General features: G+C 42.0%; 1 protein-coding gene across 6 annotated transcripts; it reads right to left on the bottom strand.

The window, feature by feature from the left end:
* Positions 1-20,820: 20,820 nt before the first annotated feature.
* Positions 20,821-110,064, bottom strand: RNF19A (ring finger protein 19A, RBR E3 ubiquitin protein ligase). 6 transcript variants are annotated; one of them, XM_075125023.1, is made up of 12 exons: positions 108,858-109,046; positions 105,760-105,910; positions 104,333-104,449; positions 54,709-55,474; positions 43,594-43,802; positions 40,822-40,966; positions 39,876-40,038; positions 31,624-31,738; positions 28,836-28,997; positions 27,131-27,344; positions 24,503-24,646; positions 20,821-23,088 (listed from the first exon to the last, which is right to left on the bottom strand). In XM_075125023.1, the coding sequence occupies exons 4-12, from the start codon at positions 55,302-55,304 to the stop codon at positions 22,398-22,400; spliced, it is 2,439 nt and encodes an 812-aa protein (XP_074981124.1). In that variant the 5' UTR covers positions 55,305-55,474; positions 104,333-104,449; positions 105,760-105,910; positions 108,858-109,046; the 3' UTR covers positions 20,821-22,397. The 6 variants fall into 6 exon arrangements, with proteins under 6 accessions (XP_074981124.1, XP_048697315.1, XP_048697313.1 ...); XM_048841358.2 differs by lacking the exons at positions 104,333-104,449; positions 108,858-109,046 and adding an exon at positions 109,984-110,064; XM_048841356.2 differs by lacking the exons at positions 104,333-104,449; positions 108,858-109,046 and adding an exon at positions 109,437-109,560.
* Positions 110,065-121,617: the final 11,553 nt, after the last annotated feature.

Here is a 121,617-nt window from a genome sequence, read left to right as displayed (position 1 = left end):
TTAAGAAAGGTGGGGGGCGGGGGCGGGGGAAGTGATCCAGGAAACTACAGGCCTGTTAGTTTGTCCTCAGTTGTATGCCAGGTCCTCAGTATGTACACTCGGCTGCAGACACAGTGCTGGGCACTGCTCAGGAGCCACCTACCATGGAGCACCCACAGAGACGCTACTCGAAGAAGAAGACGATGAAATTACCTTGTGCAGTAACAATGGTTCTTTGAGATGTGTCCCCCTGTGGGTGCTCCATGACACACCCTCCCCACCCTCCCGAGTTCTTGTTATTGACTGCAGTAGAAAAGGAACTGAGGAGGGTGTTATACCAATAAAATAAAAACCAGCAGGATCTTATTAAAGGGGAAAAGGCAAAATACCACATTTATTGTGAATACAGAAAGAATCATAGTAAGCAGTTAGTTATAGCTATAACGTTCCATTCAATCTCATATTTATTCACACATTCATTCATACACACACACATAGGTTCTGCAAGGTTTTTATCATAGTTACCAGCCTTAGAGTTGCTCATGCCAAGCCACTGGCCAGGTGGCCTGGACATGAGGAGGGAGCAGGGCCTTCTCAGATGTTCATCTGATACTCCTGGAAGTTGGTTTGCAGAATCAGACCCCAAAGTTCTCACTTTCTAGAGTCCATTTTATTAGGAATTTCTTCCTATGCCAGTTTATGGGAATTGCTTCATCATGCTGTTGCTGAATCAATCAGCAGATGCCACATTCCTGATGGCTCCGTGCTGCCAGGTGTTATCTTGTTCTTTGATTCTCCCATTCTTGAGGCTGTTGGGTGGATTCCAGTCTGCCCTCCAGGGGTCCTCTCGTTATTTCCACTTGACACCTTCTTCAGCCAATGGACACTGGATTCTTAGGCTGGCACCTCCCTGATCATTCAGTTATTATCCACACCAAGCATCCATCCACATACATCCTCTATCTCTATTTTAATCACAATTGTTAACAAAGCGAGATGAATACAACAAAAGGGCGGGGAATCTCTGGGTGCTGTTTCTGTTGTTACAGCATATTGCTTTGAGTCTCTCTCTCTGTTTGAGTGGTGGTTGTTACAAAGAATTGCTTTGAGAACAGACTCTGTCTTAGAATGTACTATCACAATTAGCAGTTTGCAAGTTTCACACATAGAGGGAGAGAAACAGTACCAAAAACCAAGAGACCTCTTAATTAGTAATACCCTGGAATTTAAACTATGGGGAATCAAACTCATTTGTGATTTTAATACAGAACCTCTTTAATATGATCCAACAAGGGTTCACCTACACACGCTGGCTAGCTTCATGGCAGGTGAGGAGCAGTGCATATGCAGGCTGAATGGACGTTGCTACCAAAGTTCTCTGATCAGCAGTGCAGGGATGCAGACACACTATAGTGGAGCAGCCATAGGGACACACATCTCAAAGAACCAATGTTACTGCACAAGATGAGTAACTTCATCGTCTTTCCACAAATCCTGGAAAACAGCTCCCCCATTATTTTATTCTAACTCTTGGAAGTGTGTGGCATAAATGGGTATTCCTAGATCTCTAAAGATATGCACTCTATATGCTTGAGATATGTTTATTGTACTCTGTTCTTTTCATTCTATCCAAAATGCTAATGCCTTAGGGCCTCAAAGATGCTGCAGACAAGATATAAAAATCCTGCACCAGCTGACATGCTAGGCACCTTGGAAACTATTCATAGAAGTCCCTAGAGCAAGGGTCGGCAACCTTTCAGAAGTGGTTTGCTGAATCTTCATTTATTCACTCTAATTTAAGGTTTCGCATGTTGGTACTACATTTTAATGTTTTTAGAAGGTCTCTCTCTCTAAGTCTGTATGATATAACTAAACTATTGTGTGTAAAGTAAGGTTTTAAAAATGTTTAAGCTTCATTTAAAATTAAATTAAAATGCAGATCTTATCAGTTCAGTGCGGTGGTTCTTAACCTGGGGTGCACGCACACCGTGGGGGTGCGAGACATGCAAGATTTTTTTAGAAGGTAAATCATTGAAAACACAAATTAAGCACAGGCAAATAAGTACAGCTACTTTGTTTCATCAAACCTATGTATTTATTAACATTATACATTTTTAACGATTACTGTAATATTTTAAGTTTTCAAGTTTTTAAGCTAATTGCAGTGTAATTTTTGATAAGGGTCGCAGAACCCTGGGCCCAGGCCAGGAGCAGAGCCCTGGGCTGTCTGCCGGTACCCCAAGCCAGCAGGAGGGCTGAGCAGGGCTGGAGGCCTGGACCCCAGCTGGCAGGGGGCCTGGCAACTGGAACCCCAGACCGGTAGCGAGGTGAGCGGGGCCGGTGGCTGGTATCCCAGGCTGGCAGCAGGCTGAGCAGAGCCGGTGGCTGGTATCCCAGGCTGGCAGCAGGCTGAGCAGAGCCGGTGGCTGGTATTCCAGGCTGGCAGCAGCGTGCCAGTAAAAATTGGCTCGCGTGCCGCCTTTGCCACGTGCAGGGCCGTCCTTAGCCATTGGCAGAGTAGGCAGCCACCTAGGGCACCACTCTGCTGAGGGCCCCACTCTGTCCGGAGCCTGGACAGATGGGAAGCAGTGGAGCATGTAAGAGCAGGGCTGCTGGGTCCTAGAGAGAGCCGGATGCAACACAGTTTGAGTGAGGGAGGGGATTGGCTGCCGGGGTCTCTGGGAAGGGGTGGGGGTAGGGGAGGAGGAAGGAACTCACCTGTGATTGTGACTCTCTACCCCTGCTTGAGGTGAGGCAGGCTGGCGGCTCTGGCAGTATCCTTTGTTGCCCCCATAACATACATTCTTCTCTCCTCCCACGGAGCACCCCCCTTTCCTCCTCTTCCTCTCCGCCCCCCACGGAGCATGTATTCGGACCTGAGGGTTTGCTGCTGCTGTTGCCACTCTGCACCCTAAGAGGTGGATTTTGGAGTCCTGCAGTTTTCCGCCTATCTCCTCCTCTACTGCAGCTGTTGGACCAGCAGGCTGGGGGTGAGCCAAGCATGAAAGCTGTACTGTGTTGCCATTTAGCTTGTAATTTAACAACTTTGTTTGCTAAAAATGCTTGCTAACAATCCTGAATCCAATTTCAATATTTTTTTTAAAAAATCAATATCTTAGCCAAAACCAGAAAATTAAGTTGACAATTATTTGTGACAAGTGTGGTTTGGGGCAGGGAGTGGGCCAGTTTTCATCAGAGAAACAAAAAATGTTGACTGGCTTTCTTATAGCCCTGTTACTGCTAAATAGAGCCCTCTAACAACTGCAATATGCTCAGCTCCTTACTAGTGTATAGAGTGACCATATGGTGTACGCAGAGTCTCTTGCTTTTTTTCCTAGTGAGTCAGTGTAGCTTCTGCCAGCCCAGAGGTTGGGCAGCCAATGTCTTACGTTTTCACAATATTTTGTCCAACTTTCATAAAGTAAATACATGGTTAATATGAGTTAAAAAGGCCAGGGACGCTTCCTTGTGAACAATTTGTGCAGCAGATCATGCTGGAGCTGTGAGAATGTCAGGTTTTGATGGAACTTTAGAGGCAGTGATTTGTCATGTATTTCTGGCCGTGCCCAAAATGTGCTGCTATTGCTAATGTCTTTCCAAACAATAATAAGGCACAATAGGACTCCTGTCGCATTTCTGTGCTGCCTTAATCGAGAGGAGATGATTCTGGGCTGACTTCATTTTGGTCACTTTGTACTTTACCTAGGAGTAAAACTAGGGTTATATTTTCCCACTGCTTGGAAACCCAGCTTATTAAACTGGATAATGCCATTGATCTAGTTACAGTATAAGGTTGATAGAGAGTTGTAACTAACATTAAGACTGATGCCCACTATACATTTAAAACTAAAAAGTGGCTTTGTAAAAATGACATGGGTGTCCAACTCTACTGGGTCTCAGTCAGGGCGGAGCGCCTTGTGAGGTGTGTTCACACTAGCTCAAGGTCACAGACTCACGGGTATCCTATATTAGTTATTTTAAATAATATTTCTGATGATCTGATAATTTAAACAGTTATTTCTTTAAAAAACATCCTTATGAGTTATGTCGTATTGAAAACAACTTTCCGGGTCACAGAAAAGAAAATGGAAAGATGAAAAAGGATTAGCTGTACAAGCACAGAAGCGTTCTCTACTTAAGTTTGTACGTCATGAAAACAATGAAGTTGATCAAGATCATCAAGTAACTGCCCAAGAAAATTTTTATGCAGAGGAAGCTCAAGAAATGCAACAACACACAGAACAATCATTTGAAACAGATGCAGACACAAAACAACAAATTACAACAGTTGAAACTGTACTAGCATGGGATATAGATGACATTGGCGCATGGCTGCGGTCTTTAAACAACGAATTCCGTGCCATTATACTTGAGAAAGGCCCTGGGAGAATAAAAGGTCTTGAATATCCTAAAGACATTAGAGGTAGGAAATTCACAGAAAACAATTACTACAAAAGACTTTCTAATGGTGAAATTGTCAACAGATGGTGGCTTGTGTACTCTAAATGCAAAGATGCTGTATTTTGTTTCCCATGCAAGCTTTTCAATAGTTGCAATTTTAAGATAGCAACCATGGGTATTAATAATTGGAAAAATCTTAGTCACATATTACCGCAACATGAAAAGGCACAACACCACAATGAAAGTATGCACCAATGGTGTGATCTGAGTGTAAGGTTAAAAAAATCAGACAACTCTTGATGCCCAAAACCAAAGATTGCTGGAGTTAGAGAAGCAGCATTGGCGTCGTGTTCTTGAACGTCTGTTATCTATTGTTGAATATCTATCAACAAACAATCTTACTGTTAGAGGAAGTGTTGAGAAATTATTCCAGCCCAAAAATGGCAATTTTTTTGGGCCTTATACAACTGCTGGGAAAATTTGACACGGTGATGAGTGAACATCTCCGAAGAGTAACTGAAAATGAAATACATGACCACTGTTTGGAACCAAGAATTCAAAATGAACTGATCATGCTAATGAGTGATAAAGTGAGAGACAAAAGTGTTTCATTGGTTACTTTGGCAAAATATTTTGCCGTAATTCTAGATTGCACTCCGGACGTAAGTCATCGAGAACACACGTCATTAGTAGTGAGATTTGTCGACATTAGTGATTCAGCACAGATTACAGTTAAGGAATCATTTATCACATTTTTAGAAGTAGAGGACACTACAGGTTTTGGACTTCTTCAAGCTCTCCTTGATGATCTAAAACGAATGGGATTGTCCGTAATGAACATTAGAGGACAAGGCTATGATAATGGTGCCAATATGAGAGGATGCATTTCTGGTGTGCAAGCTAGATTGCTGGCAGAAAATCCACGAGCCTTTTTTGTTCCATGTGCATGCCACAGCCTAATTTGATTTTGTGTGATATGGCCAAGTTTTCCCGTAGAAGCTGTTTCTTTTTTTGGTTTGCTGCAACGCATTTACATGCTCTTTTCAGCTTCCACTCAACGATGGCAGATAATCAAAGCACATGTCAATGGTATTACCGTTGGGCCTCTATCTGAGACACGCTGGGAAAGCAGAGTAGAAAGTGCAAAAACGTTGAGACATCAATCTGAGGAAGTTTACGAAGCACTGGTTGCTATTTCGGAAGAAGCCAGAGATTCAAAAGTTAAAAGTGAAACACAGTCATTGGCCTCTGAAATATCCAGCTTCAAGTTTCTAACATCTGTCGTAATCTGGTATGACATTCTTGCTAAAATCTCAAGTGTAAGCAAAATAATGCAGAGTCCAATGATGCAGCTTGATTCAACACTTACCTTACTAAACAACACACAAGACTTTTGAGTGAAATACAGAGAAAATTGATTCAAAGAAGCACAGGTTACAGCAAGGGAGCTTGGACAGGCACTTGGTATAGAACCAAAATTTCCATGTCCAAACGTGACACGAGTTTCAAGGAAAAAACAGCAAGCGGAATATGAAGGCACAGATGAGCCCATAGACGATCCAGAAAATAAATTTGAGGTTGAATTTTTTAATGTTGTGATGGATAAAGCAATATCTACCATTGATGAAAGGTCACACCATGAACAGTTTGTATTTTTGTATAACATAACTAAATTCAACGAAATAGGAAAACACGAGCAGCAAATGACAAAGTGCAAGAACCTAGAGAGCTTCCTGAAGCAGGGTGATAGTTTTGATTTAAATGGACTTGAACTGTACGAAGAATTGAGTACATTGTCATCAGTGTTGCCACATGCAAAATCGATGATGGACGTTGTTAGGAGGCTTATTCCTTCACCCACTTACTTCCCTGGTCCTTCTCGCATGAACAGAGAGCAACAATACCCAAAGTCCAAAGGTGCAAACAATTCGATGTTTATTGGGGTGAACTTCCAGCAAGCATGATTCCAGTTTCCTTCCTTAGTATCCTCCTTCCCAGCTCTGACACCACAGAGCCTTACACCTGTGTCCCTGTTCCCATTCCTACCCTTAGCCAAACATGATTCCAACTTCCTTACTCCCATTCCCTGTTCCCATTTCCCCCTTTAGCAAAACATGATTCCAATTTTCTTACCCCTGTTCCCATTTCCCACACCCTCACCCTCCCACCCCCTCCCACTCACACCCACCCACTTCCTCATTGACTACAGATTATATAAAAAGAAAAGGAGTACTTGTGGCACCTTAGAGACTAACCAATTTATTTGAGCATGAGCTTTCGTGAGCTACAGCTCACTTCATCAGTCTGTAGCTCACGAAAGCTCATGCTCAAATAAATTGGTTAGTCTCTAAGGTGCCACAAGTACTCCTTTTCTTTTTGCGAATACAGACTAACACGGCTGTTCCTCTGAAACCTACAGATTATATAGTAAAACTTGAGTTCTGCTTAGCTATACCTTAACCAATCATTTTCCTGAAATGTAACTAACCAATCCTAACATATTGTAACATGATTATGTAACCAATTATATCCCACCACCTTAATTAGTTTACACCCAGCAAAATTAATTATACAGCAGACAGGAACAATCACAGAACCAGACAGAGATTATACAGACAAACAATAGCAAAGTGGGAACTATAATGACAAAACAATACAGAAGTGAGGATTTCACATCCCAGCTATTGATAAGTGAGTTCTTGCCAGACAGGATGCTATCAAACTAAGTTTCCTTTTACATTTTCTAGGCACTTCCCTTTCTCTGGAGGTGATAAGAATACAATCCTGTCCTAATAGTGCCTAACAGCCCAATAGCACCTTATTTCAATGTGACTAGTTTGGAATGTGAGGATGTGACTGTTCGCTTCCTAGCTTATGGCTGCCTCTGCTGCTTAGCCAAAGGCCTTAGCCTAAGAACAGGGCCTCAGACTGTGACAGTAAGAGAAGCCCCTTACACCAGCAGACAGTGATTTTGATTCTTTCTTTTATACCTCTAGAACTAGCCAAGTGATAAGAATACACCTAAATTCTTAAAGTACAGGCCTTTGCAGACAGGCCTGAATATCTTTTATCCTAACAGACATTGCACAGTTTATTCATATCAGCAAACTTGTTGACATATATCCTAATGTGTACATTGCCACTCGTATTCTGCTGACAATTCCTGTAACAGTAGCATCAGAGAACGGAGTTTCTCAAAACTAAAGCTCATTAAAAACTATCTCCATTCTACAATGAGTCAGGAATGCTTGACTGGTCTTGCTATTCTTGCAGTCGAACAAGACCTCACTTTGTCTTTGTCATACGATGTCGTTATTACTGATTTTGCAGCCAAAAAAGCCAGAAAGATTGCTTTTAATTAAAAACAAATCCTTGTTTCAATACCGCTTCATAGAAATTTCCAATAAAATGTTGACAAATTTAAAAAATTATATTATTTGCATCATTCTGTCAATAAATAAATTTTTTTTCTATAGCGCTAATTCTTTAGTGCTAGTCCATCAGCCATTACAGGGTGCTCAATGAAGTTAAACTGTTTTTAATAAAGTGCAGAGGGCAAGTTTTCCAGTACTGTAAGTTTGTATGTGTTGCTAAGAGCAAGTCAGGCATAGGGGCACCAGTTTAATAATCCCGCCTAGGGCACCATAAATCCGAAGGACGGCCCTGCGCGTGCCGCAGGTTGCCGACCCCTGCCCTAGAGGCAGTGGAGGGAGAATGTATGAGCCTCATCAGAGGAAGATTTGCCAAGTAAGATTCCATTCCTTTACAGAGGTATCCTTTGGTAGCAAGGTGGTACTAGGTTGATTCCCACATAACGTCTTTGTTTATAAAGCTCTTGCTTTAAATGGGATGAACTTCCATTCCTGCCTGTTATTCTACAATAAGTATTAAACTCGGCTCATTCTGCCCACGGCCCCCCGAGCCCAGTGCTGTGACTTGCTGCTCGCTATTTCCTGTGAGTAATGAATGAAGAGAGAAGCTGTGCAACAGAATGAGAAATTACTTACCTGATCATTTTCTTTCTGTTAGCAGCTTCTCTCCTCGTTCAGCCCACTCTGGTAGTCGGGTAAATGACAAAGGCTGTAAGAAAATCAAGGACCATGATTTTGTTGCTTGAACCGCAGTTTTTAGTAGACACTGCAACTTTTTATAGCTGCCACAATTTGAACACAGCCAGCCCCTGGATGCTGCTGCTAGTAGCATGGACCAACTTCTCCATGGCTGGCTCTGTGCACTTCGGCTCCCCCACAACGGGGAGAACATGTGCCAAAAAACTAAAAAATTCTGTGCACAATATTTTAAAATTCTGCATATTTTGTCAATAAATAAATGTGGAGCCTCCAGCATGGCAATGAGGAGCACAGGCCACTGGCTGCATGGAGGTGGGAGATCATCCGGGAACTTCTCCCCTCCGGGACACCTACTTGGCAAAGAAGATGCACCTACCCCTGACCCAGTGCAAGGGCTGGGCCTGCCCCAGAAACACCACAGGGCCCTGCCCCTCCATGCCAAGTGCACCAAGATAGGAAGTGAGAGGGACATTCTTGCACACAGTCCCAGCACTGGCCCCTAATCTAGGTTTGGGGCAGGCAGGCTCAGCCCAGCAGGATCCAAGTGTGGAGGGGCTTAATGTGGGGGGATTCAGGTGTGGGGTGAGTGGGTTCTGTGTGTGGTAATCTGGGTTTGGGTGCCTCGATTTGGATGCACAGGGGCTCATGGGGGGGTGGTTCTGGGTGCAGGGGGAATGTGACTCCAGGGGTCCAGGTTAAGGTGGTTGGGACTTAGCAGTGGGGGGCTGGGTGAGGGGGCTGGGACTGGCTGTGGGGGAGGTCTGTGTGGATCCTAATGGCAGCAGCAAAGAATCCATTTCATGGTGAGCAAAACTCTTTTTAAGCAAAAAAAAATTATATGTTGGTGTTTTGGCCCCTATTCTGTTCAAGTCAGAGTTGACATTGGCATTGAAAGTGTTGATGTTACCTGGTGTAAATGAAAGTAACACTATTTGCAATAGCATATTAAGCTTCTTCAGACATTAAAGAAATCTGCCAAAGGCAGTGAGCAAGGTTTTTATGCTTTAAGCTGTTTTTAAATGACAACCTGTACAAGGAATAGTAATTTCTTCTTTATTAGGCTGTTACTGAAAGCCAAGCATTTTATGTTACTGTAGATTGAGGTGATTATTTCCAAGGATAAATTTGAAAACCCTTCAGTAGAGGAGAAAATCTTAATAGAGCAGGAATTGTAGCCTTTATTACACCTGATTTTTAGAGGGAACTATCCTTTTTTTTTCCTTTCTCTCTTTTCTTTTCCTTTTCCTTGTTTTGTATGACAGGAGTTGTTTTAATCATCTCGCAATACCCATGTGATTTGTTTAAAAGAAAAAGTTAAGACATCACTGTAACTTTTGATGTAGCATAATGTGATAACCAGATGATGTTACCCAAGTCAAGATTTCCTTTTGCTCCAGCCCCATCCTGACTCAGCATTCTTGTCTGTTACTGACTGTAATCTATCCATCAGAAATAGTTTCCCTTGGCTGTGTATTCATCAACAGTCAGCTCCATTGGCTGTAGTAACAATGGAAGTTGTTGTGTAGATAAGGTTAAGTTTTTAACACCATGACAAAGTTAAAAACGCCTGAGCCCTATCTTCACTGCAGCTTCCATCATTGTATCACCCGTGGAGAACTGAGTCCCAACTTTCCTAATGTCCCTGTTGGCTTTATTCTTATTCTGAATTCTTGTTGTGTTTCTCTTAAGCCTTTGTGGTCTCTTTCCTCCCAGGGCCACATTATCAATTTTTCTACCCTCACCCAAAATGATCTCTTTCCATTCTCCTCCCCTGCTATTATCATACATGGTTGTCGTTTGCAGAGGGTGCTAAAGTGGCTCTGTGGGGAACAGTTCCATGTCCAGGGAGGGAAAAAAAGAGGTACTAGGTGTTCATTGTAGCTCCCCCTCCACTCCACATAATGCTGAGTACCACAAGCCCAGTACAATGATGGGCAAATGAGAATGGTGGTATGCATGGTAACCCACCTCAGTTTTTAGGGCAGTACCATTATTCTTAGGTTTGTCAGGATTCAATTTAAATTGATGGCGGTAAACATGGCTTTCACCTGACAAACTGAAATTGATGAGAAAAATCCATTGCTAAATGTGGTTGTGAATATAACCTCTCTCTTCTCGGCCCCCAGTTTGTGACTGCAGTGATTGGGTGTTAGGTAGAGGGCAAGTGGGGCCATGATAGGGGAGCTGCAGAGGGCTCCCTGCATAGCTGCTGGGCCAGGGACACTAGATTCTTGCAGGCACAAGGTGGAGGGAAGGCGGTGGTCATGTAGGGACAGAACAGAGACCCCCTGCCAGTCTGCCTGGAGGAAAAGCAGGGTCGTGCACAAGGTGGGACAAGTAGGGGCACAGGCCCCCCTCCCCAATTGTCGAGGGCACAGAACTCCTCCAGCCCCATGGTGGAGGACAGGGGGCATGAACACCTCCTGGCCCCAGGCCTCTGTGGGGGTGCAGTACGTGCCCCTTCAACTTAGGTCAAATATAAATTCTTGCACATGCTCCAGAGGACACATTAAAATAAAGGACAGTGGACAAAAAGACCGGCATGTATAAAATGATTCCAGCAGTACTATATGTGACATAGTTAAAGATGCTGCAGCCATTCCCCACTAATGAGGGCAAGGGAATCTTGCCTGAACTTCTAGCCTCAGCCTCGTTTACTAAGAGCTTGTTTTAAAATGATCGCTTGACTAGATTCCCAAACAAAAGCCTTCATTGAGGAGTTGAGGTTTTAAGGGTCCAGGGTTTAAGATGGGATTTCCAGTTGTGGTGGCTACACATCTAGCTTTAGTACACTAGATCGCTCAGCTAGTACGCTAATGTCTGAGTTGGGTATTATTGCTCCAGTGTAGACATACCCAAAGCGTGTGAGTTTCTTTAAGTTATAGAAATAAGAAATTATGTCATTATTTGTTAAAAAAAATTCTACTCCATTCCTTTATCCCAAACCCAAACGGCAGGATGCATGAGTCTATGGTGAATAACTTACAAAGTTTGAAATCTGAGTCACTGTACCAGACTTGATGCTTGTATGCTAAGTGATCATTCAGATAAAGTTTGTTGTCAGGAACATTGTAGCAGCACTTCACTGCATTAATACAAAATTTACTGACATCAGTGTTCATCAGTGGCATCTGACCTGCTGTGTGCCAAGCAGTTACTCCTCCCTTTAAATCACTTAATACTCTTGGAGGAATTCTGTGCCAAAAAATTAAAACTTCTGCACATATTATTTGGCAAAACAACACAACCACACCAGTTTCAATTACTTTTGGTAATTTATTTCAGAATACCTGTCAACAAGTATGCCTGTAACAATACAGACAACAAAAAAGATTCAGGAAATCTTTTTTGACAAATAGATTCCTTACTAGGCATATTAGTACAGCACTCTGCGTAATTAAACTACAACACAGAACCATATTTCCCACACTCCTTAGAAGCTGAAGTAATGGTGAAACTGAGGGAGAGGGAAGTAAATTGCTGGGAAGGAATCTGGGTGTGAACTTAAGGGTTGTTGGATATGGATGGGAAAAGTATGGAACAGATGGGGTTTTTTTTGGTGTGGGGGCAGGGAGGGATTGTTAGGGAGCTTCCCCCATGCAGACCCTGGCTGACCCCTGGCCACTCCCATTCAGTCAGGCACATTGGCCCCTGTCCCCATGTGTCCCTGCACCCCCTGGCCATTTGTTCCTCCACCCCCCCCCCCACTCAGACACCCACCACCATGTGGCTCTGTACACCCTCCCCATGTCCCCACCCTGCCACCCCATCCCCATGTAGCTCTGTACCCCTGCCCTTATCACCACGTGGCCCTGCGCCTCCACTCCCATTCAGCCCCTGCCCCCGTCTGTCCTCACCCACTAACCCTAATGAGCCCTTGTCTGACCACCTTCCCTAGCACCCCATGTTGTCTGTCTCCTGACCTCGCCTGCCAGGTGCTGCGAAGAAGGCAGGCTCTTTCTCTTCCCTCACTGAGCGGGAGCTGCTGCTTTGTTATATCACCGCTTGTGGACAAAAGGTGGAACTGCAGAAGTTATTCTCTGGTGGGCTAAAAGCAGAACTGCAGCAACATTTCAGCAGCAGCTTTTTTCTGCGCAAAAAATTAAAAATGCAGGGCTCATTCATTATGCAGGTGCGCCGTAGTGCAGAATTCCCCCAGAAGTAACTTAAGCATGCTTATGAGGAGTTTTGCTAATGAGGAGTGATTCTGGACAATCAAATGGCGCATGTAGAAACATATTTAAAACCCCTTTAAATAAACATCTGGCTGCTAAGACTTGGGGCTTGTCTATATATCACTTTTGTAGGTAACTTAGGGGTATAAAAAAACCACACCCCTGAGTGACATAGTTACATCACCAGACGTGCCAGTGTGGACGGCACTATGTTGGTGGCAGCACTTCTCCCACTACCATAGCTACCACCGCTTGTGGAGGGGTTTTATTTATGCCAACAAGAGAACTCTTGCCTGTCTGCATGGAGTGGCTACACCAGTGATCTTACAGCTGTGTCACTGTAAGCTTGCTAGTCTAGACAAGGTCACAGTGTTTCATGACTACAGCCACAACCTTAGTATGTAAATAGTGCCAAAAGTTAACCTGGTTCTAATCTAGACAAATGGCTATGTGGCCTTTCCTTTTTTCTTAAAATAAGCAGTAACACACTTTAAAAAAAAATCTTTTCCTCAGGTTGGAGGGGAAGTGTTCTCCAGTGTGTGTGTGTGGAAGCCTAATGTATTAGTGAGTGTAGACTGCAAGACATGTTTTCATAATCAAAGTTTGCAAACCTTTAGAGACAACTTTCCAGGTGTACATGCTGCTATGCTTTCCTGCTGGGTCTGCACATCCCTAGTATCACTATTGCTCTGGTGTATAAAGCAGCAGCGTGAGTTTAACAAGACTGGACAGTGTCATTACTGTGATGTGGAACACCGAAGCCATCATTTCACTTTCAGGCTTTGGACAACAGCAGCCTCAGACTCAGGACTTTAATTTAGGACAGAAGTGAACTCCTCCCCTGCCCCCAAAATAAAAATCTAGTTGCAGGAGGGGGTAACTGGAGACTTCCTCCAGTCCAGTAGTCATAAAGGAGGGGAGATTAAAGGTCTATGGGGCCCTTGCTTTATGTGTGTGGCGTGGCTTCTCTTGCTGTGTTCATATAGGGCACTGGCTCCCGGCTAAATGGGTGATCTCTCTGCTCCCCTTAAACTCATAGCACTTCAAAGAAGGAAAACTTCAGCATTAATAGCAATTTTATGTTGCAAGCACAGGCTTGTGGCAGGATTAAATAAGGCTAGGGGCTGGCCTATCATACAATAGGACTGAAAGAGAACATGAGCCAGGAATGGTGCCATTCAGTACTTGTGCAGCTCCCAAGGCAATTCCACATTCACTGACGTTTCACGGGGTCTGATTCGACAGGCAAGGATAAGAAGTCGCAAGTGGCATTACTGCTGGTTCTGCATTTAGGCTTCTGCTTTAGCTGATGCTTCTTCCCCTTCCCTAGCTTGATTTTATTCCCTACAGTCACAGAGAAATACAAATTATTAATCATTGATACAGCATTTTACAAGCTAGTGAGAGACATTTTTCAGTAATACTAGTGTATGGTCAGCTGGGAGCACTGCTACAGCTTTTGCACAGGGGGTTCATTACAGTTTGGCACAGGAACCATACCAGGACTCAAGTCAGTCATTAATGCCCAAGAGCCTGACTCATCAGCTGGATGTGATACTGCTCTATTTGGAAGGTTGTTTAGTTTGCAAACCTCCCCTTCTCTCCTCAATGCACCCAATCCATTTGCTCCAGAAATACTTGATGAATACACTCAGTTCATTCTACATTAGTGGATTCTACTATCTGAGTGACATTCCCTGTATTTAAAATAGGGGTAGACATTAGGTCTAGGCAGTGTCTCATAGAAAGTGCAAGCATGGTAGATGGACATGGCTGAAGTGCTACCTCCTGGCAATGATGCATGTTAAAATACCCTTACTTACACCCCAGATGTGGCCTAAGTGATCACCTAACATCACACATGAATCGGTCCAAGTACCCCAGATCAGAAGCAGATCCAAGAAAGGCATGATCACTCTCCACTTCTTTATGACTGCTTGAGGGGGGAGGAACCAAAACTAGCTTCTGCTTTAGCATGTTGTTATACTATGGCATGGAAAACCACTGCCCTAGACCATGGCATAGCAGAAGTGCATCACAACATACTGAGCAGAAAGAAAACTACTACACTGACACTGAAAATCAGAACCACATCTACAGTGCTGGTACCTGAATACCACAGTGAGTAGCACCCTGGAAATGCCAAAATAGCTACCCTAAATAGACGCAAACGATTAACAAGGTAAGAGTGCTTTGTTGATTCAACTGTTTAATGACCTGAAAAATCAAAAAGGGATCCTACTAAAAGTAGGATCCTGGATAAATTGCTAAGGAGGAGTACAAAAGAATAGCACAAGCATGTGGGGACAAAATCAGAAAGGGAAAGGCATAAAATGAGTTACACTTGGGAAGGGACATAAAACAGCAATAAAAAGAGGTTCCAGAAATACATTAGAAGTGAGAGAAAGACTGAGGAATGTGTAGGTTCACCACTTAGCAGGAAAGCAGAGCTAACAACAGATGCGAGCAAGGAGGTTGAGATATTTAATACCTATTAGGATATAGATATTCAGGCCTGTCTGCAAAGGCCTGTACTTTAAGAATTTAGGGGTATTCTTATCACTTGGCTAGTTCTAGAGGTATAAAAGAAAGAATCAAAATCACTGTCTGCTGGTGTAAGGTCCTTCTCTTACTGTGACAGTCTGAGGCCCTGTTCTTAGGCTAAGGCCTTTGGCTAAGCAGCAGAGGCAGCCATAAGCTAGGAAGCGAACAGTCACATCCTCACATTCCAAACTAGTCACATTGAAATAAGGTGCTATTGGGCTGTCAGGCACTATCAGGACAGGATTGTATTCCTATCACCTCCAGAGAAAGGGAAGTGCCTAGAAAATGTAAAAGGAAACTTAGTTTGATAGCATCCTGTCTGGCAAGAACTCACTTATCAATAGCTGGGATGTGAAATCCTCACTTCTGTATTGTTTTGTCATTATAGTTCCCACTTTGCTATTGTTTGTCTGTATAATCTCTGTCTGGTTCTGTGATTGTTTCTGTCTGCTGTATAATTAATTTTGCTGGGTGTAATCTAATTATTGTGGTGGGATATAATTGGTTAGATAATCATGTTACAATATGTTAGGATTGGTTAGTTAAATTTCAGTAGAATGATTGGTTAAGGTATAGCTAAGAATATTACTATATAAATTAGGGGCAAACAGGAAGTAAGTTGGGATTCGAAAATAAGGAAAAAGGAACTTTTATTTAAGCTTGCTGGAAGTTCACCCCAATAAACATCGAATTGTTTGCACTTTTGGACTTCGGGTATTGTTGCTCTCTGTTCATGCGAGAAGGACCAGGGAAGTGGGAGAGTGAAGGAATAAGCTCTCTAACACCTATTTTGCTGGTCTTCACTAAAAAAGTTAATTGTGACCAGATGCTTAACCCAATTAATATTAACGAAGGGGAAGGAACACAAGCCAGAATAGAGGAAGACCAGGTTAAAGCATATTTAGATACATCAGTTGTGTTCAAGTTGGTAAGATGTGAAAAATTTCAATCTAGGGTACTTAAGGAACTAGCTGAAGCAATGTTGAAACTTTAGAACTCATGGATAAGGGCCTGACTGGAGACGGGCAAACATAGTACCTATCTTTAAAGAGGGCTGGGGAAATACAGACCAGTCAGCCTAACTTCGATATGTGGAAAGTTACTGAAACAACTTATTAATCAATGTGTAAGCATCTAACAGCTAGTAGGGTAGTAAGTAATAGCCAGCAAGGATTTGTCAAGAGCAAATCATGCAAAACCAAATTAATTTCTTTATTTCATTGGGTTACTAGCCTATTGGCTGCAGGGAAGCAGTGGACATGATCGATCTTGATTTTAGCAAAACTTTTGACACAGTTCACATGACATTCTGATAACCATGGAAGGTAGGACAAGAAGTCATGGGCTTTATCTGCAGCAAGGGAGATTTAAGTTAGATATTAGGATAGTTAAGTACTGGAACAGGCTTCCAAGAGAAGTTAAGGACTTCCCATAATTGGAAGTTTTTAAGAATAACTTTAGAGAAAACTGTCAGGGATGGTCTAGGTTTACTTGGTCCTGCCTCACTGCAGGGGCCTGGACTAGATAATCTCAAAGTCCCTTCCAGCTCTACATTTCTATGATTCCTTCACTGGCCACAAGCCACTACTGGAATTGAGTGCTTCATGAAGACTGAAATAAATCTTGTGTATTATACATGAAACTGAACAAGGTCACAGGATGGTTGGCACAGCCAGAATTGAGACATTTTGAATGTTGCATTTCATCACTTCCTCAGTTATGTCATAGATCTCAAGCTTCATAGATTCTGCTGTTCTTTGCGTTTCCGTAGAAAGTCTCCATTGTATAATAAAAATACTTCGCAAACTGACCTCTCGTGGCAGCAGAAGCTAATTACAACTTTGGTAATTAAACATGGTACAATTTTAAGAAGTTTATTTATAATTTGTTACACTGACAGTTACAAAACAAAACTAGCACCCAGAGGCAGAATAGGCTTTAGGAGGAAATCTAGAAGAGGAGGTTACTTTCCTGTAACTGGAGGTTCTTAGAGATGTGGGGTCCCTATATGTATTCCACTGTGGGTTAGGCATGTGCTCCATGCGCCCGGAATCAGAGAATTTGAAACTAGCATGTTACTCCCCACATGTGCTCTGGTTTGCCTTGTGCTCCCGACCGAGGTGATAAAGGGCAGTGTGGACTGAACACCTCTTCAGTTCCTTCTCCATTGTGAATCAGATAAGATCCAAAGTAGAGGGGAAGAAGGGTAGTTAGTGGAATACTGATAGGGACCACACATCTGAAAGAACCTCCAGTTACAGGTAAGTAACCTCCTCTTCTTTGAAAGATGGTCCCTATTGTATTCCTTGGTGGGTGATTGACAAGCAGTATCTAAGTAGGAGCATGGTGCGAGGATGGGAATGGTAGGGTTGAGTAGAGAACTACCATCTCAAATGAGGCAGCAGCAGCCACCAAGTCTTGTACCAGAGTATAGTTGTCTTGCAAATGTGTGGCTAGAGCTCCATGTGGCTGCTTTACAGTTGTCTAGGAGGGGTATGTCCTGAAGGGATGCTACAGTCATGGCTTAGACTCTTGTGCAGTGTACTTGTACCACCGAGGGGGAGGAGGTTCAAGATCTGATAGAGTAGAATACAGCCCAATATCCATTCGGAACTTCTCTGGGTGGAGATGGTGTGCCATCTGACCAACTCTGCTGTAGCAACAAACAGCCTCGGAGCCTTTCTGAATGGTTTTCTGCAGGTAAAAGACCAAAGCTTGAACATCTAGGGAGTGGAGCCTATGCACTTCTGTAGTCATGTGCAGTTTCAGGAAGAATACAAGCAAATGAATGGATTAGTGAAGGTGAAATTCCAAAATCCCTTTAGGGATAAATTTGGGGTGTAGATGTAAAGAAACTTTAGCTTTGTGAAACACAGTGTATGGAGGGTCTGCCATCACTGTGCCAGCACGATGGCTGTCAGAAAGGCAATCTTCATGGAGACGAGGGACATGGAGCAAGTTGCTAAGTGTTCAAAGTGGGGGCATGTCAAAACCAAAAGAATGAGATTCAAGCCTGCATCAAAAATACCATCAGGCTGGAGGCTGGGATTGAGCTGTCATTGTTGATGTGGAGGGCACAGGGAAGTGGGATTTTTGAATCCTTTGCTTTTTATGCAGTTCATAGGGTCTCTGATGGTAGATGTACTGGGGCCTTCTACCACGAAGAGGTTGATTGTCTGTGGACCTTCCTCTTAGGGGCAGGTGTGTATATACTCAAGGATCGAAGGGTAACCCTAGAGTCTTTCAGGGTGTGTAGGACTCATCTGTCTTCTGATTGAAGAGATGAGATTCATCGAAGGGGATGTTCTTGATAGTATTCTGAACTTCCTTGGAAAACCTTGAGGCATGGAGCCAGGAGGCCTTTTGCATAACACTGGGAGTAGCCATGGCTCAAGAGGAAGTATCAACCACATCGAATGCAGAGTGGAGTGGTCCTGGTTATTAGTTTTCCTTCCTCTATCAGAGTTTGGAAACGAGAATGATCCTGCTGTGGGAGACTGTTGGTAAATTCCTCAAACTTAGCATAGTTCAGGAAATCATTTTTAGCCAGTACCACTTGATAATTAGCTCTCCTAAAGACTGGAGGATGAGAAAACCATTTCCCCCAGCAAGTCTAAGCGTTTACCCTCCTTGTCCACAGGGGTTGACCCGTGATGATGTTGCCTGGACCTTTCCGAAGCAGCCTGAACCACCAAGAAGTTGGGCATTGGGTGAGAGAATAAGAACTCTGAACCCTTAGCTGGTACATAGTAGCGTCTTTCTGCCTCCAAATATTTCCCCCTCTCATTGAGTGAATCCATACTCTAGTTTAATTTATTTAGTACTCACAAGAAAGGTTATATGCTTGAAACAGCTAACTACTTCAGCTTTGCATAAATGTAGGAAAAATTTGCTACTGCAGGGTGGAACAAAATCAATGATTATAATGAAAAAATGTTTACCCGTCACAAAAAACTAGTCTTCTCAGGTGAGCATAAATTTTGCAGCTGATCTAATTAGAGGTAGTGTTAATGTTTGTGCAACATTTCAAATGTTCCAATTCAGAAACATATTCAAACGTGCATAGAACAGGTATTTTAATGGCTTAACCTTTATCTACTTGTAGGAGACACTGAAACAATTTCCAAAAATGGAAAAATTTCAGTGAGAGTCACTGGAACAAGAGTTCAAGTCATGTCTAAAGTTTCCTAAAGGTGCCATACTGAATTATTTTTTACTTTAAGCATCAAATAATAAGAGGCTGATCGATCTGATATGTCCTTGCGATACAATTATCAACAATTCTCTGATATAGTGGACGCAACTAGGAATTCAGTTTACTTCCCATACACAGCTAAACTCCAATTGTAAAATAGCTCAGAGAACATACCTGAATTTAAAAATATGGAATTTAACAGCAGTGGTTGAGTTTCAGCAGCAATCTTAGATTGCAGTTACTTTGTTGCTACTATAGGAAATGATGGATGCAAAGTTAATCTTAGAATAAATGAAAGCCAATAACAGATTTACATTCTTTGTTAAATGCAACAAGGAACTCCTGCCTCAAAAAGATTGACTAAAAAGACAGCCATGTGGTTCTTGCACTTGAATTCATGACCTTGATGGAGAGATTTCATAATAGTTCTGAAAATAACATCCAAGATATGCATATTAACTTCACATTTAGATGAACATCGACAGCTTCACTTCAGTCAATTAGTAAATCCTGATGTTCACCAAAATAAGAAGTTAATATTATTCAGTACCAATGTACTTAGTTTTAAAACTCAAACTCAAAATGAGGCAAATAGAAGCAGTAATGAAAGAAACAGAAGAGGGACAATGACAATAACATAGAACAGATATAGAAAAATAAAGTTAAGCATTTTATTTAGTATAATCTACAAATATAAAAGACAATTTACTTCCAATTACTCTGGTGAGAACATCATCACTATAACGCTAACTCTTGTGATTTGTTATTATTACCAGAATCCCTTGAAGAAAATTACTGCTCACATACAGTTTGGGAATGGGATGGACACATTTATTCCTTTTGTTGGATGACAGTTTCTCACTATATCATTGACCACCATTGAACATACTGTGACAGACTAAGGGAAAAGACCTAATGAATGTGCTCTTCAGCCAATCAGAAACCTGGTTATCCATAAACATTGTTCAAGTTTGCTGTACTTATGATAAACTGCTTTCTGAGTGGCTCATAGGATTTTGTTTCAGGTGAAGGAAGAAAGGGCATGTGTTTTTGTTTAATTTTCTAAGGGAAAAATGGTAAGTGATCAGCAAACTGAGTGGCTAGCTGTCAGCCCACTTGCTATATGTTGGAAAAATAGCATATGTTTCTGTCAAACAATTATGACATTTCTGTCCTCTGAGTCAACAATTTACTTTCCTGCCTACTGAAGTGGCAATGCGGGTCACTACTTTGGCAGGAGAGAAGAAGAAAAAAGCAAGGTCACCTTGCAGTAGTATGAAAAAATACTTTGGGTGCCAGAAACTTTCACCTCCCATTGAAGCTATACCTAGCAAAATGAATATGAACAAAGGCAATGGGAAAGGAGAGTGCACCACTCCTTGTAGAAAAGTCTCATCAGTGAACTGTCACATTCTTATAAGGCCACTTGTGCACTAAACAAAGGACAACTAAAAAGTTATTATGTAGACATTTATTTCAGGTATGCAGTTTACACGCATATTATTGAGCAAAACTGAATTGCAAATATACAAATACCATAACAAGCATTATCCAATAACATAACTGGCACTAGTGTTATAAGCATATTAATGAACTTGGTGGGGATAAGTCATGGAAGAGGACTGCAGCCCATGGCATTTTTCTTTTTACCATACCAAACTTTGGGTAGCACCATAATGGCAATACTTACGAGGAACACAAGACAGAACATTGTTAACTGTTATTCTGATGGCCACCTTTTTTTTTTTTTTCAGTTTAATGAATTATGCAGCAAAAATTGTAATAGTGCAGACGCTTTTGCCAACTTCAGCTTGTGTTTAGTTGTATATCTTCCATAAGCAAAAGAAAAAAGAAAAGCCAGTCAGATTTGGAACCCATCTTTTGTACTTGTGCAAGCTCTGCACTGTGCTTTAATTCTGTGACTGAAGATGTTCATGTGTTTTGCAGACAGATGTCATGTAAAAGTTATCCACTAAGCCTGAGTGAGTCTTTGGTAGGCTAATACTTCTTTATTATTATACACATTATCTACCACAGTCATTTTATTTTCTATAAAGTTTTCCTTTATAGTCCAAGGTGGTCAAAGAGGACATTCTGGAAAACGTTACAGTAAAATCCTCAAACGACCAGGCACTTAAAACCCAGTCTATTCCAAAGGCACCAAGAATCAAAGGGGCACTGTTCTTCCACTAATGAAAGGTGACTGTATACGCTTCTCTGCAATGTTTACAAGTCAATGGATTCTTATTTTACAGTTTTTATACAGTATATGTAGCTGTATCTGTTGCCATCTGATGCATATATAATTGAATTACCTGGACTGTTGTTCTTCATAAGGAAATGTCACCTTTGTACCACATATTAAGTTCCAATTTTCTTTATTTCAGAATTATGCAAAATGCCATAAACTTGCTCAAGGTGTACAAGTATACAAGCACTTCTGAAACAGGCTGCATCCAGCTCTGAATATGTGATTCATTCTAAATGCAAACATTTGAAATTTGTGTCCAGTTAGGAGGCAAAATGGTCAGTACAAATATTTAGTACTGACAAAGATTTATTACTGTTAAGGTCTCTGCGACCTTCTCATTTCCCCTAACTAGTGTTCACCCTAGAACAGTTTCATTAAGTTACTACTGCTGACCTAACACCCACTTATCCTAAGCCCCACATTTTGCAAGTGAACAGTATAGTACAGATTGTTCAATTTAGCATTTAACATATTATGAATGAGCCAATTGTTTATCTGACTACACAAGTATATACTTTCAAGCAAAGTTGTGGCAACAATACAAAACATGAACATATTGTCCTGTTGTAATGCACTTGTTAAAGCCTTCATATACTTCATACGGGTCTGTAACAAGATCCACATGAAGCATTCTGCCTTCCTAGACAGGCATATATAAAATGTAATTGCATCAAAACCTTGCTTCTGCTGGCCACTTGAAACTTACAGTAGTCACATGTAGTTCAACCAGCTTTCAGACATGGTTCTTTAGTGGTAAATCTATTTTTGCAGCACTTGCAGGTCTAAATTTCAGTCTGAATTGCAGTGTTTAATTCCACAGCATGCTGTGAATGGTTGTTATTTGTTTCTTTCAGTGTTTCACCAAGACCTACACCTATGTCAGTTGAAGCTCCATGATTAACACATTCTTCAGCAATATAACTCAGCTGTGGACCTTCAGCGCTTGGGGCCGGTGGAGCAAGCACAGGAATTGCACTCTGATGTGGAGAGTTTTCCAAACGGTCATTTTCTACCTCAGGGAGAACACTAACTGCAGTAAAGCGAGAATGATAATCATTGGAACCATGGCTACATGAGGTTTTCATACTTTCCATATCAGAGCAACTAAACTCAGAAAAATGACTTGAGTGGGAATCTGCTACAGATGGGATACTGTCACTTAGAGAGGGAGAGTCAAATTCACTGGAGTTTGTGCTTTGTTGCTCCAACAACTGAGCATCCATATCCTCTCTGGTCTCATTTATCTTCATGCTACTCTTTTTTCTCAGTTTACCTTTACATTTTTTTCCTGCTGTTGTTTCTTTGGACCACTTGGTGGCACTAGATTTACTTTCTGGCAAGCAGGCCGATGAACCACCAGCATTACTGCGACCTGGAGCACTGCCATCATCAACACTACTGCTTCCACTATTGTGTCTGAATTTAGCTGGCTTCGATTCAATATCAACTTGCACCTCCATACTGTTGCCTTCCCTAGAACATGAAATAAATGGTCAAAGCATCCATCTTTAAGAGACAACTTACAAAAATTTTCATCATCAAAGCAAAACATGCCCTTGTCTCTTTTCTATGTGCATGACATGACAAGAATGTTAAATTGCAATATTCAAGGTTTTTTCTAAACGAATCGTTTTATACATTTTAAAAGGGTTTTCTAAATCAAAATTAATTAAAAGGAAACAAAATCTGGGATCCACCTATTTACTGTGCTACCATGACAGTATTCCAATTGGGAACATATAGTCACCCAAATGTTTATCATTAGCCTGGCAGCAACTAGCACTTGGATATTGTACATCAGGGGTCGGCAACCTTTCAGAAGTGGTGTGCGAAGTCTTCATTTAGTCACTCTAATTTAAGGTTTCGTGTGCCGGTAATGCATTTTAATGTTTTTAGAAGGTCTCTCTCTCTAAGTCTATATTATGTAACTAAACTATTGTTGGGTTTCAGAGGAACAGCCGTGTTAGTCTGTATTCGCAAAAAGAAAAGGAGTACTTGTGGCACCTTAGAGACTAACCAATTTATTTGAGCATGAGCTTTCGTGAGCTACAGCTCACTTCATCAGATGTTGTATGTAAAGTAAACAAGGTTTTTAAAATGTTTAAGAAGCTTCATTTAAAATTAAATTAAAATGCAGATCTTATCAATTTAGTGTGGTGGTTCTTAATCTGGGGTGCAAGCACACCATGGGGGTGCGAGATGCCCTTTCTGGGGGTGCGAGACATGCGAGATTTTTTTTAGAAGGTAAATCATCGAAAACACAAATTAAGCACAGGCACAGAAGTACAACTACTTTGTTTCATCAAACCCATGTATTTATTAACATTATACATTTTTTAACGATTATTGTAATATTTTAAGTTTTCAAGTTTTTAAGCTAATTGCAGTGCAATTTTTGATAAGGGCTGCAGAGCACTGGGCCCAGGCTAGGAGCAGAGCCCTGGGCTGGCTGCCGGTACCCCAAGCTGGCAGGAGGGCTGAGCAGGGCCGGAGGCCCAGACCCCGGCTGGTAGGGAGCCAAGCGGCTGGAACCCCAGACCAGCAGCGAGGTGAGCGGGGCCAATGGCTGGGGACCCCGGCTGGCAAGGGGCTGGCGGCCGGAACCCCAGACCATCAGCAGGCTGAGCGGGGCCGGTGGCCGGGACCCTGGCTGGCAGCAGCGTGCCAGTAAAAAACAGCTTGTGTGCCGTCTTTGGCACGGGTGCTGCAGGTTGCCGACTCCTGTTGTAAATTGTGGTGTGTAAGATACATATATATGCATAATCCTGAAGGTAAATCTTGTAGATGGAATCCCTTATCAAGATAAGTCATTTGGCCTAGTACCCTGGAAATATCCTTTATCAACTAGACTCATGAGTCTTCTCTGTTTTCCTCATATTGTTCTTACCTGTCTAATGGGATGTAGGAATTCAGAATGGATCCTGCCATTGCTTTGGTACTGGCATTGTCACTAACTGTTCCCAAGCTAACTGTGCCAGATTCTCCACTCAGACTGTACCGTTCTTTCTGCACATCTGCTTGAACTTCCAGCCTTGGAGAGATTTAAACAAATAAAATGTCAAAAAAGTTACCTTCATAATATTACCATAATTGAAATACCTGGGTTAAGAGTCAGTATCTCATCTTGTAAAGTTATCCACCATGTGATATCAGGAACAGTTGACAAGTGTCTCCCCAACACTGAAAGATACCTATTTACTGAAATGGTCACTTCTCTTTTGCGCCATCAGTCACAAATGCGGTCTCTTCAATTCAGGAAAATGAGACTCATCGTAAACTAAAAATGAACCGCCTACCAAAAGAAAATGTTGCAGGTCAACCAGGAAAATTGAGCATTATGAGAGACTTCCAGATTAAGGTTTCCAGATTTTGTAGACACTTCATCTAGTAACCAAGAGATGACTACCATAATTTAAAAAGTGCAAAGACCGTTTCTGCCAGCCAAAAGTCTAAGTTCAGGCCATTTAATTTCCCATGTTCCTCCTGCAATAATAGAAGACATTGCTAATCAAGGAATGCAGGACAGGGAGCTGCATTCCTTATTCTGCTTTCTGTGATAGTGATGTTACGTATGAACCATCGGAGGAGAATTATAGAAACCAGACCACCCAAATTCAGGTGTGAGCAAGTATGTAAAGAAAAAAATCAGTTTAAAATACCATTGAGATTTTACCTATTGTCTAGCCATACATTCTGACAATGAACTGGAAGCATAGATTTGTTATTTTTTCTTTTTAAAAAGTACTTCTCTTCCCGGTAAAGGAGAAGACAGTTGTACAAGGCAAAGTATCTCTGCTTGAAAAGTTTTCTCTCTAGAATGTATACAAAACAGTGTCAAAACAGAGGTTTCTATCCTGTCCTTACCAATTCAACATACCCTGGATATCTGAATTGTTTAAACCAAAAAAATGGTACTAAAGAAACAAGGTGAGCTCCACCCTCACTGCTAGATTTTGACACTTCTCCCAAGAGATGTTCTGCCTTCTCTGGGGTGGAGAATGGAGCATGGCCAACAAAGCAGCTAAGTGCTTCAGATTACTCAGAAGTGATTCCTCGGGAGTTAATTAGTGGCATTTTGGGTCCGCAATGAGGTCTCCAGAGTCCTTCTTGGCAAAAGAAAGGTAACTGTAATGTGAGGCCATAATGATAGGGGCATCTGGGATCTGGTATGAAGGTGAAGCAGCCAATGATTATATAATAGCATCATGTTATCAGTAAAAGAAAAGTTTTTGATTTCTTATACAGACATATAGAGATTATGTGAAGATAGAGTGGGTGCTATAATATCGTTACTGCTACATATTTGGGATGATTATATTACTTATAAATGGCAAAGTCCTGACCTTACACATTTGGAGTCTGGGAATCTTTCTATTGACTTTGGTGTGCGTAAGTATGGCCCATAATGAAAAATAATTAGATTAAAATGTTAAGAATTTGTTTTACAACCTGGGTTACAAACAACTAGATTGCCGGAGGATAATACTGAATCTTGGATTGCTTCAGCATATGGAATTTATCCTCCTCTGTGAGGCAAACGTTTCACAATCCACTTGTGATTTCAGAACCCAAGAGGATAAGCTATATAACACAGCAGTATACCGTAGTTGCTATTTCCACATTCAGGCCTGTCAGAAAAATCCTCTCAGCCTCACCCTTTTATTCACACACTAAAACTAGGCTGACTTAAAACAAGGTGTTGGTGTCATTTACTCCTTACTGAAGGCCACTTCACTTTTTCTGCCTTTTTAAAAAAAAAAAAAGAGTTTTAATTCTGAAGAGTAGCTGGCATGCACATTCAGTATCTGTGTTTATTAATGGTCTGTTAAGCGATGGCTCTGACTATAGATTGTCTGCAGCATGGATATTATGCAAATCCCTCTGATTTCAGTGTGACTTTGCATACTAACATTTAACTGATTAAGTGAACAAAGTGTTTATGCAAAATATTCTTAGTATATAAAATACTGGCAAAATAAACTGCATTACAGCACTCGTTATTTATTAGTGTATAGTACCCCATGGTGTGCTCGGTACTTCACAGGAAACAGAAGCAGTCCCTGGGCCCCAGAGCACTTACAATCTACATTTTAGGTGAGACATAATGAGGTGAGGACAAATACAACTCTGCAGTTACTCAGTTTAGGCATGTGCACATTATTCTTATTTTTAAAATTACAATTTGAAAGCTTTGAATGGATACTTAAAATACTCATCATAAAATGAGACAGATGCTGGTAAGTTTTTCATTGGGTATTTTAAATGTGGATTAGAGTAAACAATTATAGCTAGTGGACTCACCTGTCAAGGAACAGACATATTTAGGATATTTAAAATTGTGACATCATGGATACAGGTGAATTATGCAAAAGTACAATTAACTTTACTCCATCTTATTTTAAACATGAAATGATCTGAATATCAAGAATAGTGACACCCCCCCCCCCACACACACACTTACACTCGCCTCACATTTAAAGCTAGATACCAGAACAGCAGAAAGTGTGTGTCTTACCTGTTAAAACAGCTGACCATTGCACTTCCTGACAGACTCCCTGTTATACTAGCTCCAGCCAGTGCCATGGTGCTAGCAGTTTCACTCAGGTTGTCCCGAATGGCTCCTATTCTATCCATGTGGCTGCCACTTGCACTCAGGCTTCCAGTTAATCCTCCAACACTTCCTTCTCCTATACTAGGGTTATGACGGGCCTCTGCTACTGAAGTGGTATCTAGACAAAAATGTAACAGGCTTGAAATACAAAAGGAAATAGAAAGTTTAACTCTGTCTTAAATGTGGATAAGAAAACTGCTTCTGGAATAACACCAGAAGGAGCCAAAGAATCTAGACAATATGTGAAAACACACTCTATTCACCATGTGAAGATTACAATACGAAGTAAAACAGGCTCTCAGTTGGGACTGCCGGAGTGGCTGTGACTGAAACCATACATTTGTTTGATAAGTTGTTGAAAGGCTTAAAAATACCTAATGCTATATAGGAATGGTAACCCGAAGCCACCTTACATGTAGGAACTCTCCAGCAGGGAGTCTTAGTTTGATTAAAAAACAGATTTATAAAATTCAAGAAAGCAGCAGCAGAACGATATCTGACAGGATGTTTTTCCCTATTAGGCTATGTCTACACTACAGAACTTACAGCGGCATAGCTATACCACCACAACTGTAAGGGTATCCGTGTAGCTGCTCTTTGCTGGCATAATTAAACTACCCCCAGCAAGCAGCACTAGGTCTGTCAGCAGGAGAGCCTCTCCTGCTGACAGTGCTGTGCACACCAGCACTTTTGTCAGCGAAACTTATGTTGGTTGGGGTGTGTTTTTTCACACCCCTGAACAACAGAAGTTTTACCAATAAAAGGGGTAGTGTAGACAAAGCCTTAGAGACGAAGAGATGAAAACCAACAGCTTCATCTTATCTCGCTCCTTTCAGCTTGGGGGAGGACATACCCAGAAGTCAGCACTTGATTAGAACAAGTGAGAGGAGATGTTTGCATCACTTCTTTGAATTTGCACTATGGGAACTAACTATTCGAGAAGGGACACAAGCCTTTGTTCTCTCTCATCTGGGATCACTGCATCCAGTGATTACCAAGTGCCCCAGTGATTACCAAGAAGCTCCATTCAAGTGTCCACTCACACAGATCAATGATCAGGGCCTAAAAAATTAAAATGTGCTTGTTTTGACTAAAACGCTCATTCTTAAATTGTTATTTCTGAGGGAGTGGATGGTACAAAGGGAATGGTAATGGTAATGCAATAGAATGCTTTTCACCTCTAAGTCACCTATTTGCATTCAGCTTAGATCAAGAGTGAGAAAGCGGTTACCCTCTGATGGCTCTTTGGTGATCTTTTTCACTTAATGCACTATTGGAAGGCACTCAGGTATTACAGTGATGAGGGTTGATTAACAACCTACACAGAACAGAACATAAGACAGAAGGGTAGTGGGCTCAGTCCACATCCCAGGCACCTGTAGTTCAAAAAACATCATGGCACAGAAACAACTACCCTTATTGCTGGAGATGGGTCCTTTAACATGCAGTTTAGGCACATAGGTAAGGCAGCATGAGGCGACTTGCACTGTTGTTACCTGCACTGTAGCTCTTCTGCAAAGAAAGATCTTCAGTGTCCTAGGCTTTCAAATGTAGCAACTATTACAAAACACTAAATTTACAGGAAAAAAAAAAAATTGAATTCTCTTACCTACTGCTGCATTTGTTCCACCAACATTTATATCATTTTCATCATCAAATTCTATCCTGACACCCTTTCCATTGCCTGCAGACACCCCACAGCCTCCACTGCGACAGAGGGAGATTGGAACAACTCCATACACATAAGCCAACATAATAGGAACACCAATGCCTACAAAGGAAAATATAGAGCTTTTCATTCAATATCATTATTTGCTTCAGCACCTTTTATTAAACTATCCCAGGTTTTGTAACTATATTATTTAATAATGCACAGTTAAAATAAATCTACAGAAGAAGAGAAAGGAATTAAGAAAATATATGGTTTTCAAGTGAGATTTAAGAACAGATGGCAAATCACTAAGGTGGAGTGAAACATGAAAGCTGTTCCAGATAGCAAAAGAGGAGGGAACTGGAGTGGCATTGACCCATATACCCTATTAAGCCTCAACTGAAAGCACAAGGGGGACGCATTGCATGCATGTGGATCAATGGGCACTGCTATGAAAACTTTCTGACTCCAGCACATAGCGTGCATGTGCACTGCCCTTTTGGCATCATCATGCAAAGAAGGTTCTCCTACCAACAATGGGAGACAAAGAGGAGTATAGTATAGTATAGGATGAGTAGACATGTACACTATGTCCATTACCAATATATATATTACACTTATCGGATTTAATAAGCTTTGTTAAAGGGTATTAAAAACTTTTCTGACGTGAGAGAATGGAACTATTTCAAGTATCTTTAAAACCAGAAATGCCTACTACTGCCAGTGTAATTAAGGGCTTGATCCTGCTCCTACTGAAGTCAGAGAAAGCTTTGCTACTGACTTCAACGGAGGTAAGATCGGCCCTTAAGAAAGTGTCATTATGGGGTTTATGTATCTCAGTTTACAAATGAAAAAAGAGAAAACTGATGAGCAAAGCCAGTGAAACGTGTAGTAAAAAGGCAGTCTGGGCTAGGCTACACTCATACAAACAGAGCATCTTTTCCCACACACTGTAGGGGCTAATCATTTGGCCCAAGATCTCTAACACTATGCACTAGACTATTCTGCTGTTTTGCTGGTGGAAGCCTGTGAAAGGTGCAGTAAAATGGCAGGCTGTGCCAGGCCAAACTGACCCATATGGAGCAAAGCAGCTGCAATACAGATGAATACAGAGGCTCTTCAGTCTGCCCTAAAAGGAAGGTCAATAGGTTCCAATTACTGAAAATCCAATTCACTGGAAACTCACACTCAGGATCTCTACTGTGGAGAGCAGTGTGCCTCAAGCTACTCTCTCGAAGGCAAAGTAAACTAAGGTAAGAGTGTGGTGGTGCAGCAGGCCCAAAGAGGCAACCGAAAGTAAAAGGAGTAAGTAAAAAAAAAAGTAAAAGGAGTGGGGAAAAAAACCCTGCTGTTACCTCTGTGAAGGAGTAATGAAGAGCTGTAACCCATGAGTGAAGTCCAGGCCAATGGATGCCTAAGTAGAAGAAAGATTTTTTTTCCCTCCCAACTGCTAGCCCTGCAAACCTGTATTGGGATCTGAGACACAAACTGGGTTCCTTTTTCCCCTATACAGCCAAAGGTACCATTGATTGTATTATTAATTATTATTATTAATAATAATGTTTATTACAGTAGTGCCTAAGGGCCAATCAAGACTGGGGCCCCATTATGCTAGGCACTGCACAAACACAGAGTAGACAGTCCTTGCCCTGAAGAGTTTACAACCTAAACAAATAAGACAGGCACAGGTTGGGTGGAAGGGGTAGTACACGCAAGCAGAGTGAACAATGTGATGGCAGCAAACAGCATTCCACGATATTTGTTTTGTTTGTTGGGTGGATTTACTTGGGGGGATGGGGGGAAAGAGGAAGCTAGATGGAAAGAAAAGGGAAGGGAAGTGAGATGGACAGAGTGGGGCAGAAGACAGTAAGAGGGCAGGTATGGAGTGAGGCTGGGATGAAGAGACTGTGGCAAAGGTAGGGGGAGGGTTGGAGCAGAAAGCCAATAAGCAAAAGGCAGAGGAAGTCCATACAGAACTGTAGAGAGAGACAGTTCTGTCCAGAAGTCCCTGCTTTGGCTGCTTCTGCTCCTACTGGCTGGAGTTTCCGGCTGGCTCCTCTCTGCAGTTTCCCCTCCTCTCATGGAGGAATAGCTGTTGGGTGGGAGGGCAATAAGGCTGTAGCCATGCCCAGTACCCACAGAATTAGGGGCGTCTCTCCTACACAGCTCTGGTTCAGGAATATGCTGAGGGTGACACCAGCTGCAACCCTACTTTTCTTCAATGCAAACCTCAGTGAGAGAAGGAAAGAACCCAATTTGTCTCCCGAAGACCAAACTTGAGCTTGCAGTGTCAGATATTAAAGAATTATTAAAAAATTTCAAAATTCCAAATTGAGCAAATTTGCTCTGGAATCACTGGCACACACATAAGGACCCCATGGTGCCATTTTTAGAGTACCTTTTAAAAGCAGTTTTAAATTATATTTTCTTTTTAAAGAAAAAATGTTAGATTATGAAAATCTGAAAACAAGTTCAACATGAAAATTACAAGATTAAAGAAGTTTTTTATAATTTTTCATTTAGATGCAGCCTCTCTAACGTCTTGACACTGGTCTCTGCTCCAGTGCAATTTACAGTGTAATCTGGGGCAAACCTCAACTTTTTTATCCCTCCATTTCCATATCTATAAAATGAAGCTAATACCTCCTAATTCACTGAGGGTCATTTATTAATGAGAGTCTGTACAAGTCTTCTCAAATGCTTGGTTGCAAGGTACTACTCTCATGCAGTGGTGGTATTTGCTTACCTACAGTTACTGCAGCTACAACTGGAGAAACTATTACAGACAAGGTTACACCACCTGCAATAGCCAAGTTCCGTTTGTGTTTCGAAATGTCTTTGCCTTCATATCGATTGTGGATCTTGAGGGAAGAAGAAAGAGGAGGGTTTCAGGATACATTGCACATAACATAATGTAAATAGTTTTGGCTCTGTTCTGCTATAGAGCAGTCTGTTGTGTGCTCTCAGCTAGAGACTATACACTATTAATTAAAATCCTTATATACTCCTTAAAAGTTAGCCTCTCAAAGAAGGACATTAAATAATACATCTTTCTTAGTGATTTTACATTAATTTATACAATTTAAAAAAAGAAAGCGTAAGTACTAGAAGTCCCTATAATCCCCATGCGTGACATTCCACAGGGTACTATCCAGATGGATGAACAGCTGCATCCCCTTAATTCTCCAACCTGGGGTGCCTTTTACACTACTTCGCTATGAAAGCGACCACTCGTGGTCTGCCCACACACAGCTTCTAGCCTGTAAATCACTCCCAGCTATACTGTATGAGTGCTATAGCCAGCCACCAATGAATTACACTGCAGGGCAATACCAGCAAACTCCCAGTCCCACACTTTCCCCCAAAAATGTGTGTTTTGTACTGCGCAACACCCTCCTGGACAATACAAGCTCATATAAAACCCATAATTTCATTAATCGAAAATTATATGCACAAATCTTGTCATCCAAACTGAAGTTTCCCAAAGTCTTCAGTTCAAACAAACACTGGTTTAGATAAAACAATGAAAAAAGTTTATTAATTACAGGAAGATTTTAAGTGATTACAAGTAATGAGGCATAAAAGTCAGAATCTTACTTAACAAGCTAAGTGAATTCAAAGCAAAAGGTCTCTCTCACCATGTTCTAGCAGTCTTACTGGCTGAATCTTTCAGCCAGGATTCCACACCCCCCGCCCCCAATGATGCTTCCTTTGTCCTTCAAGTGTTGTTGATGCCATGAGTAGAGATGAAGGGAGAAATGATCTGGGGCTTCTGTTCCCCATTCTTTATACTTTTCTTAGAAAATCATCTCCAGCTTAGGCTCAGGAGACAGAAAGTCTGTGGGATGGAAACTTCCAGCTGTTTGGGGTTTTTTGGGTTTTTTTTTGCCAAGATGTAAATTCCTTGCCACACTCTTTTTCCTGCCAAAGAATGGCTGTTTATCCAGGTGATAGTCTATTTGATTTTGTTGATACGTGGCTGAGGCATCAGTTTGCCTTTTGTTTTTGAGGAACAGGTTTGTGCTGGCTTCTCTAAACTTAGAATATGTCTGAATAACATCATACAGTAGAATCTTCTAAGTTTGCATATAATGTTGCCACACATTTTACCAGGACATTAATGATCAGCAAATTATAAGTTTTCAAATGATATCTCACAAGGCGTACTTTTACAAAACTATGATAAATTTTGTACAAAGGGGTGAACACACAGACGGGTCATATCTCCCCTCTTGCAATGTCATCCACATATGCTCTTGCAAAGTTCTGTAAATCATTTAACACTTCATTCACCACACTCCGGAACATGGCCCCAGCATTAATTAAACCAAACAGTAACATTGAGAATTCAGAGTCTGTATCAGGGATGAAAGCAAATTTTTTCTGTGCATCATCATTCAAAGGGATATTCACTATGACTCATGCCAATACTGCTGTTAAGATTTCTAAATTTCACCCTATACACTTCAGGGGTGATTTGAAATCTTTGTAAAACAGATTCTTTAAATTAAGAATACATCACAGCTTCCTGAACTGGCAGTTCATTAAATACATTCAAAAATTTACCAGACAGTTATGCAACCATTGTGGGGATTTTCTTGTCCTCAGGAATCTTATGAATTTCACATAGATTTTCAAAAGTGGTTAAGTATTCCTTAGTGCAGTCTGTCTTTCTGTATGTAGGACACAGCTGGTCCCAGCCATGGATTCCTCAAGTGATGGGAGATGTTGGTGACTCTGGGATCTTCCCATGCTTTTCTATCAGCTCCAGATTATATTTCCTCTCCTTCTCCTCAAATTCTTGTCTCAGCTCCATAGCTCGCTTAAGGGGTTCAGCTTCCTGTTCATTAAGCTCCGTCGCTCTTCTATGGGTGGCTTCTTCAGCTTCCCATGCAGCAGCTGCTTCTTTCAGTCTCATCTCTGCTTTCCACATTCGGTACGGCCGTTCTCTCTTCTTCTGCTGCCTCCACTCTAGCCAGCTTCAACTTTGTAATTGTTTCACTTTTGCTCATTTTTATACTTCACCGTTTCCATTTCCCTTACCTGAAATAAGCAAACAGAAAACAACGAACTATGCCTCCTTGGACTGTTTCTAGCCACCACACATGAGACTAACTTAAAATTGCTGTACCAGTGCTTAAAATGTAAACTTCACTCAAAACAACAAGCTGTGCAGGTACCCTGCTCCTTGCTGCGCCACTCAGGCATCCCTAGGGTACAATCTGGACTGAGACAGCTGTGTCCCCTCAATTCTCCAACCTGAGGTGCCTTTTACACTGCTTTGCTGTGAGAGCAACTACTCCTGGTTTGCCCACACATAGCCACTAGCATGTAAATCACTTCCAGCTACACAGTATGAGTGCTATAACCAGCCACTCATCAATTATACTGCAGGGCAACACCAGCAAACTCTTGTCCCAGACTTCCCCCTAGAAATGTGCGTCTTCTACAGCCCAGCACCCTTCTGGACAATACAAGCTCATATAAAGTCCATCATTTCATTAATAGAAAATTATTAAGGCTGTCAAGTGATTAAAAAAATTAATTGCGATTAATCACGCTATTAAACAATAAGAGAATACCATTTATTTAAACATTTTTGGGTGTCTTCTACATTTTCAAATATATTGATTTTAATTACAACACAGAATACAAAGTGTACAGTGCTCACTTTATATTTATTTTTATACAAATATTTGCACTGTAAAAAACAAAAGAAATAGTGTTTTTCAATTCACCTAATACAAGTACTGTCGTGCAATCTCTTTATTGCGAAAGTTGAACTTATAAATGTAAAATTATGTACAAAAATATCCTGCATTCAAAAACAAAACAATGTAAAACTTTAGCGCCTACAAGTCCACTCAGTCCTACTTCTTATTCTGCCAGTTACTCAGACAAACAAGTCTGTTTACATTTGCAGGAGATAATGTTGCCTGCTTCTTGTTTACGTCACCTGAAAGTGAGAACAGGTGTTTGCATGGCACTGTTGTAGCTGGTATTGCAAGATATTTACATGCCAGATGCGGTAAAGATTCATATGTCCCTTCATGCTTCGACCACCATTCCAGATGACGGGTTCTGCTTGATAACGATCCAAAGCAGTGAAGACCAACAGATGTTCATTTTCATCATCTGAGTCAGATGCCATAAACAGAAGATTGATTTTCTTTTTTGGTGATTCAGGTTCTGTAGTTTCTGCATCAGAGTGTTGCTCTTTTAAGACTTCTGAAAGCATGCTCCACACCTCATCCCTTTCAGATTTTGGAAGGCACTTCAGATTTTTAAACCTTGGGTCAAGTGCTGTAGCTATCTTTAGAAATATCACATTGGTACTTTCTTTGGGTTTTGTCAAATCTGCAGTGAAAGTATTCTTAAAACAAACAACATGCACTGGGTCATCATCTGAGACTGCTAAAACATTAAGTAAATGGCAGAATGAGGGTAAAACAGAACAGAAGACACAATTCTCCCCTTGAGGAGTTTAGTCACAAATTTAATTAATGCATTTTTTTTCTTAAACGAGCATCATCAGCATAGAAGCATGTCCTTTGGAATGGTGGCCGAAGCATGAAGGGGCATATGAATGTTCAGCATATCCGGTATGTAAATACTTTGCAATGCCTACTACAAAAGTGCAATGCAAACATCTGTTCTCACTGTCAGGTGACACTGTAAATAAGAAAGAGGCAGGATTACCTCCTGTAAATGTAAACAAACTCTTAGTGATTGGCTGAACAAAAAGTAGGACTGAGTGTACTTGTAGAATCTAAAGTTTTACATTGCTTTGTTTTTGAGTGCAGTTATGTAACAACAACAACAAAATCTACATTTGTAAGTTGTATTTTCATGATAGAGATTGCACTATAGTATTTGTTTGAGCTGAACTGAAAAATATTTTTTATTTATCATTTTTACATGCAAATATTTGTAACAAAAATAATATAAAGTGAGTAACATACACTTTGTATTCTCTGTTGTGATTAAAATCAATATATTTGAAAAAGTAGAAAAATATCCACAAATGTTTAATAAATTTCAACTGGTATTCTATTGTTTAACAGTGCAATTAAAATTACAATTAATTTTTTTAATCGTGATTAATTTTTTGAGATAACCATGTGAGTTAACTGCGATTAATTAAACAGTCCTCAAATTTATGCAGACGAATCTTGTTATCCCTAATGAAGTTTCCCAAACACTTCAATCCAAACACACACTAGTTTAGATAAAACAATAAAACAAATTTAACAGAATACAGAAAGGTAGATTTTAAGTGATTACAACTAGTGAGGCATAAAGTCAGAATTGGTTACAATGAAATAAAAAGTAAAAACACAACTAATACCTAACTTAACAAGCTAAGTGAATTCAAAGCAAAAGGTCTCTTCTTACTACTGGAGTCTTACTGGCTGAATCTTTCAGCCAGGATCCCTCCCCAGTCCAATGATGCTTTCTTTGTCCTTCAAGTGTTGTTGATACCATGAGTAGAGATGAAAGGAGAGACAATTTGGGGCTTCTGTTCCCCATTCTTTGTACTTTTCGTAGAAAATCATCTCCAGCTGAGGTTCATGAGACAGAAAGTCCATGGGATGGAAACTTCCAGCTTTCTTTTTTTGGCCAACATGTAAAATCCTTGCTTACACCCTTTTTCCTGCCAAAGAACGGCCGCTTGATCAGGGGATATTCCATTTGATTTTGTTGATACCTGGCTGGGGCATCAGTTTGCATTTGAGGAACAAGTTACCAGAAATAGGCACAAACTGGGAATATGCCTCAGTAATGTCATACAGTAGAATCTTATAACTTTACATACAATGCTGCCACACATATTTTACCAGGACAGTAGTGGTCAGCAAATTATGAGTTTTCAAATGATATCTCACGAGGAATACTTTGTATAAAATTATCATAGTCCTGTAAGAGGGGTGAACAGACTGCCACACCATGTATTCTTTGCCTTTTATATATATTATTTTTGTAGCTGCAATCAACTTAAAAAAGGAGGGATAAATCACTGTTTCTTCCTTTCAATCACCTTTATTAAATATTAAGCAATGGCAAAATCTTGTTAAGTTAATAACTTATTTTTCCATATAGTTTTAATAAAGTAGGACATGAGAAGGGGTTTCAGCAGCGTAGCCTTTACCAAGGTTCAACTGAGAAGGAGGAGGGCAGGAATTGTTCCAGTGCCCTTGTCCCCACTTGAGAAGAGTTTGAAGGCAGAGGTAGTTAAGCCCTATGGGTCTTACTGCTCTCTTACCTATGTGGGGTTTGCAGGGCCAAACCCCTTATTTATGGTCTGCTCCCCTTAGGACTTCAGAAATTTGCCAGGCCAAATTGCTTGTCTGCAGCAAATCTTACATGAATTTGCAAAGTCTTGGTGACCACTGTTGCACAAAACTTGGCTAGCAAGCCCTCTCCATAGCTCTTAGGGTCAGGAATTAGACGTGGACTCAAAGGCTACGTCTACACTACAGCACCTTGGTGCAGCTGCTCCGCTGCAGCGCTTGTGGCGGAGATGCTCTAAGACGATAGGAGAGAGCTCTCCCTTTGGCTCAGTAACTCCTGCCTCCACTAGAGACAGTAGCTGTGTCAGTGGGAGAAGCTCTTTCACCGACATAGCACTGTCCACACCAGTGCTTAGATCGGTATAACTTCCGTTGCTCAGGAGTGTGGATTAGTCACATCCCAGAGCAACGTAAGTTATTCTGAAGTAACTTACAGTGTGGACAAGGTCATAGACTAAGGTCAGAAGGGACCAGACCATCACGATCATCCAGTCTGACCTCCTGCACGTTGCAGGCCACAGAACCCACCCACCCACTCCTGTGATAGACCCATAACCTTTGGCCAAGTTACTTAAGCCCTCAAATCATGATCTGAAGACTTCAAGTTACAGAGAATCCACTATTTACATGAGTTTAAACCTGCAAGTGACCCTACCCCCTCCCAGAGTCTATGCCAATCTGAGTCAGGAGAAGATTTCTTCACAATCTCAAACAGGGCGATCAGTTAAGACCCTGTGCATGTGGGTAAGACCCAGCAGCCAGACACCTGGGAAAGAATTCTCTGTAGTAACTCAGAGCTTTCCCCATCTAGTGTCCCATCACTGGCTGTTGGAAATATTTGCTGCTAGAAGTCACAGATCAGCTACGTGCTATTGTAGGGAGTCCCATCATACCATCCCACTCAGTAAACTTATCAAGCTCAGTCTTAAAGTCAGTTAGGTATTTTGCCTCTACTGCTCCCCATAGAAGGCTGTTCCAGAACTTCACTCCTCTGATAGTTAGAAACCTTCTTCTAATTTGAAGCCTAAACGTGTTGATCACCAGTTTATAGCCATTTGTTCTTGTGCCCACACTGATGCTTAACTTAAGTAACTCCTCTTCCCTCCCCGGTATTTATCCCTCTGACATATTTTTAGAGAGCAATCATATCTCCCCAAAGCCTGCTTTTGGTTAGGCTAAACAAGCCAAGCTCTTGGAGTTTCTTCTCATAAGGTAGGCTTTCCATTCCTCAGATCATCCTCGTAGCCTCTATCTGCACCTGTTCCAATTTGAATTCATCTTTCTTAAACATGGGAGAGACAGTATTCCAGATGAGGGCTCACCAGTGCCTTGTATAATGGTACTAACACTTCCCTATTGCTCTTGGAAATAAGCCGTCCCTTTTTTGATGTTACTCTTCAGGTTAGGCTGTGATGTAAAGGGACAATACTTCTCTACCTCAAAGGGCTGTTGTAAAGGTCAATTCATTTATATATGTGTGGTGCTTAGGTGATCTGGGTGTTATAAGAACAAAGAGAGAGAGGGAGAAGCTATTAGTAATTTGTATGTAAATTCAACTATCGCTATTGTTCTTCTCTTTTGCTAGGACCCAGCAAGCGTGCTAAAACATGAGGGAATAGTGTGGATTATTTTTTTAAGCAACAGTAGCAGAAAGTGAGAAAATTTACTGGAGAGAACGGACTGAAAAAGGAGGGGCCTGGCAGAGATGAATCTCCACAACTCCAGACCAGCATCAGAACGGGGGCAGAGGCAAAGGAAAGGAATGCTAATTTCTTGGAGCACCAAGAGGCAGACTGGCAGATGCAAGCGTGGACTAGTCAATGGCACCACGAGTTCAAGTTGATAAAACAACATAAAATAACCTGAGGATTTAAGAAGTTCAGGATAGCGTAACTCAAGTGAAAGATCTGGCATCTTAACACTTCAAAAAACAGCATTTCAAAGGTCTTTGGATAACTTACTTTTTGACCCTGAATTACAAAACTTGGAAAAGATAGAACAAACACACAAGAATAATTTTATCTGCTATTTGTTATTTGCTTTGCACTAGTACTCCTAGTAGTAGTCCTTATTGCTGGAGGAAAGATACCAACTACTTACTGGTTAATGTGTTAATTCCTTGTCTATTCCCACATCAACAAAAAACACTGCGTTTAGCTGTGGATAGTTGCACTTGGTGATCAGTAAATGTATATACCCTAGTAACTTAATGAATTTGGAAGCCACTAAGTACAAACACAGAAATGTGTGGGCATATGCATATGTATATAGCAGGATTTTCAACTAATATGTCAACGGATTCTTTCTTGCTCGAGATCCAAAGGGAAAAGCTAAGAATTTTTTTTTTTTTTTTTAACCACCTTTTCCTCTTCTATTGTCCAGATCTGAGTAGGGTTAGGGAGGTTGGAAACTCAGGACTTTTAAAAATCAGGCCACTTATTTAGGTGCCTAAGTAAGGATTTATAGGCCAAATTATAGGAATCAATTTTTAAATATTTTGGCCTTTGTGTGTGCAAACGGAAGAGCCACATTTTGAAAAACATGGCCCCTCACAAATAAAATGAGGATGCTAACCATTTTTAAAGTTATGGCTGAACCTATTTGGGAAGGAATAGTGAACAGAGCCAACTGAAAGTACACCAGTGTACATGATCAAGAGTGTTGCATTTCAAAACAGAAGCAAGGTAAGCAGCACAGTGCACTTTACCTTACGCCCCACATACACAGGGATTCCAATAATCATAGCAGGAATAGCAATGCCGGCTATTAAAGCAATTCCTACTGGAGCTCCAACAAGTGTTCCCAGTTGCCACAGTATCTTCTTCTTACGGCTCCACGGTTTCTTTCCCCAAAATGTACAACCTGATGGACTAATAGAAATGAATTGTAAACAAACACAAACAACTGCTTAGAAATGAGCCAATGATAAGTTACTTTAAGACATGACAATATCTAATAAAATTCATGTTACACCGATGGTGACTGAGTGTTTAAAAACTATTTCTTCAGACCTTTCAGATGCTCCAATGTCCTTTGAAATGCACTATGAATCATACCACATAATGTCTTGTGCTGCTCAGTGCTAACACAAGTTATCACTTTCACATGGAAACTATAACTTCCAGTTATATCAAGTTAACACTCGAAATAAATAATCAGCACTAGAACTGCAGTAAAAGTAGCTATTGTGAACATCTACACCATTTCATTCATTTGGTCACACTAAGTATGTGCTGCATCCACCTTTCTGAGCTTGAAACAAAGTGAGAGAACATTTGATTTTTATTTTCTGAAATAAGATGAAGTGACTATTTTAAGGACCTAAATGAAAAAAATATATTGAATTTCTCATACGTAAACACTAGAGGATAATTCTCTACTCTGCTGAGACACAAGACAGCCTTTGGTTGACTGGACAACCTGGCCCTAGATATTTTAACACAGAACATTTATTCATCCAAGCAGAACTTTAAATCAGTCTGCACTAGTATAAACACTCCAGTCACTCCTGAAGTTAAACAAGAAGTCAAAACAGGGAAAAGCAAAGTAACGAAAAATCAGGAAACAGGATGTAGGTAAAATTCTGAATGTATAAAATGAGAAAATATTTGTCTCAGATAATCTATAGCTATAAAGATTTTTCCTAAACATACCTTAAATAATGCAAATCCGAGATCTCTTTCATGCATAGCCAACAGAATTCACAACCACATACAGCACAAGTCATGTGGTTGCAGCTTCCATCATTCATTTTTATTATGTAAGCAGCACAACGCGGGCATGGCTTTATATCATCAGCTGTTTAAAATGAAACATGAAGATCATACTATTTCTATGAAAAAGTGAAATTTATCTAAATGCAGACAAGAAATACTTATGAGATTTGACTGATCACAGTAGTTCTGACACAGACATATCTAAATCTTATTTATAAACATGCTTTACTAAATCCTTAATTGCAGGTGGTTTTTAAGTCATGACCCTTTCAAACTATCAATAAACTAGAACTAATCACAACAAATTAAAATATATCACATTTAGATACATCAATAGCTTCACACACACACACACACACACAGATTTTCAAAGTCAATAAAACGTAAGTTAGATATTAAACAGACAAAATAATAAACATGAATGATGACAGGCAGTCTTTGCATATAATCCTCTCCACATTTCATACTTCTGTAATCTTCACTCCTGAGTCCTAACCCTTATTTCTTCCTCACACTTAATATGCATTTCACCTTCAATATTCCATATTTTTTGTTCTCTTTTTCACTCCTCTGCTCTTAACTCCGCTCCATGGCCTCCCCTTAATGGCTCTTTCTCCCCAAACCAGATAAATTTATATTTGTTACAGAAAACAGACAAATCAAAATCTTTGTAATACTATTAACTGAGCTTAATACTGAAAATATCGCTAAGGGTTTATTTCTGTCACTGACAAGTTTAAAAATGAAAGTTTCCCAAAGAGTAACCTTAATGATAGGAAAGACAAGAAATGGCATACTGACAAGACTCTTTCTGTTGCAATTTCTGGACTATTTCCCAGACTGCTACTCTGATTCTGAATTACAGGACAAGCAATTCACCATAGCAACATAAATCACCCCCTGTGTAGCAACATTAGTTATGTAAAGCACGCCCCACTGATTAGCTGGTCAGAAATAACTTGGTGGTGCAGAAGAAAGGTGCAGTCCAGTAGGCTTTCGATGGAGAAAATGGGGCAGTGGAAAACTCCTGCCGATTCCCTCTGCTGGAGACCATGCCTAGCATGGGAGAGTCTGCCACAAGTGTAGAGTCAGCAGAACCAGCTCCTACACCAGAGGTGGGCAAACTACGGCCCGCGGGACGGACCGTCCTGTTGGCCGGGGAGACTAGCCCCTGGCCCCTTCCCTGCTGTCCCCCCTCCCCCGCAGCCTCAGCTCACTGGGCCGCCAGCGACGGTGTGGCTGGCTCCCGCTGGGCGGTGCACCTGCCAGTCCTGATGCTCTGAGCAGCATGGTAAGCAGGGGAGTTGGATAAGGGGCAGGGGGTCCTGGGGGGAAGTCAGGGGACAGGGAGCAGGGGGCGGTTGGATAGGCGTGGGAGTCCTGGGGGGCCTGCGAGGAGGTGGGGAGGTGGATAGGAGTCAGGGCAGTCAGGAGACAGGGAGCGTTGGATAGGGGGTGGGGTCTCAGGGGGGGCAGTTGTAGGGACAGAGGGTCCTGGGAGGGGGCAGTCAGGGGACAAGGAGCAGGGGGGGTTGAATGGGTGGGAGGTCCTGAGGGGGGCAGTCAGGGGGCAGAGGCCAGGCTGTTTGGGGATGCACAGCCTTCCCACCTTGCCCTCCACACTGTTTCGGAAACCCAATATGGCCCTCAGGCCAAAAAGTTTGCCCACCCCTGTCCTACACCATCCTCCCCACAGACCGTGATGCACAGGAAGAGGCAGTGACAAAAGTATGGTGCATGCTATCGATTCCCAACTGGCATGTAATCTCTAGGGGACCAGATGCATACTGTACAAGTTAGAGCTGCCCCTAGGCTAGGGTTAGGTCAGAGAATCAGGGAGACATAACTGGACACAAAACGCAGGAGAGAATCTTTCCCCCCATATGTCTAATTAGTCCAGTCAGAGAGAAGAGTCGGTTGGGGAAGAGATAAACGAGCAAGAGAGTTTAATTTGACAAAGTGTGCGTCAGACAAAACAGGCAACTCTTGGCGATACCAAATCATTGCTCCACTGATTAGTCAAACCTTCCTTTTACTCAGTTACAGTCGCAATAGACTAAATTTTCACATGTCTGAGTTATTTGATTTCTGGCTGGCCAATGCAGAAGCACTTTATTGACAAGCAGAAATTACCTTGATATATCCCTCATGTAGAGTAACAGTTTGTGCATTCTTATACGGGGTGTGGGTATTGGGTAAATCAATCATCATTTTGCTTTTTCAGGTCTATTTACACCAGTATTCTAAACCTTGTCAAAATTCCACCCACTGGGAAAAATATTGCGTTTCAGCTGTGGAAGCTGTGCAGTTGGGAGGAGAGTGGTTCCAGCCAGCCAGCAGTGTTTCAAGAATACGTGGCTGCAAGTTCACTGAAGATTATACTTCTAAACTATAAAACAACTCAAGATTTAAAAACCCTAAAAAGGCTTGTAACAATTGAAGCCACCAGCACTACACCCTCATGATTTTACCATTACTGAAAACCAAAAGTTTCCCATATTAGGAAAAAAAAAAACAAACAGCACTTTTTTTTTTAAAGTTAATCTAAAGTTGTATTAATGTTTTATGGTTCTGAAACTGGTACCAAAAAAAAGAAAGAAAGAATGAGTGTTGGAGCTAATGAAGTCACCACATATTTCTTTCTTTGGTAATACTAATCATGTAACTGTACTCGTAAGACATTCTACAGAGACACACGATCATACATACCTGCTGCTCCGGACTCCTGGCTGTAACTAATAGATGAAGAACGAATTGTTCTCAGGCGTAGACTATGGGCTCTTTCCTGGCGAGCAGCATCACAGGTCTGGTTTGGATGCCAAATCTGTTTACAGTGGTAGCAGAACTCAGTGCCACAGCCTTCACGCCCACAGGTAAGTTTGGGGCAGCTGGCGCAGCCAAAAGCAATCACAGCATATCTTAAATGATCAAAGGGGCAGGAGAAAGATTTTTGTTAATACAAAAACAATATCTATAGACCAACTAGTAGGGCAACAGCACAAGCAGCTTACACATGTTCTGTTGTACTGGGGAAGAATGGGGCCCCTAGCCACGGCCACCCCACCCACCGACTCAGATCCAAAATTGTGCCGAGCACACACCTCCAGGGGCACGAAGACAGATGCAGAGTGACTTCTCCCCCTGCCATGTAGGTTTGGGGGAAAACTGCAGGGAGGAGCTAGCCAGAAACTAAAGCTGTCAGAACGCTCCTTCCTCTATCCTTTGTGTTATCTATTGACAGTCTAAGCTCTTTGGGGCAGGGACTGTGTACTCCTCTATTTGTACGGTGCCTATCAGAACTGGTCCCCAATCTCAGTTGGTCCCTAAGCACTAAAATAAACAAACATGATTTATAATTCAGTGATTCAGTATGGCATAGTCCCCTGTAGCAATCACTTCTTGGGGAAAAAGTAAAGTCAATACTCCAGCATGTCTGACACACTGATGCAACACCTACAAACATGAAATGATAAATTGTCTTTTTGGATATCTATTAAGTGTCTTAAGAACACAAGCTAAATGTCTAAAAACAGGTTTTCTTTTAGGGGCAAATATGTGCTGGGGTTAGGAATTAGAGGACAAAGCACAGATTTTTAAAGGTATCTAGGTATTGCTGCACTCAGCATTATAACCCCTAACTGATGTAGGAGCCAAAATGGGACTTAAGACTAAGTGCCTAAACCCCCTCTGAAAATGAGACTGGCTCCTAAATCAGTCTAAATACCTTTAAAAATCCAGGCCTGAGAGCATACCCAAGTGTTACAACAGAATTTTAAAACGGCAAATCCCATGTGACCTCATTCCCACCTCTCTGTGCACACCAAATCACATATTCAGGGCCTTTTGCATCCAGGAGACATGGGATCTGGGTTTGCCTCTAAGAATTTCCATAAGTTGCAGTTACAACACGTAAAGATTAAGTTACTGGGAAACTTTACTGATTGTCCATTTGCCTATAGTTTCTTATGGAAAACAAAACATTCACATGAGTGTAATTACCAGAAATAGTTATTTGACCATTTTAAAAACTAAAGATTAGCACAGCATTTGAGTGGATTAGTCTTTTCAGCATGCATATTATACAGCATTTGTTTACAGCAAAATTACCTTCATACTACCACAAAACCAAATAAAGAACAGCCTAGAGAGGTCTAATGGAAGCACAACATGTGCTGCCACAAAGAACATCCAAGTTCAGATGTCTTGCCCAGTCCCTTACTCCTAGGTTGATGAAGATAAAGAGTATGGGAGAAACAGCACGTTCAGAAAAAGATGCACAGCAAATTGCTGTTTTGCTAATCCACTCAAAAAAGTTTATAGTGTTGTGTTTCAGGTTTCACAGAGAGTATGTTTCCTCTGATACTACTGTGTTGCAAAGGGGATCACTGTGACACAGCATGCATAAGATTAGAAGGATGGGGGAAAGGAAAGTGAAGCCCTTGGGCTCCTCAAGTGGCTCTGAGGAAGGAAAAAGAAGTATACATTAAACCGTTAAGGGGGGAAAAAATCTTCATGCTGGCATGGAAATGTTAACATTCAACATTTTCAAATGTAATTAGTGATTTTGGTTCTCTCCATTTTTAAGGGCTATCCTGAGACACCTTAAAGGAGCCTGGCTTTTCAGAGGACTGGTACCAACACCAACCTCAAATTGGGCACCCATAGTCAATAGTCTTTACTGAAAATCTTAGTCAATGATTTTACATTTATAGAGCACTGTCAACACTTAGACACTGTGGCAATGGGCACCACAGAAAAAACAAGGAGAGACAGATGTTTAATTCAGAAATTAGTTCACATAGTACTGAAAAAGTAACATTTGAGGCTGAATATGATGGCAGGTGATTAACATTACAAAAACAACAATAGTATAAGACAGGAGGGGTAAAATTTTTAATAGCGCTTAAGTGACTTAGGAAGCTATGTCCCATTTTCAAAAGTGCCTGAGTCACTTAGGCACCTATATGATCAAGGGGCTTTTGAAAATGTTACCCAAAGTGAATAATATTGTACCTAACTGAAATTTGTGAAGTTTACAGAGAAGATGCTATGATGAGATTGCCTACAACTGCATGTGGCCACCTGCAACTGCTTGTAGCAAATATTCCCAATGACCAGAGACAAGACAGTAGATGGGGAGGGCTCTGAAGGGATGTCTACCCAGAAAAGAAAAATCATGGTTGACCTGTGCCAGCCAAATTGGAACTGCAGGGCTCTGGCTGCAGGGCTGTTTCATGGATGTGTAGAATTCTGGAGCTCTGCGACCCTCCCACTACACAGAGTCCTAGAGCTTGGACTCTACCCCAAGCCAAGAATTCTATACGGCAATGAAACGACTCTGCAGCCCGAGCCCCGTGAGCCCAAGCCGGCTGGCACACATTAACCGTGGGTTTTAATTTGCTGTGCAGACATGCTCTGAGTTACTCAGAGCATTCCTTCCCAAGTGTCTGGGTGGTGGGTCTTGCTGACATGCTCAGGGTCTAACTGACCATGGAGGAGGAACACACGTACAGTGGCCCTGAATTGTGGCACATCTCACAGCAATAACTAATTTGAGAAAAATAAACCTTCAATTTTATCTATGTACTTTGCATGTTAATACTTTTCAGTTTGTCAAAGCACAGATCTAGAAGAGAATGCCTAGTGCTGCACCATGCAACAGTTAAAGCATATGTTTGTTCATCTGGAGATTGTGTATTTCTTTAAGAATTTATTCTTGAAATTATTTTATCCAATACCAAAATAGCTGTGGAGCACCTAGCAGTCATCCCCCTTAATTTTTAATTTACAAGCATTCAATAAAGATGTTCTTACTGTACATGAAAATGGCACACAAGTATCTGTAAAGTATTTGTATATTACACAGACACACAAAACTATGAAATGAACATTAAGGTTGCAAAGTGTACTCAAAAGTTAGGAAGTGAAAGAATTAAGATTGCCCAGAAAACCTTAATTTGACTCCTTTGTGCATAGGTAGGTATTATGATACAGTCTTTAATTACACGATCACATACTATTTTTCCAAAGACCCATCTTACTCAGTGCACAGAATGGATGGTGCTCACTTAATGAGCAGCTATTCAATATTTTGTGTTACCCTCATATTTCAATGTGTGGACCCTGGCCTTAATTTATTGCACACTGTTCAAACCCTGCTATGAAAGACAGAATTAAGTTCCTCATGGGCTTTTCTGTGGTGCCTATTACTATAGTATGAGTGCTTCACAAACACCAATCAATTTATCTTCACAATACACAAGAGGTGAAGGGGTGATATTATCCACATTTTACGGATGGGGAATGGAGGCAAAGAGATTAAGGTCAAGACATCCACTAAATTTGGATGCCCAATTTGAGATTCCCAGGGCCTGAATTTTCAGAGTATTTAGCATTAAATAGTATTTAATTTGCTCAAAGCACAGCTCCCACTGATTTTAGCTTTAGCTTTGAGTGGTCACCACTTCTGCAAATCAGACCCTGGGGTATCAACTTGGGCACCAAAAAATGAGGAACATACCACTAGTGACCACCTGTAAAAAAGGATGGTTTAAGTGATTTGCCCAGCATCTCATAGAAAGTCTAGCAGTGGCAGGGATTCAGCTAAAACCCCTCACTTCATTCACTACACATCTTCCAACTTTTTCAACAAATGAGGCAGGAGTCCAACAGACAACACACTTTATTACACAACCCTGATCCATCCCCAGAGCAGGTCCATCCTGCACTGAATGCAGCACACTGAATGTGGAAAAAAAATAGTCTTTAATTATACGATCACTTACTATCACAATCCATTAATTCTGGCATTTCCGAACTTTTGAGTGCTTTACAATGCAACCTTAATAATGTCCTTTTAACAGTTTATTGTGCAAAATTTCCCAATTTAAAAAAAAAAGCAAACTGAAAAAACAAATTCCATCATCTAGCACTATACTGCCACCCACTCGAGCCATCAGCAAGACTGCCTACAACTCGGTCACCTGAGCTGAGTAACTGATAGCAATAATAGGCTGCCATTCTGCAAGTGGACCAGCACTAGAGGGCAACGGTGCACCGTTGGCTTCGCAGGTATGTGCGGACATCAGAAAAAGGCTGAAATCTCTGGTCCCATTTCAGGCTCTGAATGGGAGTGTACTCTTCTAGTGGGCGGACCTCTTCTGCTTCTTCCCCCCAAGCTTGAACCCTTTGCCCTGCCCCAACCCTCTCTTACAGCTCCCACCCACCATGGCTCCTTATCTCAGTCCTGTTTTCCTTCTCTAGTCAATCTCAATCTCCACTCCTCCTGCTTCTCATCCCAATCCCTTTGTCCAATCAGTCCCACTCTTCCATTCTGGATTTGCTGTATAAGTCCCAGTGTCCCCCTCACGCCCAGTTTCTCCCCTTCCCTACATCTGGCCCCAGCTTCCCCCCACCCCTTCTCAAGTCTTTGTGGATCTGTATCTCTTGTCCTCGCTCCCCTGCAATTGGCCCCCAGGCCTAGTCTCCCTTTTAGTTCCCTCATCCAATCTCGGTCTTCTGCCCACACCCTCTCCTTGGTTCACAGATTCCAAGGCCAGAAGGGACCTCTCTGGATCATCTAGTCCGACCTCCTGGATAACACAGGCCATAGGACTTTCTTGATCAGTTCCTTGTCCCAATCCCCCCACTTCCTGCCTTCTTGTCCCAGTCCCTGCTCAGACAATCCCATTCTCTCCCTGCACCCCAACTCATTGTCAGAACTGCCTTCTGTTCCCTCTCACACACTCATTCCTACTATCAGTCTCCTTCTCCAGCCAGTCCCAGTCTTGCCCTTTCTCCCAGCTCTTCATCCAATCTGTGCTGCTCCCCAAGCTCCCACCCAATTTTCCTCCCTGGCTCCCCAATCCCAGTTTTCCTGATCCCCAGTCTCCTTGCCCAATCAGTTCTCCTCTCACCTGCCGGCTCACAGTCCCAGCCTCCCCACCCAGTCAGTCCCAATTTCTCTCCCTACCTCCAGCCCCAGTCTCACTAGACTCCTTTTCCAAATCTAGTCTTTACCGCTATACTGGTCCACCTTGTTTCTCCTCTGCATTTCACTGGGACTGCTTACTCCTCCTGCTGCCTGGGGGCCACCAAAGTGGAGGAGGTCCAGCACTGAGACAACAGGAAAGTCAGGTCCAGTGCCTGGACCTTATCCCTGCCCAGAGCAGCTGGGATCAACCATTTCAAGGAAGTCTGTTGCCCTGGGCTGTAGCATGTTCAGTTGCTGTGTGGGGATGGCACAAGTGCCATCTGGTTAGCACAAGATGAGCTATGCTGGACCATGTAAGGATGCAATCTTTGGAAATTTTAGCAGTTAAACTCGAGAACGTATCTACAGAGTATGTGTAAAATGCAATTTTTAAAAGGATGACTTGGCCAAAATTTGGGAGATTTTTACTTGGATAGCAAAAGGCACATCTCTAACACAAAAGGTCACCCTGCCTCCCTTCTGTCAAATTTCAAGTTCCTGCTCCAAAGCATGGGCGATATTAAAAGATTCTGAAAGAAAAGGTCACCAGATTTTTTTCTCAGAAATGGCTGAACTGTTTTGGCTGATATTTTCTACAAATATTCTACCAGAGGCAGACACCCAGCATGGAAAGTTCTTTCCCAAATGGTAGAAATTTGATAAAAGTTATAAGCCACTGAAAACAGGATCTTATAATGAAAATTGTCAGGCAAACCTACCAGGTAGGGCTATAGCACAACCTATAAAACACACAAACTTAGGTAGGCTCAAAAGATACTGTATTCTTATTAAAAAACTATTAGAAAAACATATGAAAACATTCAGCACTACAAAAAGTGTATGTGCCAAAGTACTGTAAATTTGTCTGACTAGTTATGTTTCATGCTAATTTTGTTTATACTGATGTGTTCCTAAGAGACAGTGTGAACACCCTTAATGTTTGTGTTTTCAAATGGCACTTCTCAGTTAAAATTTATGCTTTTTTTTTTTTTAATAAAACTCACTGTTGATACAAATTTAAAGTGACAGAATTAATTAGAAACTCCAAATGGAAAATACCCCGATTAAATTTGCAAACCAAGTATGTTTTTCTAAAATATACTTAAATTCCAAAATTAGGTTGTTTATTAAAAGAGAGTTTATACAGAATGTAACAAAAGTTTTTGTAACACTAAAAAATGAAAATAGTTTGTTTGGATGTACGCATTCCCCTACAACCATAACACCATGGTAGTGCAGGATAACAAAAATGTGAAGCTACTCTATTCTTTCTTCATACTGAGTGAAGTACAGAATATAAAGTAATAGGTATCAGATTTAACAATTTTTTGTTTTAATTTGCTAAGTTTTTATCATGCAAGCAAATTTTAAATCAATGATTGTACTTAATTGAAAAAAATAAAAGATACAAGCACAGAAGAAACTCCCTAACTTGCAGTAGTGACTGAGAAACTATCACAAAACTGGACAATCAAAAGGGGAAGGAATGAAGGGGACGAAACAAAAAAGCAAGATCTTTTAAAAGAAACTTGCCTACCCTAAAAATTTTTTGTAAAACTTCCAACTACTGGGAGCTCTGGTATAAATAAGGCTCCTATAGCTAGATCCATTTACCACTGTGTCTATAAAACCTACTTTTCAACAGACTTAAACCAACAATGGATTATAAGAGTTGATGAAGACCTACCTACCCTAGGATTCTGATTTTACAAACATTTATACATGTGCTTAGCTTTAAGCACATACTGACAGGTTTCAGAGCAGCAGCTGTGTTAGTCTGTATTCGCAGAAAGAAAAGGAGTACTTGTGGCACCTTAGAGACTAAACAATTTATTTGAGCATAAGTGAAGTGATCTGTAGCTCATGAAAGCTTATGCTCAAATAAATTGGTTAGTCTCTAAGGTGCCACAAGTACTCCTTTTCTTTTTAAGCACATAAGAATTCCTATTCAAGTCAATGGCACTACCCACACATTTAAATTTAAGCATACACATAAATATTTGCAGGATCAGGGCCTAGAATTCCTACCAGAGGAATTTTATGGCAACATTTTATATTCACTTATGGTATGTCCTATTTTACTTATTTTGTCATATTACTATTTGTTATCCTTATCCTTCCTTGCTCCTTCCTGCACCCTTCTTCCCCTCCTGTTTATAAGCCCAGAATGTTGTGCCATTTAGACTTTAAATTATAGCTCTTTGGGTCAATGAAAATGTCTTCGCCCTGTGAGGTACCTACAGCATTTTACAAGAAGTGCTCAATAAATAAATTTTGTGAATTAGCAAATCAATCAAGGATACATCACAAAATGAGATCATCCACCCCCCTGCTCTCTATCCCCTGACCGCCTCCAGACTCCCTCCCCTAACTGACCCCCACCGCCCCATCCACCCCACCCTCCTTCCTGACTGCCCCCCCCGGGACCCCTGCCCCATCCATCCACCCCTTCTCCCAGACCGCCCCGGGACCCCCACCCCAACTGCCCCCCACTGCCCCATCCAACCCCCCCCCCCCGTTGACTGCCCCCCCGGGACCCCTGCCCCCATTCATACCCCCTGTTCCCTGCCCTCTGACCGCCCTGACCCCTATCCACAACCCAGCCCCTGACCGCCCCCCAAAATCCCCTGCCCTCTATCCAACCCCCCCCGCTCCCTGCCCCCTTAACGCAGGGTCAGGCTACGGCTCTGCAGCTGCGCTGCCCCAGGAGCTCACCGCCCCACCACCCAGAGCACTGCACTGGTGGCGCAGTGAGCTGAGGCTGTGGGGGAGGGGCTGGGGGCTAGCCTCCTGGGCCAGGAGCTCAGGGGCCAGGCAGGACGGTCCCGTGGGCCGGATGTGGCATGTGGGCTGTAGTTCGCCCACCTCTGATTTAAACAATAGATTCAAAGTTTAGGCAAACTTCTTCTGGTACTAAACAGGATCAAACTAGAGGGAGTGAGGGCCCGAGCTGTGGTGCGAGCTCTGGGGTGGGGCCAGAGATGAGGGGCTTAGGGTGCAGGAAGGGGCTCAGGGCTCCAGTGGTGGTGCAAACTCTGGAGTGGGGCCAGGGATGAAGGGTTTGGCTCAGGTCTGGGGCTGGGGGTGAGGGCTCCGACTGGGGATGCCAGGGATGAGGGGTTTGGGATGCGGGGGGGGGGGGGCCTCAGGGCTGGGGCCAAGGGCTTTGGATTGCGGGAGGGGGCGTGGGTTCTGCAAGGGAGTTCCCAGCTGGAGCAGGGGGTTGGGGCACAGGAGGGGGTGAGGGATGCCAATCTTTAAAAAAGGGAAGAAGGAGGATCCTGGGAACTACAGGCCAGTCAGCCTCACCTCAGTCCCTGGAAAAATCATGGAGCAGGTCCTCAAAGAATCAATCCTGAAGCACTTGCATGAGAGGAAAGTGATCAGGAACAGCCAGCATGGATTCACCAAGGGAAGGTCATGCCTGACTAATCTAATCGCCTTTTATGATGAGATTACTGGTTCTGTGGATGAAGGGAAAGCAGTGGATGTATTGTTTCTTGACTTTAGCAAAGCTTTTGACACGGTCTCCCACAGTATTCTTGTCAGCAAGTTAAGGAAGTATGGGCTGGATGAATGGACTATGAGGTGGGTAGAAAGCTGGCTAGATTGTCGGGCTCAACGGGTAGTGATCAATGGCTCCATGTCTAGTTGGCAGCCGGTATCAAGTGGAGTGCCCCAAGGGTCGGTCCTGGGGCCGGTTTTGTTCAATATCTTCATAAATGATCTGGAGGATGGTGTGGATTGCACTCTCAGCAAATTTGCGGATGATACTAAACTGGGAGGAGTGGTAGATACGCTGGAGGGGAGGGATAGGATACAGAAGGACCTAGACAAATTGGAGGATTGGGCCAAAAGAAATCTGATGAGGTTCAATAAGGATAAGTGCAGGGTCCTGCACTTAGGACGGAAGAACCCAATGCACAGCTACAGACTAGGGACCGAATGGCTAGGCAGCAGTTCTGCGGAAAAGGACCTAGGGGTGACAGTGGACGAGAAGCTGGATATGAGTCAGCAGTGTGCCCTTGTTGCCAAGAAGGCCAATGGCATTTTGGGATGTATAAGTAGGGGCATAGCGAGCAGATCGAGGGACGTGATCGTTCCCCTCTATTCGACATTGGTGAGGCCTCATCTGGAGTACTGTGTCCAGTTTTGGGCCCCACACTTCAAGAAGGATGTGGATAAATTGGAGAGAGTCCAGCGAAGGGCAACAAAAATGATTAGGGGTCTGGAACACATGAGTTATGAGGAGAGGCTGAGGGAGCTGGGATTGTTTAGCCTGCAGAAGAGAAGAATGAGGGGGGATTTGATAGCTGCTTTCAACTACCTGAAAGGGGGTTCCAAAGAGGATGGCTCTAGACTGTTCTCAATGGTAGCAGATGACAGAACGAGGAGTAATGGTCTCAAGTTGCAGTGGGGGAGGTTTAGATTGGATATTAGGAAAAACTTTTTCACTAAGAGGGTGGTGAAACACTGGAATGCGTTACCTAGGGAGGTGGTAGAATCTCCTTCCTTAGAGGTTTTTAAGGTCAGGCTTGACAAAGCCCTGGCTGGGATGATTTAACTGGGAATTGGTCCTGCTTCGAGCAGGGGGTTGGACTAGATGACCTTCTGGGGTCCCTTCCAACCCTGATATTCTATGATTCTATGATACAGGCTCTGGGTGGTGCTTATCTAAGGCGACTCCCGGAAGCGGCTGGTATATCCCTGCGACCACTAGTCACAGGGGTGTCTAGGAGGCTCCACACACTACCCTTGCCCACAGATTCCCAGCCATTGGGAGCTGCGGAGCTGGCGCTTGGTGTGGGGACAGTGCACAGAGCCTCCCTGGCCAGCGCTGTGCCTACTGGCTGCAGGGACATCTGAGCCGCTTCAGGGAGCCGCAGAGGCAAGGAGCTTCCCTTAGCCCTGATGAACCGCTGACCAGACTTTTAAGAGCAGTGAGGGTCCCTTTTTGAGCAGTTGTTCCGGTTGAAAACTGGATGCCTGGCAACCCGAACAACAGCGGGTATATCTCACAACCAACAGCAAGTTGACTGTTGTCTGCAGGTGAAGAGAACTAGAATTAAAAAGACTTTACAAGCAGATTTCTCAGGGTGTTTTTCTTTTATATTAGATATCAATAATGCTTTTTAGCCTATATTTAACTCAGTAAATTAATTTGCTGGAAGTACTTACCGTAACTTGTAAAAAAAAAAAAAAATACTATAACCATTTGATCTCACTACCACAACAAATGAATTATCACAGTTTTACAGTCACCCTTCACCACAATATCTGAGTGTCTTACACATAAAATCAGAAGCAATAGCAATGTCCCTAGTGTACCTGATAGAGTCTCTAGCACGTCTCCCTTTCTGGGGTCAGAACTCTGGTTGGAGTAGGGTTTTTTTGGAAGGTTTGTTTGTTTGTTTGTTTGTTTGGCTTTATTTTATTTTTTTAAAGGAATTCTGCTTCCCCCCCAGCTGCTGGCACTTGAAGTGCCAGTGCTTTAAGGCACAACATTTCATCCTTCCTTTTAAATAGCCTTACACTTAGTACTTGGGGCTCCATGCACCTGTCTTACCTATTTTGTCACCTGATTTGCTTTATATACCTTATTCACAAACTAGAACAATCTGTTTCCACAATTTTCTTGGTTAGAGGATAAAACATTTTGTCAACAATAATGTGGAAATGATTACAACATTAGAATTATTCTAATTTACTTGTTACAAATTCAAACAATAATGTAGAGAGATGATAGGGGAGATTTGGTGACAGTGATTTTACGAGTTAGAGAAGTTCAATATGCCCCACTGGATCAGATGGGAAAAGAAAGGATGGGGGGGTGGGGAGGGAAGCACTCTTACCCACAGTCTGGAGCTGGGCACCATCTACAATCCGGGTCTGCAACTAGCCACCGTCTAAGCATGAATTCTTCATATTTTTCCATCAAGATGTCATCATTTAATATCAAACGAATATCATGGGGATTAAATCGTTCAGAGCATTCTGGGCAGCTGATATTAACTCTGCTCTCAGAGATTTCTATCCGGAGATACTGACGTAAGCAATCCACACAAGACCTATGGTGACAAGTCATTATTTCTGGGAATCTGTCTTTAGAGTACCGCAAAAGGCACAAGGGACACTCCATGAAGTCGCCACTTGGTTTGCTGCTAGAGGTGGCTCCACTGTCTGAAGAGGTATACATGGAGAAAATGGAGTTCTTGTCTGTACACATTTCCGAATGTATACTTTCAATACTTGCAATTCCATCCACCCCTCCATTTAAATCCCTGGATTTGCGTTTTGTGTCCTTTTTCCTCCGAAAGATAGAGGCCAATGAAATTCTTCTTTTCTTTGGTGCCTTTTTAACTGAAGGCAAACTCACCGAGGAGGCAGAAGACTGCAGGTCCCGATCAGAACCCATTTGCCGATGCAAACTCATTTCTAGAACATTCATCAGAAGTGTATTGAAGTTAACATGTAACCCTAATCATTTTTAAGGCTCAATTCAATATGAGAGGACATATGCTAAGTCATGTTGTCGGGTAATCGCTACTGGACAGACAGTCTTCATGCAGAAACTTCTTCACACGCATTTATTTCCTGCCAACTCTTCATAGAAATTATCTGAATGGGGGGGGGGGGGGAGAGGAGCAAGGGAAGGAGCGGGGGGGAAAAAGGACAGGTTAGAATCATATTCATTCAGTCCCTTTGCTAATTCTAAAAAAAAAAAAAAAAAAAAAAAAAAAAAAAAAAAAGAGCGTAGTACCTGAGCACCGTATTTCTCATATTATACATATTACTGCTAACTCTTCCTCCTTCTCACCAACAGCCTTACCTATCTGTTTGATTCATTAATCTGCTGCACCTTTGTCATTTACCAATGTTGTAAGTTGTCTTTTTACTACACTGTGCTGAGAATAAAACAATAGGGCAACAGCTCCTGTAGGAACTACTGTAATACAAGTAATGATAAAACAACAATGGAAAATAAAATATAAGCAGCTCTTCCAATCAGAAGTATAGGGTAATCAGTGGATTTATAGTGTTTAACCTATTAAGGCTACAATACTTTGTAGTTGGGGCGGGGGAGAGGGGAAGAGGAGGAAGAAAAGAGACACATATAGAACCACTATAGCTAAACAAAACAAAAATTTTAAAAAAACATGCTCTATATGAATATCCTTCCACTCAGGGTCTGTACTTCTAGAAACAGGGCAAGAGGGGAAAAAACAAACATGGGATTTCCATGCTGAAATCCAGGCAGGAGGTAATAGAGATTGGAGCTGTACTTCCTTCAGGTTTCCTTCTGTGGCTGCTACTAAGCAGCTGCCAGGAGACTCAGACAATGGCAGCATGGTTCTTTTACTGGATCTTGCTTCCAGGGAAAAGGGGAACCAGCAGAATAGTAGCTGCCCCTGCAACACAGCATGGGTCTCCCTTCTTCATGGATCCATGAGACTGGGAGGGAGCATGGCCTCCAAAATCCACAACCTCCATTTTCCACTGTCTTCTAGCAAAGGAGCCAGTTACAGAAAAATGCAGTAAGGGCACCTCCATTACCCATCCTTCCCACAGGTTTTTCCTTACAGGGGGTTATCTGGCTCTCAGAAAACATGAGACCTGATAATACGACTTTTGATAATAAGGGGAAAATGAGAGGCGTTTCCTGGAAGATGTCAATGTCATATAATTGGATGTACTGGCTTGCTCCGGTGTACTGTGGACTACCACATTGCTGGCCTTTATATTTTGTTTCTCAGTGTTTCAAACTTTACCTCAATATAGAAAAGGAGGACTGCAACTGGTTTTCAATGTGTCATACTGAAGTTAACTGCTAGAAACAAATAGGAAGGAGGAGGAGGGATTTATAGGGTTTACATAATGTGATATATTACAAATTCTATTTTTTTATAGATGTTGGTAGATGGGAGACTTAGGAATCTGTTAAGTGTCGGCATATTGAGCAGGAGACCTTGAGCCAATGGCATATAACAAAATTTGTATCCTAGATATAGGACCAGCTACTGATTGAACAGTAACTAAGTGCATGTCTAGAGACCCTTCCCACAACAGCCAAATCAGCAACACCTAGAACACAAAGTCAAGCAGGGGAGGTTTCAAAAGAAGATTGACTAGCAGTGGAGACGTCAACCCACTGATCTCTCCAAGAGGAAGATCTGATACCATGTATGTGCAACAAGAAACAGTAAATCAAGATATAAATATGGTCATATCATGGATAGGCTAGTGCACATATTTGGGGAGGTCATTCTCATCTTTGTTTAAAACCAATACAAAACAAAAACAAAGAAAATCAAAAATCCACACCCTAAAAACAACCTCTCAAACAGCTGTAAACCTGCAGCCAAGAGGATAATTAAAACACAGCCACTAACACAGCACATAGCGATTACCGTGAGGAGAATCTAATGTCTCACTTCCCACCACATTTTACACTTTTAGTATTTATAAGCATTTTCTATTTCCATTTTATTGACATTTCAATTTTGTAAGCCAATACCTGATGACTTCATCATATGACTGCTATGCTGTGAAAATACTGAAGAGTCATGAAATGACAGCTGGTTTCACTAACACCGAGAACCATGGTTAGGCGCTTTTAAGAGTATTTCTTTCAAAGTTGGTATATTTCAAGTCCTGCATTTATGGGACTGTGAAATAAAATGTTCATATTCATCATGCATAATTCATGTAAACAAATTCTGCAGTCACAATATACATAAACAATATATACTAAATGGAACAAAGTATTTAAACTACTGTATTATGCTCTGACAAACTGATTCACCAAGAACAGATTACTGAGATCTTACAGTAACTTCATCATCCCTCTGCTGCAACAGCATTAGCATTTACATGTAGGATGCAAGTATAGAAAATCTAGGAGTCATCTCCATAGCAACTTTGCTGCCAGAATGTGTAAAGGAAGGCCTACTTTTAAAAACCTGCAGCTTCATACTATTATTTGCATTCCCAGTTAACAGTCCAGTCACACTCAAACTGATGTCCTCTCTTGCAAATTCGAAAAGGCTGCAAGGCCTTGGGAATGAGGAATTTCGCAAGCAAAATCCATTCAGTATTGTTAAAACACGTTTTTTCTCTTTTTCACTGATGGGATGTTTGGGTTGCTAGGTGCCTGGTTTTCAACCAGAAAGTCTGGTCGAAAAGGGGACCTGGCAGTGTCCGGTCAGATGTACTGATTGGACACCAAAAGGCTGGTTACCATGGGGTGGGTGGAGGCGACGGGTCATTAACCTGTGCCAGTTCCTGCTCAGGCAGGGCACCCTCCTACCTGCTGGAAGGCTCCTTGTCAGAGAGCAGCAGCTCCCATCCCAGCCCCCGGAGGAGGGGGAGAAGAGGGAGAGTGGAGATGACCCAGTGAGCGACAAGGGATGGGAGAGAGGAGCAAGGGACAGGGGCGGGGCCTCAGGGGTCCGGTTACCAGCAATTAGAAAGGTGGTAACCCTAGGGATGCATTATGCTGTAGACTGTATCTGAAGTAAAATATTTAAAATGCTATAATAAGTAAATTAAAAACAAGCTTCTATTTCAGAGCATCATGCACAATAGTACTAAATTCATAGCTGAATTCTAAAAAAGCTATATTGTTCCTGGTTGAATGATGACTGTTCTCTTGTATCGTGCCTCACTTCACAGTCGTTAAAATTACTATTACATCTGTAATAAGTTGTCACTTCACAAACCAAATTTCTCTAATATCCTGGGAACAACACGGCTACAACACTGCATATTACATATATTGACATGTATGATTTAACTTGACTGAGGGTAAAAAAAAAAATCTGTTAGGATCCAAAATACTGTATCTCCTGAAGCAAATGAAGGTTCATTTGTCAGAGGCACTGCTGTTAAGTAATTGTGTACTAAATCCATAAACTAAATGAAAACAAAATGCTTGTAGAATTCTCCTACTTATAAAATAAGTTTACAGAGCTTCAATAACTAATATTTTTCCACTTTATAAAGGAAAATGAGACTTCGTGTCAACATGCAGTATCATTCCATTTTTATGGTACATGGAATATAATTATTGTATTATACACCAACCAATTCTTTGCTACTCATTTTTATCAAATTCTGTATGCCAAAAAATAAACTGAAAAGTAGAGTTCCTAATTTCAGTGAACTGAAATTAGTACTCAGAAATGGAATTCCATCTCCAGCGCCAAAAAGTCAGTGCAAAGCAATTCGATGGAATGTCTGTAAAACTGGGGATAAATTAAAAAATGATGGTATTGCTGTTAATTTGTCAAACAGTATCAAAACTGAATGACAATAGTTCTAGGTGGAGGTCTAATCCGGACTACAAACTCACAAGTCTGTAGGAAGTAATCCAACGTTAAATAATATACGTATATTTGTAAATTGGACAAATTCTAGCAAAGCCGCATGAAATAAAATATACATTGTGTTAAAATGTAACTAGAGAGCCAAATTTTAAAAGGCAGCTCTTTGACCTAAAGAGCAAAATTCTGGGGTTACTCATCTGGATTTGGCAAATCAATAAATATGAAGCCAAAACAACACCTTCAGAAAATTATTTTATTTACTTTTACAACCATTAAAGTGAGGAAATGGATTTGCTAAAATACAAGCATGCAAGGATGTATAATGGTTCCATACCAATGATTAATGTTGCGCTGGCAGAGCTGATGCAGGACGGTGTGCAGTTTGGGAACCCGGACCGGTGGATCCAGTGAATGAGGAGCCTTCTTCTCACTCTTTGAGCCTTGGAATGCACGCCTCCTCCATGGCCAGAATTCATGGACAATGCAGCCTCTTTCTTGGATCTGGAGGAACACTTACTACCATGTTTATGCACATTCTTCTGGGTTTCATGGCTAGGCCCCAGCACGGTATCCATAGCTAAGGCAAAGTTTTTGTCATGGATATTTTTAGTAAAAGTCAAGGACAAGTCACGGACAATAATGAAAAATTAACAGAAGCCCGTGACTTGTCCTTGACTTTTACTAAAAATATCCATGACAAAATGGGTAGCCTGGGCAGCTGGAAGGGGAGAGCGGGGCTGGGAGCTCCAGGGTCACCCTCCACTGGCGGCTCCAAGCTGTGGGGGTCCCCCGGCCTCCTGCTGCAGCTGGGAGCAGCAAGGGCCCCTCTTGCCGCCTGTGGCGGCTGGGAGTGGCAGGTATTTCCCCTGCTGCCCAGGGTGGCTGGGATCCCCCCCGCCACCCCTTTCTGCCAGGAGCAGTGGGGATTCCCCTCTGCCGCCTGTGGTGGCCCAGAGCGGCAGCGGGGAGCTGCAGGGCTCCCCCTGCCACCCACAGTGGCTGGGAGCTGCAGGGGTATTCCGCAGCTCCCTGCCTCCACAGGTGGCATGGGACCCCACAGCTCCCAGCCAGTGCTGGCTGAGGTCTTTGGATTCCATGATTTCCATGACCTCCGTGATTAAATTGTAGCCTTATCCATAGTGCTGGTACCGACAGATCTGGACTGGGACTCTGCGATAGGAGGCTCCTGGACCGTTCAGGTCAGCGTACATGATGTACTGCTCAGGATCGGACTACGGCCCCATATGAGGTGCGTTTTAAGCCATAGGGCCTGGCCTTCCTGGGCGCAGGCAGGGAAGGAGAGGCAGATACCGCACCTGGACGTGATGTGGGCTTCCTCCAAGCAGTACAGGATTGTCGTTGAATGAAAACAAAGCAAAGGAAAGAAGTGCCGACCTTGAATCCTGGTATCTTTGGTATAATCCAGTGCCCAGACACAGGTGCGGGGGTGGGGGTGAGGGAGCAGGGTTGGTGGAGAATCACCAAAGCAGTGTCCCAAAATCCTTGATCCTAGAAAAATTACTATGAGCACTAAAACTACTACTAAAATCAGTCAAATCTGAACTATATACACAAGAATAAAAACGCAGTTTTTTTGGAAAGTGCGTCACGAAAGATGAGAGAAAAAGGAAGAAGCTCTGACGCGGATCTTGGGTGGTGTGAAGGAACTGAAGACATGGTCGATTGTTCCAACCTTTATGGTCTCGGGTGAAACCACAAGGCAATGCCAGGGTGCATGTGCAGACACCATTACTTGGAAAAGCTCTGGCTCTGGGAACCTGGCACATGCGCACATCTCTCAGTGGAATACTATAGGGACCATCTCTCAAAGAAGCAACATTTATTCTTGTTTCTGTTACAGGAACACTGTCAACGTGACATCTGGTGAAAAAAATTTTCACATACTACACTTGCTTGAGTTCCCCTGCCGATTTTTATGCTTTTACAATCATACTTTCTCTCTCTCCTGTTAACGAATTTAGTTTCCCCTGTCTTCTGTGTGGGTCTTAATGATAGTGCAACTGATCAAATACTATCGAATGCACAAAACAAACAACCTGACAAAACCGAACTCTTTTTGGCTAATGTTTCCCTTATAGTAATCTTTGGTGTTGAAAACAACAGTAATATATACCAAAGTGTTCTCTTCAGGCACAAGTATGAAACAAATCAGTTATAGTCAAAAAACGACATTAATTTATGGTGATAAACTTGTTGGAAATAAACTCTCTGAAAAGTATAGTAACCAAGAAGAAGAATATAAGCCTCCCTCCCTTCCTTTCTCTAGAGAGGAAAGAACACGCATTCCAAGATTTTTTTGCCAATTTCAACAGATGTGCGAATCAAGAAATAGCAGCTATGGTGATTCATCAACTGCACTTTTTATAAGCAAAGTTTTTCCCATGTTCTAATAAATGTTCTCTTTCAGTTTGGTGTTCTCTTTGCATGGGATATATCAAACATTCACTCTCCAGCAAGACCGATTCCTAAGAGACTTTGCCTCGTTTTTGGAATACAGAAGTTGCCACTTATTTAAGGGCAACTTACAATTATCCTATACCAGATTCAAAATCTGAAAGACAGAGTTAGCCATTCTCTCTTTTGTAGTAGATGTGGCTTTTATTATTAGTTACAAAGTTTTAAAAAGAATAGACAACACATGAGTAGCCATTACAGAAGAGAGGGTATAAAGACTAGCTTCACTGTGATAACTTAACTAATCATGGTCAGATCCGCACAAAATAGCACAAGACTTAGCAGAGCAAATGTGAAATACAATGAAATACAATGAAAAACAAAAAACTAAAAGCTCAGCTCGCAGTGGCAGGTCCTGTCCCATGGGGATGGGGATTTTTTCCCACTCCTGAGCATTATAGTTATTCTGATCTAATTTCCTAGTGTGGACCGGATCTAAGTTAATAACATTCCTGCTAACATTTTCCAAGTTACTGTGAGCTTTAAACACTGTTGCCAGCCCTGCAGGCAAAGGGGGGTAAGGAGAGGGAGAAAGGAAGGAAGATCACCCCAAGACAGATATTTCACCCTCACTGCCAGAGGTGCAAGTTGATGTTGTTGCACAGATTAACTGGCCAAGAAACTCTCCTAATTTACTGGGGAGAGGAAGAGGAATCAATATTATTAGTCCAGTGAGCTCCTTAGCCAGCTCTTTTAAAACTCTTGGATGCAAGTTACCTGGACTTGCGGATTTAAAAATGTCTAACATCAGTAGCTGTTTAACATTCTCATGAGTTTCTACTGGAATGGAAAGAGTGTTATTATCGGACTACCCCTACTGGCTTTCTCCCAGATTAATGAGAAAAATGGTACGATCTATGGAAAGATACAGCAAAATGGATATATTCTTCTAGCTAGAAGAATGCCTCAAAGATTATCTAAAAAAAGATTTACTTGCCAAGACTAGAGCTTAGTCCTCAGGTTTCTACTGCAACATTTGGGATCATTATGGGGGGGTGGGATAGCTCAGTGGTTTGAGCATTGGCCTGCTAAACCCAGGGTTGTGAGTTCAATCCTTGAGGGGGCCATTTAGGGATCTGGGGTAAAAATTGGGGATTGCTCCTGCTCTGAGCAGGGGGTTGGACTAGATGATCTCCTGAGGTCCTTTCCAACCTTGATATTCTATGATTGATTAAATAAATGCATAAGAAGCATTCCTCATAAGTTGTGATGTTTAATTTTTTTCCTCAGGGAAACAAACTATAGAGGCAGAGCAATTTTGGTTAAATATGATTAAATCTATTTAAACCGAGGAAAAGATTGAATATAATTCTTACTTTTCCTTTTTTAAAAGGACACAATATTGTTTTATTTTATTTTTTTTCTTTGTAACGGTCTCTTCAAGCAATTTACATGCTTTTCTACCCTACTCACTTTGACCTTTTCCACTCTACATCATTTCCAGTCTTTTGAATAGAACAGAAATTAATCTAACATTTGTTTTGTTAACACTTCAACTTACCTAACAGTATGTCATGCTGAAAAGTGTGTGCATGCACCAGTACCAATGGTATCAGCAATACTCTGGGACTAGTATGTATTTTCATTGCTGATGCTGCAGCAAAGGTGAGCAAATACATGTCTATTAAACACATATTTGAGTTTAAGGTAGTTTTTGGTTTCCATTCAAATCAATTTTTTAAAGAAGATCTAGAATTAGGTGTAACTCATCATCAGGATGCATTTTTCCATTTAATGTTCCTAAGGTTAATACAAATGTGGTAAAAATAATTATTTGACTCCCCTAGCTTGAATTTGAAAATAGAGAATTTAGATAGCAATATTGGATTTTATTGAGACTATTAAAACTCAAATTTATTAAGATTCTTTAGCGGGAAAACAGACTTGAAATTAAAACACAAATACATTTATTAATTATTGAAAAGAGATTGAAAAATGCTTTTTTTTAAATGTAACTAGTCCATTCACCCTGCAAATACAGGAATTTTTCATGTAATATATTAGGAGCTCTGTCCACTCTTGATTTACAATGTCCCAGGTGTTGAGGTCGTTACGTTTAAAATAAGACCTCAGTGTTACACAAATTTGTATCTGATATTCACCCTAAATTTTCCTTTATTTAGTTTCACAGTCTCTCTCTTATTAATCTAAAGAATTTATGGATAAACCCTAACCAACCAGTATCACCAGCAGGACATGAAATTCTTATTGTAGTATTTGGTACCATTCTAACGTCTGCATAAGAGGGACAATATTGTTTGGTTTAATTTTTGTCTTTATTTATAGAAGTCTCTTGGTTATTTACATACACAGGCACCAAAACTTTTACAAAGAGGAGTATAGAGTTAAGCTCTTATTTGTATTTAGGCTCCTAAATAAATGACCCAGTTTTCAGAAGTGGCTCCTGTTAAAGGTACTATGTACAACATGTTAGAATACCATCAAGGAATTTAAAGTTTATTTTGTCACTGACAGTCTCCATTTCTCCTCCGAATCCTCCCATCATCTCAGTTACTATCCTTACTGTGTAGGAGGACTGGAAAAGCCTTGTAGAATCTGCCATTTTAAAAGATTAAAAACAAAAAACAAACCAAAAACAAAAAACCCCACCCAAAACCAAAAACTGAAATCTTCTGTATGGAAATAAGAATAATATAATTAAGACAGACCACTTTTAATAAGTTCATACACACTAAGCCTTTTTTTATTTTTTAACTACTAACTTATTTGAAGTTTGAAGAAAGTAATTTTCTTAGCCTTGCACACATACCTATCTGTAACGGTTAAGCACCTAACTCCCACTAACCTAACCCCACCAAATATTACTAGGAGTCATGAAGAGGATTTATTGTTATGCAAAAGGTTAACTTTACTTAAACAAAAACCTCTAAGATTTGCGGCTATCTTAAAGCTTTTTTAAATAGTGACCTGCTAAAATTAAACAAATATTAACCAAAACACAAAACAAAAACATACATCACAAATCAACAGAAACGTAAGACCTTATAACGCTGTAATACTCTCTTGACCTGTCCATCAACATTTATCACTCATAAACTATGTTATTCTGAATTTAAATTATAAGTTCTTTGGAGCAGGAGCCATGTTTTATATCGGTCTGTAAAGAACCTCTTAACATACAAACGTTATGTTTTCTAACCAAACTTTATTCCTTGCTTAGCTCTCTATTTTCTGTACTATGCCAAGAAAATGTATTTAGATTTAGCCTGACTGCTGTTGGATACCAAGATTTAGCTAGGGATAATTGCTGATGGACACTTTACAAATAAAGGACTTAGTCTGACTTCACATGAGGGCAGACCAGAAGTTGGGGAAGTGCCCAGTGTGGGTAAAGGCAGCTGCAATTTTCCTTCTCTTGACCCACATACACAGGCCATATACAAAACCTACCACTGTTTCTTCCATAACATTTATAAGATTCAGCCTTAGGAATGGACAGAAAAGGGTGTAACTCTTTTTCAGGCCTTCATCTCTTGTTTATTTACCGTCATCTCCTCCTCTATGAGCTTCCCAACTCCCACATTGCTCACTCCCATCCACACAAAATGTGCTGCCAAGATCACCTTCATAGCCAGTTGATAACCATACCCTGGCACTGCTCCCTTTTTCTAAGGCACCAAATTCAAGCTTCTTGCCCTTGTCTTCAAGTTTTCTACATAAATGTGCCCTTCATATATAGCCATCCTTATCACTTTGTATCACCTCCTGTCCTCCCATCACCGTCATTAACCCATTCTTCAAGACCTTTCTCAGCCATCTTTGCAACTTCTTCTATCCTACCCCCTATTTGCAGAATGCCTGCACACAGATGATCTGTGAAGGGACTATGCGCTCTCCTTTCAAATCCCCCATGAAGAGCCACGTATGACATGACGACTTAAAAAAAAATCTAGATAATTACAGATAGGCTAGAGAGACTTGCAGATTCACACATTTTACCAAAAAAGGCATGCTGTACTCCCTTTCTCTGCGAGTCTGCTTTTCTGTTGGATTCAACCAGTAAGGGCTTCAGGTCAGAGATTATATATTCTCTGGTCACAAATGTCAGATGCACCAAACTCACCTTCAATGCAGCTGAGGGAGGCAAAGGTTAGCTACATTATGCCTCTCGCAGGGTGACTGGTGCAACAAACTAATAAGGAGCTCTCCACCAAATGGGAATTGGCAAAGGGAACTACAGTATGAGCTCTTACACCTTCCACTTCCCCCATCCAGCTTCAACTCATTCCTTGTGACAGAGGAGCTGGCATAAAGCAAGGATCCCTCCTGTTGAAGGAATCCTCAGATGCACCCTCAGGGTAGCTCTAAGGTCACTTTGCATCAGTCCCACTGAATAAAGTGATCTTAACAAGACCAGGGATCTGGACCACTGTTTAGAAAGTGCATGTAGCCAATTTTGAGCACTACTGTAAACAGGTAAACACCATCACATAGCAAGGTCAAAAAGTGATCAGCCAGATATCATTTAGTGTAGGCACATGGAAACCCAAACAACGCAAAATGTATAGATCTGTGCAGTGCTGCACAGCTACAAATTAAGCTCTTATGCACAATTTGAATTTTTCCTCCATTAAACTCCAAAACATCACAAGCATAGATTACATAAATATATTTAATCCTTCTGTGACTATGGACAAGTGTTCTCACCTCTGGCTTCTGTGGAGGTATACTACTTATGGAGTGTCCTAACTCATTTAATTTGTTGGCTGTCTGTCTGGAAAATGCTATCAACCTAAGGGTTTAAGAGTGATAAAAGAGAACTATTCCATGAAACTGCACAACTAGAATACAAATCCAACTGTAGCAATACTTTCATTAAAATGAAACACAAACTGTTCCTTCCCCTCATTTGAAAAGGGAGCCAGCTTGCATCAAAGAATCACTCCAATGAAGAATCTCTTTCTTGTTTGACCTGCTTGTAGGCCAAGTTAGAACACCAAAGCAGGATTTATAGAAAATTCAGCATTTAAAACCCTAATTAACTCTAAGTGCAGACCACATTAGGATGATCCAAGGAATGGAAAACTTGTCTTATGAAAGGAGACTCAAGGAGCTTGGCTTGTTTAGCCTAACTAAAAGAAGGTTGAGGGGAGATATGATTGCTCTCTATAAATATATCAGAGGGATAAATACCGGAGAGGGAGAGGAATTATTTAAGCTCAGTACCAATGTGGACACAAGAACAAATGGATGTAAACTGGTCATCGGGAAGCTTAGACTTGAAATTAGATGAAGGTTTCTAACCATCATAGGAGTGAAGTTTTGGAATAGCCTTCCAAGGGAAGCAGTGGGGGCAAAAGATCTATCTGGCTTTAAGATTAAACTCGATAAGTTTATGGAGGAGATGGTATGATGGGATAACATGATTTTGGTAATTAATTGATCTTTAACTATTCATGGTAAATAGGCCTAATGGCCTGTGATGGGATGTTAGATGGGGTGGGATCTGAGTTACCCAGGAAAGGATTTTCTGTAGTATCTGGCTGGTGAATCTTGGCCATATGCTCATGGTTTAGCTGATCGCCATATTTGGGGTCGGGAAGGAATTTTCCTCCAGGACAGATTGGAACAGGCCCTGGAGGTTTTTTGCCTTCCTCTGTAGCATGGGGCCCGGGTCACTTGCTGGAGGATTCTCTGCTCCTTGAAGTCTTTAAACCATGATTTGACGACTTCAATAGCTCAGACATAGGTGAGGTTTTTCGCAGGAGTGGGTGAGTGAGATTCTGTGGCCTGCGTTGTATAGGAGGTCAGACTAGATGATGATCATAATGGTCCCTTCTGACCTTAGTATCTATGAATCTATGGTGCTAAGGAATTTAAATATAACCTGTCTTTTCTGAGAAGGTTCTTAGGGCATTAGGAAATCCTGAATATAAGGAATTAGAGTTACCTACAAAAAGGACCAAAAATTTAACTACTTCATTAATCCAGTCTTGACAAAGACCCAAATAAGCAGAACAAAATGATAGATCTGGCAGAGGTTTTCAGTCAGTATGAAGCTTATTTTTCATTTTAGTCAAATTTAAGCTGACCCTCCATTCTTTTTGCTTTTTAAACTGCTTTTGAGTTAAAGATTCTGCCTCTGAACTTTGTTCATCTGCATTTTATTCTTAACAGTAAAAAAATACCATGAAGTACTATGTTTATACATAGGTTGGCTGCAATTTAGCAAATAAATCAGAGTTTAGTCCCCCACATCTTCATTCACCTAACATGGAAAACAAAAACCACCTGGGAAGCCACCTGATGTGCTGAGATACCACTGAGTCTACCTGTTCTGCCAGCATGGGCCCCTTTAACCTGTCTTGCTGAGCCAGGCACGTAAAACCTCCTCTAACACACACACACAGGCAGGGCCGCAACCAGGCAACAGTAAGAGTTCCCAGGCAGGTCCCTTCTTCATGGAAGGGGGAGAGGAGAAATGCACTTAACTCTGATCCTTTGATATCACACAATGACTCATCTGAGTTTAATGAGCAGGATTTAACATCTTGTTAGAGACCATCATTACACAAAGCTTTTTTCCTGTTTGATGAGTTACATGTCACAGAGATTTACAATGCAAATGCTACCACTTTATAATATGAGGTTTAGTCGAGTGAGAACAATGTAGGTAGTATCCTACAAGCCTTTTACAAAACACTAAAAACATTATCAATTTAACATATAATACTTATTTTGATAATGCTAACATAAAAGGTAAGCAAGACTGGTTTCCAGCTATGCATTTGTAAGGGTATGTCTTCACTACCAACGTGAAAGCACGGCTGCGGCAGCGCTTTAACATGGCTGTGTCGTCGTGGCACCAGAGCTCTCCCAGCAGTGTAAAAAAAAAAAAAAAAACAAAAACCCCACGCCCATGATGGGACTAGCTCCCAGCACTGGTGCACTGTCTACACTTCTACTTTACAGTGCTGAAACTTGCATTGCTCAGGGGTGTGAAAAAAAGTTTCAGTGCTGTAAAGCGGCAGCGTAGACAAGGCCTAAGTGTTCAGTTAGGCCTGGGTCTTTGGCATGAGTGGTGCCTGGTCTGCCAGCATCAGAGGGCTAGGTTTGTTTAAGACGTCTCACTTTGCAAACTGTCCTGATGCAAAGTGTGTGAGTGTGGGGGTGGGGGGGACGGGACATTCATCCCAGGGTACTTAAGTAACTAGCTAAAGCACTCATCTTTGAAAGCTCCTGGAAATCAGGTGAAGTCCCAGAGGACTGTAGAAGTGCAAGCACAGTATCCATCTTTGTTCCCATTTAAAGAGAAACTGTGGAATTACAGACCAATTATCCTAAATGTATGAAGGGGCATATGAATGCTTAGCACAGGGGTTCTCAAACTGGGGGTCGGGACCCGTCAGGGAGTCATGAGGTTATTATGTGGGGGGTCGCGAGCTGTCAGCCTCCACCCAAAGCCCCGCTTTGCCTCCAGCATTTATAATGGTGTTAAATGGGGGGGAGAGGGCGGGGAGTAGTCGCACTCAGAGGCTTGCTATGTGAAAGGGGTCACCAGTACAATAGTTCGAGAACCACTGGTTTAGCATATCTGGCAGATAAATACCTTGCAATGCTGGCTGCAAAACTGCCATGCAAACGCCTGTTCTCACTTTCAAGTCAGAATGTAAATAAGATGTGGACAACATTATCTCCCGTAAATGTAAACAAAACTTGTTTGTCTGAGCGACTGGCTGAACAAGAAGTAGGACTGAGTGGACTTGTAGGCTCTACAATTTTACATTGTTACATAACTGCACTCAAAAATAAAACAAACAAAAAAAATCTACATTTGTAAGTTGCTCTTTCATGAGAGAGATTTCACTACAGTACTTGTATGAGGTGAATTGAAAAATACTATTTCTTTTATCATTTTTGCAATGCAAATATTTGTAACCAAAAATATAAAGTGAACACTGTACATTTTGCATTCTGTGCTGTAATTTAAATCAATACATTTGAAAAGTTAGAAAAACAACCAAAATATTTAATAAATTTCAATTGGTATTTTATTAACAGCACAATTAAAACTGCAATTAATTTTTTTAATTGCAATTAATTTTTTTTTAGTTAATCAAGAGTTAACTGTGATTAATTGACAGCCCTACAAACCAACCTGATTTTCTTTTCTCACAGGGTTATTGGCTTAGTGGAGGGGGGGAAGCAATAGCTGTGAAGTACTTTGATTATAGAAAGGCTTTTGACAGTCCCACATAACATTCTCATAAGTAAACAAGGGAAATATGGTAATGAAATTACTATAAGGTAGGTGCAAAACTGCTTGAAAGACCATACTCAAAGAGTAGTTATCAACGGTTTGCTTCAAATTGGAGGGCTAATCTACCGGGGCCCCATAGATAACTTCCAATACTAGATAATATTTTCATTAATGACTTGGATAATAGAGTGGAGAGTATGCTTGTAAAATCTGCAGATGACACCAAATTAGGAGGTAAGCACTTTGGAGGTCAGAATTAGAATTCAAAACAGCCTTGACAAATGAGAGAATTGGTCTGAAATCAACAAGATGAAATTCAATAAAGTGAAAAGTACTTCACTTAGAAAGGAAAAAATGCACAACTACAAAATGGGAAATAACTGGCTAGGTAGTAGTACTGCTGAAAAGGATCTGGGGGTTACAGTGGATCACAAATTTAATACGAGTACATGATGTGATGCAGTTGCAAAAAAAGCTAATATTATGGGGTGTTTTAATTGGAGTGTCATATGTAAAGACATGGGAGGTAATTGTCCCACTGTGCTCGGCACTCAAAAGGCCTCAACTCGTGTACTGTATCCAATTCTGGGCGCCACACTTTAGGAAACATGCAACAGATTGGGAGTCCAGAGGAGAGCAACAACAACAACAACAAAAAAAGATAAAAGTTAAAACAACTGGCATGTTCAGCCTTGAAAAAAGACAACTGAGGGGAGACCTGCTAATAGTCTTCAAATACATTAAGAACTATTATAAAAAAGGACAGTGATCGGTTGTTCTTCATGAAGATGAGAAGTAGTAGCCTTAATCTGCAGCAAAGGAGATTTAGGTTAGATATTAGGAAAAACTTTCTACCTATAATAATAGTTAAGCACCAGAATAGGCCTCCAAAGGAGACTGTGGAATCGCCATCATTGGAGGTTTTTAACAACATGTTGGACAAACACCTATCAGAGATGGTGTAGGTTTACTTGATCCTGAACTTCTGTGCACTTGATGACTTCCAGGTGCCTCCCAGCCCTACATTTCTTTTATTCTGATTCCCCACCTCAGCAAACTTAGACAGCAATTTATTTCCCCACCACCACATCCTAGTATCTTTCATGACATTCAATGATAGATTAATATTAATATAATAGCTTGGTGTTTGTTTCAATGATTAGCACAGAATTAGCTCATGTTTCAAGTATTATCATGAGGCTTTAGAGTTAACAGCCCAGAGACATGAATGGAAATCATTCACACATCTCAGAGCTATTCTTTCATACTGACCACACACTGAGGAACACAATAGTGTGTCAGATTTCACTTTGTATTTTGCACATTTTCTTTGCAACCATGAAAGCTAGATACTTTTTTGAAAAAATTGAAAGCTTGGATACTGGACCAGAACTGGACAGTAACTGCAAAAAGAAGTTGTGTAATTATTTACACAGTTACCTAGTCATATTACCCAGTAGGGAGTTGTGTACTGTTCCATGCTTGAGTTGAGCCAGTGTGACCAACTAGCACTTTCTTTCCTTTTGTCATGCTCTCAGATAAGTCAGAGGCACTGCTCTCCAACATCTTCACTATGCAAGCAAGCACCAAGCCTTATATGGAGCACACCTTTATGTTGCTTCATATCTTCTATTGCCACAGAACATCAGGTTCAGCAGCCAGTAAAGAAAGCAAGGGCAAGGAGGTTTAATGATCCCACTCTTCAGCAGGCAGGGTGAGTAAGGAGAAGGGAGAAAGACAGCAAAATAAAACAATGTACTATTATCAAAAATAATTACATTTACATAGTCTATCACCCTAACGGGTAGTAAAGTGCCTCATGAAATATATATTTACAGTAATACTTCAATACAGCCACTTCTGGGGGGAAAACAGCAGCTTATACACAGCATATGGCACAATAGCAGGGAGAAAGGAAAATGTGAGGCGAGATCTACAGGACAGAAAAATGTTTAAGTATATTGAGCTCTACGTAAGGTGGCCCACATTACTATAGCATTTGAGGGCCTCAATCTTTTAGTTGGTCAAGCCTGCACAGCCTTACATGCAACACAATGGCACTTCTGTAACACAATAACTTTTGAACAATACATCTGATCATTTTCAAAATTTCAGGGAATGTTCTAAGGCATTAAGAGACAGAATCCTCTTGATCTTTGGGGGAAACTGGAAAACCAAAATGGGGAGCACAGGGGACACATGGAGCCCCTGCCATCTGTTCAGAACAAATTTAACACAATCATAGCTCCAAGCATCTCTGCAGTTTTCTTTATGCCAAACGAAAGACTAATGGCACATATTATGTCTTCTAGGATACAAATGCCCTCATTTATCTTCATCCTCCCATAGAGTTTAATCATGCTGACACCCTGAATGACTTATCTTCCAGACAGACAACAAATAATGGTGGATGGATGAAGGGGGAAAACAGGGCAAGCACACAGAGGCCCTGGCTTGGGGCACCCTCGTATGGAGGAGGAAGAAACAGGGCACACATAGAAGCCCTAGAAGGGAGAAATTAGGAGGAGTTGCAGTGAGTCCCTGAAATAGAGGAGGATGACACTTAGGGAGCTTGTGGGTGGGAATGGAGAGATGCAAGGAGCCCCTGGTGTGTGCAATAAGCTCAGACTAAAGATGCTACAAAATGTGTAACTCCCTAATGCATTTATCCTCATAACCAGGGATCCTAGAAATCTGTTTACCATGGAATAATGCAGAATTTGCATTTTTACATAGAATTTTTAGTTTTTACATTTTGTGAAAAAATAAAAACCATGTATAGTAAAACCCCATTTATCCTAGCCTCCATTATCCGGATTATCCAAATTTTTAATCAAATTTATCTGATCTGGCCCTGGTCCCAGTTAGATCAGATAATGGGATTCTATTGTGATCGTCCCCCTCTATTCGACATTGGTGAGGCCTCATCTGGAGTACTGTGTCCAGTTTTGGGCCCCACACTACAAGAAGGATGTGGATAAATTGGAGAGAGTCCAGCGAAGGGCAACAAAAATGATTAGGGGTCTGGAACACATGACTTATGAGGAGAGGCTGAGGGAGCTGGGATTGTTTAGCCTGCAGAAGAGAAGAATGAGGGGGGGATTTGATAGCTGCTTTTAACTATCTGAAAGGGGGTTCCAAAGAGGATGGCTCTAGACTGTTCTCAATGGTAGCAGATGACAGAACGAGGAGTAATGGTCTCAAGTTGCAGTGGGGGAGGTTTAGATTGGATATTAGGAAAAACTTTTTCACTATGAGGGTGGTGAAATACTGGAATGCGTTACCTAGGGAGGTGGTAGAATCTCCTTCCTTAGAGGTTTTTAAGGTCAGGCTTGACAAAGCCCTGGCTGGGATGATTTAACTGGGAATTGGTCCTGCTTCGAGCAGGGGGTTGGACTAGATGACCTTCTGGGGTCCCTTCCAACCCTGATATTCTATGATTCTATTGTATATCAGTAAAACACTGTGTTCAACTGATATTTATGTATATTGTGGCTAGGGAAACTAAAGCTCAGTGTTTTATTTTAATCATAGAAAAATGTGGATTTTTATGGTTTATTGTCATCGAGAATTTGGGGGGTTTTAATCATGGAAACTAGGATACAGCTCATAACACCCTTTTAAGGTAGGGAAGTGTTATTACTCCCATTTTACAGATGGGGAATGGAGGCACAAAGACTAAGGGTAAGTTTCAGAAATGGCTAATAAGTGACTTATGTGTTTAAGACATCTTTGAAAATGTGACTTACAGACTTAAGAAATTTTTATCCTAAATGACTGATGCCAGGTCATATAGCAAGCCTATGCTGGAGCAAGGAACTGAACCTGGGTCTCCCAAGTACCAGGCTAGTATCCTCATCACAGGAACAGCCTTCCTTTTATATGGTCTATGTTCAAAATTGTACCAGTTTAACTAAAGATGCAGCTGTAAACCCAAGTAGTTAAACCAGTTCAAAACCCTGTATGGACACACTTAATTCAATTGCATTTGGCTAATCTCAATTTATCTTAACTCCATTCCTTATCAAGTTAACCTAAAAACAATTTAAGACATGCTGAATTAAATTTTTTAAAAAAGTGTAGATTTTGTACTAGTTTAATATATCAGCCTAACAAAACAAAATCACACCTTTATTTAAACCGGTGCAACTTTCTTTCAAGATAAACCTAAGAGAAGATGGCACAAAAGAAAAGGGGCCAAACAACAGGAGGAATAGAGATTGAAAAACTAAACGAAGTCAAAAGCTAGAGAGACAGAGAGAAGTCCAGAGAAATAAAAATAATCCATCCGAGAGACGTTCTGAGTAGGAGTCCCAGATAGGAAACATTGCCTACAGCAAAGCCATTGCAAAAATGGCAAAAGTACAAAGGAGGAAGACACATCACCTAACAATGTAGAAAAACTGGAAAAAGACGTCCTGATTCACTGTGATAGCCCAGAATGCGGCATCATACACCATAAATTTCAGTGGATTCCAATACAGTAGCCTATTATGGATTGCGTGGTTTCTAATGAAACTTCTGAGATATTGTCAGTGAGCTAGGAAGTACCACGAGGATTGCCCAGATGGGAAAAACACAATATTTTTAAAAAGCAGTCAAAATTTCTGTGTTTAATACCCTTAGGAAGCTAATTAGTGGGGGCATGCTACCCAGAAATCTCAGACAACTAATTTTTTGGTTTAGCTCTGCATTGCACCTTAAAAAATGAAATGAAGTTATTAATGGGACGGAATGACTGATGCACAGGACATTTAGGGAACCATCCTTTGAACAACAGGAAGCAGGTATTTCATATTTTTAGTGGCTCAACAGTTTCTGATATTGGAAAAAAGATTTATAAACTATAACCTAGTTTTGATGCTTTCAAAAATTCTTGTTTTGTAAAGGAGACATGCATCATTTTCTTTCTAAGAGTCATTATTCCAAACTCCTTTAAAGGAAAAAAGCTACAGAAACAGTCTTTTGAGATGGCTAGCTTTAAAAACTAAAATAAAAAATTGTTATTCAAGTTAAAGAGGTGGGCAAATGGAAAAAATGTAAGTATTCTATGAAAAGTTAGCCTACTCTGTATACATTACAACTCAAAAATTTGTTAATTCAGATATATTTCCTATCACATACACAACAGTTGCCACTGACATGCATTGCCAAACTCCTTTTTCAATTCCAACATACAACCACACAATTCCGGGGGGGAAGAGGGTAAGAGGAGAGAAGAGGGGTCGGACACAAATCACACTCAAAGGCAAACTCAACTGTGACCTCAACAAGATACTTTAAATTTTGTCAGCAGACACTTTTGAAGCCTAGGATGTGCTATTACCCCCTAAGAAAATCTGAGGTTGGCGTCCTTAACAATAAGTGCCATTTAAAGAGTAGAGAGTGGGGGAAAGTACAGATAAAGATGCCTGACAGCTGAAGACTGCTGCTGTGGTATAGGGAGAGCTTCTCCATGTGGCAAACCTCCAATGGTCTGACTTCTGCTGCAGAAAACTGGTATGTCGACGGGAGGCAAGGCATAAAGAGAAGACAATTAAATGAAGAGGGGGTAGCTGAGGAGCAGCTTTTAGCAAGGGGGTAGCTGAGGAGCTACGGAGACATTCAGGGAAGCAAGGAGAGGGAGGAAAGGTATACAGGGATGATGGAGCCAGGCTAGAAAGGAGTAATAGGGAGGCAGAATTCTATTCTATTCAAGTCCTTATTGCCCCTGATACAGCCTGCATCACAAACACCTGCCTGGAAAACTGCTCAAGCCTTATGGTGGCACACCATGTTCCTCCAAGCCGCTAAGCCTGATGTAGACAGGATAAGGCAGGGAGGCAGCATTGCATTCATCTTTTCTTCAAACTTCAAATCCAAAAGAGATGAGACAAATAAAACAAGGCCATTTGAATTACATACCAGAGTCAGAGCTAACAAAGCATGGGCACAATATGGACATCGAAGACTAAAGGGTTTATAAGGGAGCTCACTGATACCTTGTCAATGATGGTGGTGAAATGTTCCAGACAGGTGATCCTGGGAAAACTTCAGTGTTGTTAGTAACAAGGCCTCAGATGTTAAAGTTCAAAAAAACTCATCTCCTCACTTGCTTCTTTAAGACTTTCACAGGTCACCTCTTGTCCAACCCACATAACTGGTCATACTTTGGACCTGATCCTCACATTAAATATCAATAGTGAGGACATCACAACCCAGGCATTATCTTGAACAGACCATCACCTCATACAAGTAATAGAGCATTTATAGCTCCCAGGCATAAAGAAAGACACACGATCCCGATTCAAGCAGGAAGTGTCATGGGCCCCCATCAAATTCCAAAATATACTAAAGGATAATAGCATACTACCCACAGAATGAGTTGAAGATCTTGTGAATCATTATCTTCATATTCTAGTTTCAACCATCCCAGAGGGCCTCTTCATCCACATATACTAGATTGAGAGGGAAAGAAACTTGAGCGTGATGGTAGAAAACAAGGGCTGAAACAGGTTTAAAATGAAGTTTTTTTCAAAGCCTACACCAAGACAAGCTTCCTCAGCCTCCACAGAAGTGCCACATCTCACCTTAAGGAGCTATCCAGGGTGGTAAATCAATTCATAATCCTGATTACCACACTCCACAGCAGAACCCAGCAGTGAGAACTATCATCTTACTTTGCTGAAAAGATCAGGAGCATTTGTAAACACTTCTCAAACTGCATGGATCCATTCCCCCTATACTGGCCAATAGACTCAACACCTGCGACTCTGAAACCTTGCCTTTCCTGGTTGGTGAAAGAGTCATGAGCCACTCATGGTTGAAGTTCGCCAATGCTGCCTTTAGGGAGGGAATCTTCCCTTCCTCATTCAAAAACTTACAATAGTGACCAACACTGAAGAAAACTACCTTGGATAAATAGGAGCTAGCCAATTACTGTGCAGTATCAAACCTTCCACTTCTGAGCTATTTCATAGATAAGCTTGTAGTTAGGGTCTCTAAGTGAAGCCAATGTCCTAGAGTTGGCAGAATCTGGTTTCAAGTCAACACAGCTTTAATGGCACGGATGGATAACTTCCTGGTATTGATGGATAGAGGGCAGACATCCACCCTCACTCAACTACACCTCTCTCCAGCATTTGACACTGGCAGCCAAGAGATACTACTTTCCCCACTTGAGAGGTGGCAGAGGTCCATGGAAACAAGTTAAAATGGTTTAAGTCCTTCCTGAAGGAATGCACCCAAAGGACAAAATAAAGAGAAATTACATCTCTCCCACCAGACCCCCTCACTTGTGGCATCCCCATATGGCTCAATTCTCTCTGGGCCTATTCATCACTGACATGCAGCCATTAGAAAAACTGCTAAGATGACATGGACTCAAAGTGCCAGCAATATGCAGATGAGACAGCTCTATTTGACCTTCACCACATGCCACTAAACACCAAGCTGGCCCACTGTTTGGACATGTTCAGCTTATGAATAACGAACAGGTATTTGATACTCAATACAAGCACCAGAGATGTGATACTGGTGAGCAGAGGAAAGCTGAAGAGTTGGAAGCCATGGTGCAGTCTTCTTTGGTTGAAGGTATACATCAGCAATGAGTCAAATCTGTCTTTAGGTTAGGTATGCTCCTTACTGACACTAAACTCTGACACGAAGTCTTCAAGTAATGCTTTCTATTGGACTAGGAGACTATCCCATCCTGGTGGGTGATGATCTGCACTTAGTTATATGGTAAATCACATCCCAGCTGGACTATAGCAATGAAATATAGTTGGGCACAAAGCATCAGCCCTTAGGTAATTCCACCCAATTCAGAATACAGCAGTATATCTCCTCAGCAACATGGGCTATTGAAAGTACATCAAAATTATCCTCTGCTCTCTACCCCTGGCTTCCCAAAGAACAGGGAGTCAAGTTCAAGGTCTCAGTCCCTATCTTCCAGGCTCTCAATGGCCTGCTCCAAGGATGTCTACAAGATTTTTTAAAGCTGCAAGAGAAAGATTGTGGTCAACAACTCTGCTCTTCAGGAACTACAGAACTTTCTACCGCAAAGGTAATGATAATCTACACAGGAGACAGATTTCTCAGTGGCTGGTCCCAGACTGAAGAAGAAATATCCATGGGAACCAAGAACAACGCCAAACCTCACATTCTGCTCCTAAATTCAAGACATACTTATTTAACCTTGTCTTCCGCAATATAAACACAAAACAGTATGTGCTTATTTGGTTTATTTTTTAAATTACCCAAACTTAGACTGTATACAATTTCCTTGCTGAGGAGGGGATCAGAGAAAAACTGAACCACATGTGACAGATGTTAGTAACTTTGCTTAACGCGCTACTAGATGGCACTCAAATATTACAGAGATTAGGGTTATATAAGAACCTACCTTCAACAGAATAGAATTAAACCAGGCCTATAACTCCAACACTGGCAGAAGGAAACTTTCTGCTAAAATTCAGTGGTCCATCTGCACCCAGAGGGAAAACATGGTGAACACGGTAATTAAATTTACTTTATTAATTTCAATTATTTTAAAATTAACTAATATTTCATGTGAAATTAAGTGTGTAAGATAATGACATAGAAAAGTTACAGAATTTAAAAAACAAAAGATTCTCAAAATTGTCAGTTGTAATGTGGCTTTCCTGTAATGTGGCTTGTTGAAATTCTAAGTTTTTAGAATTTGACAATCTGCAAAAATCAAGTCTGTTCTTATTAAAACAGTACTTTGCATAATGGTCACTGGAAATTTTATTTAGCTTTAAGTTCTAAAATTATTTACCCAGCTCTATAAACCCGTGAATGTGAAAAAACTGTCATATGATTTATTTAAAAATATTCTAAAAATGCACCAAATTGTAATTGTTCAACCAGCCACACTATAAAATTTTTTTTTGCTTCCACGTGTTCTCATTGAGTACTGTGCATGTGATACCATCAGAACTGCTTAATGTTTATATAACCTTGTCAATTACCAGTGCATTATATCATATCTAGTAGCCTATCCCAGGATGGGCTTGATCAGTGCTGCTCTGCCTCTCTATTTTCTCAAGTCTTCTCTCTGCCATGCCTATGAAATGTTCATTGCTGGGTGGCGATACAGAGACAGAAAAATTCTCTTACCTCCCCTTCCCCCCGCCACCTTGTTAATTCATAATTTGCAGCTGAATTGCCTAAAATGTTTTTTACCCCAGAACTGTTCTACTGATCAAAGAGCATTCAATTGCTGCACATTACATAAAATGTCATTTACAGAATAATTCTTTCAAATTGGATCAAAATGTAACAGTAGTTTGTTACAAACATACAGACATTACAAAAGATACTTCATAGAAGGAGCAGCAATACCACTATTGCTCAGCCAGAGCAATGAAGAGATTCACCTCATGGCCATCAGGGAGCTTTGTTCCATGACTGTGACATTAGTCACGAAATGGGATTTAAGTTTAAGAAAAAAGGTATACCTAGAGTATTTTAGTCAGTACAAGTGCAGTATGTGTATTAAATACAAATAACGATCTGCCAAGTTAACTCTGGCATGATAATGATCTGCCAAGTTAACTCTGATGTCACAATTCTGCTACCCAATAATGAACTGTTCTATCTTGGATCCTAAAACCTTCTTTGTCTGCGAATACTAACAACTTCAGCCCAAGCTATAATGTATGCTGAGCGAAGCTTTTTAAATAACCATGGGTCAGGCGGACATTATATCCTAGTAGACAAATGAGCAGTTAAATTTAACAAACAAAAAATATCACTGTTCTACTCATAACTTAGTTTAGATTTAAATGAATACAAGCAGAATATTTTAAATCAGCCCACTTCCCCACTAAAGTTAATAGCAGCTTTAGCTAGATTTGTGGCTATTCCTCAAGTAAATGCAGCAGAAAATAAGGCAGAGGCTAAATCAGAATTAGCCAGTGAGATTGCTCCTAAAATGTAAAAGCTTTGACTGTGTGGATACAATCCCCACATGCTCTATATATTACATCTGCCTACCACCAGCTGCGCATCCACTTACCTCTGATGTCACAGTGCTGCATAACAACTAGGACAGGTGGAGGAGAAAAGGGGAAGGAACAAGGGGAAGAGAGATGAAGTGGGGGTAAGGGCTGCAGGTAAAAAGGGGGCTGCAGGTAAAAGGGAAAGCTACCTCCAAAGTCACAAATCTACCAGTATCAACCAGTCTATATATAAATGGTATTGTTGGCATGTGAGCCCTTGATGCAACCTCATTTGTTCACTCATTTCACCCCACCAATGATATCATAGCATGCAAATGATCTGAACAGGCAGAGGAAAAAACGGGGGTGGGAGGGTCTGATGCAGTGAGAGGATAGAGGAGCACCTCTTCCAACACCAGTTCCAAAACCCATTAATTTCATTGTGTAAGTAGCTACCTCAGCCTACTCTAAAAATATACAACATCAGACCCTCATTTCCCTTTCTCAGGTTTGGCTTTAACAAATAAATTAATAATATAACAAAGTTCAACTCAAGCCTTCTCTGCAGCCATGTCCACTGCGAGGGTTCCTACGTCAGGATTTCTCACCCTAGACCCTTTCTCCCAAGAAAGCAATTTCCATCCCCCTTACATATGGGGGAGGTAATGAGCCTTACTGGGTCTTTTCCCTGAAAAAACACCAGCTGCTAAATGGGTACGGTGCTGCAGAGAGACACTCCCTAGGTGTTCGTGCACAGGGACTATTTTATTTAATTTAAAGGCATTTTTAATGTTGGGAGCAGATACTTTCCACAATACGTTCAATTATAAACACATCTCATTGTTTTGGCATATATAAGCTATTGAATGTCTCTCCAATAAATACTCTATTGCATCTCAGATTTGCACACATTTTATATGTACAGTAGATATATTCAAATACAGAAAAAAACTGCTAAAGGAACGTTAAGGTTGCACAGTGAAGCAGTGTAAACTTAGCAAATACCACAATTAAAGTTCCTTGTGAAACCTTAATGCAAGCGCACAAGGGAGCTGAATTACGATGATGTTTAATTACAGGATCACAAACTATTTTTCAGAAGACCCTGGCCTCATTAAGTCCACAGGATGGAGCTCACTGAATAGGTAACTTTTTCCCTCATCATTCAGTGTGTGCTTTTATGCCTTTACCACACACCATCCAAACCCAACAGTGAAAAGAGAATTATTACTTCTCTCATGATATTCGTTTTCTATAGTATTCATCACAACAGTATCTAAGTGCTTCACAAACATTAATGAATTAATCTCCACAGTACTCCTGTAAAGGAAGTATATTATCCCCATTTTGCAGGTAGGGAACAGAAGTACTGTGATCTTAAGGCCAAAATTGTTAAGCGACCACCAGTGTTGCATGCCCAACTAGAGATACCTTGAGCCTGATTTTTCAGAGTACTTAGCATTTTTATATTACCCTATAGATTCAAAGCAGCTCCCACTGACTTCAGCTGCATCTGAGAGTGCTCAGCACTTGTGCAATTAAGCCCTGGTTATCTTAAATTGGGCAGCCAATAAATGAGTAACATGCAGTCAGTGGCCACCTGGATGAAGCTTGTTTTAAGTGACTTGCCCTGCATTACATATGAACTCTATAAAGAAAGCTGGCATAGCATTTAATTCTATAGTGTGGCACCGCACTGCCATAACCACAAAACCCTCCTTTCTCATCCTATAATCCCATCTCAATCACTACACACCCTCTCTAACTTTTACACTAAATGAGGCACAGGTCCTTCAGACAACAGCCTCATTCCCTACACAACCATCCTGAGCACTGAATGTGGCAGGTATCCTATGGGAACAATTGTATGGGATCATCTAGTTAAAGATGTAGCATAATGCAAATGGCACAAGGAGGCCAGAACAATGGTTTCATAGACCCTTAATTGAGTGCTTGACTTTATCACCTTAACATTTGTTTAACATCGGGGGGGCGGGGGGGGGGGGAGAGATTAATGTAATTTTTCAAGCTTAAACACCCCCCTGACCAAACACACATTCCATCATGTGGAACCATCCTTACCCCACATGGGTTATTAGCAGGATTGGGAACTCAAGGACTTTAACACAGACCTCTGCAATTTAACTAATGGAGTAACTGTTGGTAGTAGTAAGCCATTATCCTCTATGTGCACCAACCACTAGAAGATGATGAGACACATCTTATCAGTGGGTTTCACAGCTATTTGCTAGACAGATGAATGTTGGAACTCAGGAATTCCAGGTTCTGGAGGGGGTGCGTTCTACGGATTACAGACCCTTCTGTTGTTGTCCTGTCCCCCAGCATGCCCTCTTCTGGGGCTGTCCATTGGCATGTCCCCAGTCCCCATCACCTTCTCTTCTTTATCAATCTCACAACCCTTCCATGTCCTCCCTCTGAATCAGACTACTTCCTCTTCCTCCTCAGACACCAGCAAGAGGAACAGAGAGCTTGTGAGAGTCTTCTAGCACTCAATTCTGTGCCCAGAATCACAGCAGCCCTCTGGCATGTGGAAGGAGCAACTGTAGGGAAAGATCTGCTCAGCTTCAACAGCCCTGGCGGGAGCATGCTTAAAACAGGTAGAATCTTTGGAGAATTTGGCTGCCCAACTAACAAGCCTCTGAGCAGGTGTCAACAATGATTTTTCAAAGGTTTAATCATCAAAGGCTAAATGTGTGGCTCTTCACAGTGATGACAAAAGGCTGCTTTTTGGCCCTAGGGCAACACCTCTGTCCAATTTCAAGTCCCTGCGCCAAAGCATGGAGGCACTAGAGCAGGGGTTCCCAAACTTGGTTTGCGGCTTGTTCAGGGTAAACCCCTGGTGGGCCTCAAGATGCTTTGTTTACCTGATCGTCCGCAGGTACGGTCACTTGCAGCTCCCATTGGCTGCAGTTTGCCGTTCCCGGCCAATGGGAGCTGCGGGAGGAGCTGCGAACAAGTCGCAAACCAAGTCTGGGAACCCCTGCACTAGAGCTGCTCAATGAAACAACTAAGTTTTTTGGTTGTTTCCCCTCTTCTCCCCCCACCAAATACTGGCAATAAAACTTTCTTTTGATATTCTCAAACAGTTGAACCATTTGTTCTAAAACATTAAAAAAAATTCAGCCTGAGGCAGACACCCACCTTGGCAAACTTCAGCCCAGTTAAAGTTTTGAGCAACTAAAAACAAGGTTTTGTAATAGGAAAAAGTTGTAGGCAACTTTATTTACAGAAGTCACTGGCAGTTCCCATCTACTTCACATATATATGTATATATATGAAATAGATGAGAACTGCCAGTGACTCCTGTAAGTAAGTAAATAAATAAATAAATGTGGGAGGAGGGTTCTATATATATTATATATAAAAAAACCACATACACACACTCTTACGCATACTAATTTAGAACACCTAGAGGCCCCAGCCAAGATCAGGACCCACTATATTAGGCACTGTAGATACACAGATAAGACATTCCCTGCCTCAAACAGTCTAAATAGAGAAGACACTAAAAACAGGGGAAAGGAAGTATCATTCCCATTTTAGAGATGGTGACCTGAGTCAGAGACTGTGTGACTTGCCTGAAGTCACACTGGAAGTCTGTAGCAGAGTCTGATATTAAACCTAGATCTCCCAAGTCCTAGAGTCCAATATTTTAACAAGGCTATTTCTAAAAGACAAAAGCACCCTTTTAAACACATGAATTATATGTTTAGAATATGAAACTTAACCCTCTCTCTCTCTCACTCACTGACACACCAGTATATTTTCCTCTTAAAACCCTCCAGGATTTGTAAGTACAAAAATACCACAGGTTTCAGAGTAACAGCCGTGTTAGTCTGTATTCGCAAAAAGAAAAGGAGTACTTGTGGCACCTTAGAGACTAACCAATTTATTTGAGCATGAGCTTTCGTGAGCTACAGCTCACTTCATCAGATGCATATGAAGTGAGCTGTAGCTCACGAAAGCTCATGCTCAAATAAATTGGTTAGTCTCTAAGGTGCCACAAGTACTCCTTTTCTTTTTTTAAAAATACCACACAGTCTTCCTTTTCATAAATCACTAATCTTTTGAATGTCGCCCCTATTACTGAAGAAAGAACCCTGCTGGATTACTATCTGAGCAAGGAATTTGGGCTGCAATGATAGCTTAGATGTCCTTCTACATAAGATCTCTTTCCCCACCCTCAAAAGGGGATGCATATTTAGGAAGAAAGAAAATCTCAATATATGAAAAAAAAAATGCAATCCTTTAGGATTTGTGAAGTACCTATTATTTTTTCATTAGCCTACAGTAATTTTTATGGAACACTTTTTAGTACTTCTTGGAAGAAAAAATGAACTAACTATCTATATGTAAGTACTTGTCACAAGAAACATTCTTTAAATGCAGCTGCACTTTCTCCACACAAATAATCAGAAATTTAAAATGGATTTGCAGCTTTATTCTGCTGTTTTCACTTTAGAGAAGTTTTTCAAGTAAAAAAAACTTCTAGGAAGACTAACAAGTCAGCTGCACTGTCACCACACCTAAATTTGAATTTCTGAAGTCTACAAACATTAACATTCTAAATAATATAATTAAATATTAAATAAAAATTATACTTCTAACCTACCTCTACCTGATTATGTTCTGTAAATGTGATTTTCTGTTATTTCTTCCTACTCCACAATATTATGCACTAAAGGAGAAGCTGTGACATCATTAGAAGTTCCTGACACACATGCTCTTCCCCTTCCCCTCCTCCCCCACACACACCTGCTTGAAAGGAGTGGGATTTGGGTTTCTTGAAAGGAGTAATCGGTCTTCTCACCTTTTGAGAAATGTAGAGTTGTAACTGTTGTTTATTATATTGTATTCTGGCATCTTGAGCCTAAAGGCCACATTTTATAAATATTTTTTAAAATGATAAAAGTTGTGATAATTCACCTAAAGACGGGGTGGCCAAGGAGACTGGGAGTGAGAAATAAGGGGTGGGGGAAAAGGTGAGGGATCAGAGGAAGTGTGCGGTGGGGGTGACGGAGAGAAGAAGAGACCTGTTTATTTGTGAGAGAGAGAACTAAGACTGGGACAGGAAACCAGGGAGGGAGGAGCACAGATTGGACAAGGAGAGAAAAAAATCGGAACCCAGTGGGGACAGAGAATAGGAGGGCGGAGGAAGATTGGAGGCCAGATGGGGGAGTGAGAGAGATTGAGACGGGAACCTGGATTGGCTGGGCAAAGAGACTGCATTTGGGGGAGAGAGGGTCGGGGAGAGAGGGTGTTTTTTCCTTCATTAAAAGTCCTAAACAACTCCTTATAAATTAATAAGTTACGAATTTGCTAGATTTAATTAAAAAACAAACATTTGAAAGATAACATATTTCTACTTTTGGCATCACATTAGCAGAAAAACAGGAAATTAATCAGCCTGCAATAATAAACCTTGAAAAGTTGAAACACACCATGAAAGTGTTCGGTCCTACCATGAAAGTGGTGGGGTGGCAGGGAGGGGTGTTTATGCTTTTATGATAGCAGCTTCTATAGCTAAACTGCCATCTCAGACAGCATACATTTTGATGGGCATCAAAATGATCTTTGGGAGTGGTCAAGAATAGTACCGGCTGATATAGTAAAATCCCTAGCTGGGAATAGCCAAAAGGTTGGAAGGACAGAAAATTGCTACTGCTAACAAATTAACATAAGAAAGCTGATGAGCCCAATAGCAGACTAAATAGTAGCTTTTTCAGAGAAAGGAAAAGACAAGTTATGTCTCCTTACAGCAAGATGCTAACCAGTCCTCTTCATCTGGTCTCTGAAGTTTCAAGTTGTTCAAATGGATTTCGTTTGTTTTGTAATTGAGAATTACACACGACCTGCACGCAACTGGGCTGACTTGCAAAACAATAGCAAAGGTGAGAAAAGACTTCCATCTAAAATGTCACTACCAGGTTAAAAATCTGTAAATATTCACAGAAGCTGAAGAGATGTGTTGCTTCTCAAAGAGCAAAGTGATCTGTTTCCTATTTCTTTCCCCCACTATAAAATAAAACAAAAAACAAAAAAAGCAAATGCACCCTCTAATTTTAATGTTGCAACTTAAATTTTTACTGATAGTACATAGCTTTCACTCCTAAGAAAATTACCATGTACTGTGCAAACTTGTAAGACTGATATTTTCCCTGTTGAAATTCTGTTTAGTCTTTATCTTCTAGCCACTCTGATTGGATACAAAGTATGTAGTGACCTCTATAAACTGACAAAAGCTATTAAAATTTAAAAAAGTAATATCAATAGCAACTCTGGAGCTACTGCTCAGAGGAATTATTTTTAAGACGCCATTTTAGGGCATTTAAAACTTTGAGGGGAAAAAAAAAATCATTAAAATGTCTTGTGTTCGTATACTGTACTATAAGAAACAAGAAGTTTGGTAAAAGCCTGTTCAGCCTTTTGAGTTATCAGGAGTGTGAAAAGGAAGACTATTTTATACTTTAAGAAGCATTAGATCTCTTTATATGCTCAGATTAATTCTAATTCCTGCATTTGAAGTTAAAGTGTGCGAATAAAAAGAGTCTGCAATGAGGAATGTGTGCTCTGAGATTTAAAAAGTCTGGTTGAGAAAGTTAACCAACCAAATATGTAACTGTATAGTTCATATTTTGTGTGCTCAAAAAGTCAAAAAAACTGATGGTTTCTGGGGGAACCATAGCTATCACTTGGCCTTCTTAGAAACTACTGTATTTGTGAATCATCCTAAATCCATGAAATATTGCATATGTACAAGAGAGTTAAATTCCAACTGTAGTGGGAATCCTATTTTAATCTGATGACTTTTGTACATGTAAAATCAACTGTAATGTCACATTAAAGTACTTGCTTTTTACTTTTGGCATAAGATTCCATTTTACATCTGCTTTTTGTCTCATTTAATGCCTGCACAATACTTTGAAGATATAATACACTAGACAAGTGCTAGGTATTTAACATTTAAGTTAATTCTCATGCTTGTAAGAGGTGCCGGACTGATTGAACAGGTACACCACAAGTAGTACAAATATGCTCACACTATTCTAAACATATTTCTACCTTGAATGTATTTTAAAAGGGTTGCTTGCTTTCCAAGAGGGCATACACCCAATTAAGGCTATGCTTTGGCCTCTCCCACTAAACTCCACTCCTCCCCTCCCAGCAGAAACAAAGATTCTTTCTAGGTAGAGAGAAACAGAGGGATAGAGTTGCTCTACTACTCCCACACAGCTGCTTGGATCAGCATTAGCATTCTATCAGAAATGTAGCTCTATCCTTCATCCCAACTACCAGGGTAAAAAGTAGCATGTAGAGAGGAATGAAGACATGATAAAGCACAGGTAAGCTTACAGGGATGTCTCCTCTAGACTGCTAAAAGTGGAAAAACAACATAGCTGCTTTGTGCCTACAGGTGGCACAGGCATACAGTAGAACATTTTTAATTTGCCCTAATGAGTGGGAACCCCATTGACAATCTCAATTTGGTGAATTAGTAAGAGAACAAACAAACATCTCTTATGATACTTGTAAAAAATCAGCCAATTAAAAACTGGCAAGTAAAGGGCAGATGGGGATAGTCAACTATTCTACCTATAAATTTACTTTTTTTATTGTATATATTTGTCTTCCCTGTCCTGTCCTGTCCCCTTCCCTCACCCCACCCCAGCATTCATTTTATGTTCTTTTCTTAAACTGTAGGTTCTCTGACTTCAGGCATTGTCTTTTCATACAAATCAATATACTACCTAGCACAACAGAGCCCAAGACCTGACTTGGATCCCAAACGCTACCACAATTTTTTAATAATGGTAGCTGGATGCCTGACTAATCTAATGGCTTTCTATGACGAGATAACTGGCTCTGTGGATGAGGGGAAAGCAGTCGATGTGTTATTCCTTGACTTTAGCAAAGCTTTTGACACAGTCTTCCACAGTATTCTTGCCAGCAAGTTAAAGAATTATGGGCTGGATGAATGGACTATAAGGTAGATAGAAAGCTGGCTAGATCGTCAGGCTCAACGAGTAGTGATCAATGGCTCCATGTCTAGTTGGCAGCCGGTATCAAGCGGAGTGCCCCAAGGGTTAGTCCTCGGGCCAGTTTTGTTGAATATCTTCATTAATGATCTGGAGGATGGTGTGGACTGCACCCTCAGCAAGTTTGCAGATGACACTAAACTGGGAGGCGTGGTAGATACGCTGGAGGGTAGGGATAGGATACAGAGGGACCTAGACAAATTAGAGGATTGGGCCAAAAGAAATCTGATGAGGTTCAACAAAGACAAGTGCAGAGTCCTGCACTTAGGACAGAAGAAGCCCATGCACCGCTACAAACTAGGGACCAAATGGCTTGGCAGCAGTTCTGCAGAAAAAGACCAAGGGGTTACAGTGGATGAGAAGCTGGATATGAGTCAACAGTGTGCCCTTGTTGCCAAGAAGGTTAACAGCATTTTGGGCTGTATAAGTAGGGACATTACCAGCAGATTGAGGGAGATGATCATTCCCCCCTATTTGACATGGGTGAGGCTGCATCTGGAGTACTGTGTCCAGTTTTGGGCCCCATACTACAGGAAGGATGTGGAAAAACTGGAAAGCGTCTAGCGGAGGGCAACAAAAACAATTAGGGGTCTGGAACACATGACTTATGAGGAGAGGCTGAGGGAACTGGGATTGTTTAGCCTGCAGAAGAGAAAAATGAGGGGGGATTTGATAGCTGCTTTCAACTACCTGAAAGGGGGTTCCAAAGAGGATTGATCTAGACTGTTCTCAGTGGTAGCAGATGACAGAACAAGGAATGATGGTCTCAAGTTGCAATGGGGGAGGTTTAGGTTGGATATTAGGAAAAAAAAATTCACTAGGAGGGTGGTGAAGCACTGGAATCCTTTACTTCGGGAGGTGGTGGAATCTCCTTCCTTTGAGGTTTTTAAGGTCAGGCTTGACAAAGCCCTGGCTGGGATGATTTAGATGGGGATTGGTCCTGCTTTGAGCAGGGGGTTAGATTAGATGACCCCCTGAGGTCCCTTCCAACCCTGATATTCTATGATTCTATGAACATCACTACAGAAAAACTTTAGTGAATGCCTCTTTCTTGCATGGGAACTCATCTCCAACGGCAAGTTTGGCCTTTTAAACCTCATAATGCAATAGATGGGAATAAATCCAGTGGGGCTCTTCCTGTAGTAACTCCTTCCCTAAAGGACCTAGAAGGAAAGTGTCTCAGTTTACAATCTAAGTCTTAGACAGCTCGCAGCAAGATTTAAAAAAAAGTTCAGATTTACTTGTCAAAAAACCAAAATAGTTACTTTACTTTTGAAGGAAGTTCTCCTGGATGCCAGAAACCTCACTGTTTACCTGAAATCATTTATTTCCTCCTACAGTTCCAAAGAAAATAATTACACAAATACACTAGAGGAAGCACTTATATAATTCCACTTCAAAGACATTAACATTTTATTAAAAGGGACATTTTATGCTATGGAAGGGGATCTTTCAAAACACAATTAAGTTTTTTTTAAAAGCAGTTTGCTATGGTATATGTAATTTAAATATGTATCTTACCATTTTAGTTAAACATAAAAACTACATAGCACAAGCTATGCCATTCCTACAGAACCAACAGTAGAAGTGCTACAATCAGTGTTCTTTAGCACTTTAAGCAGATCACTATATGAAGTTCTAGTTATTGTGATGGGGCAAGGCCAGATGGCTATAGGAAAGTAGTGAGAAACAGGTATGTTAGCCCCAGGCTAAAGAAATCTGTGTGACCATGGTAACCAAATGGCAGTTGCCGCAGGTTAATCAAGACACCTGGAGACAATTAAGATCCTTCCAGAAAGCAGCTAGGTTGATTGGGACACCTGAAGCCAATCAGGGGCTTGAGGAAACTAGTTAAAAACCTCCTAGTTAATCAGGTGGGTGTGTAAGGAGCTGGGAGTGAGGGGATGTGCTGCTGGAGGACTGAGGAGTACAAGTGTTATCAGACACCAGGAGGAAGGTCCTGTGGTGAGGATAAAGAAGGTGTTGGGAGAAGGCCATGGGGAAGTAGCCCAGGGAGTGTAGCGGTCATGCAGCTATTCCAGGAGGCACTCTAGACAGCTGTATTCCACAGGGCCCTGGGCTGGAACCTGGAGTAGAGGGCGGGCCTGGGTTCCCCCAAACCTCCCAACTCCTGATCAGACACAGGAGGAGTTGACCTGGTCTGTGGGATCCACCAGAGGGGAGGTCTCTGGGCTGTTCCCTGACCTACATGGTGGATCAGCAGAAACTGTGGGGGTTCTTCTTCTCTTTTTCCCCATGCTGGCCAGTGATGAGGTTATCTGAGTGAATGGCAGATTTGAGCCATGAAAGTGGCTAAATTGAGGGCTGCTGTGAATCACAGCAGGACCCACCAAGGTAGAGGAGGAACTCTGTCACATTATACAAAGTTCCTAATATCACTGCAATTAACATAATCAGTCAAATGTGCCAACCAGAACACAGGAGTGCTTTACAGTTACTAACCCACAACCATGAACTGAGTGCAAAGGAACGTGTGTTAGCCTGGATATATTTATATCTTATAAATAGGTAATACCTTAAAGTTAAATCGCTTAAATTTATTATTTGAACCATAATAGCAACTAGAAGCCCTGTTGTGCTAGATGAAGAACCTGGGTTACCCAATGAAATGAACAGGCAGCAGATTTAAAACAGAAGAAAGTACCTCTTCACACAATGCACTGTCAACCTGTGAAATTTGTTGCCAAGGGATGTTGGGAAGGCCAAAAGTATAACTGGGTTCAAAAGAGAATTAGATAAATCCAGGAGAGATAAGTCCATCAATGATTATTAGCCAAGACTATCAGGGACACAACCCCATGCTTTGGGTGTCCCTAAACCTCTGGCTGCCAGAAGCTAGGATTGGAAGACAGTGGATGGATCACTTGATAATTGACCTGTTCGTTCACTCCCTCTGAAGCATCTGGCACCAGCCACTGCCAGAAGACAGAATACTGGCCTAGATGGACCATTGGTCTGACCCAGTGTAGCCATTTTTGTGATGTATAAACACCCTAGACACAACTACACTTTGGGGCTTAGGCTATGTTTATGTTTTAACTTTCATAATAGCATATTTGCAAATAAAAATAGAACATTTAAAATATTAGGAATTTTTACAAGTAGGTGGTCTACAGAAAACTACTATTAGTACTGATATAATACCTTTCTATTTGCATTTGTTTGTTATTCAGTGCCTTACTAAAAAATAAGGTAACAGAAAAGCCTGCTGGGATTAGATGAAAATAGATGGAGGGAAAGAAAAAATAAGTACTGCAGAACCCCATTTATCTAAAATAACTGGGATTGGGGTCAAACAGGATATTCAAAACTTTGGATAATCCCAAGAATAGGAAAGTGCAAGGCTGCAGCACCATCTCGTGGCCACACGAGAGGTCACCCGCTTCTGGACCTGTGCGCTGGCTGTTCAGTTAATATGGAGAGCTGGATAATTGAAGGTGGATAAACGGGGTTCAAATGTATTTAAAGATAAAGAAAGTATTACCTTTCAAAAATATGGGGAGTGGAGGAGAGGAAAGGGTGTTTGTCAAGCATTTTTTCTTGATTTCTAAAACTATTTTTAATAGATTATTCTCTGTCCTGCTCTGTTTCAATTTATTGTGCCATGTCTGCAGTTAGCCTGTCCATTCTAAGATTTCATAAAGTCTTTGGTAAGTTTCACTTTGCAGTTCATGGCTCACATAAAAGAGTAAGCTTCTGAGCTCACAAGATGGCATGCTTCACTCTATCCTTTTACGATGTATCATCCAGGGCTGCAGTGTGAAAACAGCACACTACTTTGTACATTTAATTGGCTGCAATGTGCAACACATGGAGTGAAGCAGCACTTAAGAAGCTGGCTGACTCCAAAAGGCAACAGCAGGATTGCAGGAAGGGTGGATGTAGTATACTGTAGTTAAGCAGCAGCTCCCTCTAAGGCTGAGGGGAGGCTAAGCAAATAATTCTACGCTAAGATGGAAGAAAAAAAAAAAAACACCTTACACTGTTCAAGCTGGAAGCCAGTGTAACAAGCAGTCAAATGTGTTATGACTCACCCAACTTCTACATTTTATCAAATGTATTTCTTATTTCTATGCTGGTCTAGAAGCGCAGCCTATTAAGATTGTCTGATACCTCCCATTGTAAGACTCCACTTTAAACTACTTATAACTTCACCAAACTTAAACCATTTGGGCATCTGCCTCAGGCAAATTTTTTTTTTTAAAATTGCCACTAAGATCAGCCATTCCCAAGAACAAGGCTAGGGGGAAAAATACATTTTGCCTACGTTAAAAAATGTTTGCAAACTTTTCTTTGAAGGGCTCTAGTATCCCCACACTCTGGAGCAGGGACTTGAAATTAGGATGTGCCTTTGGCCAGCCCTGTGAAAATCCAATCAAATTTGGTCATGTTATAAGCATCGGTGGGGAGGGGGGGGTCACAATTCACAAATGCTTAGCAGAGACTTAAGAGTTTAAACAACTAAAATCTCCAAAGATTCGATCAGCACTGAGCAAGCTCCAGCCCCGGGATAAGCAGAACTTTCCCTGAAATTGCTTTGGGTCCATGTGGGGGCCGGTCTTGGCCCTGGAAGCAAAAGCAGAGAGATTCTCTCCTGTGCTCTCAGTAACCACCCTACCGGGCCCAAGAAGCGTGAAGCTTCCTGATTCAAATGCAGAGGGGACACAAGATGGATCTGCAGGGCCTGGGGGAGTACATTGGGACAAGGAGCTTAGTGTAAGGGCAGACGAGGACTGGAAAGCGGGAGGAGGGGGACAACTGGGACTGGAAATTCAAGTGGAAGAGGGGGGAAGGCTGAGATCAGATGAGGAACAGAGAATGAGAGACTGGGAACAAGTTGGGTGGGGAGGCTGAGGTGAAGGGGAGACAAATCTTACAAGGACTCAAGGGGAGGGGAATTTTCTAGGCACACAGACTGGGACAAAGAGCTGAGGTGGGGGGGGAGGGAAAACACAGACTGTAAGAGGACTCTGGGGAGAGACAGACTGGGAACCAATGACACTGGGGAACATGGGCAGGGCAAAACTGTGGGCCAGTGGGCAAGGAGAGAAGTAGATTAGACAAAGAACAGGGCTGGTGGAAATGGGACTACTGGGGAAGGAGATTGGGACTGGGAGCCTGGATAGGGAAAGAAAGGAAAGGAAAGTGGGCCTGGAATGAAAAACCTGTGGAGCAAAACTGGACTGAGGAAGAGAATGGAACTGGGATGATCTGAGGAAGAAAACGGAACTGGGATGATGTGCCATGGATTTGAGAGTCCTGCCTCTTTGACAGGGAACTGGTCAGAATAGATCAGGCTTGGGGAGGGGGGGAAAAAAATCAGGTCACACATGGTCACTAATTGTGTGTTCCTCATTTTTTAGGTGCCCAACTTGATATTGTGGGGTTGATTTGCAGAAATGCTGAGCACTCACAGCTAAAGCTGACATCAGTGGGAGCTGTCCCTGAATATGAAGGGCTATATAATTAAGTACTCGGGGGGGGGGGGGGGGGGGAGAATAAAATTGGGTCCTGTCCCAAACTGGGAACCCAAAATTATTGGATACTTTTTACTTTTATCTCTGTCCTCAGTTCCTCATCTGTAAAGTGAGATTAACACTCCACCAAAGAAGTTTTAAGAAGATAAATTAACGTTTGTAAAGCACTATAGCAATCAGAGCCACAGAAAGACTGAGGAAATTAAAAATTCTGTGTAGAGCAGTGTTTGAACAGTATGCAGTGAGTAAGGCATGGAGCCACACATTGAACAAGAAGAAAACAAAATATTGAGTAGCTGCTCATTAAGTGTGCACTAAATGATTCAAGGGACCTGGGGGGGGAACAAACACACACTAAGATTGGATACATACCGGTGAATGAATTAAGGATGCACAACCTTCCTTAATTCTAGCATTTATCTTTTGACTCCTTCAATTTACAACCTTAACAACATCCTTTCAAATACAGTTTGTGTATAATTTTATATTTAATCTCATTTTATTTATGTGTAACCATGCAGTAGATGATGATCAAAAAAAGTCTGCCATATACCTGCACTGACAGATAATTTCCCCAGAAACTATATCCACTCATCTAGATATTTCCAATGCGCTCATCATCATGGTATTTGGGTAACACCACAACTAGATAAAGCCAACCATTGGCCTGAAAGAGCCCTTGTCCTAACAAATACTGCAAGAGTGCATTCTCACATTGCAGTGCATTACAAACAGCTAAGCCATGGTTCAACTGAAAAGAGTCTTTTTTAGAGAGAACAAAATAGTCATACACCAAAGAAAAACAAAGTTCATATATTTTACAGAAATTAAAGTTCTTGCAAAATACATATTAAAGTATGGCTTTAGACAAAAAATGGTTACCTACTTTAATGTAACTCTTGTTATTTGAGATGTGCTGCACGTGTCCAATCCACTGCAGGCATACGTGTGCACCTCATGCACAGTTGTCAAGAGAATTTTTTCCCTCAACAGTACAAATGAGGGTGGTTGAGTGCCCTCCACCGATGTGCACCACTGCATGCCAGTATAAGAGGGAAGTGTCACCCCTGATCCTCCTCAGTTCCTTCTTACCAGATAGACTCCAACAGAGTGGGGAAGGATGGCAGGTTTGTGGAACGGACATGCGTGTCATCTCGAAGACCAACAGTACGGAAAGGCAGGTAACCCTTTTAATTTGAGTGATTGCACATCCATTCCACTGTAGGTGACTCACAAGCAGATTAATGTGAGTCTCAGACTCTACCTGAACAGCAACTGTAGATCAACTTGTCTAAAACTAGCATTATTCTGGATTGACAAAACGGTATAATGAGTAGCAAGAGTGTACTGATTACCAGGTTGCTGCTCTGCAAATGACTTGAACAGGTATTTGCACTCGGAACACTGCTGAAACTGCTTGCACTCTAGTTGAATGAGCTAATGCTCTAAGGGGTGGTATGTCATTACCTAATTGGTAGCACCAACAAGAGGAAATCCAAGAGGAAATCCCAACTTGAAACCAGTTTGCCTTTCATCCTGTCTGCAACTGCAGCAAATAACTGCACTGAACACCTAAAGGGTCTAGTGTGGCCCAAGTAGAAAATAACTGCTCTCCTCACATCCAATGAATGAAGCTTCTGTTCATCAGGAAAGACATTGGTAAATACATTGCCTGATTAATGTGGAAACTGGAAGCCACCTTTGTCAAGAATTCTGGGTAAGGGCAAATGTAAATTTTAGCCTTATGGAAAATTGTATAAGGAGGGTCTGGAAACCAAGGCTCCCAGTTCACCCACTCTCCTTGCTGAGGTTATCGCTACCAAAAACGCCACTTTCTTAGAGGGGCGGAATAGGGAGCAAGCCACAAGAGGTTCAAAGAGAGGCCCCGTTATTTTGTTAGCGCAAGGTTGAGATCCCATGGGGAAAACAGGTTTCAGAGGGCCTACAGCCCATGGAAGCTTATGCCCCAATAAATGTTAGTCTCTAAGGTGCCACAAGGATTCCATGGAGAAACAGGTTCTTGTATTGGAGGGTATAGTCTGTACAACCCTTTTAGAAATCTAATCGTTATGGGGTTGGGGGGAAAAAAGTTATTTACTACCTACCCACTGGAGGGTGGAATACCAAAATCACTCCAATATACTTTAATGGAACTGTTAGGCCTTGCTGTTTTTAGGTGCAATAGATAATCCAAAATGTGGTTAATGAAAGCATGTACTGGAGACGCACATTTCTCCGCTGAAAACAGCTAAAAAATGTTTCCATTTGGCCAGACAAGTATGCCTAATGGAAGGCTGTCTGCTATAAAGCAGCACCTTCTGAAATGTTCTTCAAACCAGCCATTCCCAATGGTGCTTGCCAGGAACCAGTCATACTGTCAAGTGGAGGGCCTGTAGACTGGGATGGAACAGACAGCCATGGTCCTGAGAAATCTCATCTGAATCTAATGGGAGGGGTAGAGGAAGCTTCACTAATAATGCTAACAGAGTTGAGAACCAGTGCTGAGGTCATGCTGCTGCTGCTATATGCCTACAGCAAGCATGATCCTGCTTGCCCTTGAACAGGACTCCGGATAGTAATGGTATCAGAGGAAAGGCCACATACAACAGGGAATTCATCCATGATAGCGGGAAAGCATCCATCAAATCCCTAGTGCTGTGACTCCCCCTCCCCCCTTGGGAGCAGAAATGATGACATTTTTCCGTCGACCCTTGTTGAAAACAGGTCCACGTGGGGAACTCCCCACAACTGGAAGATGGGCCTGGCCAAAGCCAGATGAAATGACCATTGAAGACCTTCTTAAGCGATCCGCCAACTACTCCCAAGGCAGAATTGCCTTCTGGCACAGTTGGGAAGAATGTGGCCCCTCCCTGTTTGTTTACATAAACATAGTTTCTATATTCTCTGTTAACACTAACAGATTTCCCGCCGAGAACACGGGGACAGAAGGCTGAGCAGGCTAGATGGGTAGCACATACAGTAGAACCTCAAAGTTACAAACTGACTGGCCAACCACAGACCTCATTTGGAACTGGAAATGCACAATCAGGCAGCAGCAGAGACAAAAAGGAGCAAATACAGTACAGCACTGTGTTAAATGGTAAAAAAAAGGGAAAATTTAAAAAAATATTTGACATGGTAAGGAAATGGTTTGTGCTTGTTTTACTTTAAAAAAAGATAGTTTAAAGCAGCATTTTTCTTCTGCATAGTGAAGTTTCAAATCTGTATTAAGTCAATATTCAATTGTAAATTTTTGAAAGAACCATAACGTTTTTGTTCAGAGTTACCAACAACCTCCATTTCTGAAGTGTTTGTAACTCTAAGACTTAACAGATTTATGTGGGCATAAGCTTTTGTGGGTAAAAAACAAAAAGCTTATGCCCAAACAAATGTTAGACTTTAAGGTGCCACCGGACTCCTCGTTGTTTTTGTGGATATAGACTAACATGGCTACCCCCTCTGATACTTTTAACTCTGAGGTTCTACTGTAGTTTCTAGATGTTTGTACGAGTCCTCAGATCCTGTGAGGGCCACATCCCTTGCGCCTGTAGGATTCTGATGCGCGTTCCCCCCAATCCAGAGACAAGACATCTGTGAGCGATGGCTGCACAGAAATGAAAAGGACTCCTGTAGAAATGTTCTGAGGACCTGTCCACCAGTCCAGAGAGGACAAAATTAGTTCTAGAACAAGAAATAATCTGTCTCGACAATGACAATGGGGAACACAGACTGAAGGCAGCCAACCCTGAAGCTCCTGAGGCGCAGTCTGGTGTGTTGTGCCAGAGAGGTACACGCTACCATCTGCCCCAGAAGTCTGAGGCAAATGTGTGCTGTAGTAATGGGATATGCTTTTAGATTCAATAAAAGGGTTTGGCGCACTTGGAATCTTCAATGGGGCAGAAACACTCTGGTTTGTATAGCACCTGGAAGTGTTCCAATAAACTCTATTCTTTGCACAGGTTTTAGAATTGATATGTCTTAACCGAGTAAGACCAATGCATTGAAGGTGGCCAGAATGATTGCCATGCTGGACAGCACTTGGAAGTGAGACTGGCCCCTCGCCAACCAGTCACCCAAGTAAGGGAATACACAGTTTCCCAGTCTTCTCAGATATTCAGCTACTGACTCCACACACTTTGTGAAAACAAGAGGGGTTGTTGATAGCTAATGGAACACATTACCAATTCACAGTGCTTCCATTTGGCCTACAAACTTGAGGAACTTGGAGCAGTCTGGACAAATCACTGTATGGAAGTAAGTGCCCTTTAAGTCAAGGGCAGCATACCAGTTGCTCTGTTCCATGGAAGGAATGAGGGGAGCTAGGTGTAACGATGCAAAACTTTACTTTCTTAGACCTAAAATAGGTCAGACTGCCTTTTGCTTTAGGAATAAGGAAGTAGAGGAATAAAAACCCTTCCCCCGAGGAATAGAGGAACTTCCTCTATTACTCCTGCTAGAAGGAGAGATTGGACCCTCTGTTGAAGAACAGTCTCATGAGACTGATCCCTGAAGAGAGACTGGGGACAAAAACAAATTCAAGGGATTACCCCAGATCCACTATGCTTAGCTTGCACGATCCAATATGACATGAGTCCAAGTATGGAGGAAGTGGGATAAATAACTGGCAGGAACAGATCGGTCTGCAAGTATTGGTATGCTGCCCTTGACAGGCCTGTCAAAATGCATGTTTAGACTGTGCTGTTGGTCGAGAGGAACCTGCTGTTGCACGATGGGGGGTGGTGATCACCTCCAGTAATTCCTGCACCTTTTTCTCAGCAGGTCTTGGGGCCAAGGTATAAAGCTCTTATATCTATGAGCCTACTAAGACTGGAATCCTCTCCTCTTCGTTGCTCATGTGTAAATTCCACGGGATTTCAGTGCTACCCTTGAATCTTTTAGGCTACGCAGCTTATCATCTGTCTTTTCCAAAAAGTGGGATGGACCCTCAAATGGCAAATCCTGGATGGCCTACTGTACTACAAGAGGGAGACCAGAGAATTACAGACATGAACACCACCTCATAAAAATAACAGATGCCATGGAACAAGCTGCTGAGTCTGCTGCATCCAAACTGTTTTGATGAGCTGTCCTTTACACCAGCTTACTCTTCTCTACCATAAGAGTGAACTCTCACCTGGAGTTCTCTTGTAGCTTAACTTCATTATGTGTTCCCATAGGGCGAAGTTGTTACAACTTAGGAGAGTTTGCTGATTAGCAATTCTTTGCTGCAGCCCTTCTGTCAAAGTTTATGACCAAACAGGTCCAGCCTCTGATTCTTTACTCTTTGGAGTCAATGCAGGGAGACCCTGCCTCTCCCGCTACTCAGCTGCTGCCACCACCCAAGAGACAAGGGGCAGGTGAGAGAAGAGGTCTTTGAAGGCCTTAGAAGGACATAGTATCTCCTCTCTGTCTATTTCAATGAAGGCAGTAGAAGGGGTCTGCCAAAGCATTTAAACTGGTTCCAGAATTGCTTTATCAGAAGCACCACTTGGGAGGGTCCCGCAGAAGCTAAAATGTCTACTGGCTTGTAGGATTTCTGGTGAACCTCTTCTGCTTGAATATCTGAGTCCTTTTTTAAGCAGTTCTTTGTGAGCCCTGTAATCCTCTGGTGCTGGGGGGAAAAAAATTGCTCACCGTTTCTACAAACTCATCTGGAGATGAGGAAGGACATACACCAGGACACTGAGGCAATGACTGATCTGCCTCTTTCAGTGGAGAAGCCATCTAAGCAACTGCCAGTTGCATGGTACTGGTTATCTAAGAACCCGGTCTGTGGTACTGATGAACCTGGTGCACTCTCGAGGAAGTCAAGTCAGACAGGTGAGGAGAGGTTCTATCAAGGGGAGGGACACCCCATAGTGTCCAGAATGGCCACAGACCTGGTGGTGGGCCCCATTTCTGAATCTGACAAAGATGACTGAGTCCTGCAATCACGGTGGAGCAGAACCAGTGTGGACAGGAGACAAGTAAGCCAAACCCAGAGGTGGTATTACCGGGCATATTAACTGCGGCTTGCCCTTGGAATATACTGGCCTCCTAGGTACCAGAAGTAGCATTGATATTGAATGTTCTTGTGGGGCTAGAGTACAGATTACAGTCACGGATACCATCTGAAACCCCTCCTGCATAGATGGGGACACTGGTACAGAAAGGTTAAGTCATTCTTTTGTAGAAGCGTATGCTTGTGCTGGCATCAATACCAGGACTAGGTCTTGGGTCTAACAAATAGAAACTTCAGGGGTTGGCCTCGATGGACCTGGCACAGGTTCTGGAGTTGACTAAACTTGTCTTTGCAGCAGAGGAACACTCTAGGGAAAGCTTCCCCTCAGAGTCCCTCCCAGAGATCTTGCTTTTAGCTGGATGAGGTACCGGGTCCTTCTCAGATCTGATTCTCTTCTTCGGTACTGGAGACATAGAACTTAGTGCTGAAGACATCTTGGGAGGCACACTCTGCTCCAATATCGCCATACTCTGAGTATGCTCTGAACCGGACAGCTTCTATGGAGGGCAAAGTGCCACCTCCATAAGGAGACACTTAAGTTTTGCTGCTCTGTCTTTGAGCGAGCCTTAAACCCTCTGCAAATGTGATACTTGTCACTGATGTGGGACACCCCCAGACAGAAAATTCAGGCAACTGGGGTGCAGGTCACTGACTGGCATCGGTCTGGCATCACTTACTTGGTCCCCAGAGAGTGAGGCATAGCTCTAATATCAAAAATAAAATTGGGTAAAACCTCTAACTACTAAGTGAGAAACATACCACAGACAAAGAGTGAAGGAAATAAACTTGCAAGAGCAAGTCTGGAAGCACTTCAACAACCATCATTGGCAGTCAGTAGGAACCGAGTGGACTCAGGGGCAGCTCTGCCCTCTTATACCAGCAGGCAGTGGTGCACAGTGATGGAGGGCACTCGAGCTGCCCTGACCAGTACTGCTGAGGGGAAAAGGTCCTCTGACAATTGTGCCAAAGGCGCGCGCACACACCTACTATGGCATAGACATGTAAAATTACTCTAAGAAGAATTATTGTTCAAAGCCATACTCTGATTAGTTAGTTTGGCCTTTCTGGTGATTTGAGATTAATGTACCAACTACTAATGAATGCAACACTGGTACTGCTCATCACTGACAAATGAATTAAATGCACATAACTGGAAGTCACTCAAACATGGTTTATCTTCCAGTCATTCATCTCTGAGCTTCCTTGTTTAAGACCATTTTGATAAAGAAAAGTGTACACTTAGGAACAAGTTTAACTTCACATATCTGAGTCATCCCACTGACCTGAAACAGACTATTTGCATGAGTGAAGTTCAGCATGTGCCTCAATCTTTTCAGGATTGAGTATCTCTAACAATCTACTTAAGCTTCCTTTAACTTCCACTGCCATATGGTCTACTGTATTGAAAACTGGAGGCCCCCAGCCCTGCTCCCTTTAGAGTTCTAACTTTTTCTCTGAAATTTTTTTAAGCATAGTGAAATTATTTTCCTTTCAATCCCCAAACACACTACCATTAAATGATCAAAACTGTCCGCTATATTTTTGATGTACTTCAGTAGCACTAAAACATGTCAAAGATATGCATTTCTTTACTATTGATGCACTGCTCTGGTGGTTGGCAGCACAAACCAAAGGCATGAATCAACAGCCAAATAGAGCTAAATAAAGCATAACTGCAATGAAGTCAAAGAAGCTTTGCCAAAAAAAAATATATATATATATATGGCCTATAGAATATACCTTGCTGCAGTTTACTGCTTAGTTATCCATACATCTTCTCTATCATAATGGCACTACTTTCAGGCCTAGTAAGCCCCCGGCAATGTTAATCACCTAACTAAAAAAACCTAATCAGGTCTGCAGTATTATTGCATGACCTTCCTTGCAAGTCTTTTGAAAACAAAAGATCTAGCTTTAAAAGTACACTAGTTATACTGCAGGTAGTGAAAACAAAAAACAAGTATTGTGGAAACCATGATTTGAACATTTTTTTAAATCAAATAACGTCTAATACCTTGAATCGGCAATACAGGAGAAATTTATCTGTGTAGCTGTTTTTCTATGATCTGGCTAAACAAGTGCTGAAAACAAGAGTTTTTGTTCTTCCTTCCTTAGTCAGGCAAGGTGCAGATTGTCCCAGTGAAGATATTTTGCATTCTTGCAAGGAAGGGTGCATCCTTCTCTTTATTCCTGTTGAGTTTTCCACAGCTGAAAACAAATTAGTTAATCCATGATCTACTTTATCCTGGAATTGTCACTTAATTGTTAATAGTGAAAACTCTGTATTCCTCCATTGAGACTTAGAGGCTTTCTTGTACTCTTACTCTGGTTGGGTGTCTGCAATGGTGTCAGATCACAGAAGAGGTAGAAGGGTTCATTTTTCTGAGACTCGCTGCCACTAATGCAGATAAGAGTTGTGACTAGAAGTCCACCACACAAGAAAATGTAAACCTGGGCAACAAAAAGGGGAACAAGCAAAGGTGGCAAGAAGAAGGAGGAGGAGTCAGGTAGGAACTCTGAGAAATATTCTTGGCATCCAGTGACCAAATGCAGTATCAGTTCAGGTACAGACATTTAAGACCACAGAGTTTTGGAAAATGGGGAAGAATCACCAGGAGGTAGCTTTGCACTGTTCCTCTCTCTATTCTCCTAGCCTAGGATGCTTGAATGGGGAATCTTACACATTCCCAGGCACACCAGCACTTTGGCTTTGTAGGCTCTGGATACCATTCAGGGTCCATTTGGTTAGACAATCTGAAAATGTGGCAGCTCCATTTATGACCTTCAAATTGAATGAACAGGGCTTCTGACTTCCTCTGGAGACATGATTTAGGCTCTCTATTTAGGCTCTAATATTAAAACAAAATACAAGTATCTTGCTATTTAATTTATAAAGGCAACAAAAGTAAATAGCTATACCCTTATGTGGAAGCAGGGGAAAAAGATCACTTTTGGTAGGAAGCTGAGACAAGTGCAAAGTACCCCCTGGAGAAAAGTAATAAATAAGCAGTGTATTCCTAGGTTGAACAGCAAAAGAATAAAGAATGGAGTACTGATTTAGATCTCCTAGGGTGAGGTATTTGATGCAGGACATTGATTCCTTTGTGGAAAAGAAATCTTCCTTGAAGATACATTATTAATTGGTCAAGATTAAAGAATTTAGCTTCCAGACTCAGATCTCACAGCTGAACTTGTTTGCAAATCAGCAAGTCTATTGTAAAACTGTTGGCTCTGAAAACATGAAGAGCAGATGGGGGGGAAGCGAGGATACTTCTGCACAACTGACCAAAAGAACCAGTTTCCTGTTGGGCTTTACTCTTCAATCCCCTTGCCAATTGGGCTAGGCCACTACAGACATACCATCCGTTCAAAGTCAGATGTCCCTGTGGTGCTGGTTGTCCTGTCTTCCAAACATGTAGCATTAGTATGCTTACCTAGATGATGATGATGAAGCGAAGGGCCTAGGTCATCCTGGCGCCTAAGTGGATTTCCAAACAGCCTGCTGGTTTCTGTTATAACATGCGGTCAGTCCAATTATAACCGAAAAGACACTTCTACCATGTCTGGCTGTTCAGTGACTAAAGTATCACGGAATCAGAGGGACTAAGAAGAGATCATACTGACAGGAAGAGTTGCAGCATTTGAAGTCTGGACAGTGTACAGCACCAAATCCTCAAGCCTGAAAAGGTGACTTGAAGCTCTGGGGGACTGGTGTAGTTGAAGACTGAAACTATCTGGTTTGAATGGATCAGTTTATTCCACCCTCTTCATGAAGGGAAAAAAAATTTTCTACTTTGATGTCTTATCGGAGTCTCCAGAAAAAGATTTACTGCAGAAGTATCAGTCAACATTCTCCCTCATGCCCATTCCTGTTTACCACTAAGCTAGTTAACTAGAATATACTGAAAGTTCTGTTCCTTCACAGAAAGGGAACTGGATGAGTAAAGTGTCTAGGTAGGGCCCCATCAACATCTCCCCTTTTTGAAGGGCTACAACTGTCGTCATCGTCATGATTGTGGTTCAGGTTCTGCAGACAGTGTTTAAAGGGGAGGGAGGGAATAAAAAAATATACTCCTGGTATACCATACTTTAGGAACACTGGTGCTGTAATGATAGAAACTTGACAGTAAGCTTCCCTTAAGTTGATAGGCACTGTAAAATCCCTATGTTCAGTAACCCATGTTCACATGGCACAGTTTCCAGCCCAAACCTCCAGTCTTTAATAAAATGATCTCTTTGAGGTTCACAACCATTATAATTCACCTTGAAAGCTGTTTCTCCAAAAATTAAATAGGATAAAGCTGGCTCCCAGGAACTACTCATATGGAAACAGGAACATGGCTGTGCTGATGTCTTGGAGCTTTGGCAGAAAAGGAAGTTTTTCCTGTTTTGGAAAAAAAGTGCCATTCTGTAAAGTACCTTTTCTTCAAAACTAGAAGGCATCACTGACTTGAAATAATTTTTGCCCAGATTCCATCAAAACAGCCAATTTATTCTCAATGAAATCTGATTAAAGTAGTCAACTGCTAAAATTGATACTCATTTAAAAAAAAATTCCCAAAACTTGAGGTGACACGGATAATTTGTGAAAAGGATAAAATGAGAGAATTCCATAGAAACAGCCCTGAGGGCATAGTCTAGTTCCTCCACAAAATATGTGGGACTATTGAAGGGAAGGGCAATGAGCTTTAGTTTAAAAGAAAAGCTCCATCCCCCACGTGCCAGAAAATCCAGTGGACTACAAATGAGATGGCCATAACATTGTTTGGCAGCTTTAGAAAGTCCAGAGCTATGTCAATTACCACATTAAAAGCCAGTAGGTGTTTTATAGAGTATTTTCTAGATTATTTGGATAAAATGAAGTGTATGTCAGGAAGAACTACTTAGAAAATATAAAGGAACAGTTAAGCTATGATAAGCACAGCTGCAGCAAACTCATAATTCCTGATGGGCACCTTTCAATTGTCTTTCTGAAGACATGTTTTGTGAGGTCTGAAGCCTTTTTCTGCATCCGCATTAGGACAGCAGCAGCCATGAGCCAAGGAGCAGAACGTCTCATCCTGACACTCCATCTAAATTACATCAAAACAATGAAATATTGGGCTGTTAAGAAGGTGCTCCTGTCCCAATAGTACCCACCATCACCAGATAAAGAAACAAATCTTAAGATGTTTAAAGAAAACTTTGTTTGATAGCATTCTGTCTGGCAAGGAACCACTTCTCAAAAGTTGTGAATGTGTAATCTATAGTTCTTTATTGTTTTGTTTTTATGGTCCCTATTTCTCTATTGTTTAACTGCATGGTGTGTCTGTTGCATGACTAATTTTGCAAGATTTAAATCAACTAAGGTGGTGGGGTATGATTGGATAAAATATTGTTTCGTAAGGGGCTAGAATTGGTTAAAAATACTGTTTTGTAGTACTTTAGTTTAAAATGATTGGTTAAGGTTTAGCTAAGCAGGACTCAAGTTTAACAACGTAAACTGGGGTCCAAAAGGAAGTTCTCTGGAACCAACTCCAGGACACAACCCAAGATCAGAGCTGCCAGTCCTCAATACCCTGCCAACTATATCATGCAGACGCTGGAGTCTCCAGATGACCAGATCCTGACTGGCCACTAGGAAAAGTTCATCTGCCTTATTGGGAGTGGTGATCATTATATTATATGCTTAGCATGTGCATTCTGTTTTGGTAACTTAATAAATAGAGGCTAAGGATATTGCTGTGTAAGGCTCTTTCATTGGTAAAAGGCCCCGCAAGCCCACAGAATATTATGCCCTGAGCTCCAGAAACTGGGTAAGGATGGCCCTGTCTGCTCAAAAAAATGTTCAGAAGTTAGCTGTTTTCACTGAAAACTTTTATAGAACACCAGAATGTAGTTACATTTTAATAATGTTGCCAATCCTTCCCTTCTGATAAGGAAAGTACTGAGGGTAGTGGCTATATGGGATCATAATTGTATTCTTTTTAGCAATGGTCCTTAGTTTGGAAGATCCTAGCTTGGGTCATTTATCTGTATTTGATAAGTGATTAGTACTTTTATGGCTATTGATTTTTTTCCCCATTTTTCTAGTTTTAGTTTATTGTATAACAGACTAATAGAAATCTACAAATGAAACGATAGCCATATCTTGTGTTTTTCTTGAAAATGTCCTCACTCAAGATTAAAACAAAAAAACACACACACAAAACATGGAAGACTGAGTATCAAGAAGGCAAATTGCATATAAGTCTGAGTCAAAGGAAAAAAAAAAAGTCACCTTCTGCCACTAATCAAATGTACTAAAAAATTTGTATTCTACTAGGTATTTATGTAGCTTTTTATTACAGAAAATAAAAATATCACAAGTCACTGAAAAACAAAGCTTAAAGCATCTTGTTACCTTCTTGGTGGAAGTTTATCTCCCTGTGCAAGTGAGTTGTACTTAGCAATTCAACATAAAACACCATTTTTATCTTGAAGTTGTGCATTGGTTCATCCATAGTTACACATCTTCCATCAGCTAATGCAGAAGTGACACTGGAAACTTACAGCTGGAATAAATACAGAGGGAAAGGAAAATAGAAATTAGCTCCCTTATGAGTAAACAACCATAGAACATTAGAACTGGTCCTATGAAGAACTTTTATTAACCGTAAGCAAGAATCAGTTTGAGTCTTGGCTCCTGTTACAGATTAGGAGTCAGACCAAACACTTTGGAATTCAAGTGCTTGTGTGTCTATGCTCCTGTTTTAATTATTAAAAATTCTTCTCCAAAATCTGGTGACTTATCGACAGCAGACTGCATTATAATTCAGGGTGCATGTTAGAGAATGATTTCTCCAAGGCCAAGGGCCAGAATAAAGTAACAACATACCAGAGACAATGCACTTGGGCATAAAAGGACATGGGTGCAAAAAAAATAGCTGCTGCACTTGAAAGCTCACAGCCCCTTTGTCACTGGCCTCAACGCAGGATTTTTAGTACTAAGGAAGGATTCAGATGTCCTGCCCGCAAGAGCATTGTGGTGGGTACCACAACAGGGTAAAGGGGGCAGGGGGAAAAGGAAGTTAATAAGATGTATGGAAGAGCAACCTACTTACTGGACAAATAAGAAGGGAAACAGTCATAACATTTTGTTAACTCAGGGGACAAGACAGACATACTTTATAAAGGTACACACATTTGCATCCGTCAAATATCTTCCCTCTTCCTGATCCACTGCTGTCATAACTAAACAGAAATTTAAGAATTCTGATGACTCTTGCATACAAGTCCTGCCATTTTGCATATATAAGACACAGTTATTTTTCAGTTCCCAATTTTAGAATTAATGATCAAACCTATCCTCATTTCTGCAAAGCTAAGAATGGCTGGAAATGCAGAGAGTTTGAGCAAGGCCCTAGACTTCAGATCATTTAAAAGCGACGACTACTTTTTACCTTAATATTTATATTTTGTTCAAAAAAAAAGGGGGGTGGAGGGGGGTGTTGATAAAACAGAAATGTTTGCCAGATTTTTCTAATTTCAAGACTAATGTATTCTTTTTTTTAAAACATAAGCCTTTTTCTGTAGAACTGTAGTCCCAAAAGGCAGCAGCATTACTGCCTGTGCAAGAGAAAGTGAAACTGACTGGTTTATTTTCATTTTCCAATCTGAATAAAATGCAAAACAGCACTAATTTTCTGGGAATATAGAAAACAAAATGCCTACACGTTTTCCTGATTTTTAACTACACTTACATGTGCACTGGGCTACATAAACTGCTTCAAACACAGTTTCACAGTTCAACATGAGTAAAATTTAGCAAAACCGTGCAGTCACATAAGGCCATCACCATTTTTGTAGTTGCAAATGAATTTTGCCACTTTTGTGCAATTTCCATTTTATATTTTACTCCCATTTGGATCCCTCAGATTTGATCCACAAGTCAGTTGACAGATCTCTTGAAAAAACTGAATTAGAACATTTCATTCTCAATCATAATACTAAACTGAAAACCTTCCTTTGCAGTGGACACAGTGAAAAGTAGCTCACCATATGCTGAAATCCAGCCTTTCCACTGGCAATACTGTTTTAGAAGTTTTATTTGGAGGTGAGTGGGACAAAAGAAAAATATCCAGGGAAATAAAAGAAGAAAATCTAAGGTTCTGATTAGACCTATCTGCAGCATTCAGCCCTGCAATTCCCCACTCCTCAAATACACTTTGCCCTTTTCACAATTTTGACCTTGGTGATGATTAGCATCACATTTTGAGGAAAAGCTGATATAAAACACTAATCAAAACCAATGCCCGCTAAAACATTAACAGAAATGAAAGCTGTTGTGCCCACCATGTGGAAATAGTCATATTGTATTAAGAATCCTCAAGAATACCAATGCCAATCTCCTCCCCTGCTTGTTTGCTCCATGCAGATACTAGTGTTCTACATCTTGCTTCTTAAAACATAACCAAAAGACATAGGAGACTCCCTCAAGCAGAGCTGCCCCTTATGTCCTTATTCATGGGTAGAGCCCCAGGGGATGCCACCTGCAGACCTGCACCAGTTCAGGTCCCTCAGTCATTTGTTTGGTGGGGTGGGGGTCCTCCCTGGATATTTCATTTTAAGGTTGTGTTTCCAGCTCTATTTTCCTACCCCAACCACACCCTCACCCACTAATTTTAAGGCTCTATGGCTGTGTCCAAACCAGACTTTCTGGGAGAAAATCTCCCGCTCCTACATTACCACCAGTGCAAACCCACTGGTAAAAATGCTAGTGTAGACAAGGCACCAAGGGGCATTAACCACTTAACTACCCTCCAATCAGGTCCACATATTAAACATGCCAGCAGCAGCCCCTGGAGGCTTGTCTACACTAGCACTGGCCCATTACATAGATGATGGGTCTTAAGTAGATGTAATCCAATCTCTTGTGGTGGGGGCATTAGCCTCTCTCCCGCTCTCCACCCAGGGTTACTTTTAAGGTTCAATTCAAGAGGCGTGTGTTAGTCGCTGCGCCAGACCCATTTCCAGGTGTGGGTGCTACAGGCGCCCCACAATGATTTTTGGGGAAGGGGGGGGGGTTTCCTCACAGTGTCTCCCCGCCTGGGGATTAATGGCAAAGCTGGACAAGGGGCTAGTAACGTCTCCCCACCCGGTAGCCATTCCCAGGCCCCCTCGCCCTAGGGGGAGCCTCGGCCCCCGCTAGCAGAGCCTGACCCACCCCGTGCGGGGCCACAGCGCGGCGGCGCCCCCCAGCTCGGCCCTGGCAGAGCTCCCGGCTGTGTGCGGCGAGGGAGGGGGACGCGCCCCCCTCGGCGCCGCAGCCCGGGCTCCCCCCGCTGGCGGCCCGGCCGGGAGCTGACGGGAGACAATGGACACGATGACTTCACCCGCCAGTAATGTGAGGAGCCGCCGCCGCCTCCGGCTGCCAGGACGCTGCTCCGCTGCCAGCGCCCGGGGCAGCGGGGATCCCGCCCGCGGCCTGGGGACGCGCTACCTGCCCAGCCTCTCACTTACCGACCCCGGCCCGAGGGGCCCTGTCCAGAGGCGGTTCCGCCCGCGCCTCCCCGGCGCTTCGGGCGGCTCCCTGCCGGGCACGCCGCGGAGACCGCGTCCGGGCCGCTCCCCGGGCAGCCGGGGCCCCTGCAGCCGCGCCGGGCCGGCCCCCGGACCTTTAACTCGGCAGCCGCCGCCGCGACCCCGCTGCGCCCGGCCCCGCGCAGGAAGCGTCTGTGTGTGAGGCGGGAGGGGCAGGAGGCGGCGCTGCCGGGACCGGGGCGGGCCGAGCTGGGCTGCGCCGGGCCGGGCCGCTTGGTTTCCGAGCCCCCACCCCCGCGCGGGGCTCACCTCACACGCGGCGGGGCCCTTTGCCCCGAGGCCCTCGTCCTGCCGCCTGGCTGCGGGCGGGGTAACGAGCTGCTGGGGCGGGCTGTTTTCATGCCGAGCCAGCCCCCCACCGCCGCCACACACACACTGAACAGCTCCCCTGACTTCCCATCGGGGTGACTTGTTGCCTGCCACCCCTCACAGCGGAGGCCTCTTGCCAACCCCAGGCATTCAAAAGCCAGGAGTCCCCCTTCCCCCGAGCACACTTACCGTTGGGGTCAAATCAGGAGCTGCTAGAAAATAAGCAGTTTGGGATTCCTTGTATTTGCCTGCTGCGTCTTGGGACCCTACTTTATCTTCTTAAGTCTCTCCCCCACCCCCACCCCCATTATGAAGAGGGCTAAAACCACCCTGATTTGTTTAAAAACAAACGCTCACGACTCCAAGAGCTGGGGCTTTAAAGGAAAACACCAAATATCCTGAGATCCATTGGTTAGTCTCTAAGGTGCCACAAGTACTCCTTTTCTTTTTGCGAATACAGACTAACACGGCTGTTCCTCTGAAACAAGAGTTGGCGGCGCTCCCCGTCTTAAAGAAGGAAAAGGCTGTGCATGCATCCATCCAACATCACTCCCAGGCCACCCCCACTTAGCACTCCACCCAGCTTTTGGAACCAGAAGACTGTCTTGTCATGACTTGTCACTAAGTAATAGCTTGTTGCTGTTTTAAGGCAGCCTGGGTGACACAGCATTATGTCGCAATACCATACCACATTAGTTGGTCCCACTAGACAAACTCCAAACAAGAAAGTGCTAACCCATTTAGGAGATTACCGCTCCCAGCATGTGATGCTCCATCTCCAGCCAAGCAGCCTGGAGCTGCTTTGTAGAACTCCATAGGCTGCATTTTGGCCACCCCTGCTGTAACTGAAAACAAAGGAGGAAAGGGAGCAGTTTAATTTATTTGCAAGAGGATTTAGGGCAATATTAATGTTAATTTATCCAAGCATGAAACTGATTTACTGAACTAGTGTGCAGGGACTTCACAGTTTTGCCGGCAGCAGCACCACCAACACAAAGTAATTATTTACTATTCTGTGGACTTCATACCCATTAAAACGTAAAAGTGCAGTGAGAAGAATGAACTATTGGAGCGTTTCTGTAGGGCAACATTGTTGAGTGCTGATTAGCACAAACTACATGTAGCAAAATACAGACTTTTCCTTCATTTCTGTCCTTCATATTGTTGCTTCAAAAATAAACTTTCAAAATAATTCTAAAAAAGTCTTGTTTCTTCTTACATAATTCCACAATCAGTGGAACTTTCTGTCAGCACTTGTTTCATGTTCCTATCAATCCTTGCAGAATTTAAAATCTGTCACTTCTCTGTATTCCTTGCCAAAACCCGGGTTCAAACCACTGTTCTCTCTTGTTTGGTTTACCGTAATCTCCTCTGGCCTCCCAGATTCCAACATCTGGTAACACAAGTAATCATCTGCCTCTTCTACCACATCACACCACTCAAGTTCCTTAACCAATACCCAGACTTTTTTCAGACAAAGTTCAAACACTTCTACCTCACTTTCAAGGCCCTGGTTAGCACTTCAGCTGCCTACATCTCATCTCCTGCCCACCCATTACATTCTGCATGTTGCCCCTTCCCCTTGTCTTATTGCTCCATTTATTTCTTCTTCTCATACTGACCTTCATGCAGTGGTGAGCTGGAGCCAGTTCCCACCAGTTGTTAAATTTAGAAGCCCTTTTAGAACCGGTTGTTCCACAAGGGACAACCGGTTCTAAAAGGGCTTCTAAATTTAACCGGCCAAAAGTGGCACCTTAGGTGCCAACTCCATGGGTGCTCCAGGGCTGGAGCATCCAAGGGGAAAATTTGGTGGGTGCAGAGCACCCACCAGCAGCTCCCCGCCCCACCCCAGCCCCAGCTCACCTCACCTCTGTCTCCTCCTCCTCCCCTGAACACGCCGCCCCACCCTGCTTCTCCGCCCCCCACAGGCTTCCCACGAATCAGCTGTTCGCGCAGGAAGCCGGGACAGGCTGAGAAGCCGGCGGCGGATTCGCACTCAGGCCCAGGAAGGCGGAGATGAGCTGGGGCGGGGGGCGCGAGGCGGGCTGCCCGCGCCGCAGCAGGTAACCCGGGGGGGGGCACGCAGGGGAACCGCTCCCCGCCCCAGCTCGCCTCCGCCACCCTCAGCCTGAGTGTGAAGCTGCCACTGCCTGCTTCTCAGCCCTCCCAGGCTTCCCGACGAACAGCTAATTCACGGGAAGCCTGGGGAGGGGGCGAGGAAGCAGAGCGGGGCGATACATTTAGGGGAGGAGCGGAGGTGATCTGGGGCCGGGCGCGGGGTGGGGAGCTGCCGGTGGGTGCTCTGCACCCACCAAATTTTCCCCGTGGGTGCTCTAGCCCTGGAGCACCCAGGGAGTCCACGCCTAAGGCGCCACTTTTGATGTGATCAGTGAGGGGAGCGGCCACTCCCCCTACTCCCCCCCAGCTATGCTCCCCCGCCCCTAGGACAGAGGGACCTGCTGGATGCTTCCTGGGAGCTGCCCCAGGTAAGCACCACCGGGACTCCCCACCTCACCCCCCAGCAGGTCCCTCTGGCTCTTAGGGGTGGGGTCGCACCCACTACGGTGGCCCATGAGACCCTCCTGCCCAGTTCTGGGGGCAGTCAGGGGGGAGGGGAGGGGGGTGGATGGGGCAGGGGTCCTGGGGGGGACGCATCAAGGAACGTGGGGGATTGGATGTGGCAGGAGTCCCAGGGAGCGGGGGTGGGCAACGACCCCCTCATGGAGTGAGGAGGGAACCAGTTGTTAAGATTTTGGCAGCTCATCACTGCCTTCTTGTCTTCTTTCATGCTACTCCCTACGTCTGGAATTATAACCTCCATCAAATGTGCTCACTTTCCTGCAGACCTGGCCTCAAAACCCACTTATTTTGCTTTGTTTGCCACCACTGATCTCCACTCCTATACTATCATATCCCTCTACTCTTCTCTTACCTTATTCAGAGATGTAAGAATCACTTTCAATACAATTCACATTATTTTTGCTTTAACCCTCATCCTGCCTTTCTCTAGCCCTTCTATATTCTGTATATTCATCCTTTCCAGAATTGTTCTTTAATTGGACCTTTCCTCCATGACTGTCCTTAAATATTGCAGTTAGAAATATTCTGTTCTGCATAGGTTTTTATACCGTACTCATCCCTGTAGTATATGAGTACCTTCCAGTAGTTCATTAAGCAATATGACTACACATCTGTCACATGTTGTTTGTTCTCTCATCTTCTCCCCAGGGAGAGAAGCATGTGCAGTGGACTGTCTTGCTTTTGTAGGGTATTGGGTTTAGTGTTTGTTTATTTTGGGTTGGGGGAATGGGATAGTTTTGGGGGTTGGTTTGTTTGTTTGTTTTAAAAATACATGTTGCTATGTGTTTATGTTAGAGAAGGCAAGGTCAAAGAAATGCACCTTGCACTTGGAACAGAAAGTGGTGAGGTTTATAATGGCCCTTAGTTCCTGGGGGAGTTCTTTAGTTTTGGACTGGCCCCTGAGAAAACTCTGTCTCCTGCACAAATGAGCTTTACACTTATTGTTGAGAGTTCCATTGTATCCAAGGAGTTTAGCTGTAAACCAAAGTCTTCATTGCTGAGCTTTTGGATGTCTTTTAGATATATTGGCCCAGGTCATTGAGGGCCTTGAAGATAAGGACCAAGACCTTGAACTTGATTCAAAATTATCTGGGAAGTCAGTGTAGACTCTACTGTAGAGAATGGCGGAGTGCAGCCAGCTGTTCACCCATGAGCTGATCTCATCCAGTCACTGGGCCATCTCAGTAGTAATGGTAAGGTCAAATGTGGTGAATATAAATTGTGTACATATAAATGGTTCTGCATGTTTTGTTTGTTAGTGGTGTTTTGGATTTGGGTTTTTTGCTGTTGTTGTTGATTCTGTTTGTGGTTTTTTTGCTATGGGGACAAGACCACTCCTAATCATGACTATGTAAATGGTTTGGAGGGTCCTCCTTCCTCCAAGCTCTCTGTGTGAGTGTTAGGGAGACCAGCTTGAGAAGGAGGTTATGATGGTCAAGACAAGAGACGATGAACTTTTTGACAAGAGTTTTGGCTGTCTTAGCAGCAAGGACAAATCTTAGAAATGTTATGGTGGAAGGAAGGGAAAGGTTTGGAAACAGCCTGGGTATGTTTGCCAAAGAGAATAGATTGAGGATGACTCTGTTATGGGCTGAGTAACAAAGATGATGGTGGCAAAAAAATTTTAAAACAAAACCAACTTTTGGCTTGGACAACTATACTTGACATTTCCACTTTTATATAATGAAATCATATCTATCCCACTTACCATTCCAATAGTAACTCAGGAGGATGTTAAACAGAAGCTACTAAAGTTAGACATCTTTAAATCAACAGATCTTGATCATTTGCATCCAAGAGTTTTAAAAGAGCTTGCTAAAGAGTTTGCTGGATCGTTAATGTTGATTTTTTAATAACTCTTCGAACACTGGGGAAGTTCTAGAAGACTGGAAGAAAGCTACTGTTGAGCCAGTATTTTAAAAGAGTAAACCAGGGTAATTATAGGCCTGACAGCGATTATAGGCAAAATAACGGAATGATTCAATTAGAATTAAAGGAGGATAGTATAACTAATGCCTGTTGTAGTAGAGAGAGAGAGCCTGAAGCATAGGCCTGGTGCAAGGCCTGAGGCCTGAACCAAAGGTAGCAAAACTTATGCTCTGAGCAACAAGTCACAACCTGTCAAAATCAGATGCTTGCCTGCAAGTCAGTGTCCGGTACACGAACTCAGCACCAGTATTTCTAGCATTGCTAAAACACACTGAATATGTAAACACATTCCAGCAGGACAGCACAAGAACACCCCAACCGAGCACATGATAAAATGATTTGAGAAAAGTGATGAATAGAGGTATTTTGTCTGAAATATCAGGAGTAAAAGTACAAAGCCAGGTGGTAAACAGGGATATTTTGTCTGAAACATCATGAGAAAAGTACAAGGGGAGGTAACAAACATGTCATGAAAAACGTAAGGTGACACTTAAGTTGTTTATCCCAGATTGTTTGTCTCAATCTATAAATGTTGGGCTACCTCACCTTAACCCTTCATCCAGCCTAGGGAGCAATGGCAAGTCCCGCCACTGACTGAGCTGTGTCATTGTCACAGGCATACATGTGCTAGTGTAACTGTAGACATTGAGCCGGGGAGCTAGGACCATGCATCACTGGCAATAAACCTGACCAAGTTTCTTCGCTACTAAAACAGGTCTTGTGGTCTTATTGGGCAGTTCGATCAAGGTGTGCTGTACAGGCTATCTAACCAGAGCCAGTGCCGCACACAGAAAAAAAAACACATGCAGACGAACATCTGATGACACCAATCAACATGGGTTTATGGAAAATAGATTCTGTCAAAATAACTTGATATCTTTTTTTATGAGACTACAAGCATGGTTGATAAAGGTGTTGATGTAATATACTCACACTTCTATAAGGCATTTGACTTGGTACCACAAAACATTTTGATTGAAAAGCTATAACAATACAAAATCCACATAGAACACATTAAATAGATTTAAAAATGGCTAACTGATAGGTCTCAAAATGTCATTGTAAACAGGGAATCATCATTAAGTGAATGTGTTTTTAATGGGATTCCGTAGGGACTAGTTCTTGGCCCTTTGCTATTTAATGTTGTTGTTTTTTAAATGACCTGGAAGAAAACATAAAATCATCACTGACAAAGTTTGCAGATGACACAAAAATTGGTGGGGGGTTGGGAGGCTGGTAAACAATGAAGAGAACAGGTCATTGATACAGAGTATTCTGGATCACCTGGTAAAATGGACAGAAGCAGATAATATGCATTTTAATATAGCCAAGTGTAAAGATATACATCTAGGAACAAAGAATGCAGGCTATACTTGCAGGATGAGCTACGCTATCCTGGGAAGCACTAACTCTGGAAAAGACTAGGAAGTCATATCGAATAGGAGTAGTGTGGTTATATTACCTCTGGATTTGGGACTGGTGCAACCACTACTGGACTATTGTGTCCACTTCTGGTGTCCACAATTATAGATTCATAGATATTTAGGTCAGAAGGGACCATTATGATCATCTAGTCTGACCTCCTGCACAACGCAGGCCACAGAATTTCACCTACCACTCCTGCGAAAAACCTCACCTACGTCTGAGCTATTGAAGTCCTCAAATCGTGGTTTAAAGACTTGAAGGAGCAGAGAATCCTCCAGCAAGTGACCTGTGCCCCATGCTACAAAGGAAGGCAAAAAACCTCCAGGGCCTGTTCCAATCTGCCCTGGAGGAAAATTCCTTCCCGACCCCAAATATGGCGATCAACTAAACCCTGAGCATATGGGCAAGATTCACCAGCCAGATACTACAGAAAATTCTTTCCTAGGTAACTCAGATCCCACCCCATCTAATATCCCATCACAGGCCATTGGGCCTATTTACTATGAATATTTAATTACCAAAATCATGTTATCCCATCATACCATCTCCTCCATAAACTTACCGAGTTTAATCTTAAAGCCAGATAGATCTTTTGCCCCCACTGCTTCCCTTGGAAGGCTATTCCAAAACTTCACTCCTCTGATGGTTAGAAACCTTCGTCTAATGTCAAGTCTAAACTTCCCAATGACCAATTTATATCCATTTGTTCTTGTGTCCACATTGGTACGGAGCTTAAATAAGGTATTTATCCCTCTGATATATTTATAGAGAGCAATCATATCTCCCCTCAACCTTCTTTTAGTTAGGCTAAACAAGCCAAGCTCCTTGAGTCTCCTTTCATAAGTCAAGTTTTCCATTCCTCGGATCATCCTAGTAGTCCTTCTCTGTACCTGTTCCAGTTTAGATTCATCCTTAAACATGGGAGACCAGAACTGCACACAGTATTCCAGGTGAGGTCTCACCAGTGCCTTGTATAATGGTACTAAAACCTCCTTATCCCTACTGGAAATACCTCTCTGATGCATCCCAAGACTGCATTAGCTTTTTTCACGGCCACATCACATTGGCGGCTCATAGTCATCCTATGATCAACCAATATTCCAAGGTCCTTCTCCTCCTCCATTACTTGTAATTGATGCGTCCCCAGTTTATAACTAAAATTCTTGTTATTAATCCCTAAATGCATGACCTTACACTTCTCACTATTAAATTTAATCCTATTACAATTACTCCAGTTTACAAGGTCATCCAGATCTTCCTGTAGGATATCCCTGTCCTTCTCTAAATTGGCAATACCTCCCAGCTTTGTATCATCCGCAGACTTTATTAGCACACTCCCACTTTTTGTGCCGAGATCAGTAATAAAAAGAATAAATAAGATTGGTCCCAAAACCGATCCTTGAGGAACTCCACTGGTAACCTTCCTCCAGCCTGACAGTTCACCTTTCAGTAGGACCCGTTGTAGTCTCCCCTTTAACCAATTCCTTATCCACCTTTCAATTTTCATAGTGATCCCCATCTTATCCAATTTAACTAATAATTCCCCATGTGGCACGGTATCAAACGCCTTACTGAAATCTAGGTAAATTAGATTGACTGCATTTCCTTTGTCTAAAAAATCTGTTACTTTCTCAAAGAAGGAGATCAGGTTGGCTTGGCATGATCTACCTTTTGTAAAACCACGTTGTATTTTGTCCCATTTACCATTGACTTCAATGACCTTAACTACCTTCTCCTTCAAAATTTTTTCCAAGACCTTGCATACTACAGATGTCAAACTAACAGGCCTATAGTTACCTGGATCACCTTTTTTCCCTTTCTTAAAAATAGGAACTATGTTAGCAATTCTCCAATCATATGAAACAACTCCTGAGTTTCCAGATTCATTAAAAATTCTTGCTAATGGGCTTGCAATTTCATGTGCCAATTCCTTTAATATTCTTGAATGAAGATTATCTGGGCCCCCTGATTTAGTCCCATTAAGCTTTTTGAGTTTCGCTTCTACCTCAGATATAGTAATATCTACCTCCATATCCCATTTGTCATGCTACCATTATCCCTAAGATCCTCTTTAGTCTTGTTAAAGACTGAGGCAAAGTATTTGTTTAGATATTGGGCCATGCCTAGATTATTCTTGACCTCCACTCCATCCTCAGTGTTTAGCGGTCCCATTTCTTCTTTCTTTGTTTTCTTCTTATTTATATGGCTATAGAACCTTTTACTATTGGTTTTAATTCCCTTTGCAAGGTCCAACTCTACTTGACTTTTAGCCTGTCTCACTTTATCGCGACATGTTCTGACCTCAATAAGGTAGCTTTCCTTGCTGATCCCTCCCTTCTTCCACTCCCTATATGCTTTCTGCTTTTTCTTAATCACCTCTCTGAGATGCTTGCTCATCCAGCTTAGTCTACAACTTCTGCCTATGAATTTTTTCCCCTTTCTTGGGATGCAGGCTTCCGATAGCTTCTGCAGCTTTGATTTAAAATAATCCCAGACCTCCTCGACTTTTAGATCCATGAATTCTTCAGTCCAATCCACTTCCCTAACTAATTTCCTTAATTTTTGAAGGTCAGCCCTTTTGAAATTAAAAACCCTAGTTGCAGATTTATTTTTGTTAATCCTTCCATTCAGTTTGAATTGAATCAGATCATGATCACTTGAGCCAAGATTATCCGCTACAACCATTTCTTCTATGAGGTCCTCACTACTCACCAAAACCAAATCTAAAATGGCATCCCCTCTAGTCGGTTCAGCAACTACTTGATGAAGGAATCCATCAGCTATCACATCTAGGAAAATCTGAGCCCTATTATTATTACTAGCACTTGTCCTCCAGTCTATATCTGGGAAGCTAAAGTCTCCCATGATCACACAGTTTCCATTAGTATTTACTTTATTAAAAACATTAAAAAGGGCTCTATCCATATCCAAATTAGATCCTGGCGGTCTATAGCACACCCCAAGCACTATCCCAGGGGAGGCTCTAATAGTTTTCTTCCCCAATGTAATTTTTGCCCAGACGGACTCTGTCTTATCCATTCCATCGCTTCTTATTTCTTTACATTCTACCTCATCATTGATATACAATGCTACTCCATCACCTTTACCTTTATTTCCGTCTTTCCTAAACAGCACATACCCTTCAATACTACTATTCCACCATGTTTCTGTTATCCCTATAATAACTGGTTTCACTTCCTGCACCAGTAACTCTAGTTCCTCCATTTTGTTACCTAGGCTCCTCGCATTGGTGTACAAACATCTTAATTTTTGCTATTTGGCCTCACTCACATTCTGTATCCTATTAGGCACGGTCATTCTACAGCCAGTATAACCTATTAGACTGGTATCTACACTGCCCTTCCTCCTTATATACATTCTCCTACCCACGGCTGTATCCTCTCTTACTTCGTTTTCTTCCCTCTCAATGCTAAAATCCGGCGTGGAGATTACCTGGATATCTCCCAACCATCTCCCCCAAATTCCTAGTTTAAAGCTCTCTTAATCAGTTGTGCCAACCTCCATCCTAGAAGTCTATTTCCTTCCCTACTCAGATGAAGTCCATCCCAAGAGAACTGTCCTCTGTCCATGAATGCCTCCCGGTGGCCATACATCCCAAAGCCTTCCTTATAGCACCACTGCCTAAGCCATCTGTTGATAGTCATAATCTTGTCACACTTTTGTTGCCCTTCTCTAGGAACAGGCAGAATCCCACTAAAGATCACCTGAGCCTCGATTTCCTTAAGCGTCTTCCCTTAAAGAAGGGTGTTAAAAAACTGCAGAGGGTTCAGAAAAAAGCTGCAAGAATGATTCAAAGATTGCAAAATATGCCTCATAGTGAGACTCAAGGACATGGGCAGTGGGTATTGCAGGCCAGGGGCGGCTAAGCCTCCCCAAACATCCAGACATGGCCCTGCCCATCCTCCGCCCTGAGGCCCCCTCCTGCTTCCCGCTCTTCCCTTATGGCCCCATCCCAGGCTGCTCCTCTTCCCTGAAGCGAGCTGGGGCGGGGGCCTCGGGGCAACTCGGGCTGGTGCCCGGGCTGCCTGGGGAAGGGGCCGCCCAGTGCTCTGGGACTGGGGGTGCTGGGGCCAATCGCCCAGTGCTCTATGACTGGGGTTGCTGGGGCTGCCAGCCTGGTGCTCTGAGCTGGGGGCACTGGCGCTGGAGGTGGGGCTGTGCTGCCCAGGGTTGGGGGTGCTGGAGCTCTGCCACCTGGCACTCCAGGGCTGGGGGAGCTGGGGCTGCCTGCCTGGTACTCCAGGCTAGGGGTGCTGGGTCCCCACCACCTGGCACTCCAGGGCTGAGGGCACTGGGGCCACCCACCCAATGCTCTGGGACTTGGGGGGCGGAGGCTGGGGCTGTGCTGACCGGTGCTCCAGGGCTGGGGGCACTCCGGTGGGCTGGCCGGGGGGCCCAGGGTGGGGGGCTCGGGGCTCCGGCGGGGGAGGAGGGAGGAAGGGGTGGGGAAAGGCCGGGGCCACAGGCAGCAGGGGTGGGGCTGGGGTTCATGCTCCACTCATGCTGAAGGAGCTCAATCGGGTTAGTTAATTGAATGAAGGTTAAGGGACGACTTGATCACAATTTATAAGTACTCACATGGGGAACAAAAAATTGATAATAAGCTCTTACATCTAGCCATCAAGGGAATAACACAATCCAATGGCTGGAAGTTGAAGCTAGACAAATTCAGACTGGAAATAATGTGTACATTTTTAACAATGAGGGTAATTAATTATTGGAACAATTTACGAATGGTTGTGGTGGATTCTCCATCACTGACAATTTTTCAGTCAAGATTAGATGTTTGCTCTAGTTCAAACAGGAGTTAATTCAGGGAAATCTTATGGCCAGTGTTATACAGGAAGCCAGACTAGGTGATCACAATGGTCCCTTCTGGCTTTATACTGTAATCTGTGAATTTTATTGTACTGTTTCATAAGTAGAATGTTAATGCTACACTAAGTCAGCACCCTATGCAAATATAGATTATTTGAAAGATATTCTAAATTAAGAGCAGAAGGTTATGAATGTCATCTCCCTCCTCTTTTCTCTCCAGCTTGGATAAGAAGCATTTTTCCTTCCCAGGCTCTCTTCTTCTCTCCTTTTCTCATGTTTCTATTATGTTTTCCTTTCTGCTCTATGACAGTGGTGCTGCATGTTAATGACTTTTTGGACTACACCAAATGTTCCATTTTGAGGCTAATATTTTTGGATTCTGAACAATCACTCTGTATTTTCTGCTAGCAGCTGAATTCAACTATCCAGTTATGCAGGCTGAGTATTTCAGTCCTAGATGCTGTCTAGAAAATGTTGTGAAAACAGATGCTAATCTGTGTTTAGAAATCATGTCTTGTCATTGAATATTACAGGTGTGAGGTATTTCCTTTCCACGTCATTAAGGGGTTTTGAAAGCTGACACTTTATTTTAATACTTCTCTTCCATCTCGTTCTGTAAGAAACATAAAAACAATAATTAATAAAATAAATCCTATGTATAAATCTAAACAAATGTTACTAGCTTGTGTGTATACTTTGTGCAAAAATAACACCCCTTCTTCATTAAGATAATTTATCATTTGAGTATTTTTCTTAAAGTGCACTGGCTTCACTGGGATCCCACTAGCCTCACAGCAGCGGCACCCCAGGGCTCCAAAGTGGTTGCTGAGCCTTCCAACTTTTTATTATTTCTCCAAGTTCCTGATATCATCCACCCTTGCTACCTAGACATGATATGGATTTTTTTTAGTCAATACATTAATGCTTGGGTTTTGGTTTTGGTTTCTTTTTTGTTCCTGTCGCCAGTAATTGCCAGTTCCGATATTTGAGTTTCTTAAACAATTTGCTTCTGGCGATCCAATCAAATTGTGTTGCCCTGTTTTACATTGCAACCTACATTCTCATAATCCCTGCTCACTTCTCTTTTCCACCCATTTCCACCTTTTCCCTTCAAGACATACCTCTCCCCTTGCCTAGTTTTGGATCCTCTACTTCCCTTACTCTGTTTTCCTCTTTACCAAACTCCATAGGTAAAAAAAAAAAAAAAGTGTAAGCATCCATCCTGCAAAGACTTATGCTCATGATTTCTTTTCTGCATGCATTATACAATAGAACTCAATGGGACTAGTCGTGTGCATAAAATTACTTAGGTGCATAAGCATTTGCAGTATTAGGGCCTAAATAACGCACTTAGCATCTAGAAAGAAACAAGGAACTGCTACGATTTGTACACAACATACGAGTACACAAACATAATCTTAGTGCTGTTACTCCTATTTTGCATCTCCCCTTCCTCTCATTTTTTGTTCTAATAATTTGTTCTGTAATTTCTAACAAGTCTCTGATCTTTCAAAGACTTACATGATACAAACCCTGTAACAACTGTAATGAGACTATGCACATGCATAAAGTTAAGCATGTGTGTCTTTTCAGGACC

The sequence above is a fragment of the Caretta caretta genome, chromosome 2 (assembly GCF_965140235.1).
Source record: "Caretta caretta isolate rCarCar2 chromosome 2, rCarCar1.hap1, whole genome shotgun sequence".
In the NCBI taxonomy this organism is placed as follows: domain Eukaryota; kingdom Metazoa; phylum Chordata; order Testudines; family Cheloniidae; genus Caretta; species Caretta caretta.
Note: the sequence above shows the minus strand (reverse complement) of the source record. Positions and strands in the feature narration are given on the sequence as shown.

Bases quoted from the DNA above. Each gene is read 5' to 3' on its own strand.
- RNF19A (XM_048841358.2), bottom strand. From the start codon at position 55,304: ATGAATGTTCTAGAAATGAGTTTGCATCGGCAAATGGGTTCTGATCGG. The intron at 40,967-43,593 runs GTATGTATGATC...CATTTTAAACAG, and splicing joins CCAGGAGTCCGGAGCAGCAG to CTGATGATATAAAGCCATGC. The intron at 40,039-40,821 runs GTATGTTTAGGA...CATTTCTATTAG, and splicing joins TCGGATTTGCATTATTTAAG to TCCATCAGGTTGTACATTTT.